This window comes from Rosa chinensis, chromosome 3 (assembly GCF_002994745.2).
Source record: "Rosa chinensis cultivar Old Blush chromosome 3, RchiOBHm-V2, whole genome shotgun sequence".
NCBI classification, from domain to species: domain Eukaryota; kingdom Viridiplantae; phylum Streptophyta; class Magnoliopsida; order Rosales; family Rosaceae; genus Rosa; species Rosa chinensis.
In genome coordinates, this window is record NC_037090.1 from 15,508,449 (window position 1) to 15,652,627 (window position 144,179).

Here is a 144,179-nt window from a genome sequence, read left to right on the forward strand (position 1 = left end):
CTAACGTACAATCATTTATTTGAGTCAATTTCTATTAGAAGATACTGGAGCATTGAAGAGACAACAAGTTATTATTTTATTTTGTGTTTGGGCTGCATTTGTTTTTTTTTTTTTTTATATTTTGTACATCCTAGGAAATCTGTAGAAGTCATTCATAATAAAGTATATAGATTTTCATGAATCAATAAAAGTCTGTTGCTAAAATCAATGGTTTTAAGAAATCCATAACAGTCTATCGACTTTTTAAAGAGTCTGTGGACTTTTCAAAAAGTCTGTCATTTAAAAAAAGTCTACACAAATCCAAATACAATACACCCCCCTTAAACTCTCACCAATTTAATTTAATTATATAGCTAGTGTGATCCCCAGAAATCAGATTAACGAAACATTGATTTCTTAATTAGTATTACTAATTTAACTAGGGTGCGGCTATTGCCATCCATTATTTTTGTTCACTCTACAAATATTTGAATTATTGAAAGATTATATTACTCAAATGCAAAATAACTAATAAGTATACTAATTTTCTAAAATTTAAATCTTTAAGGAAAACTAAATACATAACTAATTAAATACAAAAATACTTAATTTCTCTTCTGATAACATTAATCTTCATCTTGTCCATCCAAATTTCAATTTATTACAATTTTATTTTTTTATCTTTTTGTTGCGTCCTCATTGTTAATTCGTTATTCAATTCACAAAACCATTAGTGTTAATTTCATCAAAATCTTTATAATACCTTTATAAACACCGAAAGTAAAAAATTTAAAACACGAAAAAAAAAATCAATCTTTTTTTCATTGCTCATAGACTCATAGTAGCACTTACTAATTTTTTTAATATGGATTAAAATAAACGAACATTGAAACTAAATGGAAAAAAAATAAAAAAATGGAAGTAAATCAAATTATGATTTTATTAGGAAACTTTAATATATTTTAGGACATCTTTTTAATTGATATAAATTAAATGAGAAATTTTCGTTAAACAAAATTTCTTTTTTAATTTGATATGTCATATGATGGAGGATATTCCTGGAAAGATAAATGAGTTGGATAAGTAAATCTAATAATTGAAATTAAAATGTAGGGTGTAATGAGCAAGTAGGGTGAACAAAGAAAATTATAGGGTGGCAATAGCCTCACCCATTTAACTACATAAAAGAGTATCTCCCGATCTTATCATAGATAACAGAGTCTTGTAAAAGGCTTATGACTGACGTTAGTCTATTTATGTTAGGTATATTGACTAGGGATATCTTCACAAATGGTGTATGAACTTTAGACATTTCTACACTTTGGTGTACCAACTTTCATAACTATCATAATGGTGTATCAAGTTTGCTCAAATATTTCATTTTGGTGTACGCCATTAAATTTTCCGTTATCTTTGCAAAAAAAAAAAAAAATATCTGTTATGTTTCCTTTAGCTTTGTCAGTTTTTTTTGTTGTTGTTGTAAAGATAACGGAAAATTTAACGGCGTATACCAAAATGAAATATTAGAGCAAACTTGATACACCATTCTGATAGTTATGAAAGTTGGTACACCAAAGTGTAGAAATGGCTAAAGTTCATACATTATTTGTGATGTTTTTCCTATTGACTACCTGTTTTTGGGGGATTATGTTGATCGAGGCCAGCACAGCTTGGAGACAATAACTCTACTCGCACTCAAGGCAAGCTTCTGCTTTGAAGTCTTCTAATTTTGATATATAGTTGTATTTTATCTGGTTTATTGATTGACTGTATATATGGTACCCCAAATTGATTTTGCAGATTGAGCATCCTACTAATGTTCACTAAATACGTTGAAACCATGAGGTTGCTAATGATATCAATGCACACTTTGGTTTTCGTATTGAATGCATTGAGAGAACGGTATGTAAAATTTAGGGAGTGAAATCCACATTCGTCATTTTACAATCCACACTCTATGTTCCTTTTTTGGTAACTTAAATTTTGTCTTTACTAACTTAAATTTTGTCTTTTTATGAAAATTTTGACAAATATAAAAAAAGGAGTGTGGATTACAAATTAGGGAGTCTGGATTTCACTCCCCATCATTTATCATACAGGCATGATGTCCATGCTCCAAAATTTGAGAATATTAAATATAGGGTTAAATACTGTTTACTTCCTGAAGTTTCACCGAAAAAACAGTTCAGTCCCTCGCCTTTTAATTTGACACGTTTACTCCTTGTTCTTTCAATTTTACATCCAATAGGTCAATTCCGTTACTTTCCATCCAAATGCTCCATTAACTCCATATTTTGAAGGATAAAAGTACTATAATAGCCCTTATTTTCTCATTCTTTAATTTTTTTTTGTTCTCTCTTTTTTCTTCTCTTTGACATCAGATTTTCTCATCCTCCCCCTTCCTCCTCCCCAGATTCCAAACCCAAGCAGGAAATCCACTCGTTATTCGACCCAAAAATCAACCTTTTTAGACTATCAGTCTTCGATTAAAACTCATTGGGATCCCACACAACCACCCTCAAGATCAACCCCTCTACATTTCAAACCATTTCTCCCTTTTTGGTGTTACACTTCACATCCGAAACACACCCTTTTCACTCTCCCTCTCTTCCTCTTAACCCCAATTCCCTATTCACATTCCCATTCTCAACTACCAAATCCTCCCACAGCTCCTCCCCATTCCTCTCCTTAACCAGTTGCGGCTCCCCCACTTCCGCGAACCCGGACAACCATCTCGGAACATATAACCCAACCCCCTCCTGAAATCCAATTCCCGATCCTCAAAACTAATTTTCTTTTTGTGGGACAATAGAACCATTACAACAGTAGAAGAATTAGAGCACTTTCCTCCTAAAAAAAAAACAGAAAAAAAAACAGAGAGTAGGCTTTTGTAACAGAAAGAAGCTAGACGTTGTCGTGAGCCCGGACTGGAAGCAAAGTCCAGACTTGAAACAATTCGAAACCTTGCTACTGGAATCGAAATGCTCAGTTCATGGTTCAGACGCCGGTGACTCCTTCTAGGCCCAGTTCATGTGTTCACCGTTCTGGATTGACCTGCTGGACCTAAGGACGTGGTTCAGACGCTGGTGAAGTCCCCGGCGGGCTAGATCGTAGATGCAGATTTGGAGGTGACGTAGATGTAGATCGAGGAAGGGGTGGAGAGAGAGAGATGATGAGAAAAGCGGGCCGAGGAGGAAGAAAAGTGGATCAGTCGCCGAGATTTGCCTGAAGCCGATTGAGGCAGCGATTTTGTAGAGAGAGAGAGAGAGAGGAACAAGAGAGAGAGAGAGAGATCGGTGATGTGAGACTCAGAGAGAGAGGGGGAGAAAGAAAGAGAGACGGCAAAGAAGGAGACGCCGAGAGAGAGAGGGATGTAATTTTTTATTTTAAAGGACTCTAAAAACAATTAAAAAAAATTAAAGAATGAGAAAATCAGGGCTATTATAGTAATTTTATTCCTAAAAATATGGAGTTAACGGAGCATTTGGATAGAAAGTAACAGAATTGACCTATTGGATGTAAAATTGAAAGAACAAGGAGTAAACGTGTCAAATTAAAACACGATGGACTGGTCTGTTTTTTCAATGAAACTTCAGGGATTAAACAATATTTAACCCTTAAATATACTAGTATCTTCTGTGCATGTAAGGAGAGACCGAGAGAGTGATGGAATATGGGAATGGACACGGTTCAATCACCTTTTGAAGTACCTCCACTGGCTGCAGTAATTGAAAAGAAAATCATATGTATGTGTGATGCCGTGGTGGCATTGGGAGATCTATAGAACAAATAAAGAAGTTTGAAAGACCCATTGCTAGGACTGTCATTTGGTTTGGCAATTACCAAAAATGACCGAATACTAACTGATGTTTTAGGTTTGATTAATTATTTGTTTGGTAATTGAAACCAACTAAACCAAAACAAAAAATTATCAAAAAAGTTGATTCAATTTTGATAAATGCCAATATTTACCGATTACCTAAATATTACCTATATATCTTCTAGTTTTCAATACACACACATGTATAATAAATATAAACATAAATATACAATATTTAACATTATTACTACTACTAGATTAGTAGTACACATTATTACTACTACTAGATTAATAGTACACATATTATATAGATTCAGCAAGCAGTACAAAAACAAAACACCCCTAAGTGGTCGACAGAAAGAATCGTTCCTTAGAGCACCCTAAAACCGTACTCTAACACATAATAGGAACCCAGCATACCCCTAATACACCCACCTTTTAGAAAGTTCACGCACATTTATTCTAACAAAAACCTAGTACTCCAAAGCTTGAATAAAATGTCCCTCAGAGTTACTAAATTTTTGCGATCTCTTCTCTAAAAAAAAAATAATAATAAAGCCCATCATCTTTTTGAGAGAAAAGATGCGAATTCAAACCTATCTTGAAAAATAGAGAACTAAGTCAACTAACATTTCTATGAAACCAATCAGGCCAGGCCCATATTAGTGAACCTACAGAAATAGGTCATATACTATTGAGTAACCCACTAAAAGATGGTTAGATAACTATTTTCATTGAAAATAGATAAAACTCTATGTTATATGTGCATAGAAAATTAAAAAATAAGTAGGTAAACACAAAGTCTCCAAAAATTTATAAAATTAAAAAATAAAAACAAATTTCTTTCATTTCAATTTATAGTTAAAAAAAAATACTTGTTATAAATTTGATAATACCGAAAATGAAACCAAAAATTGGTAGAAAATACTATACCAAAAAATTTATATTATAATTGATAGCTCAATTTTACAGTACCTCAAAACTCTTTTAGGCAAACAACTCACAATAATATAATTTTTGTTGTAAATATTATATATATGTGGTTGTCTACGTAAATACTAAATACTCATTAGTTATGTCTTTATAATGTAAACTTTACTCCTATATAATGGGGCCTAATGAGAATGAATGAGACATTTCTACCTCCTCATTTCATTTGTCTCTCTCTATTCTATATCTCTCTTATTTTCTAGTTTATAACACGTTATAAGCACCATTTACTCTTCATTGTTTTTTTAATTTTAAGCTCCATGATGATCAAAGTGTTCAATGGTATAATTTCGTTGCTTATGACAATGAACCATGATCTATGAGTTTATTATTAAAGGTGGTATGTATATAGATGATTATATCGAGAATCTACGTTCTTATTACCATTTGTTATGATGGATTTCACAAAATCTATATGGTACAATTCCACATATATTTTTATAGAAAATTTTGAACACATATTTAATATGCAGTATGCAACTTTGAAAACCATTGTTCTAATAGTCAAGACTCGAGTCTGCTGACCGAGTAATCTAAGAACCTATGGCTCTACAAACATCACATGAATATTTTTCCTATGGGATCCATTGTTTATATTCACCAACACTTCGAAACCTTTGTTTCGAATAAGAATTTTATTATTATTTTTCATAGACCATATAGTTCTAATACTTATAGATCCTCACATGGCTGCAAATGTGGCTACGATAACCACTTTTGGCGCATTTGTTGCATGTCCTAACATTAGTAGCACTTTACCAAGCCCTCCTCAAAGGTAATAAAGCTGAAATCAATTATATTGATCAATCAGATCCCGTGGGATTCATCTGAGCCACTGGACATCACTCGACTCAAAATCGACATTTTCTTTTTGTGGATAATAGAAAACATGTTGATGACTATGGGGTGATCAACAAAGTCTGACCCGCAATCATGACAATTAATCCCACCATGAATACGAGAATGATTTCAACTATGCATATGATGATAATTACGATTGTAAATGCAGTAGTGCTGATGGTCATAAAGCGCGGTCATGATTACAACAATAAGTGTGGTAATAATTAAGTCAATAAAGCACGACAATGATGACGGTCATAAAGTCGATAATAATTATAGTATAAAGACGGAGTAATTATGACTTTTGACCCAAGTCCTCCTACACCTATAGATAGGGGGCACGACGACAAGGTAAGATATCTCATTCTGACTTATTTGACTTGACTCAACTAAGAAAGTTATTGACTTAGGCATCATAGAGTTTTCTGCAGGTACTACCCTTTCCTCTTCGAGCTGACGGTCAAACATCAGAAGGAAAGGAAGCTTCTAGATCATTCTTGATAAGCTCCCACTTCAGTCTGCATTAATTGGTGAGTCAAAGTCCTCTTCGAAATTTTTCATCACCAAGACGTGGTGCCGTATGTGGGAACACTTTTCCCTAAAAAGTGATGGCGAGATCTGCACCTCAAGGAATCCCATTTCTGTCACTAAGGACAGGGAGTGACGAAATCTAGGCCTCAAACGACGTGGCCCTAAACCTACCTAGAGACCTGAACTTGCCTCTAATAGATGAGACGCAAAGGTTCAGGTAAGAACTCGAACAACTCAAAAAGAAAAAACAAGATTGGGAGGATCGCCGACAGAGGATGCTAGAAAGAATCCTACAACTCGATAGTGACTCGTCGGATGGTGAACTTAGCGACGCTCGCCAAGCCAACAGGGTAACCAACGAGGTAGCCAGCGACTTTACCAATGGAGGATTGGGTAGAACCCTAGTCAAAGAGGTTGAATGGCACATTCAATGGTGGAATAGGAGTAGAACGCCCAAGAGGGATAGAAATGATGAGTGGCCCGAGAAAATAGAGAAAATGGTTGAAGAATGCAAGCAGGCCAACCTTCGAGAGCTCGCATATGAGATCGCAAGAGACATTGGTAAATCTTTGTTTATTCCTAACATTTTCAACACCGAGAAGCCTCAAAGGTTCACCACATCAAAGGGTACAAATTGCAGATGTCTATCAAGACAACTGACAAGAATTTGATGTGCAAACTCTTCCCCTCAAGCTTCACGGGCACCGTGTCGACATGGTTCCAAGACCTCAAGCCCCAATAAATCCCAGATTTCGACACGTTGAGCCGAACCTCCATCTCTCAATATTTATGCAGTTGCAAACAAAAGAAGGACATGGCGACCCTGTTCAACACTAGGAAAAAGTAGGAGAGATAATAGGCTATTTCTTCAAGAGATTCAAGGCAGAGATGATGCACGTTAATTGTAACCCTCAGTGCGCGGTTATCGCTTTCCGAGAAGGACCCTTCCTAGGTACACGTTTATACGAAAATTAAGAGACATGGATGATATTGTTACAAGGGTTTTATTCACTTGTAACAATATCCGAGTCGAGGGGGCAAAACCCAGGTAATGTTTTATTCACTTTTTAGGTAACGTAGACTAATGTTATTTCTTTTAGTAATCATTTGTCTGATTTTCACTTCCTTTTGTATTCGAAATGTATTTGTGGCCGGTGGTTGGAATAAATAAAATATTGTTTACTTAACTCGTGTGGTTTCACGGTAACCCTTGCATGCGGAACAAGTTGGGATAGCTCTAACCAAATCTCATTTCAAAATAATACATGAGGCCGGTGGTTGAATTAATACACAAGGTCGGTGCCTAAATGTGGGTGCAAGGCCAGTGGCTGAAATAATGCACGAGGTCGGTGGCCAAAATGTATGTATGAGGTCGGTGGCCGAGAGGAATGCATGAGGCCGGTGACCAAAATGTATATGTGATGTATGAGGCTAGGGGCTGAAATGAATATATAAGGCCGGTGGCCAAAATGAATAAAATGTTGTTTATCAGACTTGAAGAAAAATGGGGGCAACTTCATGTCCTATGCAGAACTAACTCTTCCCCTAAGAGTATTCCATGAATTCATCATATATGGTTTGATTTTGAACTTTTGATACTGTAAATATAATCGTGTTCTTCATTGTTATTGAGCATCTTGTAAGCACCGGTTCTTGGTAACAGTGGCAATGATATATAGGGGACCAATTATTTTTCTTCTTGCACTTATGAGTGCACAACAAAGAAAAACAGGGGGCGAGATGAGAGTAAAAAAAAAAAATAAGAAGAAGAAGAAAAGGCTCTCGGTGAGGGAAAGGCGGGGTTCAGAATCCGGTGAGGGAGAGAGAGAGCGAGCTAGATGTGCATTGTGACTGGAGAGAGAGAGAGAGTGGCATGACAGTGTCTGTAGTTTATTAATTAGGCTAAGGGCATATTTGTCATTTCTCTTTAAATTGTGTTAGTAGGAATAAAAATATGTTGTTAGGGTAAGTGAGATAATTTTGACCAATGTTAGTGCTTTGGGTCAACGACCCTAATATTATTGCTTTCAAACCAGAAGATGAGATGAGTATTTTGTGTTCAAATATCAAAATTAATTAATTAATATTCCCTTGAGTGGACTTCTCTCTTAAAAAAAAAACACAAACCCACTTCCTCAGTTTCCTCCCCCTTCTCTCTTGCTAGATCTAGATCTATATTGATCTAGATATTCAGCTTGAGAGTCGGGGGAAAGCACCGATCTATAGTTTTCCCAGGGATCATCTCTCTTCAGAGGCTTTATGTCTCTTATCTCGGCTTTCCTTTTCAAGTCTGCTCCATCTAGCCTCCCATCTCCACTCCCACCATGCTCCCTCCTCGCCCTCCTTCCCCTCCTTCAATTCTTCCCCCATCTCTTAACCCTTTCTCTGTTGTTGATCCTTGAACATCATCCAAAACTGTCATTTTGCTCTATTAAATCTGTCGCTTTACCTTTATCATCTACAACCACTATCACTGTTGCCCTTCGTGTTGTTTACCCAGCTCTTCGGAGCTCCGATCTTCAGAGCGTTTACCTTCGATACACGAAGGAGATCACCGCTTAGTTACGTATGGTATATGCAGATTCCATCATCCCATGGTTCTTTGGTTCTTGGTACTTTCTTATCTCCGACTATTCGGTAACAATCGGAGGGATGCTTTAAGTTCATCTCGGTGGATGCTTTGGGTCTCTATGGCGTGTTTTGGTTGTTGGTTTATTGGGATCGTTTGTGTCCTTGTTCGATGCAATCTCTGCATCGTGAATGTTGGATCTAGAGACGCTGTTGCATTGGACCTTCTTTGTTGTTTGTGTTTGCTATTTTCTGTTTTATTTGGTTTAGTTTGGTTGGGCCTCTGTTGCCTTCTCTCTGTAATCTTGTTGGTTGTTTAATGAAGTTGTTTATCTTGCCAAAAAAAGAAAGAAAGAAAAAAACCAGAAGATTAGTTGGTATAGAAGAGTCATGCATGCTAATAAAGCCAAGCTGCGAGAGAAGAGACAAGCAAGAGGAAGAAGAAAGACAGAATCATTCATAATCATCAGAACATTTTTCTAGTCAATCTCCATTTGTACAGATAAGGAGGTTTATTGTCTCACTCAAAACTAGACATAATAACTGCTTGAATATAATCTCATTCTGACACCTGATGATTCCAGTAAAATACTTGCATACTAATTCTACCGTGCTGCTAGGTCCATACGCTCACCATACTGGTGGTTAAGACTACATATGCAAATATACGTTCTGTGTTAGTTGAAGTTCCCACATATTAATATAAAATTAAATATTTCACTAATATTGAGAATACATGTGGTGAATTAACTTCCCGCTACCTTGCCAAAAAGCAAAACCTAAATACCTAATTTCTCAGAGCAAAATCTAACTACTCGTTTTGGTATCACTTTAAGACAGCATCTAGCCATCTATCACATAGTCAATCAATCTGACAAGTCTAATCATAATTTAAATTACACCACTACATTTGACACCATGACCACTTAGAGCAAGTGCAGCGGTTGCACTTTGACTGAGCAAAGGGAGGGATCTGCTGATGTGTTGACCAGGTACGTTAATTTCTTGCTTCCACCGGCCCATCTTTGACCAGGCAAGTCTTTCCTTTTCATGACCAAGGCCGAAGAAACGGGCAAGCCCGTGACTTATTTCTTGACCTAGGCAAAAGCTCTGCCAGCTCGGCCCAAGCGCAGCACATGGGTGACGTTAGTCACTGACGTCCATACCAAAACGCGCTGGACGCTCGCGTGGAGAAGACGGACCAAGCAGAACACGCTGCAGCACGTGAGGAACACGATTTTGTTGCCTAGCGAGAACAAGTGGGACGTCCCTTGACGCGTGGAAGCTTTCCGTTGGATATCAGCAAATTTGAAAGCAACGGTCCTTTGATCTGGGCCGTTGTTTTCAATTAAATGTGTGGATCCGACGGTAATGGAATTAATAGCAAATTTGAAAGCAACAGTCCTTTGATCTGGGCCGTTGTTTTCAATTAAACATGGGTGAACAGTGACCGTGAACAGTGTTGACCGGGCAAGAAAAACACCGGGTGTAAACCCATGTCTAGTGACAGTGAATAGTAACTTGACTGGTCGAATTCTTGACTTCTCGACTTTGTCTTTTCTTGAATATGGGTGAACTTGCTCTTATAGAAGAATTGACAATGTGGCCAGGATTTTGTAACATTATAACTAACAAACACCTCATATCTTACCAACTTGTTGAAATCTTAAATGGAATTATAGTAAACAATGGCTCCCAGTACTTTTTTTAATGCAGTGATCATCTCTTATAAGAGAAGTTTTAGACAGAAAAGCCATCCATGTCACAGCTCATCACAACTACAGATATCTTACTACACCATTACTATTTGGATTACTTATATAGTTTTTTTTTTTAACATACACCACTATTTATTATGAATGCAAATAGTAACTGTTTAGTGTTTACTCATATAGATCAGGCACTATTTAGGCTAAGTGCTTCTCATATCAGAAAACAATCACTAATCAATTTGAGGTGGCGTTCGTAACATATTTTCATGCTTGTAAATGAAAACAGGTTCGGCAATCTATTTCTTAAAATGTGGAGAACAAAATTAAAAAATATTGTTAACTTTTACTCAGAGAAGCTAAAAACAACCGTCTAACATTTTCACCTTTTACTTCAACTGAATGCAGATAGACAATCTTTATAAGAGCAGACACTATTAGGGAAATACAACAACAATTAGTTCAAACAATTCAAAATTATAATCACAGCTATCACAGACCGGTGACTGACCTCATTCAGTGAGTGGTCCGTTCTGCCTTGATGCAATAGAGATACAAAACGATATTGCTTACTGTGTTGAACAACAAAACGAGCGTGAAAAGGACTGAAACTATCACAATTTGTACCACAAATTCAGAAGTCACCATCCTCCACCATCCACCATGGCTCAGATCCCCTGTTAAACCCAACTGGACTTGTAGAATGCAATCACTGAACAACCCTAAAATCAGGGCAGGAGTCCCAAAAATCAAAAGCATCATCAAACCCAACATTTTGTTTCCCTTCATCAAAGAGCTGCTTTTTCTCATAGACTCTACCAGCCCACGCGATTCTATCACAACAATTGACGATGCAAGGTTCCACTCCAAGTGAAGATGTACGCTACCCAGCAATATAACAATATCTAAAATATCCAGCTTACTCTCCTCACTCCCTCTAATCACCTTAAATAAATTTTGCCCCAAATGAACAAGATTAAACAACGTAACCATGTTCGGAATAGAAATTATGACCATACCGAGGAGAGGAAGGAATGAGACAAATGCAGATTTAAAGAGAGCCGAGATTGGTTTAACTGGTCGGCCATAATATACTGCGTATGTGATTGACCAGAGACCCAAACTGTAGTGGATGAATCCTGAGTAGGAGAAGATGAAGCTAAGGGATGAGAAAGCAAGAGCTAAGAGAGTCTCAGATTGGAACTTGTTCGGAAACGGATGCTCGGCCTTTAAGAGATTTTGACGGGTCGGATAGGCTATAGAGGAGAAGGATTTGGGGAACAGATAGAGAAAAGAAAGATAGAACAGATATAGATACTCTGCTTTGAGGATCCTCACACACTCGCCAAGCACGGTGAACAGGTTCAGACGTAGCGATTCCATGGCGGCCGGACTTTTTTTTTTTTGAGAAGACATGGCGGTCGGGTTGGGAGATGGGGAGGGTTTCTGAAGCGGTTATGAAACACTGGGGCTTGATCGGAGGTTGCCACATGCTTCTTAAATTGTTCCAATTTATCTGGTCAAAGAGTATGGCTTGGGCACTACTAGTTAAGTCCAGGGCCTAACCCAAGCTTAGTCCATGTTAGTAAAAAATGAAGGACTTGCTCGGCCCAGTTCTATCCCTTTTACATGCCTACTTCACGTATTTGTTAGAAGGTGCAGATACTTGTAAATTGAAATTTTTCGAACGATGGATTAAAGTGAAGTTCACAAGGCACCCTAAGTTATGTTCACACAGATGTACGAGAGACATACCAAAACTGCATCTTTGGAAGGTAAACATTAATTTGTTTCTTTTGTTGATGACTTTTCTAAAAGAGTACTACGGGTGTACACAGTGATGGATCCGGGATGTAACTTTGGGGTGGGCTAACTCTAAAATCCTGGATATAACTTTAGGGTTTAGGTTAAACCAAGGTATCCCCCACCCGTAGGTAAGGACTAATCCCTCTCGAGCCGGGTCGGACCCCATTTAGGGGGGTAGCTCTACCAATACTGGCTGCTCCATTCACAAGGCTCGAACTCGAGACCTTACTTAAGGGGAACAAGCTCCTTACCTTTGCTTATAAACTTTTTTTTTTTTTTTTGTCAAACATGCTTTGTAGAATTTTAGAATTAAATTTTAGAGAAATATTAATAGAAACAAAAATGCTTGAGATCCCAAATAATTATACCAAATATCAATACCAAATGATGTGGCAAGTGCCATATCATCAAACTATTTTTAGCATGTATTATTATATTTTATTTTTATTCTTTAAAATGGAAAGATCAATAATTAAAAGTTATTGTTGTTTAATTAGAAAAAAAATGTATATGATAATCAACAATAAAAGGAATGAAGAACCCTAAACCAAACCTAATGAAGAACCCTAAACCAACTGGAGACTTTAACATGCAACTGTAGGAAAAAGCCATCAACCAAAACAGAGTAAATTAATAGAATAAAAAGTTGTGTATGGCTTAATTCATTAGTTCATTGGCAATTGAATAATGATCTATTATATACTGTTAGTGGTGGTGGGTTTCATCCTGATGGAAATAGAGATATGTTGGGATGGAGTAAATGAGAAATGATGATTTTCAATTAATGGCCAGATCCATTTAATATGAATTCTCATATTGTTAGAGGGAGAAAGAAATAGTTGTACTATTATATATACAGTCTCCCAGATTTGATGTAATTTCTTTGCACTATTCTCTAGATTTCTTTGCTCTTTTGATTATGCAGATGTGGTTGTTTTGTTTGAGGAAGGGCGGTAGCAGATCTGGTTGTTTGGTGAATCACGTTCTTCTTTTTTGCTGATTAATTAGTTTTCTAGATAAAATCAATTAAATTTGCTGGAAATTATTAAATTGAATGTCATAACACGTAAGACGCCAACTCAGACGTCATGTCATTTGGTATTGCTTTTTGGTATAATCTTTTGGTGTCTGTAGCACTGCTCTAATAGAAAATGTTGTAAACTAAAGAAAAAGGGAGATTCTATTCATACCTCCAAATTTGGCATTTGGACTTCCCCACTTAATAGACCTCAAACTTACTTTTATAAATAACTATTTTGCTATCTACACCTCTCTAATCTTCCTAAAATGCCCATCGTCCAATAAAATCAATAAAAGCTCTTTTTTTAAGGTTCTATTTATATTTTCAAAAATCATTAGTTGGACCTCCTTTAATTTTTGAAGATTTGGAATTGCAACAATTTTTCTTTTTTCATTTTTGAAAGTTCATCCTCCATATACAAGTTACAGAGGTGCTAGCACTTTTTCAATGAATTGTCGACTCTTGGTTAGCATAGGCAACAATTCCATGTTTGCTCATCATCTCGTACAAATATGTTTTCCAAGTATTATTTTCATTGCATTTAGGTGTCATTATCCCTAAACTGATTCAATAGCAACTTGAAATGAACATGGTTCTTTTGTTTTAGATATGTATGGGATAGTGGAGGAAATTACAATAATCAACCATGAGTCTAGTGCATTCTCTATAGATTTATATCATAAGGTTGAATTTTTCATCATATCTATAGAATAGTTCCACATAAAATTGCTCTGACTGATGATGTGGGGGAAGATCGATCTTGTGGACAAGTACTCATTGTTGCATTTATCATATAAACGTGTTGGAGTACTGCTTTTTGTCGTCATTCGTTCACATGTTTGTTTGCATTCAGAATGAGTAGGGCTTCATCAACTGAGGTGTATTTGTATTTCTCATTTTCTCTCCTTTTATTTTTTATTTTTTATTTTTTTTTATAGCGCAGTGATAGATCTTGTAAATTGTCAGCTGTGTGAGCAAGGAAGTCTATCACTTTACAAGGACAAAGTCAAATTCTGAAAATTTTGACTACAATGTTAAATAACGTTTGACGATATATATTTTAGAGTTTACATTAGAGGAGAAAGTTTTTTCCAAGTTGAAGAGTATTACTGTTCGTAGAGATAAGAAAAGTTTTTTTTTTCTTTTCCTTATTTATGTCTTTATTAGTAATTTGACATGAGTTCACAAAGTCAACTATTATTTGAAAAAACGGAGAGGTCCAAATACCAATATTAGAGGTATGAATAGAAGCTCTCAAAGAGAAAAAGGGAGCAAAATAGGGAAAGAGCAAAAAAAAAAAGCAAGAAACAGGGTCGTTTGAAAATTAATGTGGATGGGGCGTTTCGAGCTGAAGATGGGAGTGGAGGTATTGGAGTAGTAGTTAGGAATGAAACTGGTACGGGTATTGCTAGGTTGGCTAAGCCTTTTTTACATGCACACTCGGTCCTTAATATGGAAACGGAGGCGTGTAGAGCTGGTTTACTTCTTGGTATTCACCAAGGCTGGACTGACATTGATATTGAAAGCGACTCTGCCATTCTGATTGCTGCTCTCAACAGTGAAGAGAAAAATTTCTCTGAGGTAAGTCGAGTTTTAGATGATTGTAAAGAGTATTTGTGTGCTTTTCAATCAGTTAGAGTTCGACATATTTACCATGAAGCAAATGGTGTAGCGGATAGGCTTGCTCACCTTGCTAGTGGGTGTGATATTGATGATTTGTGGTTAGATGAGATGCCTGTAATCATTCAGGATATTCTCTACGAGGATCAATGTAACTGTTTCTATGTAGCTCGGGGTTCAGGTTTTATGTCCCCCCCGATGCACAACCCTAATATTAATATAATAAATGGAACCGGGCGTGGGGCTGAGCCTCCCAGCTAGGCTGGGTTCCAAACCCCTTTCAAAAAAAAAAAAAAGTTGTAACAAAAGGAAAAAAAAATAGAGAGAAAGGGAGAAAAAAAGGGGAAAAAATGGTGGGTCTATTAAGACCTCCCAATTTACTATTCGGATCTCTCTTCATTTTTTTTGCCACTAAACTTCCTGATTTACCCCTATTTTTATCTATTTACACCTTTGTTATATATGCAATGTTCCAATAATAAAAGAAAAAAAAATTGCACCTCCAAACTCCAGTTATCTTTCATGATCAACTAGGAGCACACCAAAAAAAAAAAAACTTTTAAGATTAACGATTTCTCTGTTTTTGGTAATTATGATCGACTAATTTGAACTCTCAATTTCAAACCCCATTTTGTGTTCTTCAAACAATTTGGCATTACTTGATGTAGTTGAAGTTGGATTTCCATTGGAACAATTTAAAGAACCATATAATTCTTGATTGCCCAACTAGGTTTGATGAATCTTGGTCAATCCTTTTTGGGTTGAGAGAAAAGTCAGTGAAAGTAAGTCTTGACTCCATTTTTGTTTTCTGATTTCAAAGATATATTGACATTGAAATTGCATAAATTTAAATTCAAAGATCATCTAATCTATAATTTATAGAATCTAATAATAAACTTGAGATGAAACACTGAAGACGTCTCAAGCTCCTGGAGCCAGTGACAACCAATTAGGAGATGGGTACTAGAAGAGAGAGAGGGAATGAGAAGAAAGACATGAAGGAATAGTGAGGAACAGGGAAAGGAGAATAGAGAGAGGATTACAATAGAGAGTTGGAGAGAAAGAGAGATGTCTACTGCTTAGATCATATGATACATGTTTTTCTTTTTCTGTTTTCTAGCTTTGATCAAAACGTGTTTCTTCCTCTTCTTAATCTTTGATTAGATGATGATTTTAAATAGAGAAGATGGAATAGCTATTTCAAAGTTTGAATTTTAACTTTCTAAATTTTGTGGATAGGGATAGAATTAGAGAGAGAACTGCAAGATGTAAGAGGGGAGCTGCAGCTCTCACGATGTACATGCATGTTTTTTTTAATTTGATTTTTTATATATTTGTAGAGGGGTAAAATTGTGCAAAAAATGAAGGAGTCCAAATAGCAAATTGAGAGATTTGAATAGAACCACAAAAAAAAAAAAAGGAACAAAATAACAAAAAGAGGGAGATGGAAATGTGGAAACAGCCAAGAGAACAGGCATGAATTGCCTTTAAGGAGCTTCGAACTAGTGTTGGGATGAAAATAGGACAACATCTTGCCCACTGAACCAGACTTGGCTTTGAGAAGAGGTTAGTACATATAGTCTATAAATTATAGAAAGACTAGCCTCTCAAGTGGATACGTCACTCGGTGTACACCATGCTAAATGCCCTTTTTGTCATGTCTGCAATGGGAGAGGAGCAGAGTTGTGCCCTTAAGGACATTGGTTTCAGGAATTAAACCCGATGCATTAGCAGTAGTTGTATCTCTGATGGCAACATTTGTACTTTTTGTTTCATCTGTTGTTGTTGTTGTTTTTTTTTTTTTTGAACATTAAAAGAAATATTACAAAGAAGATTCCATTGGAATCTTATACAAAGCCTTATTAAAATTTACATATGAAATAATTCTAGTAGGGAAATTATAAAACCATAAACTATTATGAACAACATTTTGACCTAAATCTACACCATATTGGTCTCTCGGAAGATATGCCAGAAAGAAATGTTTGAAAAACTGGCTTGAAAATGCTGAATATCATTAACAATCAAAGAAACTCTTTGAGGAATCTTAGAAATACCTCTAACCATCTTGATTAGAAGAAGAAAATCACCATCAACTTGAAGTTTATGAGAATACTAAGTTGTTTAGCCCACAACATACCTGCTTTTAAACCTATTGCTTCAACATTGAGAACAGAGGGGTAACCAATGGGAAGATCACTTGCAATAAGAACTGATACATTGCTATCACGAATCACAAACCCTACAAAATTTTCCAACAGCATACACTGAGCCATCAAAATTTAATATATAACAATTATCATTAGGTAGGTTCCAAACAATCAATTGTTTGTGACGATTTTTAAATTTCTGTAAGGCAATCTTATTAGCATTCCAAAAATTTTAAAGAAATTGTTTAATATGATCGAATAACAACATGATTAATTGTAGGTTGTTTTTGCTGAAAAAGCAATTTATTTCGTTGATCCCATAATCTCTAACCTACTGGAAGTATTTTCTCTATCAAAGAGCTTGACTAGTGTTCCAATGAGTATGAATCCAATTAACTAAAGGAGGGTGTTAATGTTAGAAACTGAAGACTCTAATTTAACGTTTAGAGAGAGAGAGAGAGAGAGAGAGAGAGAGAGAGAGAGTGAAGACACGATATATAGTGGTTCGTTTCCCGCTAAGGCGGGAAACTACATCCACTTGAAGCTTTTACTATGTGTCGGGCCCTAAGGCTCAACAAGATTACAAGAGTTGTAATAGGATGATGAGTAAGTGGGAATGAGTCCCATTTTATAGGGAAAGGAGGCTCCTTCCTTCACTTGTTTTCCAATGTGGGATACAAAAACAACAATTCTAGTCTAGAAAGTATGTTGTTGAAGGCAACTTGGCAAGGTTGGGAACTTGGCTTCCAACAAGCTCTTGAGCACTTCTGAACATCGTGGCGTAGCTTGGACATCAGGCTACCAGATGCATATCGTCGTTGGTCCCACCACGGCTTGTGGGCCCCCATGAGGGTGTTGTTTATGCTTGGTGACATAGATATTACCCTTGTTAGTAGAGGTATCTACAAGTCCCCGAAGTCCCCAAGTGAGAGGAGCTTCTTGGTTGGGGAGTTATAAACACGATGTCATCAAGCATAAACAATGTCCGAGAGGCGCCTAGCCCCTACAAGTCCCTGAACTCCGTAAGCAAGAAAGGACTCGTTAACCTGCACAACAAAGACAAGAAAAATGCACATATGTAGAATGCTTGTTGTATTGGGCAACATACGTGAGTTACATTGATATGCATTGGCATATATTAATGTACGAGGTGCACGAAACATGTTGATGTATATATGTGAACAGTGCCGAGTATGATCGGTTTATGAGATATGAGCTCGAGAATGCACATGATTTGTGTAAGCATAGTAAGAATGATCACATGAGGTGAATACGATGCATAAACTGAGTGATGTGCGCAAGGAAATGAACGAGGCTGAGTTGATGAGGTTATACTCGTGAGGCGTAAGTTGCACGAATGCCGTGAATGCGAGAGTTTGTAACTCAAATGCGGACGTTTATGAAAGTTTGGTTTTCTCTCGTATTAATGGGACGAGAAACGAATTCGATTTGTGGCAAATGACAAATGGTAGAAGAATTCAATGTTCCATTAATGTGTACTATACCGAGGAGACGCGAGTGTAAAACTCGGGAATGCCGGGAAGGCAAGCGCATGGAAACTCGGGGAGGCCGAGAAGGCAAGAGCGTTAAAGCTCGGGGATGCCGTAACTCATTAACGGGTAACTTGTAGGTGATGCCTTGAGGCATGAGCCTAACCGTTGGTAATTATGCTGGGCTGTATGTACAAGTCCTCGAAGTCCCCAGTCAAAGAGGGTTTTCTTGCGGGTTTGATATCAAAGCGTAGCTTTGTGCTGTATATCGAGCATAATGAGTGCGAGTACGTCGTCCATCTACAATTTTTGTCAGAGCGAACGCTTATGCCCTTTCTGGTGGGCCCCTGCTAGGCCCTCCGAGAAGTCCCCAACTCTTGGTTATAGACTTCCGTATGGTCAGAAAATTGTTTGATGAGGGGAGCTGCGTTTGAGCAGTGGGCGTTAGGTGGCGAACCTAATCTTTCATACCCAAGCATCGAGGGTTAACTGCCTGATCAATGGCTACCATGGGCTGCGTTAACCAGTCCCTTTACTCTTTCCTGGATGAGAAAATCTTGACTAAAATGCCGCGTAGCGGTCATTGTCATTATGAGGTGTTGCCTTATCGCTTGGCGGTTGGTTGTGGACTATAGACTTGTGGAGTCTAGACGTGTTTAGGTCTTTTTCCCGTAGGGAGAGTTTGACAAAGTATGGTGGCCAAAAGGCTAGACAAAATATTTGCATATAGAGTATATGTAAAGTTTGCTAATTGTATGAAAAATGACAAAAAAGCATAGCAAGTATTATGTGGAACTTATAGCCATGTAACATGCATAGTAGATAGTAGCAAATGTAATAGGTGTCCATATAACATTTTGGGAGTAGCTCCCGGTGAATAGTATGAAGCATTGTGAACTTAGGGCTTAACTAAAGCGTGTTGGATATGTTCGAGCGAGTTGGGTGTAGTTGAGCGGGTTGGCACTGTGAGACCATGTGAGGCTTGGCCCGAGCAAGTCTTGGCCATGCTCGATACCAAGCGAGTCGTAACCCAAGCAAGTCGTAATCCAAACAAGTTTAGTTGAGTCACAAGTGTCAACCCATTTCAAGCATGGCATGGTTTGTTTAAGTGAGTGTCACATGTTTATTTAATTAGATTGCATTTAAATAAAGACATGGTATAGGTAGCATATACTTGTAGTAAAGTTGCTAATAACATTTTTTGCATTGCTGTAAACATGCTAAGGTTCTTTGAGATATAAAGCGTGGCAATAGAGTGTAGGTGTAGTAGGTGTGCTACTAAAACATATAACGTGTGTTATAAGCATGCTTTAAAAAGTCACAGAAGCATATAAATGCATATCAAGTGTGATATGTTTGTAAACATGCTTAAAAGTTATTTGACATATATGAAGCATGACATTAGCATGACAATAGCTCTAATTGCAAGAGCATAAAAAAGAAGATATAGTTACTTATCTTATGCCGATTTGGAGTGAGTTGGAGTTTGAGTTGGAATTGATATAAATACCCCAAATCATGTTGGAGTTGTCCAAGCATGACGCTCCATTGTTTTAGCGAATGAGCTAGGTATCTCGGTAAAGTGCACCAATCCACCATCAAGGTATTGCTTGAATGAAAAGCACTACTCAAAAGAGGTAGTGAGAGTTCCTTGAAACAAATTGGATGGCTTAATATATATAAGCTTGTAAAATTGTCAATATGAAACAGATTGTTTATATATGCAGCTTATGTGGTAAGTGAAGCAAATAAAAATCACATATAGAATGTGGTTGTATGAAAATAATGAGCCTTAAAAAACTGGCAGCTAGCGAATCAGGCCACTTGGTGACATTGTATCAAACTATCAATGCAGAAACAAAGAGTACTCGTGGATGCTAGCAATGCTTCATGATATGTAGACTTTGGTAATTATGATATTTGATATCAATCATGAGGAGGAGTAAAGCAGTATGGGCAGAGAAGAGACGAGATTGGTGTGATCATGTTTGGGGTTATGCTTGACTTATATTCCAATTTGAGTATGATATCAATTATGAGCCAAAATGCAGCTTTGTAACAAGTAAGAAAGAATACATTGGTCGCGGCCCTCGAAACATATTGTAGTTTTGACTTAAAGAAAAATGGTGATAGTGATAAGATGATTATGAGCATATGAGATTAGCATTTGTCTGTGATGTACTCATTAACTATCATGATGTGCTTGTACATGCACAAGAGAGAAGTTGTCACAATTTCAAATATTATATTGTAATATGAGGTAGCAACTAGTTTGTATAAGATAGAGACTTATCATGCTTATTATATGAACTCGTTGAAAGCACACTAACTGATATTGTACATGCATATTTTTGAGTAATTGCAAGACGTGTGAGTAAACTGTGCAAAGATGAAGACAGGACGTGGCGTCCATGTAAAATCAGCAAGTATGTTTATGACAGTCTACTTTGAAAATTTATGAGATGTGAGCAATCTCATGTGCCAAGTCTTTGCATATTAGAAAGACACATATAGACACAGCAAACTAAAAAGACACGTCTGCATGGCATGCATCTTTAAATAGTAAATAGTAGCCATTCATTTAGCAATAGAAACAGAACTAGCTATACAAGTATATAACAGTGGCCAAAGGAAAACAGATTGATGCATAGGGACTGAGATTGTGGGTGATAATTGCACAAGGAGCAACAAACGTATATAGGCATCATATGATTATTGATAACTTTGAAGAATGGCAAGAGTATAGACTTAGCTCATGCTTGCTCGTTGAAGATTGCTGCCGGGAACAATGTACTGCTGGGATTTGGGAACCTCTTGAGAATTCATTTCTTGCTCTGTATACAAAGATAGTAATGAGTGGGTGTCCAAAGAGGATGTCTGGGTGTGAAGAGAAGGTTTTGGTGTGCAGCAAACAACGTTCTAGCAGCTCGCGGAGCTTTGCTTAGTGGAGTTGCAGCTTGGCGGTTGCAAATTGGTGTCGTCGCTTGGCGGTTGACAGACTATTGATCGATGAGATTCTCGACACTAACCAAAAGCTTCGTGGGTGAGGACCATTCTCTTCGACGCTGATCAAAGAAGAAGTTTGGAGTTCCGCCACAATTGACGCTCTGCCACCATTGAAGTCCGGTCACAATTGACATTCCGCTATGGATTGAAGTTCCGCTAAGAATGTCTGCCAAGAAGTTCCATCACAAATGAAGCTCCATCAACTGTTAAGAGTATCCGCCCAGAAGATTGAAACTCCGCCACAGTTGAAGCTCTGTCGAAGTTCCGCAACAATTGAAACTTGGCGGTGTGCAACTTAGAGTTTGGCGGCTTGGTGTTGCTACTGGCTTGAAGCAAGTGATTGAGAATAGGCTTCTTGGAGGTTGCTAATGAAGCTTTATTGCTTGTGAAGTTGGTGTTCGACGGGCCTTTGATCAATGCTTTGTGCTTGCTGGATGGAACTTGCCGCGAGGATTGCAAGGGTGGCCAGTTGGCTACTTGGCTTGTGGAGCATGACGTTGACTAGAGGTGGAACTTGTCGATGACGGGGTTGTGATCAATGATAGATGACGACCTCGTTAAGTGAGATAAGCATTGAAGATGAAGATGATCAAGGAGTTGGCTACTAGACTTTGTGGATCATGACGTTGACTGGAGGGCGAAAGTTGTCGTTGACTTGACTTGGCAAATGGCGTAAGTTTCCGCCAAGGAGGTTAAGTATTGGTGATCCACATTGGGTAGATGGCGCTTGGAGCTGAGTATTGTCAGATCAACGTTGGCGGTGAGAGGTAAAAAGCAAAGTTTCAATTTTTGGTGGCGGTGCGACAAGCTGCATTTCTTGTTAGCATTGACTGCAATCAAGGCGGTAAGTGTTGTTGCTGATCAAAGAGCAGCCAAAGAATAGCTTCTGGGTGTCCTCCAAGACTTTGGGCACAAGTTGTCGCTAAGAAATTTTATCAAAGTTGACGATTGCACTGGGCGGATGAGCTCCTCAACTAGAGAAATGAGAAATATTTGATGCTGGCGGTGATTTCACGACAAATGTGTCGGAGGAGCTCGGTTAAGAATAGTGACGAGAAGTTTCGTCAAGAAGAGCTTGTACTGAGAGTTGACGCTTGACGAGCGCTGTTGGTGGCTTGGTGCGTCAAGGTTCGTGTTTGACGGAAGGTTGGTGTGTGTAGTCGGACCTTAGTTTGGCGGCTGAATGCACCATAGAAGAAAGCTAGGTGCAACAAAAACAAAATGGGTGTGAAAAGTATTTTCCTGGGTGTCCAAAGTAATTAGGCACCCAAAAATTGTTTTTTCTATGTTACCACCAAGTACCCTTTGGGTGTGTTTTTCCGCTAAAGATGGGATATTTTGTTTTACCGCCAAGTGTGATACTTGATGTAATGAAGGAAGGGAGCTGATCATAATTTGAAAATATTGAGTGATGATCAAAGAAAATTGGTATCAGCGATCAAATTATAACTCAAAGAAGAAATAAAAAAAATTCCGTTAAGTTGACTTAACGTGTGGTAAGTGACTGAGCCCTTTGTATCGGGTTCCCACAGGCGGCGGCAATGTTAATGTTAGAAACCGAAGGCTCTAATTTAACCTTTAGAGAGAGAGTGAAGACACGATATATAGTGGTTCATTTCCCGCTAAGGAGGGAAACTACGACCACTTGAAACTTTTACTATGTGTCGGGCCCTGAGGCTCAACAAGATTACAAGAGTTGTAACGGGATGATGAGTAAGTGGGAAGGAGTCCCATTTTATAGGGAAGGGAGACTCCTTCCTTCACTTGTTTTCCAATGTGGGATACAAAAACAACTATTCTAGTCTAGAAAGTATGCTGTTGAAGGCAACTTGGCATGGGTAGGAACTTGGCTTTTAGACAAGCTCTTGAGCACTTCCGAGCATCATGGCGTAGCTTGGACGTCGGGCTACGGGATGCATATTTTCGTTGGGTCCCACCACGGCTTGTGGGCCCCCCACGAGGGTGTTGTTTATGCTTGGTGACATAGATATTACCCTTGTTAGTAGAGGTATCTACAGAGGGGAATGAACTCGATTTAAAGGAATGAAAGCAGTTTCCATAAACTTACTACCCAAGAGCATTCAAAAATAGATGATATGTAGTTTCACTATTAGCCTTGCCGAAGGGGCATAGATCAATTACATTACTGAACCGAGCAAGTCTATTAGACATAGAAAGCTATATATCCTTGCAACAATAATCAAGCAAAAAATTTATTCTTAGGAGGTAATATAAGCATCTAGATTTTCACAAGAGCCTTTGAATTAGGAGAAATTTGAAGATCAGTAGCAGATTAACAGTAGAACAACCATTAGGTGAAGGTCCCCATACCTTTTTTTTTTAAAGCTAATGTAGTGGAAACTTGTTAAATTGGTTAAAAGGTTACCAACCTAAATGTTGACATGTGTTATTTTAAAAACTAATATTTGTCATGTTAACACATTCTTTCTTGATATATAACATTTTTCAGAAACATATAACAAATATTGTCAAAATAATAAATTACACTTTGTAGAACTAAAATTACGACTCATGATCACACTCTTGTGCTTGTGGTAATTGAGTGGTTAAACATGTAAATATCATAGTTGCATAACTTTTATCAAATGGAGAACCTCTTACAATACAAGTACATACATATCTTTTGGTCTAATATTACATTTACCATGTTCACAACATAAATATTGTCGCAGTTGTAAAATGGTTGATAATTTTGTAAATGATGTCGTATATCAATCGTTGTCACATCTTGAAATTGGTTTAGAAACTTGTAAATGTGGTCGTAGGTGGAGTAATTACCACAAATAGAACTTTAACTACAATTTTTTACATCAATTTTCATCATTTATAGTAAAGTGTATCTTCCAGTGTTCTAAAACTCGGCCGCCCAGGCCGCCGCTAGGCGCTGGGTGACAGCTGTCTGACTCGATTAATGCAAAATTGGTGAGGTTGGGCAGGCTGAGTTTGGGCGGCTGCCTAAGAGGCCTGAGCGGCCGACTAGTCTCCAGGGTGGGTGAGCAGTTGGGCTAGGCGGGTTTCTGAGTTTCTATATAATTTTTTGGGTTCTTGACCAAAAGCACCAAAATGAGGCAAATTTATCCCATTTACCCTACCAACAGATTTTTATTCCCTGTTACCCAATTTAACATAAAAAGACAATTTTTCCCTCAGTTAAATTAATAAACTACATATATGCCTATGATATCTCTCTCTCTCCCCCCCTCTCTCTCCTTTGATCTAAAACACACACTCTCTCTCCACCTCCGGCAGGCGACGATTCTCTCCCCGATCTCCAACTCCGGCGCGGTTCGACCTTTCACCCAGATTTCTCAGCAACTTGCAAGTGAGCTCGACCGCGTCCAACAGCTGTTGCTCTGACAACGACGATCAGATGACATCGTCGATGGCCTCTTAGACGCCTCGCCGGCGCGGGTCGACTTTTGCCCGTATTCTGCTACAGCTCGGCCGACGCTGACAACGACCACCATTCGAAGTCTTCGATGGCCTCCTGGATGCCTTGCCGTCTCCTTGGCGTCGCCGGTGCTCGACCCAGGCTGTGGCAGAGGAGCTTGGTGATTGGGTGCCCAGAGCTTTTCTCTGGGTGCCCAAATCAATTTCTAGTTTTTTTTTTTAAGTAACGGGACAGAAGGAAAGATAAAAAAAGTTTTGAATGTCTATTGCCCCCTAATAGACGTCGATTACCCCAATAGACGTTTTAAAATTGATATAATATCTTCGTTTTTTTTCTATTCAAATTTTTTTTGTCTAATTTTAGGAAAATTAGTTCCCATTTCTGCTATTTAATTCTATTGGAGGGCAATAGACGGCTATTGGAGGGCAATAGACGTTTTGAATTGATGTAATCTCCTTGTTTTTTTTTTCCTGTAATCAAAGTTTTATTTGTCTAAATTTAGAGAGATTAGTTCCTATTCTGGCAACTGAAAGTCCTATTGGGGGACAAAAGACCTCTATTGCCCATCTATTAGGGGGCAAACAACTTTTCGGTGAGATTTTCAGCAAATTCCGGTGGGCGGCAGCCGATGACGGGAATCCGGCGATCGGTGACAGGAATCAGGCAAAAGTTGATCGGATTCTGGCGAAATTTGACTGGATTCCGGCGGCCGGTGACCGGACTCCGAATGTCGGTGATCGGGCTCCGGCGAAGTTTCCCATGTTTCTCTCTCTTCCATTTTCTCTCTTTCTCTCTCTAGGTAACAAAGGGGTGAGGGTAAAATGGTATTAAAAAAAAATTAAAAAACAAAAAAAAATCTTAATGGGGTATTAGGGAAGACTTCCTTAGAGTGTTTTGGGTAAGAGGGAATTAAAAAAACTTAATGGGGTAAATGGGAAAAAAATCTCTAAAAATGGGGTAAATGGACAAAAACCCTATTTTTTTTTTCTTTCTTGGCCGCGAGACGCGATCTGCCTCTCTTAGTCTCTCTCAATCCAAAACCCAGAGGTTTGCCTCTCTCTCAATCGACCACCATAGCGACAGCAACTCCGCCAATAGACCACCGAGTGGCTCTTTCTCTCCCTTCTTCGCACTCTGACTCCTCTCCAATACTGCTCCTCTCTCACCGCGTACTGCCAACTCTCTTCTCCATCACTTCATGTGCCAAATTGACATACATGTGATTGGGTTTATTGATTGGTTTTCTGAAATTGATATGTCTTATCGATTGGGTATATGAAATCGATGTTTGGGTTTATCGATTAGATGGACACTAGCTTGCTGCAAATCTTGCAATTACTATTGTTTGGAACTGATGGTTGTTTGATGTTTATTCAAAAAATTGATGATTGTTTGATTGTTTGGAAAATCCAGTGGAAGATCTTTTTGTGGGGGGAGAGAAACCTTGTGGAAAATCCAAATATAGAATATGGTGGTGTTTTGATCCTGTTTGAATTGAAAGTTGAAGACTTTGTTTCTAATTAAGTGTCGCCACTTAGTGTCAGAATATGAAACTACTATCCTCATATGCCATTCCCTGAAATTCCTTATTCCAAATGACCCCAACGTTGGTAAGCACAAACGCTAATAGGAAAACCCCGAGTTGTTGCTCTGACTTGCTCCAGCACAACGTGGAAGGACCTTCTACTAGAGCAGCGTCACAAAAAGTAGCTCTGAGAGAGCAAAAATGAGCCCATGGAGAGCAGACCCCACAGGATACCTTGAATGTATTGCTTCTCAGTGACATTGTCTTATCTGTCTGAATCAGAATCCAATGCAATAATGATCACAACAGCAACAATGATCACAATAACATTTACTATTAAATCATTGAGTTAGTTCTTCACCAATATATATCCAAGCAATGCAAAAAATACACAAGATGATGATGTAAGAAAAAAAAGGATAATATCACAAATGGTCACTCAACTTTACATATTTAACATTTTGGTCACTCACATTTTAAATATATCAATTTGGTCACTCAACTTTAACTCTATTATTCATTTTAGGTATTTTGTTAATTTTTTTCATTAAAAAAAATTATTTGCCAGAATATTAATGATATTTTCGTCCAACCAATTGTGAAAATTGAGAAGTCCGTATTAGAATGATTGAGAGAAGTAATTAAAGTATTATAAAATGCTCCTTGGGTGACTAAAGTGATTGATAGGGTTAAAGTTGAGTGACCAAAGTTATATATTTAAAAGGTGAGTGACCAAAGTGTCGAATAGATAATAGTTGAGTGACCATTTATGAAATTCTCCCAAGAAGAAAAGCAGTAAATCCAAACACTTTATGATGATTTGAAGTTCGAACAATGCAAAGTCATGGTATCAAAAAAGCTACACTTTTCCCTTTCTTCTGTGAAGAGGAACAATACATAATGTGATTGTATATGCAGTAAATCAGTAAGATTGAACACACAGTGATAGTTCGCGCTTATATGATACTTCAGGAATTATGGTGGACCAAAATATAGGAAAGGAGAATAAGAGGGAGGAAACAGAGTTCGATGTTTAGTATCAAAGACAGCTCTAGGGGGATAAATCATTACCTATATGTTGGATGTAAAATTATATCATGCATAACTGACTAAAATTTCAAAATATATTACAAAATAGTTGCCAAAAGAGCTAAGAATTGGACAAAATTGATTGATATTGGAAGTACAAGGGTACATACGATGAAATTAGAAGTGCAAGGGCACATGTAATTTAGGCTATAAAAGTTAGGGAGGTAAAATGAATTTTGCTTTATAAATAAACGAAGATGATCAAATAATAGCTAAAGTGTGCACATGAAGTCATGACAGTTCAGAACTTGGTAAACAGCTTGGTCAGTTAGCAGAGGAAAAAATACATTTTGCTAACTGATTAATATGGAGTAAAAAGAAAAATACACTTTGAAAAAGCATACCACACCCGAACCATTAGTACAAGTGCAGACCACAGAAGCTATAACGTACAGGAATAAATTACAGTAATACTCATGGCTACATTTATCAGTAATTCTATATATTGTATGCATTTTACAGTATGGTTCTAACCAAAAGATATTGAATATCAAAATCTGAGACACAGCAAGAAAAATACCTGTATAGATCTTAACTGTAGGTGTTTTTTCATATATGAGTCACTTTCTGTATAACTCCATCCATACAGTACCAAAGAATAGCTATTAAACAAAAAACACAAAAGCAAAATAAATGGGTTTTCTTTGATTTAGGGATCAAGTTATATCATTATTGACTAAACAAATTCTTTATCGGTTATTGTTACGCTGGGCTCTGTATGTCCTGTTATTCGATCTGTGGTTTTCCCTTATTCTTGACGGGTATTTTTGAAGTTGTTTGGAACTTAATTTCAGATGAAGTTAAAGATAGTTCTTTGCAGATTGTATAGGCCGGTATGTGAAAACTGGTGAACTGTGAATTAATGTTTCCTTATCCCTCACGTATGCTGGCTATGGATGAACTTGATAAGTGTTGTATATATCTTATTTTTGAGTCTTAAACTTTATGTTAGTAAAGCATATGTATGAACTGGGCAAATGATATGAAAATGGAAAGTAACATTTTACTTTGCTATTGGAAAGGTCTCGCAAGGTAATAAAGACCACTCTGTCAGCATAGACTTGGTCAACCTACTGATGTAATTGAATGTATGCTCATTTTGTAAGCTGTATGTCATTGAGAATCACAAGCTCCAAGGCGAGCATACCTTGCAGGCAATATCCTCAAAGGTCCAAATATGGTGCGATGCAATAATGTTATTCACCTAACAATATTACTCGTTAAAAAGCCCTTGAAATCTAAGCCATGAGCTGCCATAATTTTGCTAAATGTTGGTTCAGGAGAGATCGATTGAATGATAACAAAAGATATATATGCTCCAAATCCTTGGACTGTTGAACAGATAGAATTCTAACCTCACTGGAATGGATAGTACACACCGCACCGCACCGCAAGTATATATCTGACCCAAAATTAAGAGACACATCCGGATATTAGATAATACTATACTAATTAATAACAGGTACGTGAAAGGTAGAGTGATATCGTCAATATCAATAAGATATTGTATCGATTAATATTGAGAAAACTTAGTATAGTCCTCCTCGCATGCCCGGCTGGAATTAACCGTTAAAGTCCCGGTCTCAGTAATTGGGTCATCAAACACGAATTCGAGCAGACTGCAGAGGACCTTGGAAAAACGTAAACCTCCGATATTAAACCAGACACGTCTATAATTCCACCAAGCCAACATCCTGATCTGAAACCTAACCGTACCGCCGGGGCGAGCCTTGGCTTCTGAAATTGGCTTGGCCACTTTATCTTGGTCGACGAACGTATTGCTGGTTGTTGAGAGTTTGAAACTAACAACGGTTTGGTTCCTCGAAGTCACATAAAAGGGAGGACTCACCGGCTTCGCTGCAAGCAAGAGTATCTCGCGTGGGTCATCCTTATTCATCATCTTGTAAAACAGCATGGCTTCGATGCTGTGAAAGTCGAGACCCAGCTTTACGTTGGGGTTGATAACGAGGACCGTCAAGTCCAACGTGGCGGTTAACTCGGGGCCGGCAGTCACATCAAGTTGGGTCAGGACGGCCGAGTCGATCTGGAACACTGGTGTTTGGGGGCGGAGCACCGCATCCTGGATAAAGCTAAACAGCTCATCGGATAATACTAGGATGAAACAGCAGCAGGCAAAGATCACTTGCCAACGAGGAATTGAGCGAGTCACTGTCGTGTCCATGATACTATTCTTTTTCTTTTTTTCTTTTGGCAACCGTCTGAGACTACTTTTACTCTTTTGATTTGTTTAACTCTGTGAGGCGGATAGAGTTGGTGTCCTATTTTTTTTTTGATTGAAAGGGAATTATATTAACTCAACAAAATACATCAAACTAGGGATAATATTCTCCAAGTGAGAACTCCACAAAACTATCAAATACAACTGGCAGTAATCAACTCATGGATCCAAGGAGGTCCTACCTCCTTGCAAAACATAGCTCGAGTCAAGGACAAGGCCGATCTTGCAAGCTTATGAGCCACTCCATTGAGACGCCTCTTCACATGTTTCCAAGAGATCATTTCAAAATCTCGCATCTTTATCCGAACTGCATCTAAGATTCCCCCGATATCACTTAAATCCCACTTAGTACAATTTAGGCCTTTAAGTATGTTGAGTGCATCCCCTTGTATTGCAACCCTATTCAACCCCAATTCCTGACAATACTTTAATCCATGCCACAAAGCCAAGGCTTCGGTTGCTGCAGGTTTAATAGGAACTTGCATTGGAGTAGAGAAAGCCCCAACCAGGTTACCAACACTATTAACAATGACAGCACCTAACCCAGCACAACCCTTCTTTACATCCACTGCCCCGTCAAAGAACAATTTGGCCTCTATCATACTCGTATCCTGATGAGTATTACAATCCTCAAATTGCTGTTCTCCATATAACAAATTATTGTCTTGCTGCGCCTGGGCAAATTCAGAATGCCATTCCTCACACCTTAAAACAATCTGTTTGGCCTCCATTTCTGCTTTACCATGCAATACATCATTCCGACTCTTCCAAATCCACCAACTGATTAAACCAAATAACTCCAACTCACTCTTATTACCCACAGTGGCCACATGGATTAGTAAATCAATAAATGAATTCTCCTTCCAGTGCTTAACGAAACCTCTTAGTAACCTAATTCAGTGAGGCGGCCGCGGATAGAGTTGATTATTCTAATATATAATAACCTAATTAAGAATAATATTTGGAGAAAAAATTTTTATACACTTTTTTTTTTTTAAATAAAGGGCTTGTACGGCTACCCTCAAGCCTTTCCAGCCTTAATTGATGAAACTGCCGAATACAAAGAGGGGACAATGAACACATTATTTTATTAAAAAAAATTATATATATATATTTATATATATAATTTATGTGTCTGACATAAACTCTAGTGACTTTTTTAAATTATAATAGGTGTTTGGCTCCAATTTTATTTGAGCTGGTCAACAGTCTCTTTTCTTACGCGGGCGTGCCAGCACCGTTCGGGTGCGGTCGTCAGGGGTGTCCCTTGACCTGACTTCTTTTCAGCGATTGTTGACGAGGAGAGCACCAACCTCGTCGCAGGATTCTTTGTGTCTCGTGGCCAGGACTTTTGCTGAGCTTCTTGAAAATCACCAAATCGATACTCGATGTTGTAGATTGAGCAGAGCGAGAACCACCGGGAAGTGAGGAGATCTTGCTAAAGCGTGACTTTAGCTTGGCTGGGTTGCTAGGGCGTTACCCTTGCTTGGCTGGTTCCGTAACCATTGTGGTCGCGGCACTACCGTCGGCTCCCGAGGAGACTAGGACCGAAGTACGTTGACAGAGGGTTTGGTGGCACTAATAGTCGGCTCCTGAGGAGACTAGGACTTAGAGTGTGATCACCGATAAGAGAAAGAGAAGGAGAGGAGTTGCTCTTAGAGAGGTTGCTCTAGAGAGAACTTAGATCATCGTAGAGATGTTTGTTGTTGAATGAATTGGTCGGTGTTTGGTCGCGGCACTACCGTCGGCTCCCGAGGAGACTAGGACCGAAGCACTTTGACAGAGGGTTTGGTGGCACTGAAAGTCGGCTTCTGAGAAGACTAGGACTAGGAGTGTGATCACCGCTAAGAGAAAGAGAAGGAGAGGAGTTGCTCTTAGAGAGGTTGCTCTAGAGAGAACTTAGATCATCTTAGAGATGTTTGTTGTTGAATGAATTGGTCTCTTCCTTTCTCTTAGCCTCTATTTATAGGTTTCCAAGCAACACTATTTGGCCTTTAAATAAATCATAATGGAGCACTTAAACATTAATGGAATGTTAGGTTTAAGCACTTAAACACTTAATGGAATGTTAGGTTTAAGCACTTAAACACTTAATGGAATGTTAGGTTTAAGCACTTTCTACTCCTTTATTCCTTTAATTTTTATCTCCACTAAGAACTCAGATATAGCCTTTGACTTCTTCATATGAAATTATCCACCATGAGTGTAGATTATTGTGGTAAAATTTCAGAATTTATTACCATGTGGTTAGGCCGGAAATGCTGCTGGACCTCTTACAGGTCCAGTTTTCCAGTTTTGCTTCTGCAGAAAATTGGACTGATTATTTGAAGGCCTTCCACTCAAAAAAAGCTCTTGAACTCTTCATAAGAAATGATTCTTAGGATGTCTAGAGTGAATCTGGGAAGTTTTAGCTCATTTCGATTTCATATGGTTAGTCTGCCGCCCCTCCTTCCTTGTTTAGCTCGGTTTCTCCTAGCCGAAGTAGGAAAATATGCTAAAGTTGACTTTTTATGCTTCCATAGTAGGCTTTATTTAGCCTCTAAATATATATTTCGAACTTGTCAAAAATATATAGCTTGAGCCACTGATATTGGCTCAATTTATCCAAGACGTGCCTTGTCAGGCCAAAATGTTTATTTTGGGTCCAAACAATAGGATTAGTCTTATAAATATCTTCAGAGATCCTAATCATTGTACGATTCATTAAGTCATAAGTTTGGTGATTGGTTACTCCCCAATCAATATCAATTTTAAGCCACACTAGCTTGTAAAGACATTCTAAATCATCCTATATATATCTTGCAGGATGTGGTTAGAATCATGAGAGAAATTCGTGTATGACAGGCTCGGCCATGCCCAAGGAAAGGTAGGGCACAATTTTTTTGAATATAAGGTTATATATATATATATATTGATATATTTATATATAAATAATAATGAGTTTTTCTATTGGAATCTCCAAATTTACTCACTTGACCTCCTATGCTTTTTACACCTTCTATCAAATTTTCTAATACTAAATTTACTCACTAAATCTCACTGAATTTTCTCAAATAACCTCACTCATATAATTTGCAAACAAACTATTAACTTTAAAATAAAAAACTTAGTTAATTCAATGAATTAATTACTCTATAAATCTTAATTACATATCCATTCCTTAATCAGACAACATAATTTTTTTTCTTCCAATAACAAAAATTAAACACAAGGTACTGAGTTTTAAAAATTAATTTCTAATCAACAAGAAAATAACATGAACTATTTTGTAGTTTTTTTTTTAACTTTTGTTTTTTTTGTTTTTTTGTTTTTTGTTTTTTTCTGTTTTAGCTCTGCAAAAATATATGAAGATTAATAATTTTTTCTTAATGTTTATTTTATGTACCTCATGATTAATTATTTAGATATTTGTTTTTAAAAATTGCTAGCTCATTTTTTGTTTTTTTTTTGTTTGTAAATATAATGGATAGACTTAGATTTAGGTCATAATATGATTTGTTTTGTTTTCCCTCAGAGAAATTTTATTAACACATCCCTAAATACTTAATACACATTCTAATTTTTTTACATTTTTTTACATTTTTTTACATTTATATGGGTAAATGAAATGACTGAAAAGACATTCATATTAGAAAAAGAACTATAATTGGAATTGTTTAATAGCTTTTTGTTCAAGTAAACCCTAATTTGTGTTTGGCCCAAACTCTAGGTTGCTTGACCTAGTAGTAATAGGGTTAAATTAGAAGGATCTAGATTCCTATTCAATGTACGATTCCTTGTATGATTGAGATTCTTTACATTGTAATTCTCTATATAAAGAGACCCCTATTATCAATGAGGATACACAACGATTTCCTCTTAATTTCAGTTTCTCTACAACACGTTATCAGCATGAAGCCCTAACTCTGAAAACCCTAATTTCGTAACTTTAGAAATCTGGCAACCACCACCCCACATATCGAAGCCCTAATCCCAAGGAGCCCAGAACCGGCGGCGGAACCACCGGAACAGGCCGAAATCGACTCGAACCGGCTGTCGGAAAATCCGAACCAGCCCCTGCCTTGAGCCTGCCATGTGCCTGCCCCCTGCGAGCCCTGTAGATAGCTGCCGAGCCCTGTGCGTGCACCTGTCGACACCTGCCGAGACCTGCGCACCCCTGTGCCTGCATCTGCCGACAGCTGCCTAGCCCCTACGCAGCACTTGCCGAGCATCTGCCTGCCATCCTCTGCATAGCCCCTGCAGCAGCTTCGCACAACCCCTGTAGCAGCCCTGCCTAACTCCGGCCACCAGTTTCCAGCAACCCCTTTTCCGGCCATCTACAGTGACTTTTCCGGTCAAATTTTCAGCCCAATTTTCAAGGTAAACTTTTCTAAAAGTTCCCGTTTTTGAAGTTTTTTTTTTTTTTTTCATTCTTTTCTTCTTTTCTCGGGGACTTGCAACCTCCCTTCTTCTACCCCCCTTTCTTCTTCATAGGGGAGACCAAATTAAGTCGAACTGTGGGGGTTCGTGCTCACTCCAAGCTTGGAGCTTGTAGAGTCCTCCAAACTTAGAGTTTGTTAAGATAAAACGATCGACCGCAAACATCATTGTTTCGATCTAATCCAACCCCTCTTGGAATCAAATTTCTTGGAAGCGACTAAGCTCGGAAATTCCTAATTTCTTGGAAGCGACTACGCTTAGAAATTTTATTTGTTTTCGTGGTATCCTTTTTCACTCCGAAACTAACCATTTTTCTTGTTCTCTTTCAGGATGAGTAACCTGAACAAATTGGACTTTGCTCCATTGGGAACAACTAGCTCTGAATATCACAGGTGGGTTCGTGATATCCGCTAGCATCTCAAGGTCGATGGAACCTTGGATAAGATTCTCGAGCCTAGCCAGGACGTGCTAACTGTTGAGCAAGCTCAAGCTTTGGAATCAAATAGAGCAGCCTTAGAGGCAAATAAGGCGAAAGCCATCATCCTAATGACTCGTCATATGGATGATTCGCTCCAGTACGAGTGTATGAATGAAGAAGACCCCAGAAGGCTTTGGTCTCACTCGAAGATAGACTTGGCAACATCTATGACCCCCTGCTTCCTGACCTAGAAGTGAGATGACATAGCCTCCACTTCTGTGATTTCAAGTCAGTTCTTGACTACAACTCGGAAGCACTTCGCATTAAATCCTTAATGGAATTCTGTGGTAAAGAGATCACAAATGCGATGTTGATTGAGAAGACTCTCTCTACTTTCCTCGTCTCGGCATTGATGGTTGCTAAGAACTATCGAATCTATGTTACTGCAAGACGAATCACAAGGTTTCATGAGCTCATTGGAGCTATGAATGTCGCTGAAAAGCATGACAACATCCTTGAGTAGAACTATAATTCGAGATCCGTGGGAACAAAGCATATTCCAGAATCCAATTATAGTCGCGCCCCAAAAAGAGGGCGCAACGAGCGAAACCCTAATCTTAGGGATACATTTGGACATTCTGGTCCATATAATTGCTCTACTTGGGAAGGTAACCGCCAAAATAGGAGAACACGGAACCGAAGAAGTCAACGTGGTAAGAGAGAGGGAGGAAACGCCTCTGGCCATGTTGGTGGCGCCACCAACACTAAGAGCCATCTAAATGACGCTTCCAAAGCGCCTCAATCAAGGGAGTTTGAGCAAAGAGATGTATGTTCTCGATGTGGAGTGTCTGATCATTGGGCACACATTTGTAGAACTCGTGAAGAACTTGTCACCGCCTACAAAGCATATTGTGAAGCAAGAGAAGCTCACTATGTGGAACAAGAAGATCAAGAAGATGATCTAGAGTTAAGGGTTTGAAGACTACAAATCTGGCTGGGATCAATAGATCGCGAATTCTGTTTAAGTCTTTATTTTTCCAAGAGATATAATAGGCAATTGCCATATATTTTTGTAGTAAATGCCAATGGTTTAGTTTTTCTTCAAAGTAGGCTCACTCAAAGTAAGTGTGATGCCTAGGACGGTTATGAGATTAGTGGTACTTAAGCGAGCCTTGCTCCATCGACATCTCTCTACTCACCTGGACACATTTATTTTGGAATTACCGAAAGAAGTTAGACGATTACCATTGTTTTGTGTTAGCTATCATTTTGGATTAGATTTTGTTTAGTCAAAGAGATAATGATGTAACTCCGTTGGCTTATGAATAAAATTTCGAGTTCTTTATGACTCCATTTTGATTATGAGCATATGACTTTTGTGACTACGATGGCTGGGCCATCAGTATTAATTCAAGGATGTGGAATAGCCCAAGTTCTCCTTGCCAAATGACACCTTGATTACTGTCACAAAAACTCTCTACGCTTCTAGGAAAAATCGCACCTATGAATAGCCAACGGATTCCATGCGAAAACGCATGTAGAGAATGTAAATGAGTTCCTTTGCAATACCTCTAATGATTGCGAACAAAGGCGCATCTTAGAGAAGCTTATGTGTCTCCCTAGTGGACTTTATGTCACTATTCGAGCTATTAAATCCAATAAAGTTACGAGAGAAGATCTCTTAGATTTAGACACATATTGGCTTTGTCACGACATGATAGGTCATCCTGGTTATGATATGATGATCCGTCTACTAAAGACTTCACATGGACATCATTTGTTTCGAGCGAAATGAAGCATAAATCAAAAGTTGATTTCTAGACTAAGTGTGACCGACACAGCTGCCTAGGGCACCACCTCAGTCCACCACCAGCCTAGGGCTGGCGCAGTCCCTATCCATCATGCCATGCATAGCGTCCATCATGGTGATGGCGCCCCAGGTGATGCTGTAATCACCAACTTGCTTCAAATAGCGTTTCAGACGCTCAGGCCTAACCAAAATACTAATTGGTTGCTTCTAAAGCCTCTCGCTCCTTTTACAAAGCCCGTTCTTTAGGGAAATAAGGACTAAGACCGTCATATGCAAAGGAAATGAACATACTCATTCTGTTCTTACATAGAATCCATGGAGATTCTGTGGATTGATTCAACCAACTTGCGGACGCTTAAATATTTTATGATATTGGTTGACACGCAAACACGCTGGTCACATGTTGTGCCATTGTCCACCTATAAATGCTGCTTATGCTACACTCCTAGCACATATCAAATGACAACGAGCTCACTCCCCAGATCATCCTATTCAGTCAATTGGATTAGACTACGCTAGAGAGTTTACATCGAAAGACTTTCGATGGATATTGCAATGGGATAGATGTTGGACATCATACTCTCATGCACACACCCAAATGGTCTTGCGGAAACGACTACGATAATAGTTCAGACATTGGTAATGCGCACCAATCTCCTTATATCCACTTGGGGTGATGCAATATCGCATGCAACTATGCTAATTCGTCTACGACCCACCGCTACTCAATGTACCTCTGCGTTACAGCTAGTGACTCGGAACAAGTATCGTACTTAAGCATATTTGAGTGAGCCATTTATGTGCCAATTGCGCCGCCACAGTGCTCTATGATGGGTCCTTACAGATGAATGGGCAACTATGTTGGATTTGAGACTCTAACAATCGTCCGCCACTTAATGCCCTTGCAAGGCGATCTTATTGCCGCTAGATTTGTGGGTTGTCACTTTGATGAGACAGTCTTCCTGTCGTTAGGGGGAGATAAGAACACGGATGTTCAGCAGGAACGACAAGAATTGTCATGGCCTGTCCTCACTATGTCTCATCTCGATCCCTGTTAAAGTGACGAGATCACACAAATATGTTGCAAACAAGCCTACAAGGAAGGACGTCCCTACGAGAGGACGTAGCGCGACCCTACACAGAGGTAGGCATGGCGCCAACACCAAAGAGAGTGGCACTCTACCGTTACAGGCCATGGCCCCAGTTAGGATGCGTGGGAGGCCCGTAGGTTCGAAGGACACTTTGGCACATTTCAATCCTTTGATCATCAAGACTCAAAATCTGTCTCATGAGAATCTTCGGGGTTAGGGTTATCGTTGGGGGACACCTCAACGTCAGAACCTATTCTAGAGAATATAGAGCTCTATGAAACTTACACTAGTGTACATGAGACGTGGGATAGAAACTCCATCATAATTGATGATGTAGTTGCGCATGAGTTTGTTGAGTCAGATGATATCGAACCACGCTCCGTTGATGAATGAATGCCAACGTAGAGAAATTTGGCCTAAATGGAAAGATGCAATCCAGGTTAAGATGGATTCTCTAAAGAACAGGAAGGTTTTCTAGCTAGTGATGCCAACACCTCCTAACATAAAACCTGTTGACTAATGGGTCTTCGTTAGAAAGCGTAGTGAGAAAAAAAGATGGTAATCTCGCCTTATGGCGCAAGGCTTCTCATAAAACATCCTGGAATCGACTACGATGAGACATATTCTCTTGTAATGGATGTCATTGCACTCCACTACCCTGTCAGTTTGGTAGTTTCCGAATAACTAAACTTGCAGCTTACAAATGTGGTCACTACGTATCTCTATAGGGATCTAGATACGGAATATACATGAAGGTTCATGATGAACTTCATTTACCCAAGTCAAGTGGCTGTAGACCACGAAGCGCGTTTACAAAGAGGTTGAAACGCTCTTTAAAGTGACTACTTGATTGGGAAGGGATATGTCAACGGGTTTCCATAACAAGTTTTGGATTCCATCGCGGTTCATGTTGGACATGATCTTCATTAGAAGCCCTTGAAAAGTTAAGGGAAACCGCTGAACACTTGAAATCCGATTTTGAGATGAAGGATTATGGGATAACCGATTATGTCTCAATTTGGAACTTGAGCATCGTGTCGATAGATGCTTAGGCATTTGGACAAGGTCAAACCTTCAAGCACCCCCATGATCGTCCGTATTCTCGATCCTGAAAAGTATCCTCTTCGTCTGAAGGATGATGACGAAGATGTGCTAGAGGCAGAAGTGCCTTACTTGAGTACAATAGGCACATTATTATATTTAGCTCAATGCACAGGACCGGACATCTCGTTTGCAGTGAACTTGTTAGCTAAGGTATAGCTCTACGCCAATGCGACGCCATTTTGATTGGTGTAAAAGATATATTTCAGTACTTGAGATGTACGATTGATATGGGCTTGTTCTATCCCTAGAGAGAGAAGATGGATTCGGACCCATCACACACCAGAAACACCGCCGACGCTGGCCTGCGTTCTCTATCCCCATCCCAAAACCATATAAGTGTTTTGGAAGGTTTTACTGATGCTGAGTACCTCTCTGACCCACACAAAGATCGCTCACAAACTGGTTAAGTGTTCACCATGGGAAAAGACCGTGATATCTTGGAGGTCTACAGAACAGACCGTAGTTGCTATATCTTCAAACCATGCAGAGATTATTGCTCTTCACAAAGTGGTTCGTGAATGTTTATGGATTGGATCCATAATCACGCATGTTCGAACAATTGTGGTTTGAAGTCTACCACAAGATGAGCCTACGAGAATTTAGGATAATGCTGTTCGTTTGAACAAATAAAGCAAGGCTACATCAAAAGCGACAACACTAAGCATAATCAGTAACAACAGACTCTCCTCAAATACCAAAGTGAACTAGGTTCGATCTGAGGATAATGTGGCAGACTTGTTTACTAAGTCATTGCCCAAATCCACGTTCGAGAAACATGTGGCAAGAATTGGCTTGCAGAAATTATCTGAACTCCCATGATCGTAGTCATCAGGGGGAGACACAGACATCAGGGGGAGATGTCTACATGTTCACCTCGAAACGTGAAGGGTGTGTTGTGCTCTTTTTCCCCTTCGACCGAGGTTTTTTTTTGTCCCACTGAGTTTTTGTTACTCGGCAAGGTTTTTAACGAGGCAACGAGAGAAGCACTGCGTTTGGGCAACACAAGGGGGAGTGTTCAAGTAAACCCTAATTTATGTTTGGCCCAAACTCTAGATTACTTGACCTAGTGGTAATAGGTTTAAATTAGAAGGATCTAGATTCCTATTCAATGTACGATTACTTTCCTTGTATGATTGAGATTCTATACATTGCAATCCTCTATATAAAGAGGCCCCTATTATCAATGAGGATACACAGCAATTTCCTCTCAATTTTAGTTTCTCTACAACACTTTTAATATTGTTATAAATTCAAGTTGAAATCTTTGTCATGAGTTCATGACAAGCTTGATTATTAGCAATTATGCATTACAAAATTCTTATGATCATTCATATTGTTTCTTAGTAATTAATAGAAAGAAAATAAAACCTAGTATGATATATATAAACCCTAATTGGAATCTTCTTCTACAAGCTTGACTACTAGCAATTTTGCATAACAAAATCCTTATGATTGTAATGTTGTTGAGTTTCATGATAACTAATGGAGAGAAAATAATAACAATGTAGTTATAGACTTAGTTGGGATCCTCTTCATCTGTTCTTGATTATTTTTCAACAATTTTGACTACCATCAATTTTGAATAACAAAATTGTTAAGATTGTACAGGTGTCATGATAATAATTGAAAGAAAATTAAAATTATTATGATGATTCTGATAATAAATGCATTTAAATTCATTATGATATATATATATATAGAATGTTTTGCTTATGATAAAGTTTAGCATGATGATTTTAATATTGATTTATATTTAGTGATTTTATATAGAATTTTGAGATTTGAGGATAATTTAGGTAGTTTGAGCGGTGTATTTAATAAAATGATAGAATAAGAAATCAAATAGGTGGTGTATTAAGTAAGAGGTGTGTATTAAGTATTTAGGGATGTGCGAATAAAATTTTCCTTTCCCTCACCAATACGCGTTCAACATCATATATTGTTATGTCACATAATCATAGTTTTAACTCTTATTAAACACACACACACACACACACACATATATAAATATATATATATATATACGGAGCCGTTCGAGAGCGGACGTCCGCAACTCAGAAAAAGTGCGGACGTCGCTGCTCCGGCCTCAATCAAGCGTCAACAGTGCGGCGCGGCTTGCTTGAAGAGGCCAGGGGTCTTCGAAGCCAGTTTGCCGTTGGGGGGAGTCGCCGGCGAGCAGTTTGCAACGCTGTCCAGAACCTGCAATTGTAGGTGAGGTCGCCGCTCATAAACCTCCAACCCCGACCTCCTCCGACCTCGATCGCTGCCTAGAAGCCGTCTGGGATGCCTCCGGCGTCCGTCCGGCAAGCCCCCCGCCGCCGTTGAGGCTTGAAAGCAGCTGCTGCGTCGACGTCCGCACTTTAGCGATAGTGCGGACATTCGTCTGTGATCCGCCCTATATATATATATATATGAATGCTTTAATAATTATGTATGTAAATTGGAAGATTAAAATAGATAAGGAAAATAATAAAGAATGCAATCTAATATTATTGAATTGGAAAGTCTATAGAAAATCAATGTAATATTTTGTTGGTATAATTATTGTCCTTAATAGTCATTTTATAGTAGGTTATATATGTCATTTAATAATTCATAATAGATTGAGGTCAAATGAGCAGATTTGGAGGTCCTAATAGCAACATTTAATAGCAATATATGCTAAGGAACATGAAGAAAAAAAAAATCCTTTATTTCAGAAGTCTAGACAACACTAATAACTATGTGTTTTCTTCTTCTTCGACTCTTCAAGTCATCTAGAACTGTAAAAAGTCATGCATCATTATAGCAGAGTCTTTCACTCTCTTCAAAACTTTGAAATCAAATAAATTCTCTTTAAATTTGAGGTTTTTATCGTTATTAAATCCTTCAATTCACTTGCATCATTTGTCATTTTCAATCTTTCTCCTATCTGTTTTTCATCTCCCAATAATCTTTCTCCTATCTATTTTTTTGTTCTTCTACGATGAGTAGACATATTTATTGACATTCCATGATGCAGGTTGAGGTATAGATCAAAATAGATAATTGGTGTTCTTTATTTTTGAAATTTTGTTGCTTATTTTTTATGGTTTCGTTGATTATTCTAAAAACTTGTTATTAATTTGTAATTTTTCGAAATCGAATTAATCGCAGAATCATCAACAAAAAAATTCTCTGCACTAGCCCTGGGCACCAAAAAAAAATTTCGCCCTGGGCATCAAGAACCTCAGGACCAGCCCTGATGTAGATATGACCAGCACATTGACTAGCATGGTGTTGTGGATTTTGGTCAGAGTGGAGGGATTAGTCTACAAAAAGAAGCAAAGAAGTTTTTAAGTGCCCTTAATAAGCAATCAGAGTTGCACCGGAAAGAGACTTTCACAGTTTATGTATGTCGATTTGAAACACTTTGTGTACTTCTAAAATTTATTTAGTCTCCTTTGGTTGGTCACCCATATATTCTGGTTGGTCACCCAAACTTTGGCAAATGGGATTGGCCTAAGAGTTCCAAACATTGACACATGAATTCCTTGATGGGAGAGGATCCTCTCCCTTCATTGATAACTTAAACTGTGTTGGCTGTCTACTCAAGAAGGAGCGAAGACATACCAGTAGGCCTGACATTTAAACTCGTAACCCGCAAACCCGCACGCTAAAAACCCGCACAAACCCGCTCGTTTATTAATCCGGGTTAAAAAAAGCCCGCACGCAAAAAACTCCCCAAATTAACGGGTTTTGCGGGCCAAACCCGTTGGAACCCGTTAACTCAAAATCCTTCCCAAAAAACCATTGCCCATTACCCATACGGGTTCCCTTTATTTTTTTTTTTTCAACCAGAGCATTTTTATAATTTTTCTTATTCCCCATGAGGATCCGACAGTTGGATCTTCGTATAATTGTGAAAAGACGATTCAAAAGGAGATCCGTGAGGATTCGACCGTTGGATCGTAGTATAATTTTGTGAGGATGATTCTCAAGGCGATCTGGGACGATCCAACCGTTGGATCTTCGTATAATTGTGCAACGATGATTCAAAAGGCGATCCGTGAGGATCCGACCGTTGGATCGTCATAAAATTTTGTGAGGAGGATTCTAAGGGCGATTCAGGACGATCCAACGGTTGGATCTTCGTATAATTTTGAGAGGATGAACCTAAGGGCGATCCGTGAGGATCTGACCGTTGGATCGTCGTATAATTTTGAGAGGATGAAACTAAGGGGGATCCGTGAGGATCTGACCGTTGGATCATCGTATAAATTGGTAAAGATGATCCTCTAGGTGATCCGACCGTTGGATATTCGTATAATTTTGAGAGGATGAACCTAAGGGCGATTCGTGAGGATCCGACTGTTGAATCGTCGTATAATTGTGATTTGTGAATTATTTTTTGTCAAAAAAGGAAAGGAAAAAAAAATCTAAAAAGATAGAAAATAAAAAATAAAAAATTTCAAAATAGAAAACCAAAAAAATTCATATAGAGAAAATGGCAAATGAGGGGTTATACACATGAGTCTTAATTGGCTTTAGTTGCTTGGATAAAAAGTTTAAAAAAAAAAATGTTTACTAGTTTTAACGGGTTCCAACGGAAAACCCGCAAACCCGCCGGGTTTGGCCCGCGAAACCCGTTAAGCTAATAGGTTCTTACCGGGTCGGCCCTTTAAGAACCCGCACTGTACCCGCACTATACTCGCACGTTGTCAAGCCTACATACCAGGTACTGAAACCCAGGAACATCATACTTGGATTACAAAAATACAAATCTAGAACTTGAAGCATACTGTGATCCTAAGACCCTCTAGATTCCATATTAAAATGACCACATATAAATGTCAAATGCCAAGAATTTTATATCATGCAGATCTAATTAAACCATGTTTTTGTGTTCAGGTACTATCATCATCTTATTCTAGGATATGAAAATGATAAGAACATGGAACTGGGCAAATGATATGAAAATGGAAAGTAACATTTTACTTTGCTATTGGAGATGTCTCGCAAGGTAATAAAGACCACTCTGTCAGCATAGACTTGGTCAACCTACTGATGTAATTGAATGTCTGCTCATTTTGTAAGTTGTATGTCATTGAGAATCACAAGCTCCAAGGTGAGCATACATTGCAGGCAATGCCCTCAAAGGTCTTGATACCAAATATGGTGCGATGCAATAATGTTATTCACCTAACAATATTACTCGTTAAAAAGCCCTTGAAATCTAAGCCATGAGCTGCTATAATTTTGCTAAATGTTGGTTCAGGAGAGATTGATTGAATGATAACAAAAGATATATATATATATATATATATATATATATATATATATCAATGTTTTAAAAGGCTGAGGCGTAGCCGAGGAGTTTTCGGGAGAGCCTCAAGAAGGCGTTCGCCTTGAGGCATAAGGCGTAAGCCTTACGTATAAATCAGTTGTATTTATGTATATAACTAGTCTTATATATAGAACATGTATTGTAACCAAAAACTAAAATTTGACAACCAAAATCAGACTACTCCCTCCCAATTACACACTGAAACTCAGAAACCAATCACACAGACTGAAAAAAACAGAAGTTGAGAATTGTTTACATACAATTCTGATGGTAATGGCTCAAAGCTTAAAAGCTGATTATCAGCATCATTGTTATTGGCTTCACTGAGATCCCTCAAACTTCTCCTAGGAGTCTTGTCTATGCAGCCACATCATGTGCCCCTGAAAACAAACATATATAACCGTCACGTCACAACACAAACATAACTGTCAATTTCTCTAAAAGATAATAACAGAAGCTATACCAGAATCTAATTATCAGTGATGAGTACTCTAGCCAGCCTCACTATACTTGAAGGTGTTCGATCTGCCATACTAGGAACATTACTGCAATAAGTAGAAACTTAATTGAGAAAGCAATTCTGCTAGAGGTAAAGCCAGCAACTTTGGCCATAATGAAACACCACTCCTTTGTTTTGATTACAAAATGATTACCAGAAACACATGAAAATCCCAGATTGCTATCATATATGAGTAATATGACCAAAGCACATGATAATCCCCAACACTATGGTCTGCATATTCTGCAAACCTTGCCAATACCATGTTCTTTCCCTCATTTAGTATCAATTGCTATCATTGCACCGATTGCTATCATACATGATTTTCATTCATTTATGCTATTATCATAATCTCACATTCCCAGTTGCACCAAAGTGATTAATTGAACAAGAAAAACAAAAAATTTGCTGCAAATCGGATTCACCAGCAAGATCGAGGAAATCAAATTCATACCTTAAATCCTTTGCTGCAAATCCGATTCCAAGTGAGAAAATATCTTGCTCCAAGTGCGAAAAAAGCCTCCTTTAGAGCTAAATCCTTGAAAAAACTCATGGGCTCTTGATGATTTTATCAAATTTGTTTCTTGGGAATTGGGATTTGGAAGTGAAAGAGTCGGAGTTTTGATGGAGGAGGCTGAAGGAATCGAAAATAACTTCAGCTCGAGACCTGAAGGAGTTTTAACTCTCAAAACCACCAAAACGACGTCGTTTTGGTGAAGAAGAAAAAAAAAAAATCTCAGGCGTTCGCTTTAGACGCCTTAAGGCGCGCTTTGGCCGCCTACATCGCCGCCTTGTCCGCCTCTGCGCCTCACCTGCAAAACACACTCATTTTCTACCGCGCCTCGCGCTTTCTAAGCCTTAAGGCGCGCTTGAGGCGCTTTTTAATACATTAATATATATATATATATATATATATATATATATATATATTCTTGCGACTGTTGAACAGATAGAATTCGAACCTCACTGGAATGGATAGTACACACCGCACCGCAAGCATATATCTAACCCAAAATTTAGAGACACATCTAGATAGTAGATAATAGTATACTAAATAATAACAGGCACATGAAAGGTAGAGTGACATCGTCAATATCAATAAGATATTGTATCGATTAATATTGAGAAAAGATAGTATAGTCCTCCTCGCATGCCCGGCTGGAATTAACCGTTAAAATCCCGGTCTCAGTAATTGGGTCAGCAAACGCGAATTCGAGCAGACTGCAGAGGACCTTGGAATAACGTAAACCTCCGATATTAAACCAGACATGTCTATAATTCCACCAAGCCAACATCTTGATCTGAAACCTAACCGTACCGCCGGGGCGAGCCTTGGCTTCTGAAATTGGCTTGGCCACTTTATCTTGGTCGACGAACGTATTGCTGGTTGTTGAGAGTTTGAAACTAACAACGGTTTGGTTCCTCGAAGTCACATAAAAGGGAGGACTCACCGGCTTCGCTGCGAGCAAGAGTATCTCGCGTGGGTCATCCTTATTCATCATCTTGTAAAACAGCATGGCTTCGATGCTGTGAAAGTCGAGACCCAGCTTTACGTTGGGGTTGATAACGAGGACCGTCAAGTCCAACGTGGCGGTTAACTCGGGGCCGGCAGTCACATCAAGTTGGGTCAGGACGGCCGAGTCGATCTGGAACACTGGTGTTTGGGGGCGGAGCACCGCATCCTGGATAAAGCTAAACAGCTCATCGGATAATACTAGGATGAAACAGCAGCAGGCAAAGATCACTTGCCAACGAGGAATTGAGCGAGTCACTGTCGTGTCCATGATATTTACACGTCTGAGACTATTCTTTTTCTTTTTTTCTTTTGGCAACCGTCTCAGACTACTTTACTCTTTTGATTTGTTTGACTCTGTGAGGCGGATAGAGTTAGTGTCCTAATAGTAACCTAATTCAGTGAGCCGGATAGAGTTGAGTATCCTAATAATAACCTAGTTAAGAATAATATTTGGAGAAATTTTGTTCATACACCCCTTTTTTCTATATACACATTATTTTATTAAAAAATATATATATATATATATATATATATATATATATATGTTTAAAGACATCTAATTTATGTGTCTGGTCTAAACTATAGTGAATTTTTAAAGTTATAAGAGGGTTAGTCTTATAAATTTCCTCGGAGATATCCTAATCATTGTACGATTCATTAAGCCTTTAAGTTTGGTGATTGGTTATTCCCCAATCAATATCAATTTTAAGCCACATTAGCTTGTGAAGACATTCTAAATCATCCTATCTTGCAGGATGCATGTGGTTAGAATCATGAGAGAAATTCGTGTATGAGCGAGGCCTCGCTTTGAAATTTTAGAGCGAGGTTAGGGTTTAGGGTCACTTTTCGGTCGCATATCCACATCTCAACCGTTCAGTTTTTAGGTACTAATGTATAGATAATCTGTGCAAAATTTCAACCAAATTATTGATCTTTAAGGTATCTAACTCGCTTAAACCAATAGACGAACTGAATCTGTCCAACTTGAATCATATAAGCTTTAAGGTAGTTATCAATGTCTTAACGACTATCAATTTGGCTGAAATTTTGCAGAGATGATGTATACATTAGTACCTAAAAACTGAACGGTTGAGATGTGGATATGCTACCGAAAAGTGACCCTAAACCCTAACCTCGCTCTAAAATTTAAAAGCGAGCCCTCGCTCTAGATAGGATATATATACATATACATACATACTAGCATTTCTCCACACATGCTTTGCATGTGCAAGTATTATTATTTTTTTCCTGAAAATAAAAAAGAAAACGGTTATTGTAGAGAAGAGATAATGGGAGAGAAAAGTGGGTTGTGGGTTATATTTTTATTTATTTATTTTAATAAAAAATATATATTGTAAATGTCATAACTATCCTTATGATTTAATTAATTCTCAAAGTTTATTAATTTTCTAGGGTCATTTCTGTCAAAATTTTAGATTTTGACTAACAAACTCTCTTCTCTTAATAATAATATAGATATAGATAAGGGATCCATTTTTTTGGTCTTTTATAGGGATATGGCATTAGACCAACTTTTCGATCACATTTCGTCATCTTAACAGTTCGGTTTTTGGGTCATAATGTGTAGATCATTTCTGCAAATTTTCAGCCAAATCGGTGATCAGATTAAATCAATGGTTCAACCATATCTGTCAAACTTAAACCATTCATAGTTATAATCTTAAATTGCCATTTTGAATGCCTTAAGTATAATCAATTTGGTTGAAAATTTGCAGAAATGATCTACACATTATGACATAAAAACTAAACGGTTGAGATACGAAAATATGATCGAAAAGTTGGTCAAATGCCCTATCCCTATAAAAGATATAAAAAAAGGGCAAAATACTGTTTACCACCCTGTGGTATGGACCTCAGATCAATTCAGTCCCTCGACTTTCAATTTCATCAAAAACACCCCCACACTATCATTTTCTCGTCCAATAGGTCAATCCGTTATGATTCCGTTAATTTCTGCCGTTAGCTGCTGACGTGGCGATCCAACTCAGCACAGGTGGGCCCCACATGGAAGTGAAATTCCTAAAATGACCCTGGCCAATCTGAAATGAAAAAATCCAAAATAAATCAACACTTTGCGTCTGAGGAGACTCGAACCCACGCAAGTGGGTGTGAAAGTGAAAGCCCCAACCACCGGACCACATGCATGGTTCTGATATATACCCACAAATTTAATATATATTTGTATACCCAACCGGATATGGATTGAATCCAAAATAAATCAACAATATGCGTTTGGGGAGACTCGAACCCACGCAAGTGGGTGTAGAAGTGAAAGCCCCAACCACCAGACCACATGCATGGTGTAGATATATTCCTACAAATTTAATATATATTTGTATACCCAACCGGATATGGTAATTTGTTAACTTAGCTGTTAATTTATCACCACAAGTTTAGTAACTCATATTTTTGCTAGTCTACAACAATGGATGAGGAGGAAGTTGATAGAGCAACACTATGGATTGCTGCACGACAAACCAAGCAGGGAACCTTCAAGGATGAAGGGACGAAGCAATGCGATGACAAAATTGTGAGTATAATTTTGTGAAGTTCAATGTGTACAGCTGCGCTTTTGTTAACTATTATGCTTATTTAATATTTTGTAAATGTGAGCAGAGGAACTTGAAGGAAAAGATTGCTAGTGGAGAACTAAGCACTAGTGGAAGTGATCGATGATGTGTTAACCTTGGCTTTGGGCACTCCTGAGCATGGTGGTAGAGTGCGAGGGGTGGGAGGCTATGTGAATCCCTCATCTTACTTTCCCTTCCATAAACGTAAAAGGGAGAGCTTCCAAGAGACGGTTCGGTTAAGTGTACAAAAAATATTAGAAGAGGAAAGAGATAAGATCATTGAAGAGGCGAAGCAGCAGGCAATAAAAGAAGAGAGAGAATTTTGGGTTCGTAAGTTAGCACAGATAGAAGCAAAGATAGATGCAAGGGAGGTTGGGAAAGCAGCTAGTTCTCCAGCAGCACTAGAGAAACACATTCCACATGGATCTGCGCAAGGTAGTTGTTCACAGACCGCATGTCCAACATTTGATGAAGCTCGATGTGGTCAAGTGGGAGAAGAAGTATTAAATCTTGTGGATGGAAAATCAATTCGTAAAGCTATTGATGTAATTGAGGAAAGGGTATTGGGATGTAAAAACAAAGTTTCAAAGAGGAAGGAGTGTGATGGAAAATCTGTTTCCAACTCCAAAAAAGAGGATGAGCTAAGCAAGTTGAGTGACCAAGAAAAGAAACAGGTGGCTGATCATGGAGTTCAGGGACAATTAGTTGGAGAGAAGTTGGTTAGTTATTTAAACAGTTGTCTATATTTATTGCAAAGTAGTATAGTTTTTATTGATTGTGGACTATGCACACACACAATGTATATATCTATGTTTGATTTTAAAATTCCAGCTTTTTTTGGTGTTTCAGGTACAAGGAATTGAGATTGAGGCCAAGTTCGCATTAGGTTCAGTTGATCATATTGTAGCTCTTGGCACTGTTGTGGAACACAATGACCCCTCCCAAGTTTGTCATGGTTATCCGCTAGGGGATAGTAATTTGCGTGTTTCAGTCTCTGTTGCAATTGAGGAGAATGCCTTAGTTCCATTTCCTATGGGTGATGAAATACGAACTGTTAGGCAAGCCATGGGGAGTTGGGTAGCATGGCCGAAAGAGCTTGTCATAATGTCACCTGTGAAGGTACATAAGTTCTCGTAATAATTGTAATATATATATATATATATATATATATATATATATATATCCAAACATTGATATGTTGATATTCTATTTGCTTAAGCTTGCAGCAAATAAGATTAGAAAATCTTATATTAATTATGTATGTGTAGAAACCTGAGAAGAGGAGAAAAAAGAAAGTGGTACAAGAAGACGATCTCTCTGAGGATGAGTTTAGCCTACAATCATTGGCAGCTTCATTACCAAATTCATTGAGGATGTTGTGCATGTGGGGTGAGGTTGGATTCAAAGATGGGAAGGCTATCACCATTCAAATTGAGGCTGAAGTGTTTGGGCGTGCACGGAAAACATTTATACTAGGACAAGACGTGCGCAGAATTGCAACCATGAGAGAATTGACTGGTAACTGCATAGTCATATACCAGAGGTAAATTTCATGAATCTATTTCTATTAAGTACCAAAAGTTATTTGATTTGTGTATCAATGTGAATAAATAATCTGTTGCTGGATTCAAATTGGTGTATATGCTTGTAATTAGGTACCTCTATGATGTCCTGAGTCAGTATAAAATGTTGGATATGGTTGCTTTTATTGACCATGCAATGATTGGTGCAATTGGGTGTGGGAAAGGCCAGGAAAGATCCCAACATATAAAGGAGAGGCTGATATCTGCAAAACCTGGACAGATTTTCATGCTGCCATATAACTCAGAGTAAGTATCGGCAACTTAGTACTAGCTATTGTTATATATGTAATACTTTTCTTGTAGTTATACATATGGGCCGTTGATGAAAATCTGATTATATTGTTATATAGTAAACATTGGGTGCTGACTATTGTCGATCCCGAACAAGAAATTGTCTATTTTATGGATCCTATGAAGCGGCGATTACCCACTGGAGAATGGGTTTCCATTGTTGATAGGTAAGTGATCAGGAATATACAAGTTTGAATAATGCATGTTGGGGTAGCATGGCTATTTCTTAAAACCTGATTGTGTGTGCGTGTGTTCTGTTTTAGTGCAATATCCATGTATAATGCACACAAGGGCAGGAAAGGCCGAAGTTCGCCTCTATGGAAAAATTTGTCGGTATGTACATTTTCGCTATGTTAGATTCTGGATTGTTTAGAAATTCGCTATGTTGGATTCTAAAATTTGCTTATAAGTATTGTGGAAGCAAATTTGGATTAGGTTCCCATGATTATTAATTTGGATTCTTTTTTTTTTGCTATTCTGGATTTACTGCTTTTAGGGTAGTCCTCCTCAACCTAGCAGTAAGGAGTGTGGCTACTTTATCATGCGATACATGAGAGACATCATTGAGGATAAGGACTTTTCATTTGTTAACAAGGTACAATTAAAGCTTCTTTATTCTGTTTGTGTTCCAACAAGCTTTTTATGGTAATTTTGACTTGAATTACTTGATTTTTTTTTTCAGTGGGAGAGGAGAAGCAACCATATTTATACCCAAGTGGATATTGATGAGATGAGGAATGAGTGGGCTAGGTTTGTGGTTAATAGATATGTGTAGAAGCCATCGCATATGTTTTTGGAAAGCATGATGAACTTTTGCTTGTGCTGATAGATATCGATCACATGAAACAATTATCAGCTTTTGATTCATGCATGCATTGGTCTAGCTAGACTAGGAATGCTTTGTTTGTTTGTTTGGTAGTTTAATTATCTACTTTGGATGTTTAGTTGTACTCGACAAATTGAACTTATATAGTTACACTAATGATATGGATCAATGTGGCTTTATATGTATTGTTCATTTGGTAATGTACTGTTTTTATGGTAATATACATGCAGCATTGTTTCTGGAAAATTGTTGCAGCTAGTTAGGTCATGATTGAACAAACAACATTTCACAACCAAGTTGTGAGAACCAAGCTCATACAACAGACCTAAAATAATCACACAACTGGTTTATAATGCTCACACAATGGTTGATAAAAAGAATATGTTGTCTGAGTTCTCCTCACACAATTCGATAAGGCAATCTCAGTTGTCCAAGGTTCAGTCATACAACACAATGTAGAATAATATGTTGTCTGACTGTAAAAGGATTCAAAATTAAGGCTTCTCGTACAACAGTTACTAGATGTTAACCAATTCGATTACAATATTCACACCACAGTTAAGACAATATAGCTGTTGTGTGAACAAACAACCAACAACAAAAAATAACAAAATTCTGTTGTGTGAGATTCATAACACACAACAGAAATAAATTATCCCTGTTGTCTGAATCAATCAACAGACAACAGATATCATTTCATTGAGTTGTCTGTTACTTATCTCAGACAACAAAGAAAAAATTCTATCTGTTGTGTGTTATGAATCTCAGACAACAAATAAACAATATAGTTGTTGTGTGTTATGAATCTCAGACAACAAAGAAACAATATAGTTGTTGTGTGTTATGAATCTCAGACAACAGCTACATTTCATTTTCTGTTGTCTGAATGGCCATGTCAATGCCGAGGCATCCCCGAGCAAGCCATGCCAGGCACATGCCTGCACAGAATTCACACAACAGAACTAAATATCTGTTGAGGAAATGAATATTGGACAACGGTGAATTCACCGTTGTGTGATTTTTCAATCACACAACACTCGTTTAGACCACAGTGAGGCTGGTCATCACACAACTACAAATACCCGTCGTCTGATTAACTTATTGTAGTAGTGATGTCTTGAAGCATCAATCATTCGTGAATCAAAGCCACATGTACCAGTTATTCCCTCATGACAATTTACATTCATCTTATTGCATGAGCATCAACTAGAAAGTTTGAAATTCCACTGACTCAATCTTGATATTAGTCATCATTTAACTAAGCTATGAGGACTAAAGCTGCATTGAGGAAATTAACCACCAGAAATGCATTGTCTAAGCTCATACTACCCATCGAGTACTTTAATGGTCACTCAAAAAAATCAGAATTTCGACAAAGAGTAGACTCGGTACAAGTAACATTTGGTGAACTCAACTCTATGTTATCAATACCAAGACACTGTCAAAGAGGCCAATTTCAAATTTCAAAACCAAAACCAAGTGGACATGCAATAACTTGGTGCAAAACTTCAAACATATAAGAAAGAGGCCAGTTTTATAGTCCCCTAAGTTCTATATCCTGGATGAAGAGCACATAATCAAAAACTTGGTAAGCAATAAAAGCAGTAAACTAAGCTACATTCAACACATCCAGACATGTAATTATCTGACGCATAATTAAATAAAGCGATGAAAATTCAAACAATTTATTTAGAATAGAAACCCAACAAAGATTAACTTACAAATTGGCCGGTCAGGATTAGCAGTACTATCATCATTTCTTTCCCCTTTCCCATCTGCATCACCATCTGCAGGTGGAATAATATGATGAAATTCCATTCCAGGAGGTATTACCTAATATTTAGTTCACATCCCTCAGGAATGGAACAAAGACCACATTCCAGATGAAATTTAATTGTCTAGGGAAGGATAAACAATACTTGAGCAGGGGGTCAGGATGAAACCCAGTCGGATGCATGTGTAGGAAGCAACCCCAATGTGTTAAACTGCCAGGAACAATGAATATTTAACAAACTAGATTCCTTTATAGATATCATTAGGGATAAAGCAATTAAGAAAGCTGAAGAATAATTCACCTTCCACAAACCATTACTGCCCAACCTTCTGGAATGGTATGTCCTGCAATCAGACAAATAGGTATAATATGTCAAATTAGGATGATATTCGTGCATGTGTGTGACTGATTTTTTATAGTTGGAATCCCACACTAAATATTATGATTTGCATACCTTTAAACTGTATCTCTCTTATTGCTTTGCGAAAGATAGCTGGAACTATATTTGCCAGTCTAACTGTTTCATTGATGATCTGCAAGTTGATATATAATGTTAGTTTGTAAATCAAAACATTTTACAGAATATGATTTTGTACATTCCCTTTTGACCACTGACAGTTAACGTGTGAGACTCACCTAAAATGTGAATGTCATTGATTTGTATTCTTTCCATGTAAGTCCAGCATCAGCATTTTCCCTTTGCTTTATGATCATCCCATGCTCTTCCTGTCAAAAGCATAAGATAGAAATATTAACAATATTAACAACAGCGAGCTATAGCAATTAGTATGGTTTGAAATGCTTAGAGAGTTTGTACAGATTGTTAATTTCTTTAGCACTGCAGGATGGTCTGAAAGAAACTTGATGGCTAATGTTAGAGCTAGGGAAGTTGTTTCAAAGCTCACGAAAAGCAGTACAAACATTAAACCCAAAAAAATTTCTTCTGTTAACATCGTTTCCTCTTTCTTGAGTTCTTCAAGCACGTGATCAACAAAATCTATAGGCTGCTTTCGCGGCTTTTCTCTTCTTTCCTGTAGCAGGTTTACCAACATTCTCATTGCATTTTTCCTACCCTGAGAAATTGTTGAAGGTCAGCACCAAGAGACTACAATTGTTTCCGACATCAATATTCAATTTTTGTACTCATTAGCGTTGTGAATTTGATGAATGATACCGGTGGAACAGATTTAGGCTTACCTGTAAACATTTGTGATAAGCTGTTCCAGGGATGTCCACAAGGAAGGAAATCAATCCTTGTATGAATGCAACGAAGTTTTTGAGTAAATTCTTCTCCGAGCACTTTTCTGAGTCATAACTGATAAGTTTCTTTGCGGTAAGATCAATTATTAGCTGCAAAAACCAAATTCAATCAGACTTTAAGCAAGATACTGTTGGTGATTTTCAAAGAGAAGAAGAAAGGTTAGCCTGAAATTACACTTGCAGATGCATCTTTGAATTCTATTGTGTCCTCACATGACCATTGGACAATCAACAAATTATCCCCAGCATGAAAAGGACCATAAAGAGAGGCATCAAAGAAACCCATACCTGCGCACCTTGCATCTGCTGAATAAGCTCGATAAAGACCCCTGAAACGTAGAGCACAACCATATCATAACAGTTTTTATTTCCACAAGACCAATGTACAAAGAAGAGTTCCAAACATCTTTCCCTTCCTTGCAACCACTACTCAAATGTATCCACTCTCACTCTACATCCAAAACTAATGCTTCTCCTCAAAATTTCATCTTCTAGTACTGAGTTAATAGCTATCATGCACCTAGCCTTCACCTTCCAAAACTAATGTAGTCAATCTAATCCCAGGTCTAACAGAAACCGCAAACAAGGGTGTCACCTTTACTTGATATTGAGCAACCAAAGACAAGATAGTTAAACTGAACCTTAGCTTGTTGCTTAATTGCTACCGAGATTCTTGATTAACACAACTGCAAATATATTTACTGCAGAACAACCTTGTGATCTACATGTATTCTGTTTTCAACTAATGCACATAAAATTGACATCCTAAAATTTCACATTAAGTAAAGAGACCTACAAACCAAACCATATTGAGTAAAAAGATGTTACAGAGATAATATCAGTGACTGAAACAATGACGGTTTCTGGTTGCAATTGCTGCAAGAAAATCAATTCCAATTGAATAGAAAAACTGAAAGAGAGGTTTGATTATTACCTGGAGAAGATGATTGAGGCCTTGAGAGCTTCCCGTTCTCTTTCTAGTTCTCTATGAAGAAGAAGAAGGCGCTTAGCTTCTCAAACACATTACAGCTACCTCAAAACCCATTACATATACCTCAAACACAACCCCCAAAACCCAGAAACACAATCCAGAAATGAAATACCCATCACTCCATCAACAACTACCAGATTATCAGCAAATCATTGACTACCCAATACCCATCACTCCATCACCTCCAAATTACACAAACACCCATTGCAATATCAAAAACCAACAACGAAGGAATCGAAAACTCACTGAACATGAAGAGAATTTCAAGCAAAATTGAGAGGATAAAGATGAAAGTGATACCGTCGGGTGAAAGGAGAAAAGAGAAGGAGGAGGGGCAAGGCGGAGCTCCGGCGTGGACTGCGTCTTTGGCAGATCTGGTGAATTTGAGAAGAGAGATGAGAGAACAGGTGTGCCAAAGGAAGAGGAGGAGGAGGATAGCGGAGGCGAAGGCAGAGAAGGAGGAGAGTGGAGGCGGTGGATGCAGCAGAGAGCAGTCGGGTGCTGGTCGGAGGTGGAGGATGAGGAAGAGGAGGACGGGTGTTCGTCGGGTGCCATGGTGTCTAGGGTTTGAGAGAGAATTGTCGCGTGGGAAGCTGACTCGGTGTTGGAGGCAAATGAAATTTTGTTCCCCCGCCTCATCCTTAGTCGTTTCCGCGCTTTCTCAAAATTTTGTAAAAAAACACAGACATCGGTCAAAAATGATAACTGATGTTAATTATACAAATAGAAATCGGATTTCCAAGAACTGATGTTAGAAATCTCTTTTACATCGCTTGAATTCCTAACCGATGTCTATGACATGATGTCTATTAACATTATTCTAGTAGTGCATGCTTCTACAATAATAGAGGTCAATTGACATACTCCTCCTTCTTGTTGAGTTAAGATTACTTAAGGTAGTGCTTGGAAAATGAGCACCAATCTTGGTGGTTAAAGGGCTGTTTTTTGTGACTATACAGGAAATTTTCTTGTTACTTTTTCTTCGAACCTAGACATTCCTACCTAGATTGTAGCAGAGGCCCTCGATTGAGTTAGCATGGGTCTGGGATTGAAAGCATAAGTAGATAGAAGTGGATTCCTCTATTATTCTTAATTTTCTTTGCTCTACTCATTTGGTGTCTTGGCAGCTTAGAGTAGAGTGGATAGATTTATTTGTACAACATTTCTCATATGCATTTTCATTCCTCACATAATCACATATTTTTCGGGAAGGTAACAGAGTTTCTGACATCTTGGAAAATCATGGTACTACTTTAATAATTAAAAAAAAATGGTACTACTTTAATACGTTTAATTTGGTGGGATTTGACTCCTTTCATTGTTTTGACTTGCAATCACGACTGTCAATTCCGACGTGACTCGAAACCTGCACGAAATAAAGCAGGTTGAACCCGCACTATTAAAAAGTGGGTCGGTCGTGGGTCAACCCGCCATGACCCATTTAATAAATGAGTCGGCCATGGGTCAACCCGCCAACACGAAGTGAACCCGTATAACTTGATTATGCTATACTTCTTCTTAAAATTTTAGACTTTGGGAGTATTTGATCATAAGATTTGAGAATTTGAAATATTTAGGTTTATAATTAATTAATTATTGAATTTAATTATTTATATATTTCATCTTGTGGAGTTTTTCAAACCCATAAACGGGGTATTACCTCTGCAGCTGGTCATGGTCTTGCATAAGACTTTGATGATCAAATCTGGCCCTTGAATTCTAAAACAGCAACAACCCCTTTCATCTTCTTCATCAGATCGATCACAAAGGGACTTTTATAGAAAACCCAGAAGCCAAAAACGAAGACATATAGGGAGAGAAATTGTTGGGAGACGTTTCTTGCTTTCTTGTTTTATCTGTGAAACGCTCGGCCAAGACTAGAAGTTTTGGTTTGTCCTGGGTAATTGGTATAAAGAAAGAGAGAGACGAGAAAGAATCAAAGAGGAGAGAAACAATAAAAAAAAGAAAAGACATAATGCTTTGAGGCGGTCAAATTTGACAGGATGAACCCAAAATTGTCTTTCACGGTGGATCTGAAGGTTGGGTAGACCTGTCTTTTATATCCATTGGAGCTCCACGGTAGATTTTGACACCACCATTGAGATGCTCTTACCGTCCCATGTTATTAAAGAAAAAAGAGATACAAAAAGAGGGGAACGAAGCCTAAACCTCCATAGTAGAACACAACATATATTAAAGAAAATGAGCTAACAAAAATAAAATTGAGGAATATCTAAACGTTCAATATTGCAAGTAGGGCTGTCAATGGGTCATGTCGGGTCAATGTATTTGTCGTGTCACAAGATACAAACTTAAACCCAACCCATTTAATAATGAGTAAAATCCTCATATAGTACCCGAATTATCACGAAATGCACTTTTTGGTACCTACAAATTTTCAGGGAGTCCAGTGGTACCTGTACTATCCCTCTGTTGGCCCTGATAGTACCTCCGTCCATTATTCCGTTAAAAATGTCTATGTGGCAGTCATGTAACACTCATGTGAGTAAAATAGTAAGGGTAAAATAGTCTTTTCATTCATAATTAGAATTATAGAATTTAATATATTGAATATCTATAATTAAAAAAAATATTTCGACACATAAAAAAAAGATAAATAATACCCAATTTATTCCTCACTGTTATTGGGACACTTGGGTCAATTAATTTAAGTAATTTTATTTTTGTTTAGTTTTTTTTATTTTATGAAAATTTAATATATACTAATTTGGAGATAACTTTTTCTCGAACAATTAATAGGATTAATCAATAGAGATGGTAGGTAAATCTAGATATTCACTAAATTCAATTCTAGGTCTTTCTTTTAACCTAGTTTAATTTATTTTAATTTAGTTTAATAAAAAATTTGTAAAAGAAATATGAAAAATAGGTGTTTTACGATTTTACCCATACTTTAACGGAATAATTTACGGAAGTACTAAAATGGCTAACGGAGGATAATACAGGTACCACTAGACTCCCTAAAAATTTGTAGGTACCAAAAAGTGCATTTCGTGATAGTTCAGGTACCATATAAAGATTTTACCCTTTAATAATTGTGTCAAAAGTTTAAACCCAAACCCAATCAATTTATTAATACCTGTTTCCAACCCGCTTAACCCATTTAACAAATGTGTTGCGTCGTGTTAGACAAAATAACTCATTTAAGGGTTAACAATGCTACCCATTTAACTAAAAAAATGCATAAATTAATTAAATTCACTAATCTTTTCTGGGTTTCATCATCTGTGTATGTTATTGTGTTTTTACCTAGGTTTTTCTAGATTTCAATGTTTATGTGATTGTTTTTGCTATTGAGCAATTTGAGCTTAAACAGTTGGTTTTGAGCTGAAGAATGAGTCATCGGTTTTGGATAGAGATGATGAAGGAGGAGAAAGGGGACAAACAAAAGAAGGAAGATAGAGATTCAAACAAGAGCAGAAAAAGGAGGATGAGAACAAGAGAAACAGGAGGAGATGGAGATAATGCATTTTGTGATTTAATAAAATATTTCATAAAGTTAATAAAATATATATTTATTTTAACTGATCGGTTGGACTGTAAGTATGAGAGTATCTTTAGCAATGCTAGCTATTTTTGAGTCAAATTTTAGCTAAACTAGCTAAAAAGTCATTTTGGCTAGCCACTTTAGGAATGCGTTTGTATCAGTGCTCTCTATTTTAGCTAATTTTAAATTTACTTTATTTTTTTATGAAAATTAAATAGTTTAAATGTATTTATAAATTATATAAAATAACTCAAAATGAATGTTTTGTTAAAAGAAAAACATATTATATGCCTTCATCAAAGCGACTGACGGAGAGGGAATCAAGGAATCATCAATTACCATCAATCAGTACGATTACGGATCAATCAGCATTTAATGTCATCATTGTAATTGATATTTCCGTTGTAATTCTCTCCCTATATAAAGGGGCTATGAAATGAAATGAGTAGACCAATTACAATCGCAATTTAGTTTTACACGTTATCAGCACGCTCAGAGCCAATAGCTAAGAAAAAAAACCTTAGTTTTCTAGTTTCTTTCTTTCTCTCGTTAAAAAAAAAAAAAAAAATTCCTTGCAGAGCCCACCCCTGCCTTGCCTGCAACTGCAAATCCCAGACCTGTGCCTTACCCGCCCTGCCTGCAGATCCTAGCGCAGCCCAGCCTCTATGCGCAAGCCGATCCCAGCGATCTCACCTCGGCCTACACTGCCTCCCAACGCACTGCAACCCAGCCCCTGCCCAGTGGCATGCCCTCACTGCCCAACCGCACGATCGATCTGTTGCACACCATCGTTGCAGACACCCATCTGCAATCAAGAAGGAAGGAGAAGAGAGAGCCAGAAGGAAGAAAGAAGTCGCGAAGAAGAAGAGAGAAAAACAAAAGAAAGTAAAGAAGAAAAAAAAACTCGGCCCAAAAGAAAACCCGACCCAATTCAAAAAAAAAAAAAAGAGAAAAGAAGAAAAAGAAGGCCAAAGAAAAAGCCCTCGTTCTAGAGAAAAAAAAAAAGGGAATCAGGCCCTGTGGCCAAGAAAAAGAAAAAAACAAGGCATTGTGGCCCGTTACTGAAAGAAAACAACAAAAAAAGGAAGCGGCCCAGTTTTTCTCAAGCCCAAAAATATCGCTATGTACGCCTGCATCAACACGCACGTGAGCTAGGATTGTTTTATTTTCTCCAAACCAAGTATGTTCTCTTTTATTTATTTAATTTCATACTATGGTATATTTAAGGGGAAATGATCGTTTATCCAATTTCAGCTTAAAAATTGCCCACTTGCTCCACTAACAGTTTTTTAACCCCAAAACACTCTAAGGGATTATTTCCCTAATACCCAATTAATTCTTTTTTTTTATTCTTTTTATTTATTTTTGAGACTTTTTTGCCCTCTCCTTCTTTCTCACTTAGAGAGAGGTGTCATCCTCCACCTTGTTGTGCTCCGGTGATTAGTGGCCGGCCGCGGTCTCCGGCAACTGATGACAGGAATCCGGCTATCGGTCACCAGAATCTGGCTACCGGATTCCGACGTCTGAATTTTTTGCCCCCTAATAATACCCAGTAACCATATTATTGCCCCCCAGTAATCATATTATTGCCCCCGAGTAATCATATTATTACCTCCCAATACTCATATTATTGCCTCCAATAATCATATTATTTCCCTCCAGTGAATTGTATAAACTCCCGAAACCAAAATGAATACACTACAGGCACAAATGATCACTTTATATGCATATTATTGCCCCCCAAGACTCATATTATTGCCTCTCAATAATCATATTATTGCCCCGCAATAGACATGTATAACTACTGAATAAAACTTTTTTTTTTTCATTCTTCTTTCCTTATAAGCCTTCTACCAAATTTACAACAAATAAAAAAATTTAAAAAAAAACCCATTAGACTGGGCGAGGTCGTGCTCCACAATCGCATCCAAACAGAGGAGCGTTGAGTTGACTAGGGACTGGGCGAGGTCGAGCTACGAACCTTGGCGCTGACGTGGTCGGCGAGGTCGCAGGTGGAGGAGACGTTGGAGAGGATGTGGTCGGCGTCGGAATTGACGATGTCAAGGACCTTGGAGGATTTCTGGAGAGTGGAGAGGTCGCAGATCTTGGCGCTGACGTGGTCGGCGAGGTCGCAGGTGGAGGGGATGTTGGAGAGGACATGGTCAGCGTCGGACTTGACGATGTTGAGGACCTGGGAGGATTTCTGGAGATTGGAGAGGACTTGACGATGTCGAGGATCTAGGCGGAGGAGGAGAGTCGTCACTGACTAGGACGGTGAGGAGGACAAGCGCCGGTGGAGAGTATGCAGGGCTCCGGCGACAGGCTGTGGAAGCAGAGGAGAGAGAGAGAGAGAGAGAGAGAGTATGAGGGCAATACTGTCAAAGACTATGGGATTGGTTAAATGGGGTTAAAAAACTCTTAGTGAAGTAAGTGGACAATTTTTAGGCTAAAATTGGGTAAGTGGTCACGGCCCCTATATTAAATTGTTTATAATTAGAACTTTTGAGCATGTTTAGTTAGATAATTTTGATCCTTTTAAGCATGCCTTTTATTTATGTTTTACATGATTATGCTTAATTAAGCATGTTTTAATTATGCTATGGTTTATACTTTATTTTGAACATGCCATATATATATATATATATATATATATATATATTGTTATATATTATTTATGTAATTTTGAGCATGTTTTATGAATTTTGTTTGTGCTTATATAATTATTCCTAAGCATGCCTTTATATTATTCTATTGTTTATATTTTATTTTACGCATGATATATTATTGCTATTATTATGTGTAACATATATTTTGTTGTATATTTGTGAATTTTGAGCATGCCACGTACTTTATTTTTATATATGCTATGTTTTATTTATTATTCCATGTGTTATGGTTAATTTTAGAATGCAACATATAAATTCCGTTTTGCCATGATAATGAAAATTTATGCGCATTATCCATACACACTTACTGTGATAAAGCATTTTTACATAGCATCGAAAGAACAAAATATGACCATTACGAAGCTTGGTCTTGAAATCTAATTCATATTTCTGGAAAATAATTTACGTGGATGTCTTTATGACTGCGTAATTTATATCTTCTCTCTTGTTTATGTAGATGGTTGATCCAACTCGACCTAAATGTGACATTTTGGACTCAGAAGGAATTGAGTACCATCGTTGGGTTTCAGATGTAGAAACTGCTTTTGTGGCAAAAGACTAGACTGCCACCATCAAAACTCTTGCCGACGCCAAAGACGATGGACCGTCTGACAAGGTAAAAGCCAATGCCTTAATGTTTGTTAGGCGACATATTGATCATAGCCTACGCTGGGAGTACCTTCAGTTGAAGACACCCAAAGAACTGTGGGACGCCCTTAAGGGACGTTTTGGGAACATTCATGACACTTTGCTCCCAGAACTAGCCGTTCAGTGGAATGGAATCCGCTTGCTTGACTACAAAAGGGTCAAAGACTTCAACAAGGACATGTTGCACTTAAAGACACGTCTCAATTTCTGTGGAAGGGAAATCACAGAAGATGATATGATCGAAAAGACTCTTTCCACATTTCCTACTTCAGCGCTTATACTAGCGAACCAGTATAGGCTGAGTATGACAACAAAAGAATCACAACATTCAATAAGCTGATCAGCCTACTGCAAGTGGCTAAGAGACATAATGAGGTTCTCTTGAACAACAATGTCAGGCCCACTGGGACAAAGCAAATTCCCGAGGCTAATTATGGCAAGGAAAAAGGTGGAAATAACCCCAAAGCAAAGGGAGTTGGACATGATGATCCCTACCCACATGGCAACAATGCACCATGTTGCAAGGTGTTGAATCATAAATTACTTATGCAATTGTGCCCCATAACTTAGAAATTGATTTGTCTTGCAGGCTATTTTACTCTTTTTAATCCATTTCCTTTTATTTGTAGGAATCCATGCTTTAATAATAAAATGACTATTTGAGGCTTGAAATGCGGAGATTTGAAGCAAGGAAAAGAAGACACGGAGATTGGAAGAAAATTACAAATCGGCATTTCCGGCGACTTTTCCAGTGAACTTTTCCTCGAGCCGCCACTCATGGAGGATCATTTCTCCAGCAATGGAGGAGCATAGTTGTGTGAATCTCTCACTTGAAATTCAGATATTTTCCCTACACATTGTGCTTTTGTCTCTTGCACACTTTGGAGCTTTGTGGGGAGACAAGGTGGGAGACAACTTTTGCACACTTTGACACCAAGGGGAACATGGATGGCTGAATTGGGGGGAGTCCACTCACTCAACTCCATCCAGCTGCAATCATCTCTCAAGCAAGGCTAGGAGGAATCGGCATTCTCTCTCTCATCTCTCAAGGAAGGCCACCATTGTTTTTGCAGCAGAAAACCTCCATTTTTCCACCACTACACTCATCTTCTCAACACTTTCATAACCCTCCATCACCACAAATCATCACTAGCTGCTCTTACTTTCACCATTCCCACATCATCAAGAGCTTGGAGCAAGGAGAAGGAGACATCCACCACCTCATGAGCTTGGAGACCCATCTCCACCACCACTTTTGGCATCATCAATAATCACTCTTACTCCTTAACTCTTTATTCTTGATGTATCTTAGAATGTTGAAGTTTGTTTATCTAGTTATGAGTGAGTAGTGAATTTGTTGGGGCTAGGGTTGAAAGCCCTAGCCAATCTTGTATGATATTGATGTGAATCTTATGTTTTATGCAATTTTCCATTACCACCTTCACATGCTAATTCAAGAAGTGAATGCTTATATTGGAATTTGACTAGTTCAAGTATAATGCATTTGTCATCTCATGATTAGTGTTTTGAGATTAGTCACCTCTAGACATTAAGAGCATGAAAGCACACCATGTGTGCATATGAAGGTTGTGAGTTAAAATCACCTAGATCTAGGATTGGTTTGCTTGCATGATTATCTAAACTCAAAGCTTTATGCATCTAGGAACAATGAATTGAGACTTATCCGGTAATAGGAATTGTTCTTAGGTAGTTAATTCTAGACTTATCCGGTTAGAATTGATAATATTAAAGGAGTTTAAGCCTTTGCAATCTTATCCGGATGCAAAGAGGGTAATTGGGTATTTGGGATTGCATCACTTGTAGTTTAAGCATCAATGCATACAAGGGAGGCTTTGGTGGACAATCTAAGCTCTAACTCTCATCCATTTGACAACAACTTGTTTAATTAGCTTAGTTTACTTTTCTTGCTCTTGTTGTTTGAATTTTGAATCGAAACCATTCCCAACATCAAATCAAATCTCTACACACCATCTTGCACATACTCACCATGAACTTGTACTCACTTGTGAGCCTTTGTTTGTGATTGTACATTTGTTTATTCTTCTAGTTTTCCTTTAGGTTTTTCCCTAGCTAGGAAAGGATTTACCAATCCTCGTGGGTTCGACATCCTTACTTAATCCTCTATTCTATAACTTGTACCTCTTGCACTTGAGGGTAGCTATTTGGCTTAACAAGTTTTTGGCGCCGTTGCCGGGGATTGGAGTGAAATCCGATTCCTAGCTCGGTTTGCCTTCGGGGAAGCTAGAAACTTTACTTTTTCTTTGAATTTTTGTTGTTGCTGAGATTTCCCAGAAAACGATCGATCTCAGCTTTGAAACGATCGATCTTTTCAAGTGTCAGAGAGGAAAAATACCAAAAACGATCTATCGTTTTGAAAAAAACGATGGATCTCGACTGGACGTTCCAATTTTTTTTAAGAAAACGATCGATCTCAGGGTATAAACGATCGATCGTTTCCCCTGTTTCAGCAATTTTTTTTGTTTTCTTTTGTGTTGCAACTTGTGTACTTACCTTTGCTTTGAATTCTTATAGGTGTGCATGAATCTTATTGCTCAATCAAGTGAAGAGCATCCATCTCCTCCAAGCACACCAAGTGACGATCAAGACTATATCATTCAAGAGAATAGTGGTGAAGAAGAACCTTGTCCCATCGGTCCACCCACTCTATTTCAATACATTGATCAAAGAGCACAGGAGTTGTTAAGGGAACTAAGGGAGGAGTGTCCTAAACTAAAAATGGGTGATGAACCAAGGCCATTGAAGGACTACACCGTTCCTACTTTCACAAATCATCCAAGTTGCATTGTCTTGCCACCATGTGTTCATGCCTTTTCTATTATGCCAAGTACCTTGCAACTTCTACCGGCTTTTGATGGTGGCTTCACCGGTGATCCATTTAGGCACATCAAGCTATTCAATGAAGTTTGCTCAACGGTCCAACTCAATGGTATTGATGAAGACAACCTTAGGCTAAGGCTTTTTCCTTTCTCATTGAAGGATAAGGCCAAAGATTGGTTGTACAAGATTCCGGCGGCAAGTATCAATTCATGGGATAACATGAAAGCCGCATTCCTCAAGAAGTACTTTCCACCATCAAAGAGCAATGCATTAAGGAACTTACTCATGACTTTCCAAGAGTTTCCATCTGAATTGTTTCACGAGTCTTGGGAGAGATTCAAAGACATGGAGCAAAATTGCCCTAATCATGGTGTCAAGAAATGGTTGTTATTGAGCACTTTCTACAATGGGTCAAGCCAAGATACCAAGAGAAGAATTGACAATGCTTGTCAAGGGAGCTTCATGGAGAAGAATGAGATCGAAGCGGAAAGTGTTCTTGACTCATTAGCCGAGTCATCCCAACTCTATGATAATCAAAGTGATAGAAGACCGGTGAAAGAAGCCAATGTCATTTTGAAGGATCAACACAGAAGAGGAGGTATGTATGAGATGGATTCACCAAATACTCAAATGCAAATTGAGTTGAAGAGGATTGAGGCCAACATGAATAAGAAGCTAGACTTGATTCTTAATACTCAAGGAAACTGGGAGCAACTCCAACCTATGTCGAGCAAGATGGTTGAGCAAGTGTGCTTAATTTGTGAGAGTGATCAACATGAGACAATGCTTTGTCCAAGAGGAGGTGCACTTCAAGTTGATATGGAGCAATGCAACCAAGTTGGTTTCCAACCAAGGCCAAGAAATGATCCATATAGTAACACCTACAATCCCGGATGGAGAAACCACCCCAACTTTGGGTGGGGAGGCAACCAAAACCGAGATCAAGGGTTTGGCAATCGTGAGCAAGGCCAAGGTTTTCAAAGGTCTAGTGGTGGCTATCAAGGTGCAAGCTCCTCCAACTACAACAATCAAGGAGCCAACAATCAATTCCAAAGGGCACCTTATCAACCTCCACCTCAACCACAACCTATAGTACCACCTCAAGAGTCATTGAAGAAGCCTAGTGTTGAAGACATGTTGATGAATTTCTTTGTGGAGAACAAGGGTACTCAAGCAAAACAAGATGAGAAGATTAATGTCCTTCACCAAAGCATGAGCAAGCTTGAGATACAAATGGGACAACTAGCCCAAGAGTTAAGCCAAAGGAAGCAAGGTGTGTTTCCAAGCCAAGTGGAGAACAACCCAAGGCATGAAGCCAAAGCCATTACTACTTTAAGAAGTGGGAGGCAAGTTGAGAACAATGTGTACATGCCTAAAAATGAGGAAGTTGTAACTCCAAGGGAGCCACCTGGTTTTGAAAAGAGAGAAAAGGGCAAGGCAAGAGAATTGTCACATGGAGAAGTCATCTTGGGGTTTAATGATGGTGAAGAAGAAGCTTTGAATGACAAGATGAATGCCTTTGACAAGCCTTTGGGTTTGAGAGTAGCCTTAGAAGAAGAAGTGCAAGAGGAAGCCTTGAAGAACGAATTTAATGTCAAGGTCGGAACTCATGACAAAGAAGGCTCTACATCTACTCCAACAGAAAGGCCATTCAAAAGAGGTATCACCTTCAATCCTCCTATGAAGATAGTTCAAGAGAAAGAAATTTCCCTTCCTTATCCTCAATTTCAAAGGAAAGAGGTATTGAAGCAAAAGAATGAGAAGGTGAAGAAAGAGTTCCTTGATTTATTTAGGAAGGTGGGGATTAACATCCCTCTTTTGGATGCAATCAAAACCATTCCTACATATGCCAAGTTTCTCAAGGAGCTATGTACCCACAAGAGGAAGTTTGAGAAGGATGAGAAAGTGTGTCTAAGTGAAGAAGTTAGTGCGGTTTTGCAAAGGAAGCTTCCACCAAAGTTGAAAGATCCGGGTTCATTCACCGTTCCATGCAAGATAGGTAAAACTTTCTTTGATAAAGCTTTGATGGATTTGGGTGCTAGTATCAACTTAATGCTTTATAGTATCTATGAGTCTCTTGGAATTGGTGAAATCCGGCCCATTGCTATCTCTTTGCAAATGGCGGATAGGAGTGTTGTTTACCTAAGAGGGGTTGTGGAAAATGTTCTTGTGAAGGTACAAGACTTGATCCTACCGGCCGATTTCATCATTCTAGACATGGAAGAGGCTCCTCTCCATGAGAAGGAGTTGCCTATCATCCTTGGGAGAGCATTTATGGCAACCGCCGGTACTAAGATTGATGTCAAGGAGGGGTTGATGACCATAACCGTTCATGATACTACCATTGCTTTTAGAATCTTTGATGCAATGAGTAAGCCATCAAATGCCTATGATTGTTTCCGGATTGACGTTTTGGATGGTATTGACAAGATGGTGGAGAAAACTTTCATTGAAAATGCATCTCAAGATCCATTGGAGACATGTTTGCATCATAATGACATAGAGTTCATTGAGGAGGCAACCAGAGAAGCCGAGCTTACACTTGAAGCCTTAAGGCCTTGCACTCCACATTTGCAACCAAAGGTTGAGGTACCTCTTGCTAACTCTACTCCTTTACTTCCATCAATTAAATATCCTCCTACTCTTGACATGAAACCACTTCCTTCTCATTTAAAGTATGCTTTTATTGGTGAAAACCACAAGTTGCCCGTAATTATCTCTTCATGTTTGAGTGCTTTGCAAGAACAAAAGCTACTTAGAATGTTGGATGAACACAAGGAGGCCATTGGTTGGACTATTGCTGATATCAAAGGCATAAGTCCAAGTATGTGCATGCATAAGATCCTCCTTGAAGATGATATGAAGCCTAGGAGGGATCCACAAAGGAGGCTCAATCCTCCAATGCAAGAAGTAGTGAGGAAGGAAGTAATGAAGCTACTTGATGTTGGTGTCATCTACCCCATTTCCGATTCAAAGTGGGTGTCACCGGTTCAAGTGGTTCCTAAGAAGAGTGGCATAACGGTTGTGGCCAATGATAAAGGAGAGCTTGTCCCTCAAAGAGTGGCAAATGGGTGGAGAGTGTGCATAGACTACCGAAAGCTCAATAATGCCACAAGAAAGGATCACTTTCCATTGCCATTCATTGATCAAATGCTAGAAAGACTTGCCGGCCATGAGTATTATTGCTTTCTTGATGGGTATAGTGGCTACAATCAAATCCCCATTGCTCCAGAAGACCAAGACAAGACTACCTTCACTTGTCCATATGGTACCTTTGCCTATAGAAGAATGCCATTCGGTTTGTGCAATGCACCGGCAACTTTTCAAAGGTGCATGATTTCCATTTTTAGTGATATGGTGGAGAGATTCATTGAAGTGTTCATGGATGACTTTAGTGTCTTTGGGGATTCATTTGATCAATGCCTACACCATTTGGCACTTGTGCTTCAAAGATGTGAAGATTGCAACTTAGTCTTGAATTGGGAGAAGTGCCACTTCATGGTGAATGAGGGGATTGTTCTTGGGCATGTGGTGAGTGCAAGAGGAATGGAAGTTGACAAGGCCAAGGTGGAGCTCATTTCTAAGTTACCACCTCCACATAATGTCAAAGCAATTAGAAGTTTTCTTGGACATGCCGGTTTCTATAGAAGGTACATGAAGGATTTCTCCAAGATCTCTAAGCCTCTTTGTGATTTGCTAGCCAAAGAAGCTCCTTTTGTGTTTGATGAACATTGTTTGAAAGCATTTGAGACAATCAAGGTGATGCTCACTCAAGCTCCTATCATGATTGCACCGGATTGGTCTCTTCCTTTTGAGTTAATGTGTGATGCTTCGGATTATGCTATGGGAGCGGTTTTGGCTCAAAAGAAGGAAAAGGTACTTCGTGCTATTTACTATGCTAGTCGTACCTTGAATGATGCACAAATTAACTACACCACAACGGAGAAAGAACTTCTTGCAATTATCTTTGCTCTTGAGAAGTTTAGAAGCTATTTGCTTGGTACCAAAGTTGTTGTGCACACGGATCATAGTGCCTTGAAGTATCTTTTGTCAAAAAAAGAGGCTAAGCCAAGATTGATAAGATGGATTTTGTTGTTGCAAGAGTTTGATATTGAGATCAAAGACAAACCGGGAAAAGAAAACCAAGTGGCGGATCATTTGTCAAGATTGGTTGAAGGAGGTGATGACTCCTCCATTCCTTTGAATGACACTTTTCCGGATGAGCAATTGTTCAATATCAATGTCAAAGAGCTCCCATGGTTTGCTAGTTTGGTGAACTACCATGCAAGTGAAGGGAAGTACATTCCAAGTGAGCTTGATTATCAAGGAAGGAAGCGATTCCTCAAGGAAGCACGCCATTATTTGTGGGATGACCCATATTTGTTCAAGTTTGGCAAGGATCAAATGTTGAGAAGATGCATAGCTCAAGAGGAGGTTCCTAGTATCCTTTCTCATTGCCATACACTTGCTTGTGGAGGTCATTTTGGAGGGAAGAAGACGGCATTCAAGGTACTAAGTTGCGGTTTTTATTGGCCTACTCTTTTCAAAGATGCACATGCCTATGTTAGTGCTTGTGATAGATGCCAAAGAAGTGGTAACATTGCTTCAAGGAATCAAATGCCCCTCACCAACATCATGGAAGTAGAAATTTTTGATTGTTGGGGTATTGACTTCATGGGACCATTCCCAAGCTCTTATGGCAACCAATTCATCCTTGTTGGAGTTGACTATGTTTCTAAGTGGGTAGAAGCAATTGCAAGTGCCAAGAATGATCACAATGTTGTGCTCAAGTTCCTCAAAGAGAACATTTTTCAAAGGTATGGCACTCCAAGAGCCATCATAAGTGACGGAGGATCCCACTTTCTCAACAAGCATTTTGAAGCTCTATGCAAGAAGTATGACATCAAGCACAAGGTTGGCACTCCCTACCATCCCCAAACAAGTGGTCAAGTTGAAATCTCAAACCGAGAAATCAAGAGCATTCTAGAGAAGATTGTGGGGATCACAAGGAAAGATTGGAGCACCAAACTTGGAGATGCTCTTTGGGCATATCGGACCGCCTACAAGACTCCACTTGGCATGTCACCTTATCGGTTAGTTTATGGAAAAGCATGTCATTTGCCTGTGGAATTGGAGCATAAAGCATATTGGGCTATCAAGAAGTTAAATTTTGATCTTGCTAAGGCGGGAGAGAAGAGGAAACTTGATCTATGTGAGCTTGACGAAATTAGAATGGAGGCATATGAGAATGCCAAGCTATACAAGGAGAGAACCAAGGCCTATCATGACAAGAAGTTGATCAAGAAGACGTTTGAGGAAGGACAACTTGTTCTTCTCTATAACTCAAGGCTCAAACTCTTTCCCGGAAAACTTAGATCAAGGTGGTATGGCCCTTTTGAAGTTGTGAAAGTCTTTCCCCATGGTGCCATTGAGATCAAGAACCCAAGTAATGAGAGCACATTCAAGGTTAATGGCCACCGATTGAAGCCTTACTTGCTTGGTAGCTTGGGAGTTGAAGAGGAGGTCATGTACTTCATGGATGCTCCTCTTGTTCCTCTTCATTGATTTGGAGAGTCAACGGACCGGCAAGATGTCTTTAAAGCAAAGCCCTACTTGGAGGTAGCCATGCTCTTGATGCAAGATGAAGGAGAAAGAAAACTCTTGGTATAGCACCAAAGATGACAAGGCTTCGTTATTGTTTGTTGGTGATTGGAGGTGTTTATAATGAAGATCATGGTCTTCAAAGGGGAGTTTCTCATAATCCTTTACTTACATCTTTCATTTTCATGTTTACTTAGTTGTTTGTAGTGTTAAAAGTTTAAGTTTGGTGAGAGGTTTTAAAAAAAAAAAAAAAAAAAAAAAAAATTGAATAAACGATCGATCTCACCATTTGGTGCGATCGATCGCTGAAAGAGGCAGAGAGTTCACAATTTCAAAACGATCGATCGTCCAATTGGAACGATCGATCTCAAGCCATTCCCAAAAAAAAAAAAAAAAAAAAAAAAAAAAAAAAAAAAAAAATTTCGGGCCAGATTTTAATTTTTTTTTTTTTTTTTTTTCTTCTCTTCTCTTCTTTTCTCTTTCTCCCTGCTTTCTTTCTTATTTCTTTCTACCCAGTTCGACCCTCTCTCTACGGTGTACTATTCATCATCTTCCTCCTCCATTCTCCTTCATCTTTCACTCAACTTCAAGCCAAAAAACTTGGGTTTTTGTGGGATTTTCGGGTTTCTCTCTAGATTTCTAGGTGTTCTTAAGTCTTTGGTGAAGCTTTTGAGCTTTCTCCAAGAGGTAAAGCTCTATCTCTTAACTTTGAACTTCTTGTGTGTTGAAGGTGTACATTCCGATTTTGTTCATTTTGTAGGTTAATTCTAGGTTGTTAGAGTTATGGATTGATGGAATTTGGTGTTCTTTTGTTGAAACTTGATGATTTAGATGTTGGGCACCATAGCTAAATTTCTAGATTTTCTAGAATCCTAGATTTCCATATTTTCTTTTCCTTTGATTGTTTTTCCAGATTTTCTTTTGCTTTGATTGTTGTTGTTTTTGCTTGTAGTTTCTTGTTTCTTGATTGTTTAGTTATGGATTGATGGAATTTGGTGTTCTTTTGTTGAAACTTGATGATTTAGATGTTGGGCACCATAGCTAAATTTCCAGATTTTCTAGAATCCTAGATTTCCGTATTTTCTTTTGCTTTGATTGTTTTTCCAGATTTTCTTGCTCAATGACGATGTTTGGCACTATTGGAGTTGGATTGCAAGGCCCTTGCCTTGTTGGTTATATGTTGGTGTCTTGCTTGGAATTCATGGGCTTCAAGGGGGAGAAATCTCTAACTTACTCTTGTCATTATTTACTCTTGTCTCTAATTTCAATTTGTGATTATTTACTTGTTTCTTTTTGTTTTATAAATAACTTGTGTTTTTCTTTCATACTTGGACTTTTCATTGAAATTACTTTCAAGAAAATACTTTGTAACATTGAGGACAATGTTAAGTTCAAGTGTGGGGGGATTGTGTGTTATTGTTTTATGATTAAATAAATAAATTTAACAAAAAAAAAAAAAGTCTTTTCTTTTCTAGTTTTGTGTGTGTGTTCTTTTAGGTTCCTTCCAACACCAATGATGAACTTGAGCTTAATATAAATGTGGGCTAGAAAGCATGTTTGGGTCTTATGAGCTTTATTTTTCAAAATAAATCATTATGGATCAAGTGTTTGCTTTCATTTATATCCATATTTGTCATGTCAATATATTGAGCTAGAGAAGCATAGTGAGACTTGTGGGAGCCATTACATGCCATATAGTGAGATTTGAGCTTAATTGGAGTGCATACATGCCTTATAAGCACTGATTTCTTCATGAGTGAACATCTCATTTGCTTTGCATCTCTAGAACTTGCTTCATATCTTTCGAAACTCTTTGTCTCAATGTTACATCTTGGAAATGATTTAGGCAACTAGGAATCCACCATGGCCAAATGAGTATGTCCCAAAAGATTGAATATCCTTAGATTGCCATTTTGAGCCTTTGTGTAATTAGCCTTTCAATTCTTCACACCATAAATGTTTACCCTTAACTTAAACACTTGCCTTACCCTTTCAAGTTTTCTTAATGAGCAATACGAGATTGTTTGTGTTATGATGCTAAAAGAAACAAGTTTGGGGGTACTCGGAAAAGAATAAGTTTGGGGGTGTTCTTTGTTTTGCAATTTTACTTTTTATTAGTGAAAAAAAAAAAAAAGAAGAAGAAGAAGAAGTGAAACAAAAGAAAATCTCAAAAGAATGTTATTTCAATTCAATAATTAGTTTTTGTTCAAGTTTGGGGGGTGGTGAGAAAGTGAAAATTGAGCATCTTTAATTTTTAAGTTCTTAATCTCAAAAGGATTGTTGCTTATTAAGTTGCTTGAAAATTGCTATTCCATTCCATTTCATTGCTTTAACCCCTCACCCCTAAGCCTCATTACATCCAATAAAAGTCCTTTTTCATCCAAGGTGTGATTTTGTTGATAAGTGGAGATAAGATTGAAGAGCAAGCATATGGCGGTATTGCATGAGATTGTTTTGAGTGTAGAATAGATAACCCATAAACACTTGTGTGAAAAACAGAGTGAATATCTTGTGAGTTTATGGTTAACATGGTTTGACATGCATTCTCAATTTCGGTATGTTGAAATGACAAATTGAAGACATGCTACACATTTCAAAACGCAAGCATTTGATCCATGATCCATGAAGCTTTAAGACTTAACTTGATTTCCATGCCCTATCGATGTTGTGTTCTTTGAGGAAATTGTTGGAAGGATTAGGTAGTTGTTGTAGTGTCGGATTTGGGTTAGTTTGCTTGAGGACAAGCAATGTTTAAGTTTGGGGGTATTTGTTGAATCATAAATTACTTATGCAATTGTGCCCCATAACTTAGAAATTGATTTGTCTTGCAGGCTATTTTACTCTTTTTAATCCATTTCCTTTTATTTGTAGGAATCCATGCTTTAATAATAAAATGACTATTTGAGGCTTGAAATGCGGAGATTTGAAGCAAGGAAAAGAAGACACGGAGATTGGAAGAAAATTACAAATCGGCATTTCCGGCGACTTTTCCAGTGAACTTTTCCTCGAGCCGCCACTCATGGAGGATCATTTCTCCAGCAATGGAGGAGCATAGTTGTGTGAATCTCTCACTTGAAATTCAGATATTTTCCCTGCACATTGTGCTTTTGTCTCTTGCACACTTTGGAGCTTTGTGGGGAGACAAGGTGGGAGACAACTTTTGCACACTTTGACACCAAGGGGAACATGGATGGCTGAATTGGGGGGAGTCCACTCACTCAACTCCATCCAGCTGCAATCATCTCTCAAGCAAGGCTAGGAGGAATCGGCATTCTCTCTCTCATCTCTCAAGGAAGGCCACCATTGTTTTTGCAGCAGAAAACCTCCATTTTTCCACCACTACACTCATCTTCTCAACACTTTCATAACCCTCCATCACCACAAATCATCACTAGCTGCTCTTACTTTCACCATTCCCACATCATCAAGAGCTTGGAGCAAGGAGAAGGAGACATCCACCACCTCATGAGCTTGGAGACCCATCTCCACCACCACTTTTGGCATCATCAATAATCACTCTTACTCCTTAACTCTTTATTCTTGATGTATCTTAGAATGTTGAAGTTTGTTTATCTAGTTATGAGTGAGTAGTGAATTTGTTGGGGCTAGGGTTGAAAGCCCTAGCCAATCTTGTATGATATTGATGTGAATCTTATGTTTTATGCAATTTTCCATTACCACCTTCACATGCTAATTCAAGAAGTGAATGCTTATATTGGAATTTGACTAGTTCAAGTATAATGCATTTGTCATCTCATGATTAGTGTTTTGAGATTAGTCACCTCTAGACATTAAGAGCATGAAAGCACACCATGTGTGCATATGAAGGTTGTGAGTTAAAATCACCTAGATCTAGGATTGGTTTGCTTGCATGATTATCTAAACTCAAAGCTTTATGCATCTATGAACAATGAATTGAGACTTATCCGGTAATAGGAATTGTTCTTAGGTAGTTAATTCTAGACTTATCCGGTTAGAATTGATAACATTAAAGGAGTTTAAGCCTTTGCAATCTTATCCGGATGCTGTTAATGTCTAAAAGTCTAGCGGTGGCCAAACCTTAGTTAACGCTGATCCGGTGGGCGGATCGATACTTGTATTTATGTTGTGATTCCCGTTACCTGTCAAGTAAAATACAACGGGCGTCAGAGGGAGACCGCGCTGGGCGGTCTTCAACTCTCCGATGCCTAAGTTAGTCAATGTATTTATGTTGACAAAATAACCGTAGGTAAGTATTGAATGCGTGATTAATGAGGATAGAGGAGAGAACCTTTTATAGGTGAGGAAGAGACTGATCTTGTCTTTGTTTTCGATGTGGGACTGATATGCTTCAGTTCTTAGTTTCAGAAGCTTCTGATGCTTAACTTGGCGCGGCGCGTGGCGGCGCGTCGGTGGCGATCTGGAGGCGGTCCGACGCCGAGGCTGTAGCCCGCCTGGCAGTGTGTTCTCATGTCATTCCTTTGGTTGGAATTAGTACCTTTGGCGGTACAATGAGCATGGCCCATTATAGCTAATTATGCTTGCAAATGTACACGTATGTACAAGTCCCCCAAGTCCCCAGTCAAGGAGGGCAATCTTGGTTGGGGAGTTGTTCGGCGGTTTGAAGCGTTGTCCTCCGCTAGACTTTGCAAGAGCATAATTAGCGTCAGTGCGTTGTCAACCGTTGGTTTTACTGAGCAAACGCTTTATACCCTTTCGGGTGGGCCCCTGCTGGGCCCCCCAGGGAGTCCCCCACTCCCCGGCGAAGATAGACCTCCGGATGGTCGTTGAATTGTTTGATGAGGGGGAGCTGCACGGAGCAGAGGGTGTTGGGTAGCGAGCCCAATGTTTTAGCACCCAAATGACGGGGGTCAAATTGCCTGATCAGGGCAGTCGTAGACTGTGACTAGTCCCCGTGTCCCGTAGGGACGGTCTGACGGTAACGCCGCGTAGCGGTCGTTGTCAGTGAGGCGTAGCCTCGGGATTTTCCGTTTGACGGACATCCCCCCGCTGGATGCAGCAGGAAGCAGCGTCTGATAGACGTGCCTGGCGGTTGTTTTTGCAAGATGAAAAAGGGGTTCCGCCAGAGGTGTGTAGCGACAGACATCGCGCTTGCAGGATGGCAAGGGAGAAGTTCCGCTGGCGGGGTTTCGCTCAGCGGAGACTTCGTCGCTTGGAGGATGACAAGGGAGAAGTTCCGCTGGCGGGGTTTCGCTCAGCGGAGAGAAGTTCCGCTGGCGGGGTTTCGCTCAGCGGCGACTTCGTCGCTTGGAGGATGACAAGGGAGAAGTTCCGCTGGCGGGGTTTCGCTCAGCGGAGACTTCGTCGCTTGGAGGATGACAAGGGAGAAGTTCCGCTGGCGGGGTTTCGCTCAGCGGAGACTTCACTCCTTGGAAGGTGACAAGGGAGAAGTTCTGCTGGCGGATTTGCTCAGCGGAGACTTCACTCCTTGGAAGGTGACAAGGGAGAAGTTCTGCTGGCGGATTTGCTCAGCGGAGACTTCACTCCTTGGAAGGTGACAAGGGAGAAGTTCCGCTGGCGGATTTGCTCAGCGGAGACTTCACTCCTTGGAAGGTGACAAGGGAGACGTTCCGCTGGCGGATTTGCTCAGCGGAGACTTCACTCCTTGGAAGGTGACAAGGGAGAAGTTCCGCTGGCGGATTTGCTCAGCGGAGACTTCGCTCCTTGGAAGGTGACAAGGGAGAAGTTCCGCTGGCGGATTTGCTCAGCGGAGACTTCACTCCTTGGAAGGTGACAAGGGAGACGTTCCGCTGGCGGATTTGCTCAGCGGAGACTTCACTCCTTGGAAGGTGACAAGGGAGAAGTTCCGCTGGCGGATTTGCTCAGCGGAGACTTCGCTCCTTGGAAGGTGACAAGGGAGAAGTTCCGCTGGCGGATTTCTCGAAGTTGCCCCTTCGGTGGTTAATACGTGTCGCGCCCATAGCGGGTTAGCGTGCGTAGGCTTGTCTGCTAAGCCTGTCCGTCTTCTAGCCTTTAATGATAGTAACTGTGGGTTTTGTAACCGAGATGACGCTTCGGGCAATCCGGAGAGTGAGTGGAGATGTACGACACGTGTACGGCTAACAAGGGATGTTGGTATGGAGCGGACGGTCGAGGACGCGTTGGGGCCTATATAAAAAGGGGGGAAATTCTGGGGGATTCGACACTTCGTGAAAATTTTGAAAGCTTAGCCATCGTTTGTTCGAAACCGGAGAAGGAGCCTATCGAAGTTTGGATAAACTACTCCCAGAGACGTTGGTCATACCTGTGCACCACCGTGCCGGAGATTGCATCACTGAGGTTGGTATTCGGATCTCTGTCTTCTGCTATTTGTTTCTGCTAGTTTCTGGGTTTTGTAGTGTTTGCTTTTCTGGGTGTGCTCTGAGGTGTGAGATGGGGGTTTTTTGTGGGGGATTGAATGATGGTTGGCCAATGCGTTCATTGGTTTTAGGATTTGGATAGTCGAGTCTGGGTTGAGTGTGTTTGTTTACACTTTGGGGTTTTCTGGGTTTTGTTCTTGATTATTTTGGCTATAACTGATGCGAGAATAGGCTAGATCTATGTTTGTGCTAACTGATGTGGGTTTTAGGGTTTTGGGATGGCTAGCGTTATAGAGATTTCGAGCAGTGAGGATTCCGGGTCTGACGTGTCGCTCAGCGCGGCGGATGGGGTTTTTATTGATTCGTTGCGTCCGTCTGCCCATGCAGGATCCTCACTGCCAGAACCGCTAGAAGTTGAGCCGTTACAGACTATCCCCTGGGAAGCAACTATGGCCCGTGGTTCGCGTTCAGAGAGCTCTAGGGCGGGTGAGGCCGCTGCCGCCAAGGTTAGGCGCGACGAACGCTTGGCAAGCAATAGTGCTGCTAGCGGCTCCGCCGGGGAGGAAGAGGCAGCGGAGCAAAATGTTGAGTCGGCGTGGTTCCTCCCGGATGGGACAGCCGTTGACGAGGCGGGAGGGGGGATGAGCGGTGCTGCTGTCGCTCGACTGAAGCAGGCGTTCCGCTTGCCGGGGTCGGTGAAGCTGCGACCACCGACGGCTGATGAGAAGGCGTCGATTCTCCCGACGGGGTGTGCGGCCGTGCACGAGGCCATATTCCGCCAAGGGGTGACACTTCCGCTAGTGCCCAATCTTCAAATCCTTGTTTGTGAGTTTGGCCTTGCCTTCGGTCAGATCTGTCCAAACATGTGGCGGTTGATGTTGGCGATGAACTCCTTGTGGCGCTTGTCGGGGTGCGAGGGGCCTACCGTGGCGGAAGTGCTCCATTTCTACGAGTTAGTATATGTGAAGCGCCAAGGTTGCCACGGGCAAGTAAATTTGAGTCGCCGGCAGGGAGCGCCCAAGCTGATCGAGAATCTGAGGGACTCCATGTCCTATTGGCGGGGGACCTTTTGCGTCGCTACCGACGGTTGGGAGTACCACGCTAGGTCTAACGAGGAAGGGCCGTCATTTAGGATTAAGTCCGAGTTCCAACCTATTCGAGGTTGGTGGCCTGTGTCCGCTGAAAATGTTTGGCGTGCATACATGCTTGAACTTGTATTCTTACGACGTGTTTGTCTTGTGCAGCGGGACTCCGGTATACGCTGACGCGTGCAGAAGAGTGCCGGGTGGCGAGGATCAGAGGTTGCTGGCGGAACCGAAACCTGCTTGATTTCCGCTTGCTAACTGGTTGGGAGTTATTGGTCGACCTGCGACTAACACGCTCTATTAGTGAGGATCCTACCCTGTCGTTTCGTTTTATAATTGAATTGTGTCTGACTGGTGGCTGGCTTTCCCTTCTCTCTTTTTTTTATAGAAACTCCGCCGGGCAACAAATCAAGTCGCGACGCGTTCGAGAAGGCGATGGATCGGGCGGAGATAGAAAACTTTTTGGAGGCCATGTATGCTGAGGGGCTGGCGGCCCAGCAGACCGTGGTGAACCCGGAGACGTTGGCGTTGAGTCACTCCGAGGTTCCGGTGGAGATGGCAATGCCACACCAGTCTCACCTTGGCGAAGATGGTCTGCCTACGGTGCAGGCGGGGGCTCAGGCGGATGGCGGGGAGAGGGGAACCGTTGCTACCGGGCAGCGGGAACGGATGCCTGCCACCAGGCGCGGTCCTCAAAAGAAGGCGGTACCTTCAACGGAGACTGCTACCGAGGCCAGGGGTGAGCCGCCAGTGCGGGTGACGAGGACCGCTGCTGGCACACAAAGGGCGCTGGAGAAGAGGCGCCGGCAGCCTGACTCCCCCGCCGAGGAAGAGGAAGAAGAGGTGGTTATCGGGGTCCGCCAACAAAAGAAGGCCCGACAAACCGCATCGAAAGTTGCAGTGGCGGAGGGAGAGGCGCCCCCCGTCAGTGATCTGGACTCCTTTGCCGAGTACGCGCCGTTCATGACAGAAGGGGAGCGAGAGTTCCTCTTCCATCTGTGTGAGCGGCTGGGGTTCGGGGGTCTGGCGGGCATATCGCGCCCGACGGCAATTGACCAATCGCCCTTCAGCTCTGCGTTTGGTCAAGTATCGGCGGGGTTACACGATATGTTCGTGGCGGCGTCTAAGCAGCCCCGGATTGAGGCGGAGCTCAGGGGAGAAATCGAAGGTCTCCAGAGGGAGTTGGCGGAGGCCAAGGAGAGAGTGGCGGAGATCCAGCGGGGATTGGTTAAGGCGGAGTGCGATTATGCGGACGCCCGTGGCAAACTGAATGCGGCTATCCGGCGGGATCTGGAGAGGAATGAAGATGTCTCCAAGTTGGAGCAGGAGATTGGGCTGCTGAAGGAGAAGATAGCCGCCAAGGACAAGAAGCTTATTATAGTGCAGCGGGAGTCTGCCGCCAGACTGGATGAGATGAAGCGGCTGGATGGTGAGGTTGGTCGCCTGAAAGCTGAACAGAGTGCCTCTGCAGCCGCCGCCGTTGAAGCGTACAAGCTGTCGGCGGAGTATAAAAAGGCGATGACTGAGGCGGCGAAAGCTGGCGCCCGAGCAAACGTAGACATGTTGAAGCGGAAGGGTGCCATTGATTTTGTAAAGGCGTCACAGCCTGACGTGCCGCTGGTCCAGAGTGCCCCGGCGGAGCCAGAAGTCGTGCCTGCCCAAGCTGCAGGTACTCATTCAGGCAGCGGGGAAAGTGGCCCGCATCCGACGGAAGGGTCCCAGCAAACCCCCCAGCAGACCCCGTCGGAGGTGTCACGTGCCGGGTTTCTGGAGGCACACACCCGAGCCGACGGTACCCTAGAGACTCCCAGTCCGACAGCCCGAGGGTCCGATCAAGCGAGCCGATCGGTCGCGCCGCCAGCCGTCGAAGCAGCAGAGGCCGAAGCCAATCGCTGAACCTATCCGAGATCTCCGAAGTTTTTTTTTTTTTTGTGTAGCCGCTGAGGCATACTAGCTTGTACCGAATTTTGTGAAATGAAGTACATTTCTGACTTGGTTTGCCATGATGTGTGTGTAGTACTATTGAGTTATATTTTCTTTTGTCGATCAATGGAACATTAAAGGAATTAAGATTGGTCCAAGTGCACCGCGTAGCGGACGGAGTCCGCCGACGATTGCTGGCGTTGCCAGTTGCCCTCGGTGCTAGACTTGGTAACAATGGTCTGAATAATTCCTCGTTTCATTGATGGCTGACTGATCAGCGTACAACAGTGGGGTAGTACCCGTTGGGTAGCTTCCCTTAGCTAAACATTCGAACAAAAAATTTAGCTAAGTCAAGATGCGCATGGGTAGCGGTTTGACTATTTGTAATAATACCGAAGGTGTTCAGTATTCCAAGGGCGGGGCGTTGTGACGCCGTCCTTGTCCATTAAGTAGAAGGTGCCTGGGCTAACGACTTCCACAATTTTGTATGGGCCTTCCCATGTTGGGCGGAGTTTTGTCGGTGGCGGAATGACTTCTTTCATGACCAAGTCCCCCAGTTGGAGGTTCCGGGCCCTGACTCTGGCGTTGTAAAAACGTGATACCCGTTGCTTGTTTTGCAGATTGTGTAAATGGGCCTCGAGTCTTCTCTCTTCTAGGAGGTCCCTGTCCAAATTGACGCCGGCGCTGTTGGTCTCTGGGCAGTAGCCTTCAACTCTAGCGGTAGGTTGGGTAACTTCAATGGGTAAGACAGCCTCTGTGCCGAACATCATACAAAAAGGAGTTTCTCCGGTGGCGGAGGTTGGAGTTGTTCGGATGGCCCACAGGACTTCTGGGAGTTTCTCCGCCCATAAACCCTTGGCGTCGTCGAGCTTCTTTTTTAACAATTTTTTGATTATCTTGTTTGCCGCTTCGACCTGGCCGTTGGTCTGGGGGTGGGCGACAGATGCAAACCTCAGCTTGGTGCCCAAGTTGATGGTGAAGGAGATGAGCTCGTCATTGTTGAACTGTGTGCCGTTATCTGTGATGATTGTGTGCGGGACACCGTAGCGGCAATAGATATTCTTCCAAAGGAAGTGAATTACCTTGGCGGTAGTTATTGCCGTCAGTGGCTCTGCCTCTATCCACTTGCTGTTGTAATCGATGGCAACAATGATGTATTTGAACTGGCCCTTGGCAGTTTGGAATTTGCCCATCAGATCAAGGCCCCACGTAGAATGAATCCATGGGCCCACGATGATTGACAGTGGCTCTGCTGGTGCGTGTGGGAGATCTGCGAATTGCTGGCATTTGTGGCAAGACCTCGAAATCCGCCGGGCGTCATCGCCAAGTGTGGGCCAGAAGTACCCTTGTCGCATTGTGCGGTTGGCCAGGGATCTGGCGCCCGAGTGGTTTCCGCATTCTCCGCTATGGATTTCAGTTAGGACAACCCTTCCCTCCTCTGGGGTTAGACAGCGGAGGTTTGGATGGGTGAATCCCTGGCGGTAAAGTTTGCCGTGCTGGATGTTGTAGCGGGTTGCTCTTCGTTGGAGCTGCCTTGCCTGGACCTTATCTTCTGGCAATGTTCCGCTGCGCTTGTATGCAATGATCTCGTCCATCCAGCTGGGGTCGACCTGAATGTTGAAGATTTCCGCCAGAGTCTTTGTGATGCTTGGTTTGTTAAGATACTCCACCCTTGTGTCCGCCGGACTCTGATGTGGTTGGGCGGTTGCCAGTCTCGCCAGGGAATCAGCCTTAGCGTTCTTTTCCCTGGGGATTTGTGTGATTGTGTGAAACTTGAACTTTTTTAGCAACGTTTTGACGTACCCCAGATACGCCGCTAGCTGCTGGTCCTTGGCTTGGAAGCTGTCGTTGACCTGGTTGACGACTAGTTGGGAGTCGCTGAATATGTTGACGCTGTCAGCTCCTGAGTCAATGGCGAGGAGTAGGCCGGCGATGAGCGCCTCGTACTCCGCCATATTGTTTGAAGCTTTGAAGTTGAATTTCAACGCATATTCTGCCTTCAGTCCCCCGGGTCCGGTTAAGATGACCCCGGCGCCGCTGGCCTTGGCGCAGGCGGAGCCGTCCACATGTAGGTCCCATCCTGACTGTGGGGTAAGTACCCCTGTACCGGTTACCATTTCTGTTCCGGGCTGTGCTTGAGTACCGGGTTCTGGCTGACGCTCAGTAAGTTCAGCGATGAAGTCTGCTACTGCCTGGCCCTTCATGGCGGTTCTTGGCTTGTACTCGATGTCAAATTCGCTGAGCTCAATCGCCCACTTGCTGAGTCGCCCTGAGTGTTCAGGGTTCTGCATCACCTGTCTCAGCGGTTGATTGGTCAACACATGGATCGTGTGGGCCTGGAAATACTGCCGAAGGCGTCTGGCGGCAACGATAAGTGCAAGCGCCAGCTGTTCCAACGGTGGATACCTTGTTTCTGCTCCGTTCATACCTCTGCCGGCGTAGAATACTGGGAGTTCATCCTGACCCTCCCGCCGAACAATGGCGCAACTTATTGCCGTTGCCGAGACAGCCAGATATATGAATAGCGTCTCTCCTTGGACAGGGACAGAAAGGAGAGGGACTGCCGCCAAATACTCTTTTAGACCTTGGAACGCCGCCTGACATTCTGGGTTCCAGTCAATGACCTTCTTGTGAGTTGTTTTGAGGAGTTTGAAGAATGGGGCGCACTTGTCAGTAAGTCGAGAGATGAATCGAGAAAGGGCGGTTAACTTGCCCTGGAGACACTGGACGTCTACTTTATACTTCGGGTCCGACAGGTCAAGGATGGCCTGTACCTTGTCTGGGTTAGCCTCGATACCTCGCTCGCTGACGATGTAACCCAGAAATTTGCTGGCGGTGACTGCAAAGAAACATTTTTCTGGGTTGAGGCGCATACCATAGGCCAGGAGGATGGTTACTATGATCCTGAGGTTTGCCACATGTCCGCTGGCCTTTATGCTCTTGACTAGCATGTCGTCCACATAGACCTCGATGATTTTTCCCAGATGCTCAGCGAACATTGCGTTCATCAACCGTTGATAAGTTGCACCGGCGTTCTTCAGACCAAAAGGCATGACATTGTAGCAGTAAAGGCCTTTGTCGGTGGTGAAGGTGGTGCATTCTTGGTCGCTGGGGTGCATTTTGATCTGATTGTATCCAGAGAAAGCATCCATCATGCTGAGGAGTTCGTGTCCGGCGGTTGCATCGACCAGCTGATCGATACGAGGTAGCGGGAAACTATCTTTTGGGCATGCCTTGTTTAGGTTTTTGAAGTCGACGCACATCCGCCACTTGCCGCTGGGCTTCTTCACCATTACGAGATTTGAGATCCATTGGGGGTAGATGACCTGGCGGATGAATCCAATGTCCCGTAGTTTGGCGACCTCCTGTCCGATTGCCCGGTATTTTTCCTCATCAAAGGCCCTCCGCTTCTGCTTGATAGGATAGAAAGAGGGTTTGATGGTCAGTTTATGGGTGATTATTTCAGTGGAGATGCCAGGCATGTCTGCATAGGACCATGCAAAGACGGTGGCGTTGTCACGTAAGAACTGAGTGAGTTCTGCCTCCACTTCTGGGTCTAGCTGGGAGCCTATGCGGACTGTCCTCTCAGGATGCTCGTCTGAGATGCAGACGGCCTTCAGTGACGTGTCCGGGTTGACCGGCTCCTTCATTACATATTTCTTCTCTTCATCTCTAGGATCCTCAAAGATATTCGGTGGTGGTGGGTCATTACCCACGGCCAGGATTTCATGGCGGCGCGTTGACCGCGCTACAGATGTTGAATAGCATTCTCGTGCCAGCTGTTGGCTTCCCCTCACACAGCCTGTGCCATTGGGCGTGGGGAACTTCATGAGAAGCATGTATCCGGCAATGATGCACTTGAGCTTATTAAGCGCTGGTCGACCAATGATGGCGTTGTACGAACTGGGACAGTCGACGATAATGAATTCCGTGTGCACCTCCGCCATACAGGGACTAGTGCCAATAACTAGTCGCATGTAATCCGACCCTAGTGGTTGTGTGATGTCTCCGGAGAAGCTGAGCAGTGGCTCATGATCCTGGAGTAGTTTCTTGTTCCGCTTGAGGTGGTCGTAGCAGCCACTGAAGATGACGTTGACAGCGGATCCGCTATCTATCAAGATTCTCCCCACCGAGAATTTGCCAAGAATGGCATCGACTAAGAATGGGTCGTCATGGGGTAAATGTACTCCGCGCTCCTCCTCCTCTGAAAAGGTGATAGGTTCCCATCCTGACTTCGGGAGTTTAGCGGATCTTTCATAGCGGATGTTGCAAACCTCCTTTGGGTGGTTAGCGCGTGCATAGCGCTTTCTTGCCCTGTGAGACATGCTGGTGATTGGAGCACCGCCATCGATGGTGTTGATGCGGCCCAAGGTTTCTACGTTGGCAATCACTGGCGGTGGTTGGCGTACCTTGAACTGCTCCAACTTGCCGTCACGGTATAAAGTCTCAATGGCTGTTTTGAGGGCGTTACAGCTGTTTGTATTGTGGCCGCTGTCCGCGTGGTATTTGCACCACTTGCCGGTGTTCCTGGGTTTGCCCGTTTTTGGGTACTTTGGAGGGGGTGGCGGTGGGATCTGATCCTTGCACTGATTATAGATATCTTCATATGAGGCCGTTAGGACCGTGAAAACTGCATACCGCTGTGAGGACTCCGTCTGCTTGTTGTTGTTGTCATGAGTTGGGCGGTTTCCCTTATAAAAATGCTGTCCCTTCTGCCGCTTGGTTTGGTGGCCGCCCTGCTGCCACTCTCTTTTCTTGTCAACTGACGGAGCTGAGGGGGGTTTATCAGCGGCTTCCTGGTGATTGGAAGATGGTTGTGCTGATTTTGCTGGCGTTGCTGGTGGTGGTGTTTCTCCATATGTGATGAATTCCGCCTGGGCGTGAATGACCGCCTCACTCATGACGTGGTCGTACGTTGCATTGGGATGGTTGTAATTGAGGTGATAGAGGAACGGTCCCTTGAGGAGTCCCTTCCTGAAGGCTGCCGACGCCATAGTTTTGTCCAGGTCGCGGCACTGAGATGCTGCCGCTCGCCATCTTGTGACAAAGGCCTTCAGTGACTCGTCCTCCCCCTGTTTGACGCTGAACAGCTGACTTGTGTTGTGATGTCCGGCAGACAATAGGATGAAGCGGGAGAGGAAAGCATGCGACAGTGCATGGAATGAGCCAACCGATCCTGGCGGACATTCAAAAAACCAGTTCATTGCTTCGCCGTCCAATGTTTCGCTGAACAGATGGCACAGGGTGGCGTCGTCGAATCCCTTGTTGTTGGTGACCACCTTGAAGGTGTCCATGTGGACAAAGGGATCGGTCATTCCGCCATATGGCGACATTTTTGGGGTCTTTGCATATGTTGGCCTGACGGCCTGTAGGATCGCGGCGGAAAAGGGGCCGGGTCTGGAAGTGAACAGCGGGTTCCGAGTTGACGTCGGGACGCCCGTCTCCGCCCGGATTAACCTCTGCTCCAGTTGGTGCATCCTTTCCAATAACTGGGCGGTTGTATCGCCGGCGGAATCGGCCTGACTCCCCGCCGAGTTGGCTTGCGCCTAGGTATGGGCGGATCATCCTCAGTCCTTGCCCTGACATTCAAGCTGTTGGCGTGCGGAAGGGATTCCGCCGTTTGTTCTAACATTAATTGGGGTATGGGCGGTGGTCCCATTCCTGACAACCCTGGTGGGTTCAGCGGTACGTGCGTTTGTATGACTGGCCCTGGCGCTGCCGTGCCGGCGCTGGGTCGACTACGCCTGGTACTGCGTGACTGTTCGCTCTGTGCCGGGCGGTCGGTGGCCGCCAAAGTGTTTTTTAGTTCCTCAAAACGTGTCATGAGCGCAGCCACCTGTTTTTGGGCTTCGGCCTTCTCTCTACGCTCCTCCTCACGCTCCCTGTTTTCCTTATGAAGATCCGCCAGTGCTATCTCGTACATGGTGACGAGATCCTGGCCTGACGGGCGGCTGCTGCCTGGGTTTGCCTCACCACCGAGATTGGCCGGGGTTGTGAATAGTGCGCGGTTAACGCCGATCGCGGGGTCGGAGGGCTGGGGAATGGCGGGGAGCTCCGCCTGCTCTTCAGCGTTTCCCCCGCTGTCGTTAGTCATGATGATTGTAGCGGGATGACCTTTAGTTCAAGGATTCCCACAGACGGCGCCAATGTTAATGTCTAAAAGTCTAGCGGTGGCCAAACCTTAGTTAACGCTGATCCGGTGGGCGGATCGATACTTGTATTTATGTTGTGATTCCCGTTACCTGTCAAGTAAAATACAACGGGCGTCAGAGGGAGACCGCGCTGGGCGGTCTTCAACTCTCCGATGCCTAAGTTAGTCAATGTATTTATGTTGACAAAATAACCGTAGGTAAGTATTGAATGCGTGATTAATGAGGAGAGAGGAGAGAACCTTTTATAGGTGAGGAAGAGACTGATCTTGTCTTTGTTTTCGATGTGGGACTGATATGCTTCAGTTCTTAGTTTCAGAAGCTTCTGATGCTTAACTTGGCGCGGCGCGTGGCGGCGCGTCGGTGGCGATCTGGAGGCGGTCCGACGCCGAGGCTGTAGCCCGCCTGGCAGTGTGTTCGCATGTCATTCCTTTGGTTGGAATTAGTACCTTTGGCGGTACAATGAGCATGGCCCATTATAGCTAATTATGCTTGCAAATGTACACGTATGTACAGATGCAAAGAGGGTAATTGGGTATTTGGGATTGCATCACTTGTAGTTTAAGCATCAATGCATACAAGGGAGGCTTTGGTGGACAATCTAAGCTCTAACTCTCATCCATTTGACAACAACTTGTTTAATTAGCTTAGTTTACTTTTCTTGCTCTTGTTGTTTGAATTTTGAATCGAAACCATTCCCAACATCAAATCAAATCTCTACACACCATCTTGCACATACTCACCATGAACTTGTACTCACTTGTGAGCCTTTGTTTGTGATTGTACATTTGTTTATTCTTCTAGTTTTCCTTTAGGTTTTTCCCTAGCTAGGAAAGGATTTACCAATCCTCGTGGGTTCGACATCCTTACTTAATCCTCTATTCTATAACTTGTACCTCTTGCACTTGAGGGTAGCTATTTGGTTCAACACAAGGGACGAGGGGTCGTGGTATGGGCCGTGGAGGCCCTCCCAATGTATGGCGCAGAGATGGTCACGGAAACAAGGTGCTAGGGCAGCTAAGAACCCTTCCGTCAAATAAGAAAGAGTTGATTAATTAGATTTATGAACAAGACCTTGATTTGATTCGCTTATTAATAAATTTCAAATTTTATTCTGAAGTACTGAATTTATTCAAATTTATTTACTATACACATATTTACATGGTTCGAAATAGCATTATAAAGATGTAAAGCAATACATCTAGCTAGAAAAAAAAATTTATTTGAATTAAAAGATTATCATTCTACCTAAAATAAAAATACTCTAAAGAATATGAGATATATTTAATGTCACAGACGCTCTGTATGCACCAAGAACTAATCGAACCTTGTTAAGTTTCAAAGCTATTTGTGCCAACGGTTATCATGTAAAAACACACTGTGAGAATGGAATTGAATACCTTTATATTACCTCTAATAAATGTGGAAGAAAACGCATTTTAGAGAAACTTATGAGTCAATCTAGTGGACTGTACCTCACTACAATTCGGATAATTGAATCCTATGCTGTCACCAACAATGAAATATGGGACACTGACTCATACAAGATTTGGCACGACCTCCTAGGGCACCCTGGTCATAACATGATGATCCATATTTCAAAGAACTCACACGGACATCCCTTCTTTCGAGTGAAAAATAAAATGGGAGAAAAATCCGCCACACTGAAAGGTGTCGGTCCTAGTACTGCTCAAATGCAGCCATTACTTTCTGAAGTACCAGAAGCACTACCTCCCTCCCATTATGCCTCATTGACTATTTCAAAGGCACATCACTCGTTTTGCAAAGCCTGCTCTTTAGAAAAAACAAGATCGAGACCTTCATATGCTAAAGATACAAAACAAAACATTCCATTCTTACAAAGGATACAAGAAGATATCTGTGGACCTATCCATCCAGAATGTGGACCATTCAAGTACTTTATGGTTCTAGTGGATGCTTCGACACGCTGGTCACATGTCGTTTTATTGTCCACAAGAAATGTTGCATTTGCAAAACTCTTAGCACAGATTATACGTTTAAAGGCTCACCACCCTGATCACCCTATCAAATCTATAAGGCTTGATAACGCTGGAGAGTTTACATAAAAAGCATTTGATGAATATTGCATGTCTATTAGAATCGATGTAGAGCATCATGTACCCTATGTGCATACACAAAATGGTCTCGCAGAAGCTATCATCAAAAGGCTACAGATGGTGGCTAGGGCATTGGTTATGCGCACCAACCTGCCTATATCTATATGAGGTTATGCAATATTTCACGCAGCTTTATTTATTAGTTTCAGACCCACTGCTAGCCAACCATTTTATGCGTACCAGTTGGTAACTGGATTGAGTTTGACATTTCACACTTACGCATATTTGGTTATGTAGTATATGTGCCTATTGCGCCCCCACAGCGCATCAAAATGAGTCCTCAGAGACAATTAAGTATTTATCTTAGATACGTGATTACACGCATTTATATGCATGTAATTGTATCTAAAACACTAGAATTAAGCTAATCCTCATGTCAATTAATATGTAATTAATCTATTTTTATTTACTTTGTAGAAAATAAGCGGAATTGCGGAAACGAGAGAAAATTAAGCGAAATTGGAGTTTATGAGAAAAAGACGATTTAGTTGGTGCCGGTCAACTATGATCAATGTCAAGAGAGTACGAGGGCAAGGAAAAACTTTGAATCGTAGAACGCAGAAAAAGAAAAAAAAAAAAAAAAAAAAAGAATTGTGAAGTGAAGTAAAAGGTGTCCGTTTAATTAATCAACCATAATGGTTGATTAATTAAACAAAGTTAGCTAAATGGTAGAAAGTGCTGCACGTGTCACCTCCCATTTTCTTCTTTTAATTAAGCAAAGATTCCCATCAGTTTATTATTCCTTTCTTAGCCACGGATGTTGCACGTGATCCTCTTATCTACTTGAACATTGACGAGCAGCCACCCATTATAAATTCAACACTCCTCTCTATTAGAGAAAAACAGAGACCTGAACCTAGAGTAGCAGCAAACCCTATTCTTCTTCACTTTCTGCCGCACTCCCCACCATCACCCTTCTCACTCTCCCTCTCTCACCCTACACCTAAAACCACTTCTCCACATCATTTCTTCTCCTCACCAAGAACCATTTCATCACCTCACCAAGATCCACTCCACCTCACTAAGATTTATTTTCCTCCTCACCAAGATCCACCATCACCTCAACAAGATTCACCTCACCAAAATTCCATCAATTTCTCAAGGGATTTCAAGAGGCATCAAGATTTGAGATTGGGTATAGTGGGAAGCTATAAATCAAGACTTGTCATAATTGCTTCATAGCAATTTGTGACTTGTTCTTGTTACTTTTCACTCTTCTTCACCTTTACCTATTTAATTTATGTATTTTGTTGTTGATTTGTGGATGGGTTGTGAGTAGTCTATTTAGGAAGCTAGGGTTTGAGCCCTAGCATGGATTTAATGTAATAAATATGTTTTGATTTAATGGTTTTCAATTTCGTGTTTGGCATATGTTCTATTCTATAATATTTGGCTTAGATACATGCTTAGGAGCTTGATTAACTCTTGAATGTGTAGATGAGCACGTCTAGAAAAATTAGGGGATCTAATCATTTCTCTAATTTATGGCTAGGATACTTGTTTAGAACATGGTTAGCTACAATACCAATTTCGATTGCCGTATTGGCTAACTTTGGAACCTTGATTCTAGGACTCTTCGCCTTTTGGTGCAACTAGAGGCCCTAACAAGGCTCTAGATTGTCCCAATTGAGTTTCTACGACCCTTGATCCGGAGTAGGAATATCTTTTAAGGAATCTATTGATCCATGAGCCTTGAAAAGCCTTGGGTACGGTTTTTGATGCCACTATGAATTGAATGACTATTGTCGGAATATATTTGTGCATTAAATTTGGCTAGAAAGATACCCTAGTGACCTAATTTTCATTTCTTGATAAGTTTCTATTATCTTTATCTTTAGTTGCAATATTAATTTTCAATTGTCAATTTTATTTTTCGCAATCAAAATCAAATTTCATAAACCACTTTCATTGTCAATACCACTTGGTTGTGGGTTTCCGCATTTATTTGTGGTTCTCTTGACCAATTTTAGGCTTGGTTGTTCCGAGCCGGGCATGTAAATAGTTTGGTGCTATTTTTCTAGGTTCTTTGTTAATTGTTAGTGACTTAGTAATCGGCATAACCAAGGATTGAAGTTAGCTTTTCAATACCCGTGGTACGATAATTTCGGGTCTAAATATTTCCCACTTCTTTGATGACCGTGCCCTTATTGCGCGTAAGTTGCATTCAAGAACACAAATCAATACGAATCCCTAACAATTATCCGCTACTTGGAGCCCTTGGCAGGCGATCACTTTACTGCTAGATTTGAGGACTTTGATGAGACAGTCTTCCCGTCGTTAGGGGGAGATAGGAAAAAAGATTTTCCAAGGGAACGACAAGAATTGTCGTGGTTTGTCCTCAGTCTGTCTCATTTTGATCCCCGCACTTCACAAAGTGAAAGTGAAGTGAAAAGAATAATCGATCTTCAGAACATAGCAGATTCGATGCCTGATACGTTTACTAATATCGTAAAAGTGACGAGATCACATATACCAGCTCCAAATGTGCCTGCAAGGTTAGAAGTCCCCAACAAGGGGCATGGTGCCGCTGATAAAGACACTGCAACCACACTTAGTGGAGGTGTGGTTGAGGCTGTGGCTCCCCAAAGGAAGAGGGGGAGGCCACTTGGTTTGATTGACACTCACCCAATGAAGAAGATGGCGAGTAAGGCATAAACCGATCCATTAATCATCAATGTAGAGAATCCCTCTCATGAGATTGTCTCTGATTATAGTTATGTCCATGAATCAATACTGGAGGATGCTTCGATGTTTGAAATGATTCCAGAGAACAAAGAAATCTCAATGGATTATGAGAGTGCGTATAAGTTGATAGAAAGATCTTCCATACACATTGATGATGTATTTGCATACACTGTTGCTCAAGAAATCATAGAGCACGATGATATTGAACCATGCCCTGTTGCAGAATGTCAACAAAGAGCAGATTGGCGTAAATGGAAAGAAGCAATCCAGGCAGAACTAGACTCTCTGGCAAAGAGACAGGTATTTGGTCCTGTAGTGCTAACCCCACCAAGTGTAAAGCCTGTAAGACATAAATTGGTCTTTGTCAGAAAGCGTAATGAAAATAATGAAGTCCTGAGGTACAAGGCTCGCCTTGTGGGGCAAGGTTTCTCACAATGCCCTGAAATTGACTATGAGGAGACATACTCCCCCGTAATGGACATTATAACGTTCTGCTACTTAGTTAGCTTGGTAGTTTCCGAATGACTGGAAATGCAACTCATGGATGTGGTTACTACATATCTCTGTAGGGATCTTGATTCATATATATATATATATATATATATATATATATATGTATGTATGAAAGTGCCTGATGGCCTTACATTACCCAAGTCAAGTGACTCTAAACCACAGAGTGCTTTTGCAAATAAGTTGAAACGCTCACTTTACGAATTGAAACAATCTGGGCAGATGTGGTATACCGGTCTAAGTGACTACTTGATTGGGAAGGGATATAAGAACGATGAATTATGTCCCTGCGTATTCATAAAGAAAACAAGTTCCAGATTTGCAACTTTAGCTTTATATGTCGATGATATGAACATAATAGGTATTCTTGATGAAATAAGAGAAACCACGAGCTACTTGAAATCCGAATTTGAGATGAAAGATCTTGGAAAAACTCGATTCTGTTTAGGCCTTAAACTAGAACACCGAGTTTGTGGAATACTAATCCACAAGTAGGGCTGGGTTTGGATCGGTTCGGTCTGAAAAGTTTGAAAACTGAGTCCGAAACTGACACTGTCAATTCGGTCAGGATCGGTTTTTCCAAAATGAAGAGACCGATGATAAATTGACCCGGAAATAGTTGGTTCGATCTATCGGTTTTTCGAGCCAAGAAATCTGTTTGTCCAGAATCTCCAGATTGATTCATTAACTCAAAACATTCTCACCATTCTTCATCATTGCAAAGTGCAAACTGAAGCGAAGTAACAAAGTACAAACTATGCAAACTGAAGCAAACTAGCAAAGTAACAAACTATGAAAACTAAAGCATCCAAATGGACCAAATCTGCAAACAAAAGCCAACAAAGAAAAACTCAAGTAACACATAAACACAATCACAATGTCACAATCTGCTCAACTCAACTAGCAGTTCATCAATTCAAGTACTTGGTTCATTACTTCATTATTTAGTACAGCCATAAACAGATAAACTAAACTACTAAAGCCATAAAGCCATAAACAATGCAAAGCTGCATATCACACTATCACAGTAGCAGAATTATAAATAGTCAAAGCAGTAGCACACTAGTAGTTCATTATTTCAAGTTTTCAACCAACAACAACAACATTTATTCAATTCTTATAAAATATAAATAGCCATGTCTTGAAGTCTTGAACCCTCAACGACAAGGCAGAAACCAGAAAGCAAGAACTTCATGACATTGACACCATTGAGGCATTGACTCATTGAGTCCACCTCCACCCTGTAAAGAAAAAGGGACATTCCAACCCAAATAAATAATGGGTCATGACCACTTACCCAATTTTAGCCCAAAAATTGTACACTTACTCCACCAAGAGTTTTTTAACCCCATTTACCCAATCTAACAGTGTTTGACAGTATTTCCCTCATTTTAATTAACAAATTACACTCATATCTCTCTCTCCTCCCCCTCATCGATTTCTCTCTCTCTCTCTCTAACCTCGTCTCAGGCTCTCTTTCTCTCTCTCTCTCTGTAAGCCACCACGCACACCACTCCACCGTCTATGACGGCCTCCACCGCCGCCGCTCTGTCCCACCGTCGGACCACCAGAGGATGACCCCATCCAACTCCACGATTCCAACCCCTCTGGGCTTCGCCGGTTTTGTTCGTCAGATGTCCAGGAAGCTCTCCACTCCGGAATCGGGTCTGGGCTTTGTTTGCAGGTCTCAGACGACGTCAAAACTGTGGTCTATTGGGGGGCAATAGACAGATTATTGCCCCCCAATAATTTCTTAATTGTGGTTAATTAATCACTGAAATTAGAGTTTTGATAAGTCTTATGTTGTTTTGAGTTTATTAAAGTACAATAATCTGTCAATGATAGAAACTGGTGATTTTTGGGGTGGTCTATTGAGAGGCAATAGACAGATTATTGCCCCGCAATAATGTCTTAACTGTGGTTTATTTATTACAGGTCATTTCAAGAAAAATGCTGCTAGATTCATTAACCAAAATAATTAGGTTTATTGGGGGGTCATAATATGATTATTGGGGGGTAATAAAATCAGACGCCGAAATTCAGTTACCAGTCCGGCAGTCGGATTCAGGATTCCGGTCACTAGACTGATCACCGGAGCACAGCAAGGTGGATGATGACTTCTCTCTCTAAGTGAGAAAGAAGGAGAGGGAAAAAAGTCCTAAAAATAAATAAAAAGAATAAAAAAAGAATTAATTGGGTATTAGGGAAATAATCCCTTAGAGTGTTTTGGGTAAATGGGGTTAAAAAACTGTTAGTGGAGCAAGTAGGCAATTTTTAAGCTGAAATTGGGTAAATGATCATTTCCCCAATAAATAATATGCAGAAGTAATATTTGCATAACAGCAGCTATACATATTCAAATGAACGTTCAATACTCGAATTACTTGAATCAAATAATCCACAAGTTCTTGGACACTGACCAGCTATATTCAACTTATTTTATTTCTTCATTTTCTTGGCCTCTTCAAACTGCCAGCAGGCCCGGCAACCTTTTGTCCCTTCCCTGCCATTTTCATTGTTGCCGAAGCTCCTTGCTTGTTCATTGCTGCAACAGCTTCTTGGTTTTTCGTTCCTTTCCCTTTGGCAGCTTTGGCTTGCGCACTATCAGTTGTGTCTCGAAGCACATGGTCTACGAAAGAACAAATTGACATTATCAGTTTATCACTTCTTGTGCAAAGTCATTAAACACATAAATCAAGTATTCAAATGATTTAAAAATTGTACCTCTCTCAACTTGTTCAGAGAAGTTCATATCCTCAAGTGTTGGAACATATTCGATGCTTTGAATGCTTTCTGACCTCAACCAATTTTAGAAGCATATCAACGCTTCAAATGTTTTTGAAGATAGGGAACTCTTGAATGGATCAATTACCCTCCTCCCTGTGCTGAAACAGCTTTCACTAGCAACTGTGCTTACTTGAATTGCAAGCACATCCTTGGCGACTAATGCAAGATTGGGGTACTTAGAACCATTCATTTTCCACCATGCAAGAAGCTTCCAATCTTCATGTTCTAGAGGGTCTTCAATAGGGTCTAGCAAGTACCTATCCACCTCGTGTGAAACTACAGTCTGATCTGAGTCTTCCAACTCTTGTTTCCAATCAGCTTGCATGGCAGCCATCTTCCCACTCATTTGGGTTCTTGAACTTCTTGTGCTAGAGCTGTCAGTACCACTTGCTGCAGCTTTCTCAGCCTCATTGCCACTTGGTCTCGACTTTTTGGTGCCCAAAGACGATGAATACAAGTCCGTGAGGTTCACCACCAATTCCTTCATATCAGCAGACCTATGCTTGATTGTTGCAGCATCAAGTTTAAGCCATATTCTACATACCCTCTCAAAATTGTGAAGTTTGTATCGAGGATCTAAAACCAAAGCAACCAAAAGCAAAGGATTCATGTCATCAAGGCTTTCAAAATATTTTTTAAACTTGCTCTTCATCTTCACTGCCTTCTTAAACAAGATCTTTTCTGTATTGCTTCCAGTACACATCTCAGCCGGTCGAACAAGTCATCGATCTCAACTTCAATTGCCACGATATCGTGGAACGCTTTCTAAGCTGTGGGACTGTTAGTGGCCGAAATCCTCCTTGTGACATCATAGAATACCTGCATATATAAGAGTATAAAACAGAAATTGTAAAGCAAGTAGAAAATGCATAAACTATAAAGCTTGCAGAAAATACAGAAACTTTAAAGGAAGTAGAAAATGCAGAAACTGTAAAGCAAGTACAAAATGCAAAAAAATTATTTACAGAAAATGCAGAAATGCAGAATTGTAGAAATGCAGCAAAACTGTAAAGTATAAATGGCCTAATTGCGGAAAATGCAGAAACTAAACAGAAAACCGTCGAAAGTAAAACTAAACAAGTAGAAATGCAGCAAAACTGTAAAGTACAAATGGCCTAAATGCCTAATTGCAGAAAATGCAGAAAACTAAACAGAAAACTATCGAAAGTAAACAAGTAGAAATGCAAAAACACATAAATTAAACAAGCTATCATTAAAGCAGTTTATAAAAGTAGCCGATTACCTTGAGGAAGTTCACAAAAACAGTGGCTCTTTCCCAGTCAGTTTCAACAGGTGGCCTTGCCCTTTTCACCTTATCTTTTGGCTTTTTTTTTCATCATCCTCAACTTCATCCTCATCAAAATAACCAATGTATTTCGAGTCTTCCTCTTCCGCCATGCGATCAAACGCTTTCCGAAGCTCAAGGGCTACATCCAACATTAAGAAGGTGGAATTCCACCGAGTTGGCACATCCAATATGTACACCTTCTTGCAATCCAATTGTTCTTTGATAACACATTGCTTAAAAACATCAAGCCTTGCAGACGAACTCCTAACATAACGAACTGCGTTTCTAATCGAAGCCACAAATCTATCTATCATTCTTAACCTTGATTTCACAATCAAGTTGAGAACGTGAGCTAAGCACCTCACATGTACCCACTTACCTTCTAAAACAGGCTCTTTTTTTTCAAGTCAGCATCTTTTTCCTAATGTACTCTATAGCAACTTTATTTGCGGATGCATTATCCACCGAAATAGTCAACACTCTCTCGATTCCCCGATCAAGTAGGCATGTTTCCAACAGCTTCCCTATGGTGTTCCCTTGATGATTAGGAATTACACAAAAGTTAAGAATCCTTTTGTGTAAATTCCAGCCACCATCTATGAAATGAGCCGTAACCACCATGTAATTTATGTTTTGCACCGATATCCACGTATCGGTGGTTAAATTAACACAGTGGCTAGCTAGCTCCTGCTTCAGTTTCAGCTTCTCAACATCATACAACTTCCAAAATGTGGTTAAAACTAATCTTCTAGAAGGAACCTTGAACCTAGGACAAGCAACTTTACAAAATCTTTGAAACCCTTCCTTCTCCGGGTGACTAAATGGCAACTCGTCTATTACTATCATCTCAGCACAAGCTCTTAGGCAAGCATCTTGACTAAATGCCCTCATAGTTAAGGAAGGTTCATTCAATTTCCCACTAGCTACAAACCACTTGCTGAAACTCCTCCAGGTCTATCCTACCAGGATATTTTTTACACACAACCTCTATATGCCTCTTTAAACTACTGGTACCATTATCGTATGGATTACAGGCAAGGTCTATGGAGCAATACCTGCATTTGGCGCGCTTGGTAGTCCCAACCTGAACCTTTTTTCCATCTTTGAACTCATAGAGAGGTTTATCAATCTTTTCATAGTGCTCCTATACCATTAAACGTTCCCTCGACCCTGTGGATGTCCTCGCTCTCTTTTTCTGTTTTGGTGGTCTTGACGATGTCATCGTAGATAGAGCTGTTGCAGAAGATGGTTGGTCTGTTGCAGAAGATGGTTGGTCTGTGCCAGTTGCAGGGATGACAGCATTCTCGACAACTTCAGTGTCAGAATCAGAATTGGGGTTTGCATGATTCAAATCGGTATTTGAATTGGGCTCGGATTGGGAAACAGATTCGGTTTGTGGTGTGTTTGAGGTGTTTCCAGTGGAGGAATCCATGGGTGAAAATCACCGGGTGAAACTGTGATCACTGAAATATGAAGAAGAAGATAAGAATTAAGAACTGAAGGTAGATGAAATTGACTGAACTCACATACGGATTCATTTAGGATAATAAGATTTAGGTCGATGGGTGATTGCCTGCACCCAAGTCCACGGTACTCTCTATAGGCTTGACTGAGAGCCAATGGTTATGCTACATGTATACAGGTTCATTTACCGGTCCGGATCGGTTTTATTTGGTTCTGCAACTTTGTGAACCGAAACCGATGTTAGTTTAATCGGTTCGGTTTAGCCCGAACCGAGGATTTCTGTCTTCAAACCCGACTTAATGGTCTGTTCTGGTCAGGATCGTCTCGGTTTCTCAGTCCCTCGGGTCAAACCGCCCAACCCTATCCACAAGTATGCGTATGTCCAAAAGTCAAGTTATTTAACATAGACAAAGCGCATCCTGCTATCACTCCCATGATCGGTCGAAGTTTGGATGCAAGCAAAGATCCATTTCGTCCAAAGGAAGATGACGAAAAGGTGTTGGGAGCTGAAATTCCCTACCTAAGTGCAATAGGCGCATTATTGTACTTAGCCCAATGTACTCGACCAGACATTGCATTCTCAGTGAACTTGTTATCTAGATTTAGCTCAGCGCCAACGCAATGTCACTGGAATGGTATCAAGAACATTTTCCGATACCTAAAATGAACCATTGACTTGGGACTGTTCTTTCCCTACAGAGAGACAAGAGGGACAGCAGATGGAACTGCAATCCCTAAAGGAAATGTTGATGGCGAAAGCGCCACTCACTACACCGAAATGCCAAATGACGTTTTGGTTGGTTTTGCTGATGCTGGGTACCTCTTTGACACACATAAAGGTCGTTCCCAAACTGGTTATGTATTTACCATTGGGAAAACATCGATATCTTGGAGATCAACCAAGCAAACCCTTATGGCTACCTCCTCGAACCACTCAGAGATCATTGCTCTACATGAGGCGGTTCGTGAGCGTATATGGTTAAGAGCTATCATTAAACATATTTGAGGGACTAGTGGTTTGAGTTCTACCACTGAATAGCCTACTTGCATTTATGAAGATAATGCAGCTTGCATCGAACAAATGAAGCTAGGTTATATCAAGGGTGATAACACAAAACACATATCACCAAAGTTTTTCTACAATCAGCAACAACAGGCTCTTCTCAAGATTCAAATGAATCAAGTAAGGTCTAAGGAGAATGTGGTAGATTTGTTCACCAAATTATTGCCCAATACCACATTTGAGAAACATGTGAAAAGCATAGGAATGCGAAGACTTTCCAAGCTCCCTTGATTAATGCAAGTATCAGGGGGAGGTGTGGACATCATGGGGAGTCTAACACACACATGTCATCCTCAAATGTAGAAGGTGTGTTGTGCTATTTTCCTTCAACCAATGTGTATTTTTTGTCCCACAGGGTTTTATTGTTACTTGGTAAGGTTTTTAGTGAGGCAACAACTCATGCACCATTTTATCTTTGACTTGGCACAAGGGGGAGTGTTAAAGGAAAAACATATCATGTGCCTTCATCAAAGCTACTGACGAAGAGGGAATCAAGGAATCAGCAATTACCATCAATCAGCATTTAATGTCATCATTGTAATTCTCTCCCTATATAAAGGGGCTTTGAAATGAGTAGACCAATTCCAATCGCAATTTACTTTTACATGTTTTAAATTATAGAGAATCTCATCTTGCTATTTATATTTAGAAGTTATAATAAAGAATCACTTACGTTGAGGCTACTTCTGCTTTTCGACAAAAGCCACAACAGTTTCTGAAAAAAAGCTGCTCACAAGTTTGGTTACCAAACGCTTATGGGCCTTCTGCTTATAAGTTGGGAGCAAAAAGCCGCCCCCCCCCGCCAAGTCCATCGTATTGAGCACAAGTTATAATGGGCTTTCCAGTAACGTGGCTCTGAGCCCATGTTGACGTGTCAGTATCCAGAGTGAGAGTGAAAAGTCCAGTTGGAGGCACCCGCTTCCTTCTCTCCTTCACTTGCTGCTTTAGACTCGCTTCTCTCTTTGAATTCTGATACGATTTGCTTCAATGATAAGTGCCACCTTCACTTTCACCGACACAGTTTCACTTGTACTCACATTTTTCACTTCATTTATCTTTCACATTTCAGATAATTTCAGGGTTCTACTATGTCTGCCCATTTGAGAAGGCCGCCGGAGGACATGGCTTGCGTGAAGCTGGGAGTGAAGTCTGAAGCATTTCATCGGGAAGGCCAGACTTGGTAAACACTCTTCTGCTTTGATCCAGCAGATTAATACATAGAACTGATGAGTTACAGATTAATGCCCAGATGATGTTTCTTAGTTTGCTTCTTGAATTTCAATCTGTAGTAGGCTTGAAAAAGCAAGAAAGTAGAACCTTTAGTGCATCATGCATGTCTAATGTTTATGAGTGATACTATAGATGCATAAGCTAGTCAGGAAGTGCTTAGATAACCATTTTGTCCTGTCCAGGCTACTAGAAGTTGACAATGTTCCACTGAGCTTTAGGCTATGGAAATTTAGTTGGTAATGGAGTGTAGCTTGGCAGAAAATAAACCCTTGTCATTCATTAGCAACAGAAAGTAGTTAGGATTTCATGGACGATGAATCCATTCATGGGATCAAAATTGATTTATATTGAGGGATAGGATGCAATGATTTTGATTTTTGGATAACTAAGACTATTGAATCATGTTCCTGTATGTATAAGATGAATTTGGGTTTATTTTCTGGATCTGATTTGTGTGTTTCTTACAGGGTTTGCACAACTGGGCTACCGAGCGATATTATTGTTCAAGTTGGGGAAATGTCTTTCCACCTCCATAAGGTAGTTGAAGTATATTGTGTAGTGTGTGTGTGTGAGTCATCGAGTGTGCACAGGCGCATATCTATGTGTCTGTTTCTACATGCTCTCTGTCGGCAGCTTTCCTATTCGCTCACTACTTCAACTCTTCTAGTTATCAGCTTTCATGCTATGTACATCTCATTCTCTAATCAGCATTTTGGGAACTACTGCAGTTTCCATTGCTTTCTAAAAGTGGGCTATTAGAGCAGCTTATCGAACAGTGTTCTATGGAGGAAAGCTCACTTTGTGCATTGAAACTTCATGGTGTGCCTGGGGGAGCTAAAGCATTTGAGCTTGTAACCAAATTTTGCTATGGTGTCAAAATAGAGCTGACTGCGTTGAATGTAGTCATCCTTAGATGTGCAGCAGAATACCTCCGGATGACTGAAGAATATGAACAAGGAAACCTCATTGCACAAACAGAGGTTTTCCTTAATGAAGTCTTCGGCAGTTGGAGAGACTCCATAATAGCTCTTGAAACATGTGAAGAAGTGCAACCATATGTTGAAGAGCTCCACATTGTGTCAAGATGCATTGATTCACTGGCTACAAAAGCTTGTTCAGACCCAAAGTTGTTCAGCAGGCCTATGTCGGGAGGAAGTGACATTAAGAAGCCAACTGGCACTGTGTCATGGAATGGAATTGCTGCTGAAAGTAAGCCACAATCTCCCGGCGAAAATTGGTGGTATGAAGATACATCCTTCCTGAGCTTACCTCTCTATAAACGCCTGATTCAAGCTGTCGAATCAAAAGGCATGAGGCCCGAGAGTATTGCAGCTTCTCTTATAACCTATGCTAGAAAGTATCTGCCCTTGATGAATAGGCTATCAAGCTTCAACGATGCAAATCATGCAAACTCGGGCACAAACATTTCTGATGAAGACCAAAGGGTTTTACTTGAAGAAATTGTGGGGTTGCTTCCTAATAAGAAAGGAGTAACATCCTCCAAGTTTCTGCTTAGGCTCTTAAGAACTGCTATGATATTACATGCAAGTCAATCATGTACAGATAATTTGGAGAAAAGGGTGGGTACACAGCTGGACCAAGCTGTTCTCATTGATCTTCTCATACCAAATATGGGCTACTCAGTGGAGACTCTTTATGACATAGACTGCATTCAGAGGATTCTTGATCATTTCATGTTGGTAAACCAGCCTTATCCATCATCTTCACCATGCATAATTGAAGAGGGGCAACTGATGACTGGCACTGATCCATTGACACCTGTTACCATGGTGGCCAGTCTGGTAGATGGATATCTTGCCGAGGTAGCACCAGATGTTAATTTGAAGTTACCGAAATTTCAGGCACTCGCTGCTGTCATACCTGAATATGCCAGGCCGCTGGATGATGGCATTTATCATGCCATTGATGTTTTCTTGAAGGTAAAACAAGCTTAGGTGCAGGGCATGCCTTCTTGCAACTGAAGTTTGATATATATATTTTCGCATTCTCTTAAATGATCCATTATTGTCTGAGATCTGCGCAATATTTAACTCTGAAATTATTACCAAGTGTTTCATTTCTGGAGCACTAGTTACTATTGGGATCATATTTTTCGGCGACCATAGCGTCTCTTTTTGGTTTCTGATTGTTTATGCTAACTACATTGCATATATTACAACCTCAGGCACATCCTTGGCTTACAGATGCTGAAAGGGAGCTACTATGTAGACTCATGAACTGCAATAAACTCTCATTGGAAGCCAGCACCCATGCAGCGCAGAACGAAAGGTTACCTCTTCGAGTAATTGTTCAAGTCCTCTTCTTCGAACAGCTTAGACTTCGAACATCAATTTCTGGTTGGTTGTTTGTTGACAATCTTGAGAACTCACAAAATCCTAGTGGAAACCTTGGGCTCCCCAGCAAAAATGATGGGTCCAATCAAGTAGACCCTGCACAAGTTGATCGAGCTGTGGGTTTTGATCATGAGGTGAGGGAGCGTGTTTTGGAGCTGCAAAAGGAGTGTTCAAGTATGAAAAAGGAGCTTCAGAAGCTGGTAAAAAACAAGAGAAGTTGGAGCATTCTTCCCATTAGGTTAGGTTTTAGAAAAAAGGTTGATCCTTGTTGTCCAAAAGAATCAAAGGCCTCTGATAGGATGACACCAGCATCATGTTTCAGTGGGCAACAAAATCATGTGAATGGTGAAGTGCCTCATTCACCTGCAACGCCTCAAACCTAAGCGGATCAAATGTATCTTTTCCTGTATTTTTTTTGGATTTTATTCTTTTGCAACTCCGAGTTAGATTGATTTTAGGGTTTTTATCCCAAATGATACATGAACTTATCCTTTATTTTATCGATGGTACCTGAACTTCAAATTTGATCACAACCAGTACCTGAACTTTTCGATTTCATTTTAAATGGTACCTAAGGCTACTTTCGATCACTATTCCGGCCAAAAAAGCCAAAAAAAAAAAAAAAAACAAGTTCAAGGCAAGTCTATTACCAAAAATCATCACTATATATGATCGCAACCCTCGAAATCATCAAAAATCATCACTATGATCACCTCCCATGCCGTTTTTAGTCAGAATAGTGATCGGAGGTGACTCTAGGTACCATTTAAAATGAAATCGAAAAATTCGGGTACTGGTTGTGATCAAAATTGAAGTTCAGGTACCATCGATAAGATTGAGGTATAGTTCATGTACCATTTGTGATAATAACCCTTGATTTTATTTAAGGGGGTTTCTATTCATACCTCCAAAATTAGTATTTTTTTTATTATAGTTGACTTTGTCAACTCATGTCAAATTACCAATAATGACACAAAAGAGGGAAATAAAAATTTTAAAAAAAAAACTCTTCTTTTTTTTAAAAAAAAATTTTAACCCCACCCCACCCCTCCCCTCTCATGATGTCAGTGAGGTTTGAAACCGTGACATCCACGATATCAGTTATCCCAGATAATCAACAGATCACAGCTCATCGACAAAAAAAAAAGTCTCTTCTTACCTATACAAATAATATGTTTCGATGAGGCAATTCGCAAAATTGTAAGCTGTGCTTTGCCTATTGTATTGCTGCTTGCGATTTTTTTCCAACTCGAAGCAATTAATAAATATGTGTCTCTCTCCAAGCTAAGAAGCATTATGTTGGACCGGCTTTGGAACACCATGACCACTTTTTGTACGGACATCTGTACGTAAATCATAATTAAATGATGAAAACTTTTAATCCAAAAACTCAGTTTAATTAAAAATTTTGAGAATTGGGAGTAATATCTAAACATCTCAGACTGTATACCAACGTGCTTCTATATTCAATTGATTTAATGAAAAATACTGTATTGACTACCAACTGGAGATTTTTTTTTTTTTTTTTGTGCAGCTTAATTGTATTAAAGGTAAAATAGAATTGTGAAATCTTCAAAAATTGAATGAGGTTCAACTACTAATTTTGGAGATATGAATAGAACGTAAAAGAAGAAATTTTTATTGATTTTATTGGACGATGGGCGTTGTGGGAAAATTAGGGAGGTCTAGACAGCAAATTGGTTATCTATAAAAGTAAGTTTGAGGTCTATTAAGTTGGGATGTCCAAATGCCAGCTTTGGAGGTATGAATAGAAGCTCCCTTTATTTAATTTCCTCAAGAGAAGTTACATGTCATTACAAATTGGGGAGAGGATTGAGAATGGAAGGGTACACGAGAGAAGTTATAGCTCTATTGCATTTGGGGTTGAATTTCTTATACAAAATCTAGGTATCAGCCGTGCTCAAGTGTTCCAGGTCCAGGCTGAGCCGTCCAGTACTTTAACTGCCCTAGTGCTCCGAGTGAATTTTTGAGTATTTGTATCTATAAACCTTGATTGTGCTCAATACATTTTGCCTCTATACGCGCGTGAGTGGCTTCCAACAATAAATACATATTGATACCTCATATAGACTAACATACAACAATAATTGGAAATCTGATGCCCCTGAAAGACTCTTTCAACATTTATCACAAGCTTTTTGCACAGATTAAAAAGAGCCAGAAGGGTCTATTGAGCTGACATGAGAGACAGGAAGTTCTTTGCTTTTCCTCTTGTACTTAATTTTCCAATCCCATCTTCACAATCACCAGTAGTGGAATCAACCCCAGGAAAATGTTAGAACTCAAATGAAGAAACCGGGTCCTAATTGTCCCTAACCCTTCGCCTCTTACTCCTGTTTTCATAACTAGTCTGACTCTCCATAGGCCACATCACATGTCACACTGTCTCCATTGTTGGAACTTGTAAGGCAAAGGCACTCCTCTTTTCTCAATTAGCTAGGCCCCTTCCTTTTCCATTTCCAATCAACATGACTTGTCCTCTCCTTTGTATTTGCCTGTAGTTGGTTAGCCTAACCTCCACTGTTGGCCACAGCTCCTAACCTTTACCTTAACAGAAAGCAGTACGTGAAAAGAAAGGCCAAGTATGTCTGCAACAACAATTGTCCCCTCCTTTTCTCTTGGCCAGTGACACTTATCTCACTGTGATTGGACCACCTGTTCCACATTTCCAACTACATCACAAGCTTTCTACGGACCCGTTTAGTGTGATTCCATGACAGTGATAAAATACAAGAAGGGACAAATAAAGCATAGGTATAGGCACAGAGGCTTTTGTTTCCTTGCACTTCTTGATTTTTTTTATTTTTTTTTATTTTTTAACTTCACTATCTCCCAACCAAGATGAATTTACTAGTCTTATCATTATATCTCAAAAACACTGGGAGTAACTTAACGCTTAACTTCATGAAACAAGATTGAACTAGTTGAAATCAAGCACATATTTGGTTTAATTAGAAAGAAAAGAGTAGATTATAAATTAGTTAACTATTAATAGGGGGAAGGTTCACAAGCCTCTACTACTTGCTTACTTACAACTAAAGCAGGGGAAGAAAATTTCCACAAAAAGGAATGTTGAAGATCGACATATTAAGGTCAATTGCAATAATATACAACAAAGAAACTCCCCATATCAGAGATTTAGAGTTCTACAAATTAGCTTCTTCAACTTCTGAAATTCCCACAGGCAAATATTTTGCTTGAATGCTACAATCCCCTTTCACCTAGAGATACCGAATTCTTGAGTGTAGCCAAGCTGTCCCATCTCCCAATTCAACTTTGAAGCAACTCTTTCATGACATGGAACATAATCCTATCACCATAAGAAAGAAATCAGTACCACAGACCACAATAGAGGTGAAGGACTTGACTTTTCGGTGTGTAAGTGTTTAGTGACACTTAAAAGAAGCTTTAATAATTTTACATGTGAATTTGTTAATTATTCGAGTAAAACTCAAGAGACAAACAAACAAAGAAAATCAAAGAATGTTTTGGGCTACCTCCAATTTCTTCACCAACTCCATTGCTGTTGGTGCTGATATAATAATGTGGCGTGCATTTGGGCTAACAAATCCTTCTTCCACAGCTGTATCAATGAATGACAGCAAGGAATTGTAGTATCCATCAACATTCAGCAATCCCACCTGGAAAAGAAAAAAAAAGTTGATTTAAGCCCCAATATTCATAATTCTTAATTAACATTGATTTTGGCTTAAATTCCAGAAAAGCTACTTACCGGTTTGTCATGAATTCCAAGCTGAGCCCAAGTTATCACTTCAAGTAACTCTTCCAGAGTTCCATAACCACCTGTATGTAAAATGTAATTAAGCTTTTGCAGTCCAAGCTTCATTTGTCTTACAGTTGACATAATTAAGTCATACAATATGGTGGCCTAAGGACCAAGATCAAGCTATTAATCATTAGTATCTCTAATACATGAAGAGGGAAAGACCACTATTTTGTTGATGTAAAACAGTAAAAGGATAAAAAGGCAGATTATACTGTCAGTTCCTTTGCTTTGATCATTTGACCTTGGTGCAATGTACTTTGACTACATAACTTTGAAAGTTCCAAATATACTTTGCTCACTTGCAGAGGGAGTTTATATCTTTTCAATTTTTTTTACTCTCATTTTCTTCTGGGTTGGAAGAATTCAATTCTTCAGGAAGACCCATCAAAGCATAATAACTATTTTGCCTCTCTCCCCCTTCATATGTTCTATGATGTTCAAAAGAACTCTGCGATGAAATGAATGAAGTTTCTCAAAAGTGATCAGCGTCATTCCCTATCAGGTGCTTGTGCAAGTTGGCAAAGACTATTTAGTGAAAGTGTGCATATGTCAAGCTTTTTCTCCATAAGGCAGGAAACAATTGGTAGAGTCATTTACTGGCTACAGAGACTATTAAAGCCAAGAGCATATTAACAACAGAGGCAAGGTTCCTCAGAAGCTCTAATTTTCAGTGTAAGGATGTTGATGGGTCATAGGACTGGTTTGAATGGTTGCTCTCTAATCATCATGGCTCTCGGGGAGTGTGAGATTCACACAATCACAATCATAATAGACACACAGCTTGACCAGATTTCAAGGCTTTTACAATAAAAATAAGAACCCTCAACAGTAAATTTTCAACTTATTTTGACCTATTAATCTATTATGGTCAAATTGTTCATAAACCCTTTTTGTTATTTACTCTTTTTCTTTTTCTTTTTCTTTTTCTTGGTCAAAAGTTATTTATTCAGTTTATTAAGGGTTTAGGGTTCTCTTCTGATTTGTGGTTCTGTCTCACTCAATTCTCTTCCATTTATGTTCCATTTCAGTTCATTGGGGTTCGGTATATAATAGTTAAACACAAGAAGGGGAATTGGGGATCTTCACAAGAATCAAAAATTCCAATCTGGGTCAATCCTTACATGCTGAAATTGGTAAAAATAAAAGCCATGGAGGACCTATGTATTTTGATTGGTTTAAGAATTCTCGTGCAAAAACCAAAACAAGTATGCAGGGTGTGCAGTGCAGGGCTTATACTAACCAGGCAATGCAATAAAGGCATCTGAATGCTTAGCCATCTCTGCCTTTCTTTGATGCATGTCTGCAACTGCCTTCACTTCCCCCACAGTTTCACCAGTAATCTGTAAAATGGTGCCAGTGCGCAGAAAACCATTAAAGATATTTCAATTTGGAACTTTGTGCAGAGAAGCAATGATGGTTTTGCAGAGAAATGATGAACTTAATACAAATTTTCAACCCAGCTACTCCCCAGCCGGTCATTTTAGAGCAAAATAAACAAAGTTCCTTACATAGAATAAGCCAAGACAGAAAAGCACAAGAAGCAAAATACTTTTCAGTTAAATGAGCATATAGACTATACAGAGAAACCAGTATAGTGTAGTATTAGTGCCAAGTACTTGAGTGTAAAAATAAGCCTCCCCATGCATCCATTGAAGAATCACTATTCTAGAGAACCAAACAGAAAATAACAAGAAACAAAGCAAGAAACAAAGAACAAAAAGGGAGCAAAAACCAAACCAAATAAAAATGGAGCAAAAATAAAATTAAAATCCAAAGGGTGGCTAAAAGTGCTCACATCATCCACAGATTCCACACCAAAAAGAAGAAAAGGAAAAAAGAGAGAAAGCAACAAAAGATTGAAAAGAAAGAAAGATGCAGAAAAGATTTGGACAAGAATCTGAATCCCAATGAATTGTGAGATATATAGAAATAACAATAAAATAAACCTTGTACAATTAATAAAAGTTGAAGGACTTTAATCTGGCTAATACGAAACATACCTCTCGAGGCATGAGCGTCTTGGGAATAACTCTACAGGGAGACAATAACACGATAAAAATTAGTACCAAAACTCACTTAATTGTTTCTTAATCTGTTTTGTGTTTTTTCTTACTTCAATTCTTTTATGGTTTCTGAGATTTCATAATGAAAGAGCAAAACAATACCCAATGACATGCCGACCACCATCATGCACAGCTTGAGAAACCAAACCCATTAGGCCTATGCTGCCTCCTCCATAGACCAGATCAATGTTCCTTGAAACCTTCAAGAAAACCAAACCAAACTCAGCACATAAACACTAAACTAAATACTACGATGTGTCAGTACTCAGTACAAATGGACAGAGATAAATTTCATTTATATGAAAGCTATCATTTTTTCCATCTCCAAATGGACTTAGTTAAGTTTGATAAGCTTTTTGATGATGACAGAGAGAGAGAGAGATCAACATTTTCATGCATTATGCTAGAGACAAACTTAACAAGGACGAAAGGTTCAGTTTGAAGAGGTCAATCTAAATTCATAAAATGGAAAATCAACCCATGAACCATATGACAAACAAGTTGCAATATCATAATGTGCTTGCCCCAAAAAAGCAGAACAACTTAACATGAAATGTTAAAAGCCTAAACAAGATGAAGACTTCCCACTAACTCCTAGCAAAACCCATTTGGCACAAACAAGAAACCAACATAAAATGAAGACCAAAATCCATCTACCAACACACCAGTAAGTTAGAAAGTTTGAGAGTATACAAGAACCCGCTATAAAGGAACAAAACCCACATCTTAATAAGCATAAACAACTTTTGAAATAATGAGAGACTCATTCTATACCAGCTCTTTTCCAAGCTCAGTGGCAGCATCTTGGTAGCTAGTCTTCTTGCCTTGGCTACTCCCACAGAACACACAAATCCTCCTGAACTTTGAGAGCTTCATTTCAATGTTAGTAATCTCCATTTTGTCTCACTCTCACTCTCTGGTTTTTGTTGCTCAAAATTCAAAGACTATTCTCTCTGTCTCTCTCAATCACTCTAAATTCCCCTCTACTCTGTTTCTTTCTTTTCTTTTGCTCGTTGCACTTCTTTGGTGGTGCGTTCTCCACATGCGTATTTATAAGCCCCCTCGCACGTGAGTACTCCTAGCACGCTTGCAACAACCAAAACTCTCTCACCCTCGCACGCGTGGACCACTATTTTATTTGTTTTCTATTTTCCCATCCCATTATTTTCTTTCATTTTTTTTTTTTTCAGTCTCTACCCTTTCTGCTTTAGAACCATTATGATCAAAAATAAGTTGTCTATTTATGAACTTCCCTCAATGATGTTGTAATGTTTTCTTATCTTGTTTGTCCATTTATTATGATACATCTCAATAAGGGTGGACCGGGTATTAGTTTGAATTAACACATCGACGTCTTCATTCTATTATTCGTGCTGTAAAATTCTGTGGTCGTACCAGCCTATTAACTTACCTCTATCAGCTGACTTGATCTAATGTGATATTTATGTTTTGAGTCTAATCAGCCCATATATATTGCGAACTAAAAAATTTAGACTTAATTTCTGTACGATTTTTTACAGTTATGGATATACTATTAAATAAGAAGCAAAACCATAAAATTGCATGGAATTTTACAAATATTAATTAAAGAATACGGAAAAGAATAAGAAACTAAAGAATTCTTTTTTGTTGAAGATAAAACAAGATTGTTTCAAAAACAAAAATAGTCACTTACTTTTCACCTTATTCTAGTTAGCATGTTTGTTGATAAAGTGGTGTTAACTCAGTGGTTAGAGTGTCCATTACCTAAGATCCAGGTCCTGAGTTCGATCACCATGGAGGTAGGAGTGAAATCCTTTTATCCTCTTTAATTATTGAAAAAAAAAATTAGCATGTTTGTCACGTCAATATTGGGTTATTTATGTTTCATACTCACATTCACTCATTTTGTTTTAATAGGGGTGTACAATGTAAATACAAAGTATATGTTCCGAGTTGTGGTATTGTTTAGTTGAATATACATTAGTTTTGAATCACGCTTGATTGAAAGAGCAACAAAATCATGATAATTATTACAATGGGGTGTCAATAATTAGTTAGTCCAAACATATTTTTGAATAGAAAACAGATAATTTGTTGATACGAAAGATTATAGTATTTTGATGGAACACCTTGAGTTGAATGATTTACCGAAGGTCCATAATACACGTTAGACCAAAACCTTAAGCATCTTGTATTATGAAAGAGAAAAATTGATAGCTAATGGGGCAAAACCCTATAATAGCAGAACAAGCCTCGAGCTTGAGACTAGAAACCTAGTCCATGCCCAGCTCAGGCCATAACATCTATAAATATGTATCTGCTCTAGCTACTATACTATTCCTATTTCTTTAATGAAAGTTTGTTTAAAAAAATAAAAAATAAAAAAAAGCCTCTGTCAGTCTGTCTTACCTCACAAAATAGTTAATAATTAACTAGTACTGAACACTAATCTAGCCACTATCTGGTTATTTATACTAGAGTACTTGCACCTTTGAAAATCCAGACAAACATTCATTTTTCAACCTCGAAAAAGTCCAAACATGGACAATCCCAGGAGGGTTTATTTATTTAAAATTCCCAAGATGGGCATCACGGACTCATTTAACTAATTTGACATTATTAATTATGAGAGTAACAGAGAGCAAGTATGGGTAAATTTCCAGAAGAGTGAGCCATATATGAAGCATTGTGCATATGGGAGTGAGTTTTTGATTGAGAATAGAAACATAAGTGGGTTATGACCTATCTCCCTTGTGCCCTCATCCACTTCCCTCCCTCGACACACTTGTTGGATGCATAGGAAACATTTCATTTTTATTACCTTTTCCCATATTCACCACTCCTTCACTTCTCCTAGCATGCTGTCCCCAACTCATCTATACTCACTAATTCCATTGCCCTCTTCTCCACCAGTAATTAACATCCCCTAGCCTCGTCCAAAAGGGAAATTTTATAATGTGTTAACGTATGACATGCATACAATTGTCTTAAAAGTGGTAAAATGAGTCATCAAAATAGTAATATTAGTACTCAAAGTGATAAATTTTCTTAGTTACCACATAAGTTCTGGAGTGAAAAAATGAGTCATTATAATGGTAAAATAGTTCTTAAGGCAGTAAAAATAGTTTATGTATGAGAAATATTAACATTGTATAGCTTTACCCCGTCCAAAAACCCACATTTTTTATTCCTTTTAAATTAGGTCCACATAAATAAATTCCATAGGATCATGTTAATTAGCTCATCCCATCTTGCGGAATGTAAAATTGATGACGAATTCACAAAGTTTTCTTTCTATGGCGAAATTAAGAGCATGTTTGAGATCATTTGTTGTATATGTTTTGGTTATCTTGTTTTCTTCCTAAACACGTGAGGAAATCCCGATTGCTTTCACATTTATTACTTTAACACAGTTTCTAAACTATTGACATATATTTTGCAAAGAAAACTCAAAGAAACGTGTGAAATACCGGCAATCTTATGTGTTGAAAAATAGTGAATGAGGTCATCGCCTTTACTTGACCTAAAAATTAAGTAAAATTCACTTATTGCATTAATTATTATATACGCGTATGATAAATTCAACTCCGCAACTGTGTTCTTTTCTTGTGTTTGAGATATAAAATGAAAAGAAATACTTTCATGAAGGAATGGAAAATAAAGGGGAAAGTGGTTTCTTCCAAACACCAAGCAATTCTTCCATTATTTTCTTGCAATTATTACTCACAAAACATTATTTATTGCACTAATTACAAATTTTTTAACAAATTTCTTGATAACTTTACTAATGTTACCAAACATCAGAATGGAAAGTTTTTGAGAAATTTCATTTATCTCCCCATGGTAAAGACAAATGAATTATTTTCCTTTCCGTGAACCAAACGAGGCCTTAAAGTGATCTTAAACCTATAGTCTTTCTAACATTACTCCTGCTTAGGGCTGTCAATGGGTAGTGTTGAGTCAGGTTCATGTCTAGTCAAAGTATTTGTTATGTCACAAAAGACAAACCCAAACCCAACCTATTTAATAATCGTGTCAAAAATTTAAACTCAAACTCAACCGTTTTATTAAATGGGTTACCCGTTTCCAACCCGCTTAACCTACTTAATAAATAAATCATGTTGTGTTGGACAAAATGACCTATTTAAATGTTAACGTTATGATCAATTTAACTAAAAAAAAAAGCATAATTTGATTAAATTTACTAAAGAAATTATAGTATTAACAGTGAAGTTGTAACCCTAGTTTAAAGTGAGAAAAAAGAAACTTATTCAACCCTTATATACATTTAATATTACTTTTTTTTAATAGGCCGTCTACGGGTTATATGTAATATATAACCTAACTCATTTAATAAATAGATTATAGTAGTTCATTTCGTGTTGGCAGTTTAACCCGCGGTCAACCGGTTTATTAAATGGATTATGATGAGTTGACATGCGGCCGACCCTCTTTTTTTTTCTGTACAAGTTCAATCCAATTTATTTAGTGCTGGTTTCGAGTCGTATTATCAGGTCATGTCAAAATTGACAGACCTACAATCCTGTTATATTAATACCCATTTGGTAATTAGTTATTATTATGTTGTGGTCTAGCTTCTGCAGTACCATCTGCATAAAATAATTATAGTAGCCCTTATATTTTAGTGTTGTTCATTGCCCGGATTGCAGGAACTGTACCCTTTTGCCCTTTAAATAATACGCATCAGATTAATTCATTTTTACATCCTCAATCCCCAAAATTGGCCTTTCTGGCTGTTTCCCTTTACCGTTTTGTCTGTCTACTTCTTGCCCACTCCCTGAGTCCCCCATTTTTGGAGATTATAAACTCATAATTACAATTCTTAATAGGGGATTGAGCATAACACTAATTTACTATTTATGGCCTTGTGCATGCTTGCATGCGCGTTTAAGGCATTGTTTTGTGTGTTTGTTAGTTGCTGTGGTTAGGTTTTGGTTTCTTCTTATGGATCAAAAAATTCCCCCTTCAATTGAATATTTTATAAAAGTATTACATACCATATACAAACATAAACTAATTAATCGGTACTTGACTAGATCCCACTGCTGTTAGTCTATGGAATATTCTTCAAGTAGACCCCTTTGGTAAAAATAAACACACAATAATTTAATTTGATTTGTCTATTACGGTAACAAGTCTTCTTTAATAAGGTTAATCACAACTGAGAAAACGCAATTTATTACTAGAGACATTTGTAATCTAATAATCGTAATTGTCCATATTTTAGGTTCTGCAAGAATGATTCATACAAATAGGTTAATTCTTAGTCTTCCAATTACCATTATCATCATATTTTAGTTCCTTACCATAAAATTTTATTCTTCTAGCAGTTTAAATAAGCACATAATTTAACTTATCTCTCTTTTCCTCCGCAATACTCGGAGCAGAACGTAGGGTTTGGAAAACAGAGGGGCGGGGTTGTGGCTTGTTTGGCGGCGTCCCAGCATCGATGACAGCTTTTGCTTGTGTCAGTGTGTGGTGGGCGTTGCCCGACAGGGCGATAGGATGGTTGGCTCTGCCTTGGTGGAGCGATCTGGTTCTTTTGGCTTGAGGGGATTTAGGCGGCAGCAGCAGTTTCCTCTTTACCCTCAGACGACGGCGGGTGGTGGATGGGCAGGCTTCACACCGTGGTGGAAAGGGGCAGAAAGGTTGAGAGTCAAAGGTTTGTGGTGGATGGTAGATCCAGGCCTACGGTGGCAATGTAGACCGCTCTCTCTCTCTCTCTCTCTCTCTCTCTCTCTCTCTCATGTTTTCCGGTCCTCTGCGTTGTCAATGATCTAGGCTTGGTCCTGTTTTTGGCTGGAGACGATGCAGAGAGCGGCAGTGGAAGGCCATACAGCATCGATGACAGCTTTTGCTTGTGTCAGTGTGTGGTGGGCGTTGCCTGACAGGGCGATAGGATGGTTGGCTCTGCCTTGGTGGAGCGATCTGGTTCTTTTGGCTCGAGGGGATTTAGGCGGCAGCAGCAGTTTCCTCTTTACCTTCAGACGACGGTGGGTGGTGGATGGGCAGGCTTCACACCGTGGTGGAAAGGGGCAGAAAGGTTGAGAGTCAAAGGTTGGTGGTGGATGGTAGATCCAGGCCTACGGTGGCGATGTAGACCGCTCTCTCTGTCTCTCTCTCTGTCTCTGTCTCTGTCTCTGTCTCTGTCTCTGTCTCTGTCTCTCTCTCTCTCTCTCTCTCTCTGTCTCTCTCTCTCTCTCTCTCTCTCTCTCTCTCTCTCTCTCTCTCTCTCTCTCTCTCTCTCATGTTTTCCGGTCCTTTGCATTGTCAATGATCTAGGCTTGGTCCTGTTTTTGGCTGGAGACGATGCAAAGAGCGGCAGTGGAAGGCCATACAGGCTTGGGTGTCTGCAATGGGGTGAGCCGGTGTGGATGGGCTCAGCACAGTGGTTTGCTAGTGGTTGGAGTCTGACGTTGTGGAAATTGGAAGCATGTTGCGGTGGCCGAATTCTTTGTTTTATTAGGTTTTTAGGTTTTGGCTTTTGGTTAGTTCTAATAAGTCTCTCCTCAATTGAGCGAGGGTTTGGTTGTCTTGGTTTCATGGTTGTGCCATTACTATAGTGTCTTTCCCGTGGACGAATTGGTTCAACTCTGGTTTACTTTTGTTGTCAATTTGCCGACGAGCGATCCTTTACACGTGATTTGGTACTTTTTCGACACAGTGTTGAAGAGGACGACGTTTTCTGTGTTGTTGACTACATGGTATTTTCTGGGACTTTTGGGATCACATACTCAGGGTAACCTTAGAAATGGGTGTTTTGTGGTTAGAGTTTGGGGCCATTGGCCTGATGGTATCTATAACTGCGGTTTTTTTGGGTATTGTCTTATGTTCCCCCCCCCCCAATGTATGCGTTTTGGTTGATTGAATAAAAGTTCTATCTCATTCTCAAAAAAAAAAAAAAAACCACATAATTTGAGATATCCGCGGTTGAATAGATCGATCTTGAGTCTGCTCTATTGTCCATTTTATAGTGGCAATTATTGTAGTGGAATCTAAATTGTGAAGAGTTTGACATAATTGAAGTGTTTTATTGTTCCCAAATGAGATTAACCCTAATTTGCCTTCCGGCTTGGAGAACCCTAATTAAGTTAGTATTCCATACACATGCCCTAGTTAGGGTTGTGGCAATGGCATTTGTAAAAGATGTGGGAGGGGGACAAAAACATGCAAAGTGATAAACCTGTCTATGTCTTTCCAACATTTCACAGCCAGCCAATAAAAAACCATAAAAATGGGAATGGGATACCATTTGGTGCAACAAATGCCTGCATCACAACTTGAATTGAAAGATGTGAGATATCGTATATATACATAACAGAGGAACAAATGCAAAAACTGCTGAACGCTCACTCATGCTTTGAATTTCTTTGACTGCCGAAGATGTTTTTGATCCAAAACATTTAGGGTTGGATTGATATCTATCACCACCCAACATTACCCTTTATTACCTATCATTTCCCAATGCTGCCATGACTCTTATAATTTGTTGTAAAGCCCCATATCTTGTTACTCATAGATTTGAGACAGAGTTATAGCAGTTGTTGGTAGAGCTTCAATCTGTCCCTATTTATTATGTAAATTTCATATTAATTAACCTTTATAAAATTTTCAGATATTCTCCAAGATAAATCCCCCAGTCTGAAGTGGAATCTGGAATTTCGGGTAAATGGCATCAGGTCTTTGCAGCTGCCATGATGCTCAGCATAAAAACTAATTACCTTGCTGCAATGCATAATCAGAAGCACTCATCTCTTGTGGTAAAGCCTGCCTACCCCATTATCCTGTGCTATAATTACAAAATTCCCTTGAATTGCTTGACACACGGCCTCTTGTGATTGGAGAGGTTTGCTTCAATTATATGCTGAGATCTCATGAAAGTTGCATACTTTGCCTGCAGCCCTTGCCCCAAACTGCAGGTGCCGTCTGTCATGAACATGTACATGACTCATATCCAATCCACCCAAAGTTTTGAGCTTCCTTTTGAGTTTTAATTTGGAAGGGAAGGTTTTATCTCTTTTCTTATTTGGTCTCTAAAAGTTGAAGCACAACAAAGACCCTTTGCCCTTTTTCCAGAAAAATAACAGCTAAATCTCTCATGGTCATTGGGTCCTTTTTGACTTGTTTTGCAGACCTATTTAGCACAAATTTCAATCCTAACTACCAATTGAGCTTGAGCTTAAGTGATTACTGGCTTAAGTTTTTCCAAAGTTTTGGTAATGTCCCTTGTGAACTTTATTCATAACAAAAAGCCAAAAGTTGTTGAGGCTCAAAAGGCTTCATGTGACTGGTAGTTTTAGTCTAAATGGCTTACTTAGACTGCACTCAATCCATTTTTACCTTTTCCTGCTTTTCGCAAGTTCTTCTCCCTTTTGGGTCTTTGCTCAAGCAACAGTTGGAATTTGGTCTAATAGCTTGGAGGGAAAAATTGGATCGATCAAAGGAAATGATTAAGAACATCATGCTTAAACTGTTAGTTCAGGGTCATTTTGACCCTCTTTTTCTCTCTTCTTTTGCTTTCAGAACAAAATGTACTTTTCTTTTAGAAAAAAAAAAGCTAAAAAAAAATTTAAATCTATGTTCACCGATTCACCGAAAGAAAGAAAGAAGAGGGATTTAGAAGTCTTACCACAATTCAAACCGGTACAAATCCCCAGTAGATTGTTTGCTTTATGGAGTTTATGCCTTGAAGAGGCATGCTCATCTTCAATGGAATATTCAAAAAGTTTCCTTTGTATTGGCAAAATTAAGATTTGTCGCATATATAATATAATTGAAATTCGCTGCTCTTCATCTCTTGATCTTAATCATTTCATTTGTACCGCATTTTTTGAAACATTCTTTTGAACACCTTGTCTCTATTATTTGCAAAATAGATCGAAGATATTTGAAGCTCGTTATGATTAAGGTAACTCAAACCCTCTAAACTCCCCTGTGGCCACCCTCATATTTTGATGGCTAGATCTTTGTATTTTTATCTTAATTTTTTTATTTGCTCAAATCTCCCTCTACTTTTCAATGTCGAATAAAAAAAATGAATAAATAGGAAATTTTTTATGAAACACTCCCAACTTTTTCAGAGTAAAATTAAAGTGGAACCAATTTACTTCGTAGCAATATGCATCATGCATGTCATTATTGTTTGAACTTTTTGCTAATGTGGCCAAATAAGAGTTACTCCGTATGTACATGTAAGACTGGAGACGCAGGTGCTAGGAACTTGCTCCGAGCAATAAAATTTCCTGTAGAGGTTGGACATCATTCCCTATTTTCTGTTTCCACGTAATGTTCTTATTGACAAACAAAAAGGAAAACCCCTGGAAAAGAAATTAACTAAAACGTGTTCGATCAAATTAGATTTTTGCTAATATACTAAATATTTCTCGCCAATCAAACCAATTAGCAGTAGACCACGCTAACCGATTGTTAATAAGAAGATTTACACCAAGAGAAGTGATGAAGAAAACACATTATCATGGCTAGTCAGACAGGAATAAAAGAAAAGAAAAGAATGGTACACACTGTCACGGATCCCAAACACAAAATACGTACATACATGAGTGCAAAATTTCTGGAGCAAGATAAGGATCAACCTTTCCAAGTTGCAATTGTCCTCAAGTGATTGTCTTCTTCTGCAAGTTACAGATGCGTTTCCAAGTCGACTCAGGAAATGACAAAACGTACCGCTACAATCTCAGAAAACTCAGATCGATCTAGCCAGCCATATATAATATTATCGTCATCTCACTCACTGCTCTCAGCCTGCGTGTGACTGAAGGCAGACCTATACATAGTGGTTTTCTACATCATGTGCGTGGTACATAGATTCGTGACCCTAGCGGGAAATGGGGAACTTGGCTAGCTAGCTAGTAGTCTAGTAGACTAGTACCAATTGCATTAGGGTTTTGAGGTTTAGTACACTATAATGCATGGCATCTTCAAGTTACAAGTTGCAGGCAATTAGTGGTTACCTTTGAATAGGGTAAGCAGTACGTGCAATTTCACAAGTTATTGCAAATTGCAGTGCAATGGAATTGAGACATTTGTGCCTGTGGTATGCGGGCACCTTCGTCTGTCAGTACTCTTCTTCGAACCGATAATATCATGATTTTTCCACAATCCACATCATGATCGATGTATGCTTGCTGTCAGCACTGGTATCGTCTAACGAGTAACGACTCGAGTTTTTGATGTGAGCAGTATCTTCGACATGAAGAGTGCACGACTTAAACTCCAGACTAATTCAGCACCTGATTTAAAAATGTATGTGTATTAATTGTTATGTGGGTCAATATAATCATGCTAAATTGAACACATTTGACATGTATTACCACGGTCATTTACTAATTTTGAGTAAATTCAAATGCTCTAAGTAAATGTGATTGTTGAATAACATAATCGAACTTTATTTGCCAAGAGAAGAAGAATATTTTAGTTTGACATCTTAAAGTTTTCTGGTAATTAAAACTTTTATGTGCTAGTATCATCTACTAATCTAGACTCTAGATTGTTGTCTGCATGTTTTTTGAATGTTGGAGGCTTCACATTCCAAATTCCACATCAATGGTGACATGCACGTTAGTTAGTGACTTACTTGGGAGACTTGATCGGGCTAGGACGGTGCATCTTAATTTGGGCATATCAAAAGCCTAATTGCATGGTGTGCTCTTTGACTAACATAGGCCAACATAATAAGAAAGTAAGAAAGCAAAAGGATCTATAAGAAGGCAAACGCGCTTTAAAGACATCTTACCTATATATTGTGGTTTGGTTGGTTTCTTTTTGGAATCTCAAATCAACAAGCTTTGTTAACTTCCCCAGCAAATTAAATAGTAAACAAACAAAAAAAAACAGAAAAGAATCAAGTTCTGTCTGCTTGTATGAATGTGGGAGGCTGATAGAGCCTTGTGTTTTAGTGAAAGAAAAGTAAAGGATTGTTAATCTGTTAAAGACAAAATAAAGAGACTTTTAGCATGGATTACACCAAAAGATGGATTCATTTTCGAATCAGGAAGCGTTTTCATGTGGGGTTTGATAATATTTTGTTTTCGTATATCTTTAGAGACCAGAATTATAAGCTGCTAGCTTTTTGACTACTTTTGTTTACTGATCAATTTATAAGTTTAATTATATTGTTAACATGCCGACAGCAAATAAAGAAAAAAGAAAAGCAAAATTTCTTATTCAAATCTTAATCTGAATAATTTGGATGGCTTTTTCAATTTGTATGGACCTTTTTGGATCAAAGAATAGTATTGTAAACAATTTCGAGAGATTTCTATGACCCCATGCACTTTTATATATCTGACGGTTAATATAGTTAATGTATGTCCAAACTGATCATGTTCTTTTAATTAGTTAATTAACCAAACGTCATTAGATTAGTGACCAATTAACAAAACCCATCTGCCAGTGTCTTAATAAAGTAGCAGAATATGCACAATGTTTGAATTTGAAGCAAAAGTGATGACAATCGTAAGTAGAGGTGGATTGCGGCCATGACTAAGTTGTGGATAGAGGGGTGTCAACTTGTAGAAATTATAATCTATCGACTCGATACTCAAAATGAGTGGAGAGATCTAACAAGTTACATGCTTAAGGTGTAGTGTAGGATACATATAGTGAACTAATATACTCAGAGGTACGATCTTAAGAATTTAAAGGTTTAAGATGACATAATTTATAGCATTCAAGGTCGACTGTTAGTATCTTTAATTTCTTTTGTTAAACTAATACATATGAAAAAGAGTAATGTTATATTAATCATGCATTTTTTTTTTGTATCACTTACATTCCATCTTACGTGGTAGCTAATGTGGCACAACCAACAACAAATTAATTTTTTATGGTGGTGGATGGAAACTCTTAAGTTCATGCAAGTTCTTATCTCACAGTTTAGGATCATATAATTGGGGCATTTGGAAAGGACTAATAGTACAGTCCTCGACAGATTTCCACCATACTAGACAGATTTCCACCATACAAAAGTAGCCCGACTATTTCGGAGGAGAAGACATAGTGACCTAGTGAAGGGGCATTGGAACATGAAGAGCATATGATTTGGTTTCCTTAAAGCTCAAATGTCTCCTATTTCTAGGACACTATTGATCGTCCAACCCACTTCCCATCATAATTTGTTTCACTTTCACTTGGTGCTCTCATATGATCAGCAAGCTCTTCTCAATTCCTATACGAAATCAAGTACATTTATTTTGAATGTGCATCTCAAATTGAGAGTCTCATAATGTTTGCATTAGATGTTTTCATAAGAGAATGTTACTAGACATTATGATTTTTATTGTGAACCATTATTGATGTTGAAAAACAATAAAAAGTTGTAGTCTAATGATCTTATCACCATCATCATTGTTTCTCCGAAATATGCAAAATATCTATGGGAAGTAATCTAAGGAGGAAGAGGAAATGAATTGAAAGAAGTTTGAGAGAATAAACACATTATTTGGTTAAAAAAATAAACAATGGACAAGCGTGACTCACATAACTGTTATTAACTGATATTGCACTAATATTATCTCAGATTTAACCAGTTTTATCACAAAATTCAAAATGTTGGATAGAGAAAGCGAGCATCAACGTACCATTAAGCTTTTAGAGTTTTAGGTGAATGGTCTTCAACTGTTGGACTGTTGGTCAATGGTACTCATAGATATAACTCGGGTGCGTTTTTGGGTTTGGGATTATACTCAATTTGCCTAAAACCAACAGTGATGGCCTCTCACATGCACCTCTACTTTCTCTTCTTCAGAAATTGGCAATAGATTAATGAATACCTGGGAACAGGACTTTTTCCAAATTTATCATGACAAATTACCCCCACATGTTGGTATGGGGAAATAGGTTGAGAAGCTCATTGGCTCAATAGTCCTCTTACTTACCAAAATGTATGATGAGAATAAGTATTCAAACTGGGTAGTAATTAAACTAAAGAAAACAAGACAACCACATGCTTAAGAATCATCAAAGCTTTACAAAAATTACCAGATAAGGTGGGAACACTCAAGTTGCGGTAATTATCTCCATTTTGACAGAATGAATCTATCTTCCCTACCCACCATCTTGCAAAATGTGATTCTATTTTCTTCTTGCTGCCAACTTTTTGAGTAAATAACAAAAAATTACTCATTGTAACGTAGATTTAACGTATGTTTTTCTTTAGTACAAACAGTAAAAAAGAAAACAAAATTTCATTATAGTTTTTCTTCTCCATCGTACACTTGAAAATAGAAAATCACCAAATAACAAGACCCTTTTTCATGCTTATTTTGAGAGTGATTTTCTCCATATCATTTCATTTGGCCAATGTTCGGATCCAAACGTAACACTATTTGACTAATAACATATAATTTTGAATTTGCATTGCTTAATACCATTTGCTGTCCAAACTCAGTTGTGGCAGCTACGGCTGCTGTCCTAAACAGCATTACTGATGGAATATTGTGTCACCATTGTGTGGCAACCCCCTCCTTCAGGCTGTGTTATAATTAAATTTGATGGTTCTGGCCATAGAAGCTCTAGTATTGGAGGTTTCATAATCCGTAATGCTGATGAAAATCCCCTTTTTGCGGCAACCAAAGGTTTTGGGAGTACTATAGTTCCAGTGGCTGAGGCGACTGCCTTGAGAAACAGCCTTGCTAGTGCACTAAAACTAAACTACTCACATGTTGTAGTAGAGGGAGATTCAAATCTCGTGATTGATGCAGTCAAAGGTGTGATCCAACCACCTTGGAGAATTACAAAGATTGTTCAAGATATTCGACAGCTAGCAAACAGATTTTCCTAAATTTCCTTCAGACATGTTTTCAGAGACGCTAACTTTGTAGCTGATGCAATAACACATTTAGGGCATGCCTCCTTTAACAGGTTCTCGTGGACTAACTCTGCTCCGAGAAATGTGTAAAATGCTTTATTGTTTGATGTTGTAAACAATGGATGCCATAGAGGATTCCGTCTTTAATTAGTCTTTTCGTATAAAAATAATAATAAAAATTGCATTGCTTAATGTTTCTTGATCCTTTATAAAAACTTACAAAATAGGATATGCACACAAAATACACCCAAAGAAAAATATATTTCAAGCTGATACAATGATAGATCTTGGAAGATGTTCCAAAAGAGATGAAAATAACACACACACACAAAAGGATAATGGAGTTTCAGGAAGTAAAACTCTTCTCACAATTGGCGGGAAGTTTCCAGTCCACTTTACAACATCACTTACTAGATACCACCTAATTAGCTAGAGTCCATAGTCTTGCGAGTATTAATTGGTTCATGCCTTCTGCAACCAATTTTAAGAGCACTTTGGATTCCATTTCCAGTTCTTCCAAAGTCAATTCCCTTTTGATTCGAACAAATCCATGTTTTTACAGAGAAGTTTTATCATGTCAAAACATTTTTATAATGTTAAAACATTCGAGTGTCATAAAACTATTGCACTCAAGAGCGCTCTGCGTTGCATGTAGTAAACACAACTAACTTGCAAGTTGATTTTATATAACAAGAATTCTTCTTCTTCTTTTTTTGGTTAAATCTCAATGGTATGATCGAGGAGACATTCTCTTTTGAAAAAAAAGAAAAATCTTATATCAATATCAAAACCAAATCAGTCATAAAAAAACATTTTGCCCACAAGGTCTCTACTTTCTTCTTGACCAAAAACCCGAGAAAGGCCGCCTCTAGGTCTTGCTTGTTGGTATTTTTTTGTGTGTAAAAAGCCCCCCTCAAATTTTCTTCTCGCTCATTTCCTTTCATTCTTTTGTCCTCTATTGTTTCTTTTTTCTTTTTTACTTTTTCTTCTTCAAAGTTTTGGTTCGTGGAGTTGTTTTCAATCCTTCTATGACGTTGTCAATTGTCTATAACTTTCATTTGGTTGTTTGCGACGCAATTAGTTGTGATCCGATAGGATCTATATAGCTAGATTCACTACGAGAGAAAACCCATTCAGAGACGAAATCAATTTGTCTCTAAAAGCTGAGAATTCGTCCCAAAAAAAAGTTTGAGACAAAATCATTTTGTGGCTAAAGTCGTCTCCTAATGCTTGTCCCTAATTATTAAAGGCAACAGTTGATAAATTCTGTCTCCTAATGTATTTGGAGAAGAAATTAAAATTGTCCCCTATTCAACAAAATTTCACCCCCCATTCTCATTTAGGTTGCCGGGAAAATTAACTATAAATGGCGCCAATAAGATGAATAAGGGACGAAACTCATTCCGTCTCTTTATTTTTAAATTTTAAATTATTTTCAAATTTAATGGCCCCTATCAAACGAATAGGGGACGATTAAAAAATACTGAATTTGACACAGATTCAGATACAAATGAGCAAAGACAAACCCCAATTCCATTATTATAGATGGCAAAAGTTCAAACACTAATAAGACAGCGACTGAATACAATGTTTATCTGAAATGCATATCTAACTCAAGTACACTATAGCATTTGCATATGCAAAACTTGAGGTATCATAATCATTTATTCTTGGCAATGAAGAGGCCCCACTTCTGCTCTATAGAGTTAGTCCTAACCAGGTTTGCCTTCCATCCACCATGTCATTGTAGTCTTCCTGAACATATTTTGATAGCAAAAAATCAGAATTTCATGAATGCATAGAAGTATAATAACATATCAAATGCCCAAAGAAAACAAAGAAGAAACTCACCTTAGAAAAGTCCTCAATGAATGCATCATTCTCCTTCTCAACGGCATTTCATTCCCGCTGCACTACTTTTATGAACTACATGTGTAGAAAATAGGGCTGGGCTCGGGTCGGGCCGGGCCAGAAAATTAGTGAGACCGAACCCGAAACTGTCGGTTCGGGCCAGTTCGGTTTTCGGGCTTTTTCGGGCCCAAACGTTGATTTCCACCGAAAAACAAAAACGAAACATTTTTTTTTCCTTTTCTAATGCCCAACACCATATCATTGTATATGTTACATGTGATCAAGATAAATATTTCATTTAGCTACAAAATCAAAGGCCACCCACAGCCACAGGGCCCCTGGATGGGTCTCTTTCTGGCAACCTAATATAAGGTGTGTCACTGTGTTGTAATATATAAATTGTAAAGTATCACAAGAATATAACTATCCTAATGGAAACTACAAGGGAACCTTTCCAGGTTGTACATTGGAACGTTTTACAAGTCATCCTACAAAGAAAAGAGAAAGGAAAACTAATGTAAGAAGTCATATATCTAAAACAATAAGCAAATACATGAATTCGGGTCGGTTCGGGCTTTCGGGCCCTGAAAATATGGAACCCGAGACCAAACCGATTACATGAATTTGGGTCGGGCTTTAGACCGAACTGAAAATTTCTATTCTAAAACAGAACCGAATCAGGCTTTTTTCCTCAGTTCGGGTCGGGTCCTCGGTCTTTCGGGTCCTGACACCCAGCCCTAGTAGAAAACAATTTGGTATAAATTCAGCTGCCAACTTATTAAGTATGTCATTAATGGCTATAATAGGTGGAAGAGTTGTCAGTATTACAGTATGTAACTAGAGGGCAAAAACCAAGATTATAAAAGAACTAGTAGTAAGTAAACTATTTCAAAATTTCACTTTTCTCAGCTAGCTTTCAGTTAAACACTTTCTATTGTTCTGTATAGTATATGAGTTCACCAGCCGAACACACAAAATAATTTAATAAACTTGTAAAAGCTTTTACAAGCTTGCATAATACAAGAGAAATACATAAGAGAAACAAGCAATAATGAGAAGCACCTTTAGGTTTTTCTTTGCTTTTAGGTGCCTTAGCGGAAGGGCAAATCCTTGGAGATCTTTTAATATGTTTGGTAACTCTTGCATCCTTTCCTGGAACCAATTTTGCACTTAACACAATAGCAACAAAATCATATGCCACCATATAGTAAGAACAATAGTAACACACTAACAACAGCATGGCGATATTTCACTGTAATAAAAGGAAAGGAAGGGAAGAGAGAATAAACACTACTACACAGAACACTTTTAATGACATTTGAAAAACGTCATGAAAAGGTTTCCATGACGTTTCTCAAACGTCATGCAGAACGTCGTCTCTACTAGTGCCGTCTTATGTGGCATGAATCGATGACGATCCAAAAACGTCATAGAAAGTATATCCATGACAGTTAGAAAACGTCATTAAAAGTGTTTCCATGACAGTTTGAAAACGTCATAGAACATATTTCCATGACGGTGATAAAACGTCATAGAAAATATTTCCATGACGGTTAGAAAACGTCATAGAAAATATTTCCATGACAGTTAGAAAACGTCATAAAACATATTTTCATGACGGTTAGAAAATGTCATAGAGAGTTTGCTAAACGTCACAGACCTTCTTCTAATGACGTTTTGAAATCGTCATGGTAAACATTTTTATGGCATTTTAAAAACGTCATGAAAAGATATTCAATGACGTTTACTAAACGTCATGCAACTTTTTTTATGACGTTTATCAAACGCCATTAAATTTTTTAATTGTTTAAAAAAAATTCTAAATTAAAATTAGAATTTTCTTTTTCTCGGTACAAATACATATCACCATAGAAACAATACTGATATGTAAGATTGAATAACAAGCTAATTAAGAACCAATATTTTCACTACAACCTCAATATATTCAGTGTATGTTATTATTCATATCAATTACATCCAAAGAGTATCAAAATTAAAATGAAAAGTTGGACAAACTGTGCAAAAGGCCAACCCTCTCCATGTTTCCAATACCTGCCAAATAACCAACAGGCAAAATGAATACACATTGACCATCTCTTCTACTCATGTATACTAATCAACTTCTGACAATATAATTACTAAACCGAAAATAAAAATCATGGTTAGTGAAGTTACCGTGTTTGATGACTTGATCTTAACTCCAAGCCTATGCAATAAAGTAAAAAAATATATTAATAATAAGAATAAGAATCAGCTGCTTCAAATTGAAACCACATAATAGAATATGCTTCGTCTTACACACAAAGCAGAAGAAATATAAGAAAGTAGTACTAGTTGTATTGAATGCCACTGCTAACCTACAATAGAATCTTGACTAAGGAAGAAATCAAAATGTTCTTTTGCTGCACCTGCTACCAGATTGATTGAGTATGCAGAGATTATCAAGCCTTCCTGAGAAAAAAAATTCTTTTGCTGCATGGATTATCAAGCCTTCCAACATGTTACACATCTACCATAAATTGAACTATAGTGAACTCAAATAAACATAATGGCAACCAAGCTACAAACTGATGAGAATATACAAAAAGTAGATCTGTAACAAGTTACCACTACCCATCAATCTGGTTTCCCTATGAACATTCTCATCAATTTGCAAACCACAAAACCAAAACAAGATTCATATCCATAAATGCACTAGTACACACTAAAAAGAACTAGCTACTATTGAAAGAAGAAAAAAAAAAAAAAAAAGGGAGATGGAGCCAGACCTAATATAAATTCCTCATCCAACACATCTGCAACCAAACATTAGGAAGAATTACTACATATATATACAGAGCATACATTTATAAATGCATTGCAAGATGAAGAATTAAAGAGCTAATAGAATCTTACTCTGCAATGGTAATCCACCCCAGTGACAGAGAAAAGCAAGTAAGGAGATATCATCATTTTTCCTAGCAGAGCAAGAACCTCTGAGGGGGTCAAACAAAAAACCAAAAAAGACTTATGGTTAATAATAGAGTAATTACTCTTACCCAGAAAAGAAAAGAAAAAAAGTAATCACAGTGCAATCCATAAACCATAAAAAGCAGATCAAATTGATATAGATCCATATAGAACCACCCAATTCCTTTGTCAAACCCACACGGACATCAAGCAAAGATTCAACCCATATCTAAATATGAAAAATATATATGTATTAAAGAGAGGAGAGATATGAAGCTATGAACCTTAACAAATCAGTTGGATCACCATGCGATGGAGCTTGAAGGTGAAGACTGATGACATGTTGGGGGCCAGATTTGGTTTCGACGAGGAAGAGATGGCAGACGAGAGAGAGAGAGAGAGAGAGAGAGAGAGAGAGAGAGAGAGAGAGAGGGGGGGGGAACTGAGAAGTTCTTAACTTTTGGGCCAAATTTGTGTGGGAAAGAGGGAGCGGGAAGGAGGGAGTCTGAGGAGTTTTGACTTTTGGCCAAAATTTGTGTGGGAAAATTTAAGTTTGGCCAAAACAAAAAAGGCTAATGTTGCCCTGTTTTTTTTTTTTCTCGTCCTCCTAAGGTATTTAGGACACTTCAATAAAAACGTGTCCTTGTAAGGAGTCCTCATAGCTAATATTTCTAGTAGTGAACATGAATAACCCAATTACCAACATTCATGAGAAAGATGAAGTGAATAAGTTACTCTTTGAAATTGCTTCATCATGAATGTCCTTGTCTAGATTCGTCTTCAGGGAATTTCTGCCCTTACTTGGATTCCACTCCTCACTCAGATTTCCTTCGAAGGGAAATACTCTTTACCCAAATTCGCTTTGAGGAGATTTTTCCTCACCTATATTTGTTTGAAGAGATCTCTTCTGACACAGATTTGCATTTAGAGAAATACTTCTCACACAGCATCACCTTGAAGTATTTCCCTTACTTAGGTTCTCCTTGAGGGGATTTCTCCTCGCACAAATTTCTATTGAGGAGATCTCTCTTCACACAGATTTCCATTGAGGAGATCTCTCCTCACACAAATTTGCATCTAGAGAATTATTGAGAATTACTTCTCACACAGCTTCACCTTAAAGGTATTTCGCCTCACCTGGATTCTCCTTGAGGGAATTCACCTCACACAGATTTCTCTTGAGGATATCTATTTTCACACAGATTTGCATCTATAGAATTATTGAGTTTGTTTCTATTTTTTAATCAAATTTTACATATATTTCTTCACTTTATCGGATATTTTAAATATCTATTGTCATTCATGACACTTACCAAACCTCATGAAAATATTTTTCATGACATTTTCAAAACGCCATGGCTTATTGTCATTCATGACACTTACCCAACGTCATGAAAATATTTTTCATGACGTTTTCAAAACGCCATGGCCTATTGTCATTGATGACACTTACCTAACGTCATGAAAATATTTTTCATGACGTTTTCAGAACGCCATGGCCCTATTTCATTCATGACATTTATCAAACGTCATGAAAAACATTTTCATGACGTTTTCGAAATGCCATGGCCATATGTCATTCATGACATTTATCAAACGTCATGAAAACATTTTTCATGACGTTTTACAAACGCCATGGTCCATTGTTATTCACGGCATTTATCAAACGTCATAAAAATATTTTCCATGACGTTTGAAAAACATCATAAAGATGATGGCGGTTAGAAAACGTCATCAAATAGTAAGACATATAATGACGTTTCAAAAACGTCATAAAGTTAAGATGAAATTTTCATCCATGACGTTTTCATTAAAAAACGTCATAAAAAGGATATTCAATGACGTTTTCGAACAAATGTCATCTAAATATTGTCATTAAAAGTCATATTTGTAGTAGTGAAAATGTGCAACGTACCTAAATCCATTTCACAATTGATTTTCCAGCATGACTAGCAGAGTGACTGCACAGGGCATAACCAAGCTGAATCAGCACTTAGAGAAACGACTAGCGGAGTGACTTCATACCACAAAATGAAAACTCACTTAAAAACTTTATGCAAAATTTTGACAAAATTCTTGACAAGCACTACTTCTCCGGACTCCCTCACCAATTTGTCCATTCTCTCCATCTGTTCATTATGGTGAAGACAAATAAAAGAGAACTCCCAATATACAATCTTAATATCAGAAAATGAATTCCATTATGGCATGCAGGTTTGTCATTTTCTAAAAGACTATTGATGTAGTCATATAAAAATTTCAATTGAATGATCATACACCATACAAAGAACCACACCCATATAGCCAACAATGCCCAAATTTTCAATGAATGCAAATATCAAACAATCCCAATAAAACCCAGATAGCTATAAAGATAAAGGAATCAAATTTAACGCAATACAAGAAAAAAAAAGGAGAGAACTTTATACAAACCTGGCCCTTTGTGAAGCCAATGAAGAACTCCCTCTGTCTAGGACGAAGGCCATGGTCCATATTACTGTGTCTCTCTAAAACCCTAATTACAGAGTTTGACTTTTTCTTTGTTCCCTAATCTTGCTTCCTCCTGGAAAACAATTCAACATATAGTCATTCAATTTGAAAAGACCCAAAATATAAAAATATTCAAGATAATCAACATATAGTTATAAATGATTAAATGAATAGAAACTCTGGCAGACACCAGAGGTTTGAGAGAAAGAAAGAGAGACTTACTTCCGAGTTTTCACCGATCGAAGGGGGGAGAGACACAACAAAAGCTCTTGATACTTCCCTTAATTCTAGTTTAACTATATTGATAGTACAAGAATCTCATGTTAAACTGGTCCTCAAAATCACGATCGAAGAAAAAAACTAATCCTTAAAGTGAGACTTTTTCAAACATAACTGCAATGAAATAATATCCTATGATTCACCCTAGTACAATCATATATTCCTCTCCCTGAACCTTGTGATTCTCTGGATCCAATTAACAAGTAAAATATATCAACCATCATAATTATGTATCTCAAAAACCCTGATATTATAAAACGTACCAATCTGCACACCATGAAGAAATAGCAGGTGGGATTCTGATTCTGCATATTGTATGCAGAGATTTGGTATAATTCGCAATACATGATGCCCGTAATGAGCTTAGCTAGCTAGCTAGGGTTTCTGAATTCTGATAATGGAGATTCTTTTTTAGGGTTTCTGATATAAATTGTCATCGTCGTGTAGACAAATGGCAAGAGAGAAGAGATATGTCTGGGTTGAAAATATTATAGATCGACGCCCAATGCCCAGACCGCCGAAACCCAGAACGATTTCCTCCATTGCCTAGCGCAAAATTGGGGAAGAACGCCGAGTCTTTTGTTTTGCCTGATGAGATTTCTATCCTTCTAACCTCTTTAACTTTCATAAAATTTATCAAAAAGATAAAAATATATCTTTATTTTTATATTTTTTATTACTTGTAAGTTTACGTGTTTATCCTTTGTCATTAACGTGGTTTTCAAAGTACATGTATAAGGGGTATTTACGTAAAAATTTATGTTTTGGCTAACAATTAAGCACTTTAGTTTTTAATAGATAAAATAATTAAAATAAAAGAATCATAATACCCTAAATACACTAAACTCTTTTCATATAAAAGATGTTCTAGAATCTGGATTTTCAAAAAAGTTCTCTTAGATTCTTAGTAGTAGTCAACAATGCAATTGTCTTCTAGCCGAGCCTCTAACCTTACTACGACATCAACAAACAAAGATTAGCATTATGAAAACTAAAAAAAGATTGAAATTATGCAAGATTGAAAACCCTAATTTCAGATTTATGGTACTAAATGAGGAGAAGAAAAACTACGAGAGGTGACACAGATGAGAAGTGTTGCATGACAAAGACACTATTGCTGGCAAGTATTGGTGTTTGGAGGTTTGTATAGGGGAAATCAAAGAGCAGTGATTGTCGAATAGTTCAAAGAACTAAGATAAATGGAGTGGCTAAATATATGTGAGATCAAAACAACATCGTTCAATTCCAATAAGTTACTATACACTATTTACTTTAGCCAAACCCCGTCCAGATGAAAAGTTATAAAAAAATAAAAAATAAAAAATAAAAAATTAATTCCTTTAACAAAATTAGATAAGAAATTTTTCGTTCCTAATTCTCTTTGTCCAAAATTTGAAATTCGGTGTAACTAACTGCTTAAATTTTACCAATTATTTGCAAAATCTAAAACGCATAGGAGACAAAATTAAATTTCGTCCCCAATTAAATTTTGGAACAAATTTTTTTTGTCTCTAATTGAAGGTTATTTGTCTCTAAATAGCGTCGAATGGAGAGTTTTGAAAAACAAAACTTTTAGGGACAAAATAATTTTTTTTGTCTCTAATCATGTGTTTGGGGGACGAAAAATTGGTCCGTCCCAAAAAATTTGTCTCCAAATGGGTTTTCTCTAGTAGTGATTATACCTCCGATTATCAATAGTAGTAGCAATGAATGGGGGATAGTTTTTTTTTTTTTTTTGAGAAAATAGATAATTTCATTACTTATCCATGGCCAGAAGGCACGTACATTAGATGTTGTCTCATACCAAAAAAAACTAGATGGCACAAGCCGCCAAGCAAAAGACAGGTGACCCTCACTGTTAATACATACGCTCACTTATTAAGCCTAGCTATAAGAAATCAAATCCTCACTACTAACCTCTTATTGAACAGTAAACCTAGTCGCCTAGAGACCTCAATTGGTGTACAAGTAGATAAACTAAGATGAAAGTAGTAGAAGACCAAATTTCTAGTAATAGGAAAGACGATAAGGAAAACCTAAAGCTTTCCTTTGCCCTTATCTCTAGGGCTAGAAACCGAGCCTCTAGCTACAGGATAGAAGAGTCTCAGCGGGGCACAAAAACCCGGTAGAAGGTTTCTTGGGTCCCAAATCCAGACCCATGAAGGGGTATGGCCCACTAAATGGTGAAAATGGGCCAAACGAGTGATATAGGCCCAATAGCAGCCCAAAATCTGGGAACCCCTGAATGATCTAGACACCCAAAGTAGGGCACCCAGACTCAACAGCCACCCGCCGCCAGACGTCGTCTGCCTCCATCCCAGGCTCCCAGCGACCAAATCAGAGACCATTGCCTCCTTAGAAAGCCTCCATTAATCCCAGCGATAACAGCCAAGCATGCCCAAATAGATCTGGACTCCCAGCTGTAACCACCCATCTCCCTACTCATCGCCATCGCAAACAACAACTTCGATACTATCGCAACCCAGCGCAGCCACCACGTACAGCCACCAAAGCATGAGCTAACTGCAGCCCAGAGATCGATGTTGGAGACGCCCACATCTAGGTCGTGCCCAGAAGCCGCCCAGCCCAATTGTCACCATCAACCACTGCCAAAAATCATCCCCGGAGCAAAGAAAACTCTGCTTAAAACCTGTAGGCACAGTGACAAAAGCTGCTGCTATGCTTGGCCGCTGGTGCGACCTTATAGTGGGGAGAGACTGAAGGCTCCCAACGATGTTGTTTGTCGTCAGCGGCGCTAGGGTGGTGAGAGCTTCCGCTCTCGAGGGTTTTCATCTTTCAAATTGAAAGGTCTGAGCAGTTTGAAATAAACACATAAACTTGGATGGTAGATGATACAACAGAAAGTCAGAAACCATGGGAATAGGTTATTCATTAATTGTTAGTTTTCGGTGTTTATTTTAGTTTTATTAGTGTCTTCTTTATTGCATTTACTGTTGATTACTTTCAAGAAGTGGTCTACATAAGGTTTGTTTATGGAGAATTTTAATATTCACTCAATTTTTTTAAGATGTAATGAATAAAATCCAACAAACATTATTTTTCAATATACACCCAAAATGCGTCAACTATGACAAATATTATGTCTTATCGTTTTTTAAATTTACAAAAATTGCACGGTGGCCCTTGATTGCAGTCAAGTTTGCCTAAATCCAAAAAAGTACATGTTGATGAAGTCCTGAGCATGTTGTACAATTAGAAAAATCTCCTAGCCCTAGCTTGAAGGGCAAGGAGATGATGTTGTTTCTTTTATGTTTCTATGCCTATAACTATGTATTAGGTTATGTCATAGTTATGGGCTCGTTTTAATTAAGTTAGCGATAAATTCGAATATAGTTGGTCTATCTCTATGTACCACTATGGTCTTCACCACGAATCTTTGTTCTGCCCATTGTGAGGCAGCGGAAGGGTATATAATGACCTTCTTGGAATGAGTTTTATCAATGAAATTATCATTTATTATTATTTAAAAAAAAAACTGTTTTTTAGCTTAATATTTCAAATTCAAATATATGCTAAGATTAAGGAAGACACTTAATTTAAATTTCTACAATCATAATGACATATTAGATATATAAAAAAAATGAGGAAAGCTAATAATTATAAACATATACTCTATAGGGAAGGTTTGCTTATGTAGTGGGTGTAAATTGAAAGAAAAATATGCACAGGTGTTTCCCAATAGAAGCTTAAATTTTTGGGTTTAAATCTAATTTTCTCTTATTTATTCATCACTAAGGTGTTCTTTAGGTGAGCTTAGTACCCCGTTCTGTGGCTGTGGAGGTGAGGGCTGCTATGGCTCGTCGAATTCGTGCAGCAGCTGGTGACATGGAATGGACGCCGGCTAAAGGTTGGGCTATTCTTGAAGAGGCAGCAATGGCAATCAGCAAGCAGCGGCGGTCCTAGTGGCAGTAGAGATCGTAGTGGTTGAGGTGGTCATGGCACGGGCTTGAAGAAATTGGCAACGAGGTGGTGCGAGCTGCTGGACTAGTACATACAAGGTCGTGAAGTGGCAGCACAATAGGGGTGCCCAAATCATTCTGGAGATCCAATTCAATTTGGTGGCCCAAATTGGACTGGGTGATGAAATCTGATGGGATTTCGGTGCCCCAAACATTTGGGTGTATTCTTTGGATTTGGGTCCATTTATGGATTCAACAAATGGGTTCTGGCTCTATAGGGTTTCGTACTTGGGATTCTGGAAGACTGATCAACTACATACTCTTAAGGGATCATTGAAGAAAGTTTGAGATTCTGGTTTCTTGCCTGCAGAATGATGGTTTGTTCCTTACATCTAGGTATTGATAGTTTCTAGCGCACCGCAATTGAGCACATTGGCAATAGAAACTTTCATGCACTATTATCTTTTGTTTCGAATAGATTTAGTTCTACTAGGCTTCTGAATAAAAGAGCGGAAATTTTTAAATGTAATGGTACGTGAATCACCTCACTAGGGGATCTGTATTGTGCCATTATGGCATGAGTTATTATATGAATTGAATACTACTTATTTCAAAAAAAAGAAAAAGGTGTTCTTTAGGTTGTTCTTGAGGTATTTTTTTTTGCCCTTGGTCTTGGTTGTTATATATGCTATGTTATAGCGATGGTCAGGACTAATTGAATTCTTTCTATTAGGTTCTGGTTCTTAATAAATAACAAGCTCTTGAGCTCCCATACATGTGGTTGATGGTAGCTAATTTGTAACCTATCTATTTTTCTTATTTCAATTAAGGATGTCACTTATAGCAATGGAAAGTAAGGGTCTCCCACAGAGAATATATTAACCTAATTACTTTGTAAACACATACTATACACCCAAAGGCACAAGCACGCAAGTTTTTAGGGTTTTTGGAGTTTGTTTGATAATTTAAATAAAATAAGTAAGACAAAAAACAGATTATGCTTAAGGTTGAGAAATCAATAAGAATACAGATGTTAGGGATTTGTAATCCACGTACTACCGATCAATCAGACACGGAACTAGAGGGGGGCTGGGTTGAGCTGCAGCCCACCTCATGTTTGTGGAAAAAGTATTTTAAGTACATGTTTTATATAGAGTGTAGCCTTTATACTGTCAAAAATCTCCTCCCATCCTCTTATTTTAATTAGTCTCTGTCTCCATTTTTCAGTTTCTAATTTTTATCTAACTTCAATTAAGAAAATGGCTCTAAATTAAAAAACTTCGGTTTAAATTTTAATAGCAGTTTTCATGTAAAATTAACTTCAATTTGCAGCCCATATGGTTTTTCAATTCTAGTTCCGTCTCTGCGATCAATCATGCAAACATGCCAAGTTGAACCTAATTTGCTTTACCTATGGATGAAGATGCTCAGATTAGTTCAAGGTTAGAATCTAACCTATTATCTTTTCTTACTTTGTATACTAGGTGAGAGACACTCTACACCTAACCTATTTTCTAACATGTAATCAGGAAGATGTTTCTCTAGATTCAACAAGAAATCATTAAGCATTAAAAAGATTTGAGTCATTACAAGGCATCACAAGGACGATGCATCTCACTAAATCTAGGAACTTAATTACATGCTAATACGTAATCAACATTGCTACTCTAGAACACATGAAGACCTTATTTAATCAAGGAATAGGAACATCTGTTCATAGCTTTAACCATAATCATGCATGCTAAGTTGCGCACCAAAGCAAGCATATTAAGAATTCATCAATGATAATATTATAGTAAGTAAGGTCATATCCATATAATAAAAGAAATCAATCATGTCAAAGCATGTTTATAATCAAGAATGGGGTTTCAAACAGCCCCTAACTACTAAAAGATTAGTTACTCATGTTTTGAATTAAAAGCCTAAAAGAGTTCATAGACAAGAGAAATTAGAAAACTAAAAACTGATATTGGAGTTATTGAAGTTCGATTGGTTGAAATAGCATCTGCAAGGATTTGTTGCTTGATTCTCTCATGTAAGAGTTGGTTTTGACGTCCAAACATATATTTATATTGCTCCTAGCACCATCCTTAATTCTTTGTATGTTTCTAACTCTTTTGCTTCAAAGAAAAGCCATCATTGAATTATCTTATTGGTCTAGGATTAGTTGATATCACTCATCCAATAAAAGCTCCTCAAATCATTAAAATTGTTGAATAAACTCTATCTTTTCGTAGCTTCCAAAGGTTGGGCTATGCTCGGGTCATCAGTAATCCTTGAATCTTCATAACTCCATGCGAGTTTCCCTCATTTAACTTATTTTTCCTTCTTTGCTCCAGAAAATCTATAAAACACAAATAAACCAAAATTGCTCGAAAATAAAATAGATTAAAAAAGAAAACATAGGGATTAATAATATAAACATTGCATGAGTCAATTGAGAGCTTTTATGACCATACAACCATAAAGAAACTCTGTTTTTTCAACGATTGCAGACACTATGAGCCAAATTCAAATTTTAACTACAGTAAAGACCTATTTCAGAGGCTACTAAAATATACTAATACTGAGAATTTGAGTTTGACTAATATGTTGTAAATATTATTATCTATGTGGTTGTCCACTTTTAGTACTTATTAGTTATGTACTTTGATGTAAACCCTACCTCTATATAAAGAAGGCTAATAAGATTGAATGAGAACATTTCTACTTCCTCAAAAAAAAAAAAAATCTATAAAGATGTGACTTACTCTTCATTAATTCAATCTATAGAAATGACAAAGTATAAGTTTCTTGTAATTGGGTAATTGGGGTTACAGACTTACGATTTTGGTTAATCGTGGTGGGGGTTGCAGATTTTTTGTTTTTTTACTAGGGTCAAGATAAGTGTGTATGGTGTATGAGTCTAAGGACAAAACAAAGAAATAGCATCAAGATGAAGCCTCATTTAACAAAAATAAAAATTTAGGTGTATGGTGTACGAGTCTGAAAGCCAAACAAAGAAATAATATCAAAATGAAGCTCATTTAACCAAAAAAAAAAAAAATTCCATTAAGGGCAAAACAAAGAAATATCATAAAAATGAAACCTTTTAAAAATATATATATATATAATAATTAATTGGGGGCCACTGCCCCCACTTGCCCCTATTTGGGTCCGTCTATGTATAAAGAAGGCTAATGAGGCTGAATTAGAACACTTCTACTTCCTCCAAATTATTCTCTCTTTATCTTCTTTCTACATTATGACACGTTATCAGCACGCTCCGTTTTTTTTTTCTCCCTCAAACTCCATGATGATCTAAAACTTTATGGTGTAACAACACTGTTGTTTTTACCATATCTATGATCTACGAGTTTGAATTCGTCCTTCGATTTCATTAGTCAAAACCCACCATGAAATACACAATTCTTGATTCAAAAGCTTTTATAATATTTTATTTCATTGTCCGACGTGGAATTGATGAGACCCAAACTGCACCCGTTTGCTATGAGAGTAGGTTTCAATGTCTTTGGCCAGTAATTGATTGCCAGTTAACGAGCTCCCTTCAAGTCGGCGAGCCCCGTAGGGTTTTCCCTTTTTTTTTAGTATTATTGTTTTTCTCTTTACTCGTCGCCATTGTTGTTTTGCTATACCTATTGTGACCTGACCAGTTCTAGAGCCGTTCTGCGATATGGATTTAATCTCCCGATCTTGTCCTTGACATATTAGAGTATTTTCTATCACACACTGTTGCACAGACCACTTAGATCGATTTATAATTGAATCTATTTTATACTAGTTTGCACGTTTCAACATTTTGAGTGTCCATCTTCTAATAATTTTATTAGCTATAGTGTACTGGGTTGTTATATTAATCAACTAGACAAGATGTCTATGCCTAGTAACTAGTTAATTGGTAATACTTTCGATTTTCTTCATATGTACATGTTGTATACTCAGCTTTGGTAACAAAGCTTCCATGCATTATTTCTATCACCGGTTAGTGAAAGAGTAAGTCATTTGAATTCAGGATTGTTATAGTTTCACAATTGAGTTCGATTTACTCTTCTTTATGATTGATTAAATATATATATTTGAATTTTGTAATAAAAAGTGATCGAAATCTCTATTTCTTGATTCAATTACATGACGACCTAAAGTTTCTCTAGAATTATACAATGAGAAATTATGACATGGAGTTCCTCACAGCTTATGCAATTAATGAGGGCCAGAGGATCCTATTTGTTATACAAAAGTATATGAAATCACGTGTTTCTTAATCCCCAATTATATGAGGGCATTTGGAGAAAGCAGGGGCGGAACTAGGATTGAAAGTTTGGGAGGGTCCAAAATGCAATTTTTCTTAAACGCAAGTACCAAATATTCAAAATAATGAAAAAAGCTAATTAGCCAAGAAGTAATTAATAGTTTTATACCATAATTTATGTTTGAACAAAAATTTTAGTAAGAAAGAAGCTTAAATATTTTATAAGGGTTTAATAGTTTCCAAAAGAAAACAGAAGTTTAATCTAAAGTCATACCAAATATTAATTATTATGGGTTGTGATTGGTTAATATATTAATTTTAGTGAGATAAGTATGGTATATATTAATATTCTATGAATAAAATATCTAAATAAGGAAGATATTGAAAAAAACTTGCAAGGGTCCAGACCCCCCCCAGACCCAAACATAGTTCCGCCCCTAGGAGAAAGTGATCCATTGAACTCAAATTGTGGTTGTGAATTTTGTAATTAAAAGAAATCGGAACCTGCAATTTCTAGATCCTTAATTACATGAGGATCTGAAGTTCCTCAATGATCATAATGACTAGATGACCACCTGAAGCTTCTCACTTAAAAGTTTTGATCATGAAGTTTAAACTCGACATTTTGAGTACATCTTTATTTATTTTTTGGCAAGAAGCTCAAAATGAATTTGAAATGAACCTAAAGTTCATTATAAATTGGTTCTCCCAAGACTAGTATAAAATTCCAAACTAGAAATTTTGGATATATATGAATTGCTCAAGACCCTGAAGTGTCATATATACTTGAGTAAAAATCAAGGCTTGGATGTGACCAAATGGATGTTCATGATTTGTTGAAATTATTGATATTTCACACAATTAAGCTTATGTAACAAGCTTCACCGATGTTAGTTACTCTAAAACTAAAGCTTTCCAATTTATTATGGAGAAGACAAGAAATAAAATGAAGGGTTGGAAGGACAGAATGTTGAGTGCAGCTGGTAAGGAGGTTATGATCAAATCGGTGGTCCAATCTGTGCCCACCTATGTCATGGGCTGCTTTGAGTTACCAAAGCACCTTTGTGAGGAGATGCATAGATGTATGGCGGAGTTTTGGTGGGGTGACACGGAGAATGGTAGGAAGATTCATTGGATGGCTTGGGATAAGATGTGTATCCCTAAAGCTGACGGAGGACTTGGTTTTCGGAACATGGTGGATTTCAATCATGCCCTTTTGGCGAAACAAGGGTGGAGGTTAATTCGGTACCCAGATTCGTTGTTGGCAAGAACTCTCAAAGCCAAGTACTATCCACATTCTGACTTTATGCATGCAACTGTTGATCCGGGGGACTCCTACACTTGGAAGAGTCTAATTAAAGGCAAAGATGTTTTGGCAAAAGGACTGCGTTATCAGGTTGGTACAGGTGACAGCATATCGGTATGGCTTGACCCTTGGATTCCACGGCCTCATACCTTTAAACCGGTTACACCTGTGATGGAAGGCTTAGAGGAGCTTCGAGTTGCAGACCTTATAGATCAAGAGTCTAATGAGTGGATTGTGGAGATGTTCGAGGAGTTATTTTCTCCTGATGAAGTTGAGTTGATTGTTAAGATACCGCTAAGTGTGAGAAACCCTCCTGATCGGATTGTTTGGCATTATGACAAGCGTGGGATTTATAGTGTCAAGAGAGGATATCATGTCACTAGAAGACTGCCCTCTCCTGTTTTTCAAGCATCTACCTTAGCGGGACAACCAGTCTTGATGGCGTTCTGGACGAAGCTCTGGAAGGTACATGTCCAACCTAAGGTCCGTTCTTTTATTTGGCGGTTAGTGAGTGGAATTATACCTACCAAAGAAGCGTTGAGTAAGAAAAGAGTCCAACTTCCAGAATTGGTATGTGTTCTGTGCAAATGTGAGGTAGAAACTGATTTACATTTATTCAAAGAATGTAATGTGGTAGCATGCTTTTGGCTATTCGGTGCACTTGGTTTGCGAGCAAGGAATCATCCATCAACTTCGCTTCGTGCATGGATCTTAGATATGGTGCATGTACTTCCCATGCAACAGGTTTGTACATTTTTCATGTCTCTGTGGACCATATGGGTAGAAAGGAATCAAATTGTATGGAATGGGAGCACATTTAATCCCATGCATGCTTCTTCATGGTCAAACCAACTTCTTTTGGAATACCAACGTCTGCATCCAATTAAGGAAGTAAGGCAGCCTTGGAGAAGGGAGAAAACAAAGTGGGTCTTCCCTCCCAGAGGCGGGCTCAAGTTGAATATTGACGGGTCATTCCAGCGAAATGGGGGCCGGGGTGGCATAGGTGTTGTTGTGCGGGATTCCAGTGGTAAAGTTCATGCCACATGGTCCAGGCTTCTACCGAATGTAGGCTCTGCATTTCAATGTGAAGTTTAGGCATGTAGGGTAGCTTTACTCTTAGCTATACACCAAGGATGGCGAGAGATCGAAGTTGAGAGTGACTCGTCGGTTTTAGTAAATGCTATGAATTACCAAGGAGAGGACAACTCAGAGGTTAGTCGAATTATCGATGATTGCAAAGATTATGTACATGCTTTTGATGCTATTGTAATTCGACATATCTTTAGAGAAGCAAATAGTGTGGCAGATAGACTTGCCCACTTTGCTAGTTTAGGTCAGGTTACTGACCTATATTTAGGGGAGGCTCCTGATTACTTACAGGATGTCCTCTATGAAGACTTTTGTAAAGCTTCTACAAATGCTCGGGGTACAGGTATTACGTTCCCCCCCCCCCCCCCCCCCCGATGCGTCAATCTATTTTAAATAATAACATGGGCGTGGGGATGAGCCTCCCAACTTAACTGGGTTCCAAACCCCTTTTCAAAAAAAAACAAGCTTCTCCGATCCTAAAGAACTTAACAAATGACTCTGGAAGAGCTTTATGTTACCAATTTGTGAAATATGCATTGCATTATCAGACATATATATCATGAGCTAGCAGTTCATTGAGCCAAATGCATTTCTTTTTTTCTTCTTTTTTTGAATAAAGGGCTGGTGCGGCTGCCCTCAAGTCTCGATTAATGAAACTATTGAATACAAGGAGGAGACATGGAGCTTAAATTCCTGATTACAATAAGCATCTAGAGTATTTCCCAAAATGATATTCGGAATCTCTACAAAGTACATGTATTCTAACAAGCATCAACTAGCAAAGAGCCATTGTCTTTGGATATACCATATTGTATGAGATCACATGCTAAATCTAATGGCTTTCATAGTTGAGCCAGAATATTGTGCCAACTGTCAAACAATTATGAGAGGAACTTGCTCTCTAATTTGGATTGTCTCATACAACCACAAGATCATTGAAATTTGGCTAAACCTCAATGAAGTTTCTAAATTATCATAGTTGTTGAATGAGCATGAAGTTTGCTATTCCAGTATTAAAGCTTATACACCAAAAGTTTGTTGACGTGCAAACCCATGATTAGTGATATCTTTATCGCATTTTTATTAAATCTAAGTTATGTTATTAACAGTCTTCCCACTATTATGGGGAGAATAGATTGATGTATTTAAATAACAGTACTGTGAATTGGTGTGAGACTTATCCACCATGTCTTATCTTGAGCTTTCTACCTAAAATGATAATGATATTACTTGCAAAAGAATTTGCTTGGATTGAAGTCCTTAAAGCATAACATGATTGCATAGACAATCTATACCAACTATGCATGGTAGCAGACATGTTGGTCTAAATGATATAGTAGTTTGAAAAGAATAACATAGACCAATATTGGTTCCTTGTAAAATTGCCATTAAAGAGATGTCTTGGTCAGACTATTTATCAATATGGTCGATGTTCATGAACTATATGTTTTTGACCTAAAACTTGGTATGGATTTCCCACCAACCAATATATTTCTTCACTCTACGGAAGTGATTTTATCATAAACATGTTTACTGATAGGAGCACAATGTGGGACGATATTAATGAGTATGTGCTCCATTTTAGCCTTGTTTCTCCCTTAAATTTCGTGTTTTGAGTCATCGAGTCATTTTAAGAGTCTTGTAGAATGTTTGGCGTGAAATAGGCAAAAAACGCAAAATTCATGAAGAATCCTAGCTGGATCAGGATTCCTCACCGTCATGCTAATCTGTGGGCCTTAACAGAGAATTTATGGGTGTATTTTTCTGAAATTAAATTGTTTTAATTTCTTTTATTTTCTCTAAGAATTTAATTTTGTGCCCTTTATTAAATCCAGGTTGACCAAGCAATGAAGAAGGGAAATAAAGTGAAAGACGTTTTCAGTTGGAGAATAAAGGAGAAAGATGTTTCAACTTGGAAATTAAAGGAATTGCCCCATTATGAAAGGAGTTAAGGCCTTAAAGGAGAAAGATGTTTCAGCTGGAAAATTAAAGGAAATACGGTGCAATCTCATCCGTCCAATGATGAAGGGTATGATCGACAAAATCCAACCAATGCTCCCCTATAAATAGGCAACGTCCAGAACTGAATTTGCATCACTTCCTGGCCAAAAACTTTTCCGAGACTCTGTCCAATTCACTTCTTAAACTTCCATCACCTACAAGACCGTGACACCATCCATCCATCAATCTACAAAGCTCTAAGGCGCTGAGTCAAGGACGCTCCACCACCATAGCAGAGACAAGTTCATCACCTTGTTGCTAAGCCGCTGAGGAAAGCTTCAAAGTGTAACTATGACTCTACTTATATTTTTTGTTTCGGTTTTGTGTGTTTCAATTTGCAAGTTGTGTAATTGGAGACATGAGATTTTCAGAATATTTTTATTAATATTTTTGAGATTTTCGGTTTATTATTGAGTTAATTTCGAGAATTCTTTTATGATGCATGTAATAATCTTGTGCCCTTTTACGTGTTTAGGTAATTTTCAGAGTTAGTTTCATAAGTTTGCATGCTAGAATAACGGTGAGAGTTCTTGTGTGTTTGCTTTATTTGCCAAGAGCAATTGTTATTTGTTAAGACGCTGAGTTAAACAAGTAGTAATTGGTTCTAACGGGTGGTAAAAATCATGCTTTAATGATTAAATGATTCTGGAAATTACGTGTTAAATTCTATGTGTAATGGTTAATTTGCACGTGTGAGTTGATTCGAGGGTTAGATAATACTACTAGTTAAGAGAATTACGCTGAGTGTTTTCGAAAATTAGTAGTATTAGGCTTGGTAAGGACTTTTCCGATCAGAGCCTATATTAGAACGAATCAGATAAATGGATTGATCCGCTGAGGCTTTTTATTTGAGCTCTTATCTAGGCATTTAAGATGGGCACATTTTTGTAGCATGTTGAAATGAATTTTCTGTTTTTACACTTAGTAATTTCTGAGTGGTATTGGTCTAGGTTAGGGAAGTCGATCATTGTATATAGTTTTATTTGTTTTGTTTTTATTTTAAGTAGATTAGGAACCAAAATTCAAAACCCCCCATTTTATTATTTTATTTGTTAATTGACCTTTTTGTGTAGGTGTACCCTACAATCCCGGGACTGAACGATCCCTGCTTATCCTATACTGACAACAACATTTTGCAGGGTTAAATTGTGAGGCTATTTCAGCCGCATCATTTACAAGTGGTCACAACAAGACAACATTCCCGCCATTAGGGAGAGAGAGAACTAATGTTATTAAAAGAATGGGATGAATTTGTGTGGATTATATCCACCAGGTCTAAAGTTTTAAGCTCCCAAAAAGAGAAGATCATACAAGCTCTATAGTGCTCTACATGAGATTATAAGTAAAAAGATCTACGTTCTACATAATTCATCTATGAGAGATGATTGTCCTAGAAGTGACAATGTATGACTCAGAAGTGGTATGGGTACCCAATATCAATAAGTTTATTATAGTTAATGCATGCATATAAGAATGTGGGATCTATGATTGTTGATCATCAATAATAATTTACATTTGGTAGCTACCAAAAATCATTAAGGGCTGTATTGACGTACGTTTCACATGAATGTCAACAAAGTATATTATTGGCCAAAATTGGAAAGAGGCAATTCCAATAAAATTAAATATTGGAAATGTGATGAAAGACTTTTACCTTTAGCCCTACAAGTATGACACAGTGTCTATTTATAGAGACATAGGATTATGAATATATCTTTCCCTATAAAAATGACAATTTTCTATAAGTACAGTATTATATATAGCTATTATATTGATGAGAGATTTATGGCACATTCTCATCGTATATTATGAAGATCTTAAAGACACTTTGCTAAAAGTAAAATCTCAAAAGTGAAGTATCATTATAAGCATATTGCTTATCAAATCCTTGAGTGGTTCAAATACATGAATGATTCAAATGCAAGTCCATGAATAGTTGAAAGAGACTGAATCTCACTCATGAAATCAAAAAGTCTAAAGTTAGCTCATATATACTCATTCCGTTATAGTTAACGCGACCTAAATTACCTCAATAAGTACTATGACATATGACAAGACTACAAAATCAAATTCAAATTATGATTATAATGTTGCAACGTATTCTAACTTTCGCAAAGTTATGAATTACTTGGAGCTATTGAAGAGCTTATATGAGACATATCAATACACAAAGATATTGATGTGTATGGCTTGGTATTCCATAATGAGTTTTCAATGTTTTAAATTATACAAAGTTAAACATGTCAATTTCTTTATATTGTTTAGTTATTACTTATAGTGTATGAATTTGAACATGTGTCGTTATTTCTAACCTTATTATATGAGGTAAGGCTTATTGAAAATCGTCTAGATTTGTTGGTATTGCTTTAACTTTGCAGGTACTAAAATTTGTGATGAGCCCTTATATGCAAAACACACATGGTCTCACTTCAGTGATAGACACAAGCTTATTGCATACATAATTGAGCTTTGCTACAATAAGAGGAAGACACTCATTAGGGGGGCATTTGGAAGTATGCTACCTATGACATATGCGCGTTGTGCTCTTTTTATCATTCGACCAGGGTTATTTTTGTCCCATTGAGTTTTTGTTACTTGGAAATGTTTTTTAACTAGGCAACAATAAGCGCGTCAAACCATCATTCATTGGTGGACATCCAAAGCAGAGTGTTGTAAATATTATTATCTATGTGGCTGTCCACTTTTAACACTCATTAGTTATGTACTTTGATGTAAACTCTACCTCTATATAAAGAAGGCTAATAAGATTGAATGAGAACATTTCTACTTCCTCCCAACTATTTTCTCTTTAT

The 144,179-nt window shown here is 39.0% G+C and overlaps 6 protein-coding genes and 3 long non-coding RNA genes across 12 annotated transcripts; 3 read left to right on the forward strand and 6 right to left on the reverse strand.

Moving 5' to 3' along the window:
- Positions 1 to 10,763: 10,763 nt before the first annotated feature.
- Positions 10,764 to 11,929, reverse strand: LOC112192923. Its single transcript, XM_024332865.2, has one exon. It carries the CDS (start codon positions 11,851 to 11,853, stop codon positions 10,954 to 10,956), a length of 900 nt encoding a protein of 299 aa, XP_024188633.1. The 5' UTR covers positions 11,854 to 11,929; the 3' UTR covers positions 10,764 to 10,953.
- Positions 11,930 to 28,987: 17,058 nt separating this feature from the next.
- On the reverse strand, positions 28,988 to 46,362 carry LOC112194185. The gene is made up of 2 exons (XM_024334433.2): positions 46,124 to 46,362; positions 28,988 to 29,636 (listed from the first exon to the last, which is right to left on the reverse strand). Exons 1-2 carry the CDS (start codon positions 46,223 to 46,225, stop codon positions 29,070 to 29,072), a joined length of 669 nt encoding a protein of 222 aa, XP_024190201.1. The 5' UTR covers positions 46,226 to 46,362; the 3' UTR covers positions 28,988 to 29,069.
- LOC112191866 lies at positions 44,035 to 45,204 on the reverse strand. Its single transcript, XR_005808802.1, has 3 exons — positions 44,896 to 45,204; positions 44,406 to 44,487; positions 44,035 to 44,322 (listed from the first exon to the last, which is right to left on the reverse strand). It is a non-coding gene; the product is annotated as an uncharacterized LOC112191866 (long non-coding RNA).
- Positions 46,363 to 54,429: 8,067 nt separating the features above from the next.
- Positions 54,430 to 56,074, reverse strand: LOC112194187. The gene is made up of 3 exons (XM_040517102.1): positions 55,574 to 56,074; positions 55,217 to 55,267; positions 54,430 to 54,611 (listed from the first exon to the last, which is right to left on the reverse strand). The coding sequence occupies exons 1-3, from the start codon at positions 55,910 to 55,912 to the stop codon at positions 54,555 to 54,557; spliced, it is 447 nt and encodes a 148-aa protein (XP_040373036.1). The 5' UTR covers positions 55,913 to 56,074; the 3' UTR covers positions 54,430 to 54,554.
- Positions 56,075 to 64,654: 8,580 nt separating this feature from the next.
- On the forward strand, positions 64,655 to 70,819 carry LOC121052273. Its single transcript, XM_040516974.1, has one exon. The coding sequence runs from the start codon at positions 64,655 to 64,657 to the stop codon at positions 70,517 to 70,519; it is 5,865 nt and encodes a 1,954-aa protein (XP_040372908.1). The 3' UTR covers positions 70,520 to 70,819.
- A 225-nt stretch (positions 70,820 to 71,044) lies between these two features.
- LOC112191346 lies at positions 71,045 to 72,689 on the forward strand. Its single transcript, XR_002932934.2, has 2 exons — positions 71,045 to 71,242; positions 71,663 to 72,689. It is a non-coding gene; the product is annotated as an uncharacterized LOC112191346 (long non-coding RNA).
- A 26,183-nt stretch (positions 72,690 to 98,872) lies between these two features.
- Positions 98,873 to 102,024, forward strand: LOC112191557 (BTB/POZ domain-containing protein At5g03250). Of its 2 annotated transcripts, XM_040517175.1 has the most exons (5): positions 98,873 to 98,940; positions 99,016 to 99,126; positions 99,644 to 99,713; positions 99,905 to 101,116; positions 101,362 to 102,024. In XM_040517175.1, the coding sequence occupies exons 2-5, from the start codon at positions 99,035 to 99,037 to the stop codon at positions 101,911 to 101,913; spliced, it is 1,926 nt and encodes a 641-aa protein (XP_040373109.1). In that variant the 5' UTR covers positions 98,873 to 98,940; positions 99,016 to 99,034; the 3' UTR covers positions 101,914 to 102,024. The 2 variants fall into 2 exon arrangements, with proteins under 2 accessions (XP_040373109.1, XP_024186688.1); XM_024330920.2 differs by having other exon boundaries at positions 98,925 to 99,126.
- A 2,581-nt stretch (positions 102,025 to 104,605) lies between these two features.
- On the reverse strand, positions 104,606 to 108,433 carry LOC112193743 (cytokinin riboside 5'-monophosphate phosphoribohydrolase LOG3). The gene is made up of 7 exons (XM_024333971.2): positions 108,176 to 108,433; positions 107,504 to 107,601; positions 107,339 to 107,369; positions 106,579 to 106,678; positions 105,285 to 105,355; positions 105,049 to 105,192; positions 104,606 to 104,861 (listed from the first exon to the last, which is right to left on the reverse strand). The coding sequence occupies exons 1-7, from the start codon at positions 108,296 to 108,298 to the stop codon at positions 104,769 to 104,771; spliced, it is 660 nt and encodes a 219-aa protein (XP_024189739.1). The 5' UTR covers positions 108,299 to 108,433; the 3' UTR covers positions 104,606 to 104,768.
- Positions 108,434 to 124,984: 16,551 nt separating this feature from the next.
- Positions 124,985 to 129,368, reverse strand: LOC121052352. 3 transcript variants are annotated; one of them, XR_005808793.1, is made up of 10 exons: positions 129,065 to 129,368; positions 128,745 to 128,818; positions 128,466 to 128,595; positions 128,076 to 128,161; positions 127,948 to 127,993; positions 125,979 to 126,058; positions 125,852 to 125,878; positions 125,441 to 125,555; positions 125,259 to 125,289; positions 124,985 to 125,135 (listed from the first exon to the last, which is right to left on the reverse strand). It is a non-coding gene; the product is annotated as an uncharacterized LOC121052352 (long non-coding RNA). The 3 variants fall into 3 exon arrangements; XR_005808794.1 differs by lacking the exon at positions 128,076 to 128,161; XR_005808795.1 differs by lacking the exons at positions 127,948 to 127,993; positions 128,076 to 128,161; positions 128,466 to 128,595; positions 128,745 to 128,818; positions 129,065 to 129,368 and adding an exon at positions 126,317 to 126,607.
- Between the last annotated feature and the right edge of the window lie 14,811 nt (positions 129,369 to 144,179).

Coding starts and splice junctions, on each gene's coding strand:
- LOC112193743 (XM_024333971.2), bottom strand. CDS start 108,298: ATGGAGATTACTAACATTGAAATGAAGCTCTCAAAGTTCAGGAGGATT. Junction 105,356..106,578: donor TGCCTTTATTGCATTGCCTG/GTTAGTATAAGC, acceptor TTTTACATACAG/GTGGTTATGGAACTCTGGAA. Junction 105,193..105,284: donor TTGGAATTCATGACAAACCG/GTAAGTAGCTTT, acceptor TTTCTTTTCCAG/GTGGGATTGCTGAATGTTGA.
- LOC121052273 (XM_040516974.1), top strand. CDS start 64,655: ATGAATCTTATTGCTCAATCAAGTGAAGAGCATCCATCTCCTCCAAGC.
- LOC112191557 (XM_040517175.1), top strand. CDS start 99,035: ATGTCTGCCCATTTGAGAAGGCCGCCGGAGGACATGGCTTGCGTGAAG. Junction 99,714..99,904: donor TGTCTTTCCACCTCCATAAG/GTAGTTGAAGTA, acceptor GAACTACTGCAG/TTTCCATTGCTTTCTAAAAG. Junction 101,117..101,361: donor CCATTGATGTTTTCTTGAAG/GTAAAACAAGCT, acceptor TTACAACCTCAG/GCACATCCTTGGCTTACAGA.
- LOC112192923 (XM_024332865.2), bottom strand. CDS start 11,853: ATGTCTTCTCAAAAAAAAAAAAGTCCGGCCGCCATGGAATCGCTACGT.
- LOC112194187 (XM_040517102.1), bottom strand. CDS start 55,912: ATGAGGCGGGGGAACAAAATTTCATTTGCCTCCAACACCGAGTCAGCT. Junction 55,268..55,573: donor TTTTCTCCTTTCACCCGACG/GTATCACTTTCA, acceptor TCTTCTTCATAG/AGAACTAGAAAGAGAACGGG. Junction 54,612..55,216: donor GCCTCAATCATCTTCTCCAG/GTAATAATCAAA, acceptor TCTACGTTTCAG/GGGTCTTTATCGAGCTTATT.
- LOC112194185 (XM_024334433.2), bottom strand. CDS start 46,225: ATGGACACGACAGTGACTCGCTCAATTCCTCGTTGGCAAGTGATCTTT. Junction 29,637..46,123: donor AGCTGTTTAGCTTTATCCAG/GATGCGGTGCTC, acceptor AGCTTTATCCAG/GATGCGGTGCTCCGCCCCCA.